At 38.7% G+C, this 144,179-nt stretch overlaps 2 long non-coding RNA genes across 2 annotated transcripts; one reads left to right on the top strand and one right to left on the bottom strand.

The window, feature by feature from the left end:
• Positions 1 to 42,907: 42,907 nt before the first annotated feature.
• LOC118498856 lies at positions 42,908 to 86,040 on the bottom strand. The gene is made up of 4 exons (XR_004901344.1): positions 85,915 to 86,040; positions 69,143 to 69,266; positions 44,133 to 47,226; positions 42,908 to 43,818 (listed from the first exon to the last, which is right to left on the bottom strand). It is a non-coding gene; the product is annotated as an uncharacterized LOC118498856 (long non-coding RNA).
• On the top strand, positions 74,630 to 94,905 carry LOC118498857. Its single transcript, XR_004901345.1, has 3 exons — positions 74,630 to 74,783; positions 87,969 to 87,973; positions 94,882 to 94,905. It is a non-coding gene; the product is annotated as an uncharacterized LOC118498857 (long non-coding RNA).
• The last annotated feature ends 49,274 nt before the right edge of the window (positions 94,906 to 144,179 follow it).

The raw sequence follows: 144,179 nt of genomic DNA on the forward strand, positions 1-144,179 counted from the left end.
ACTACATCTCCATCAACAGAGAAGGGGTTAACAAGAAGAAATGGTTAAATAAAACATGTTGTATCCATGCAATGGGCCCTCTGCAGCAATTCAAAAGAAGGACTATATGGACTGACGTGGTGAAGAACTTCAAGATATATTGTTAAGTGAAAAAAGTATGTTACAGAGTCATGTGTTTTATTTGACTCCATTTCCATACAAATAAAACTAAACTAAAACACTTAGAATAGGTCTCCTTAAAAATGATATGTTTGTAAATGCTTATAGAATTTCACATGACTTCCTATTTATACATGTTCTGCTTTGTTGATTTTTCATGAGAACATATTTTGGGTGATTTTATAATTCACTTTGTAAGTGTTCACTGAATTTGACAACAAGACATCATGAGTGACCTGGGCAGAAGCAGTTTTCGCAGAGTGGTGGGAGACGGACTGCCGAGGCCCTGGAGTCCGTGGGGCCCCTGTGGGGCCCCTGTGGTCGAGGCTGCACCTGCTGGCGGCCCTGCCCCACCCTAGCCTTCTTCCCTGCCTGGTCCCACTAGTATGTACGTAACTAGCCAAATTTTAGAGACAGAAAACTCAAATAATTTTTCCTATTTAAAAGTATATCCTCAAATGTGTCTTGTCACAGGATTTTAGGGCCAAAAGGAATCTGAGGCCAGTTAGCACAATTTCCCATTTTTAAGGGTGAGAAAGCGGAGGTCCTGAGAGACTGAGAGGGTTGCCCAGGCCCCAGACTTTTCAACATTTCAAAAGGGTCTGTTGCTACGTCCCACAAAGGCAGCCAGAGAAGCATGCCCAGGAAACCTCTGAACATTTGGGAACCATGAGGAAGTAAGTAGGGAATTATGTGTTCAGGACAAGCATCCAGATAAGAATTCCTGCAAAGTTGCTGACAGCCACGTATGAGTGACCGGCATCCAGAGATAAATCACCACAAGGATCAGAAGAATGAATCACCCCAGGCTTTGTTCTTTGTAAGACAGTACATTTTTCTTGGCTCTCTCTGTTCTATATCAGGGGATTGTTTCCACTGGGGTCACCAGGCTGAAGGACCCACTAAATTTGGCCTCATTCCTGTCTTGGCAAGCTGCCATGGCCAACGTGATGGAGGAGTGTTTACATGTGTTCTATCCCGGGAACATATTCTCTGTTCTGTGTGATAAAGCACAGAGTCAGATAGGCAGAGTGGTCAAAAGAGCACTGCCCAGAGTCAGCTGGCGGAGTACTGGTCTCGGTACCGTCGTGAACCCAGCCGTGTGAGCCTGAGCCAGTCATTTAAGGTTTTCTAAGCATGCAAAACAAACGGGTTAGACGTGATTCCCTCTCCTCTTGTGTTTTGGGAACCTGTTTGAGGATGAAAGTAGCTTCCATCCTGAGTATGTTGTCTCAGGCAGAGAGAGAAAGAAGTGTGAGGTTGTACCCATGATTGGTAAAGAAACAAGGCCAGATAGATGCTAAGGGGAAAAAAGGATCAGTGTTGACATCACTACTTCATCCAGGCAGAGCAAGTAGATTCATCCCTAGAGCCAACTATTTGTAGTGACTGCCTGAACACTGTGTTGGGAAGGCTCTGAATGAGAGCTGAGCTCGGGGGAGAGTGTTCTCTGCTCCATTAATGATGTCTGCCACAGGCAAAGAGGCATGGAACAGGGGGAGTGTATACCAAGTTCTGGCTAACTCTGCACCAATTACTACACTTATGTTCCCGTAGCTGTGAGCCCATGAGCCCAATGCAAGTAACAAAATACAGATGATGAAATCTCTTCAGAAAGAAGATTTCAGAAAGCTGGCTCATTTAGAGTATAATTAGCAGGAAGGGTACAAGGAATCAGGAAGCCGGGTCTGTTCTTTGGTTTGTCACTAAATAATTAATAATCTTGGAGGAAATCAGTAACAGGTCGGGATCAGTTGGAATCCCTATGTTCTGGCTCTTTTGCGGTCGAGGCGTGAAAAGAAAGGCTGCCACAGGGTCCTCGGAGTAGAGGCGACACATGGACCAGCCCTGGTGGTCCTGCAGCCGCAGGAGGTGTTTCTTGTGGGATGTTTGGCCCACTTTTGTCTTGTGTTAATTAATGCAGTAATTATCCAGAATTTTTAAAAAGTAAAGTGAATTTTATATTTTTCCATTGTGATATATTTAAAAAGGCAGTAGAAAAGAGATCAAAAGAAAGTTACCTATGTTTCTGTTCCTCAAATCCAGCATTGGACAACTTGTATTTCCTTGTTAGGAAGAGAATTTGATGTAAATGTCATCTTTAATAATAGATTTCTTTCTTTTCTTTTGCTTATGTTTAGCAAAATAAACAACCCATGAGAACAGAATACATTAAAATTTATTAAGTAATAATTACTTAATACAATTAATTGGTAATGATAATGTCATATTATTGTCATCATTATTGTTGTTACTGACTGACTAACTGGGGCCAGGTGAGGGTGATATTCTTTATGCCATCATCACTTCTAAGCAAACATGAGGCAAATTAGGGGCCTTTTTAAAATTAAATGTAGTGACCAGAGGGGAGGAGGGAGGGGCATAACGGGGGAAAGGAGGGCAGGGGCAAGTCAAGAAGCATGAGTAGAGAACTCATGGGCATGTACAGTGGGGTGAGAGTAATGGGGCAGGCAGGGACAGCAATGGGGAAAGTGGTGGGACAACTGTAATTGAACAATGATTTTTTAAAAATTACATGTAAAAATGAAAAAGGATTAGAAGTAACATAAAAATAATATACCACTTTAAAAATTTTATTTGATGTTGCTATTTATGTTATTCAATAAAATAAAATTTAAATCACTGGCAAATGTAAAGGGAAGCCGTGAGACTTTCTTCCAAGGCAGGGCAGAGCAGTGCAGCCCCGACATTGTCCTGGTGAAAATGACCGGCTCTGAAGTCAGGTAGGCTAAAATCCTGGCTCCCCCTAGTAATGAGGATGATAGCATTGCCAGCCTCACAGCATTGTTGTGAGGATGCACTGAATTAACACATATCTGATGATTAATTTTATGTGTCAACTGGACTGGACCTTGGAGTGCCCAGGTATTTGAACAAATATTATTTCTGAGTGTGTCTGTGAGGGTGTGCCGGGGTGAGATTAGCACTAGAATCAGTAGACTGAGTAATGCAAATTGTCCTCCCCAATGTGGGTGGGCCTTTTCCAATTTGTTAAAGGCCTGAATGGAACAAAAAGATTGAGTAAGGAAGAATCTCCTCCCTGCATCTCTCTCTTTCTCTTTTCCCCTCCCTTCCCTCTACCCCCACCTCACTATTTTCAAGCTGGGATATTCATCTTCTCCAGCCTTTGGACTTGGACTTGGACTAGAACTAGAACTATACCCTCAGCTCTCCTGAAACTCCAGCTTGCCAACTGCAGATCTGGGATTTCTGAGCCTCCATAATCCTGTAAGACAATTCTTTCTAATAAATCTATTTACACATATGTATGTATATCTCCTATTGTTTCTGATTCTCTGGAGAACCCTAATCCATGTTGTTTCCTTAGGACAGTGCATATCACATATTGAACACTGAATAAATCTTGGGATTAAGATACATCATGTTGAACCAAGCATGAGGAATCTAATTACTGCTGCAGGGAGGGCTCCCTCAGAAGATACCTGAGGGTGAGTACACAGTGCAGAAACTGTTGCCAGGATTGAGGAGAAGGGTGCCCTCACTGGCAAAAACTAAAACAAGCCCACAACAAATCCCAGAAATTTCTCAAGTTCAGATGCTACTGAAGTTCTGGTTCTCAGCCATACCCTCTGTAATCTATGCAGCACACCGTTGCCAGGACATTCTTAGACATTTGTTAAATGCTACCCATGGGAGATCCTAGATGGCCACAGAATAGGTGGAGGCCTCACTCACCTCCACCCAGGAGCAAACTGGAATTACAACTAAATTATAGAACAATTATCATGAATAACCAACTGATGACTAGCTGAAGAGAAGTCTTATAACCAGGGATTTATGGAAGAAGCCACATCAAGACCAGCAGGGAGGACACAGATGCAAAAAGGGCTGCCCCACTTCCATGGGCAGTGGCTGAGATTCGGTGGGGATATTACAGCTGCAAATGTTTCCCCTGAAAAGTGTGAGGTCTCAACCTGAAACTGGGTTCTCCAGCCCAGGTCACCAGAGCCACATAACATCTGGCTGTGAAAAGCAGTGGGGTTTCTGTATGTTAGGGAGAAACAACAGTCTCCTGGAGACACAGGTGCCCTTTTAAGGGGCCAGCACAAAAAAAATTTTGTTCACAACCACTCACCCTCAGCTCCAGCGGAGGGAGCTCAAAATGGACTAGAGTTGCATGGACGGTCTTGTGTTTGTTGCTCTGGGGAGAGGACTGAAAAGACAGCTTCTAGGTTCAATGTGCTGAGTCCCTTTCCCATACCACAGAAGCAATCTTCCTTGGGTGGAGCATTCCTTTGCATGTGGCATCAGAGTGGAGAAATGCAATAGCCCCACCCTCTGGACCCCTTCTTGCTTCATCCTTTGGAGCTGATGCCCTAATGAGGAGTAAGCTGCCTTGGCCAGAGTGTACAGGTCTGGGCAGAGTCAGGGGTGTAAGTGACTGAGTTGTGGGACATTGGGGCAGGTGTCATTTTCCCTACTTTCCTGTAAACATGACTGGCACTTTGCCCTGATAAGAGATCCACTGGCTCCACCCTCCAGGTTCTGGCAGACCCACCCTCGAAACTCCTAATGGCTCTGCCCTGCTGAGGTCAGGGCAACATCTGGGACAGACTGAATTGTATGGCTCTGGGGTGGGAGCCATATCCCCCACCTTTGCTGAAGCCTGACTGACACCTTTCCCTCAAGGGAGAGCCACTAGAAACATCCTTATGACTCCTGGCAGCCTCACCCTGCTGAGCTGTGCCTCCTCCCAGCAGAATCTGGGATAGATTGCATTGCATGGCTCTAGGACAGGGGCCACTTTTCCCTTGCATGCTTGAGCAGAGCAGAGCCCTCCCTTCACATGGCCAAATCTTGGTCTGTTTGGGTCTGATAACTCTGATGGCCTCATCCTGATGAGGCCATCACACAAAGTTAGGCAAATACCAGTGAGTGGCAGCTAGACTTGGTATACACTGAGACAATTGTTGAGTGGCCTCAGACCCAGCACTGGCACTGAGTTTGAACTTGAATCGGTCTAGTGTACACCACTTTCCCCTAGCTGGTGAGTTATATGCAACTGGAGTATTGCCAGAGGCTCTTTCAGTGACTGGCAAGGAGAGGATGGTGGAAGTGGATTTTGGGGTGCCTTGGGACTTTTGCTGACCTACCTCCAAGCCCAGTGCTAGCAAAAGCTGGCCTTGCTGCATAGTTTTGTCCTTCCCATGCACACACAGGCCCAGCAGAAGCAGCCACAAACTTTGGATTACTTGTAGCTCTAACAGGTTGCCCAGGGCCAGTCACAGACAGCATCTCACACTGATCTGCACCGGAGTCCTTACCAAGAGGCTCAGAACAAACACACCCAATGGATAGCTTCAAAAAACATCAGAGCAGGATCCAATAAGCTTCACAAATGGCATATTTAAAGAGAGACCTTGGCAGGCACCAGACCCTACTAAGGCAAATTCCATTTCGTGTGTTAAGCACCTGCACAGCAGCTTGTACGCCATGGTCGGAGTTGAGATTCAGTCAGTCAGCCTGACAGTTGATCCTGTGGGTGAATGGGCCAATAGCAATTAAGACTCAATTACAACAGGAGAGCCCACATAACCCACATGAGGGGCATTTGTGAAGTACCTGGCTCAAGTAATCAAGGAGACTGTACCACTTGGTCCCACAGGACACCTACTACATAAGGCCACCCCACCATGACTGGGAGTCATAGCAGATCTATCTGAGACATAGAAACAAGTACAAAGAGGCAGCAAAAATGAAAAGACAAACATCCCCTCAAATAAAAGGAACAGGAGAAAATTCCAGAAAAAAGAGCTAAATGAAAAGCAAGCAAGCAATTGATCAGAATACTGCTCAAAGCATTGGTTATAAGGATGCTTAACAGCATAAAAGGGACATAGAAACAATAAAATAAAACAGTCATAATTGAAGCATACAATATCTGGCAAAAAGAATATTCCAGAAGGAATAAACAGTAGGTTGGATAAAGAAAAGGATTGATTCAGAAATTTGGAAGATAAGGTAGAAAAGAACACCCAATCAGAGAAGCAAAAAGGAAAAAAAAACTTAAACGTGAGGATACATTAAGGGACCCTTGAGAAAACATGAAGCATAAGAAAATTTGCTTCATGGGGTACCAGAAGGAGGAGAGAGAACTAGCAAGGGATTGAAAACCTATTTGAAGGAACAATGATGGGAAACTTCCCACACCTGATGAAGAAAAAAAGACACACAAGTCCAGGAAGTGCAGAGAATCCCAAACAAGATGAATTGAAAGAGGACCATACAAAAGATACATCATAATGAAAATGGAAAAGGTTAAAGACAGAGAATCTTAAATGCAGCAAGAGAAAGACAGTGTTGCCTACAAGATATCTCCCATAAGACTGCCTGCTGATTTCTCAACAGAAATATTTCAGCTGGAAGGAACTGGCATAAAATATTCAAAGTACTGAAAAGCAAAGACCTACAACCAAGATTACTCAGTAGAATATCACTTAAAATTGAAGGAGAATAAAGAGTTTCCTAGACAAGAAAAAGTTTAAGGAGTTTGTTGCCACTAAGCCAGTATTACAAGAAATCTTAAAGGGACTTCTGGAAGAAGAAGGAGGAGGAGGAACCTAGTTAAAAGAATAAAGTTACAATAAGTATCTACTTATCAATAATCATTTTAAATTTAAATAGCATAAATGCTCCAATCAAGAGACTAAGGTGAGCTGAATGGATACAAATAACAAGACTATATATATATGTTATCTATAAGAGACCCAATACAGAACAAAAGATATACACAGACCAAAAGTAAAGTGAGGAGAAAAGATATATCATGCAAATGGAAAGGGAAGAAAAGCTGGATAGCAACACCAATAACTGACAAAATAGACTTTAAAACAAAGACTGTAGTAAGAGACAAAGAAGGATACTACATAATGATAAAGGGAGCAATCCAACAATAGGATATACCCCTTGTAAACATTTATGTACCCAACATAGGAGCACCTAAATATGTAAAGCAAATCTTGATGGAAATAAAGAGAAAGATTGACAGTAATACAACCATAGTAGGGGATTTTAACACCCCATTGACATCAATGGAAGATCTTCCAGACAGAAAATCAGCAAGAAAATGGAGGCCTTAAATGACACATTAGGTTGGGTGGGTTTAACTGGTATCTTCAGGGCATTTCACCCCAAAGCAGCAGAATATACATTTTTTTCAAGTACACATGGAACATTTTCTTGGATAAATCTCATATTAAGACAGAAAACAGTCCCAATAAATTTAAGAAAACTGAATTATATAAAGCATTTTCTCTGATCATAATTGTATTAGAAGTCAATCACAAGAAAAAACTGAAAAACATACAAAAACATGGAGGCTAAATAACATGTTGCTAAACAATGAATGGATTAACAATGAGATCAAGGAGGAAATAAAAAGATGCCTTGAAACAAATAAAAATAAGAACCCAAAATCCATGGGTCATAGACCAGCGGTACTAAGAGGGAAATTCATAGCATTACAGGCCTACCTCAAGAAAAAAGATAAATCCCAAATAAACAATCTAACTTTACACTTAAAGGAACTAGAAGAAGAAAGGCAAATACAGTCTAAAATGAGTAGAAGCAAAGAAATAATAAAAGTCAGGGCAGAAATAAACAAAATAGTCTAAAAATACAAAAGGTCAATGAAAACAAAGAGTTGTTACATTGTATATGTATGTGTGTGTTTTGTATCAAATCCTTAATTGAAGGGATGTTACAAATGAAAAACAGAAGTGGATGATTTGATACAAGTTATAGAAAAAGTAAAGGTAACTCCAACATGCACAGTACTGCTTTAGTGTGAAGAGGAAAGTCACTCCTGTGGCTGTGGGAAGGCAGCCTAAGGCTGAGCACTCTCTCTCTCTCTCTCTCTCTCTCTTTACGATTTTATGTATTTATTTTTAGGGAGAGTGGAAGGGAAGAAGAAAGAGAGGAAGACAAACATCAATGTATTGTTGACTTTTGTGTGTCCTCTACTGGGAACCTGGCCTGCAATCCAGGCATGTGACCTAGACTGGGAATTGAACCAGTGACTCCTTGATTCATAGGCCAGCACTTCAATCCACTGAGCCACACCAGCTCAGGCTGAACTCTCTTTATTGTCTCTCAGAGTGTGCTCTACCCTTCCAGATTCAGGGGCCCCCAACCTGCACAAGTTGGTTACGTGGTCACCCAATTCTTTGATAGATTTCACCTGCTCATCCAGGTAGTGACTCTCAATAAAGTCACACAAATGAGGGTCATATTTTTCAGTGGCCAGTTTGTGCAAGTCCAGGAGTGACTGATTGACTGAGTCATACTTTTTCCCAAGTGTAATACATACTCCATTGCATTCAGCCCATTCTCCTAGTCATCATGGTCTGGTTTCTTGATATCCTGAAAAAAAGATTTGGTCATCTTGTTGGCTCTGCAGCTTCATCATTTTCTACACATGTTTCCTCTCCTTGTGAGATTGGTGAAGCAGATACTTGGCAAAGTTCTTCAAAGCCACATCATCACAGTCAAAGTAGTAAGATATGGACAGACAGATGTAGAAAGTGTAGAGCTCCAGGTTAATCTGGCAGCTGATGGTAGCCTCTGAGTCCTGGTGGTAGTACCAGTGTACCTGTGAGGTCGTCATGATGGGCAGCTGAAGACAGGCAGCTTTGTGGTGCTAGAGTGATGGTGGGAGCCTTCAGGTGGTCCCAGGGCACTGTGTGGACATGGCAGAAAGATGGATCTTGGGGGCTGGCTGGGATGGGGGTCAAGTGCCAGGTTCCATTCACAAGCACTGCTGAAGCAGCAATCCACAGTGACTGTCAGTGAAGACTGTCAAGAGCTGGTACTTTGAAAAGATAAACAAGATGGAGAAAACTTTACACGCATCTAGGAAAAAAGAGAGAGGACACAATTGAATAAAATCAGAAATGAAAGAGGAGAAGTAAAAATGCACACTAAAGAAATACAAAGGATTGTAAGAAAATATTACAAACCACTATCTGCCACCAAATCAAATAGTCTGATGAAATGGATAAACTCCTAGAAAAATGCAATCCTCCAAAACTCAATCAAAATGAATCAGAGAATCTGGATGAACAGGTTACAACCAGTGAATGTGAAGCAGGGGGAAAGAGGAAAAAAAAAACAAAAACAAAACGACAAAAACCTCCCAGCAAGCAAAAGTCCTGGACTTCACAGGGATGGCTTCACAGGGGAATTTTATCAAACATTCAAAGAACTAATGCCTATTTTTCTCAACTTGTCAAGAGGAGGGAAGACTCTCAAGCTCATTTCAGGGGGCCAGCATTACTGTAATTCCAAAACCAGATAAAGAAACTACAAGGAAAGAAAATTATAGGCCATATCCCTGGTGAACATAGAAGTTAAAATCTTCAACAAAATATTAGCAAACCAAATCCAGAAATACATTAAAAAGATAATACACCATGATCCAATGAAATTTATTCTGGGACATAACATTGGCACAATATCCACAAATCAATAAATATGATATACCACATAAACAAAATAAAGGATAAAATCACATGATCATATTAATAGATGCAGAAAACCATTTTATAAAATCCAGCACACATTAATGATAAAAGTTCTCATCAAAGTGGGAATAGAGGGATCATACTTCAACATAATAAGGCCATATATGACAAACCCACAGCTAACATCATACTCAATGGGCAAAAACTACAAGTGTTTCCCTTAAAATCAGGAACAAGACAGGAATGTCTGCTTTCACCTCTATTATTCAACATAGTACTAGAAGTCCTGGCCAGCAATCAGAAAAGAAGTAAAAGGCATCCAAATTGGAAAGGCAGAAGTAAAACTGTCATTATTTGCAGATGACATGATACTGTATATATAAAATCCTAAATCTTGAACCAAAAATCTACTAGAACTGATAAATTCAGTAAAGCAGTAGAATATAAAATAAACATCCAGAAATCAGTTACATTTTATACATCAATAACTATCAGAAAACTAAGAAAACAACCTTATGTATAATTGCATCAAAAATGCCTAGAAGTTAATTCAGCCAAGGATGTAAAAGACATATATACTCAGATAATTATAAGACACTGAAGAAAGAAATGGAATAAGATACAAATAAGTAGAAACATATACTATATTCATGGATAGGAAGAATTAACATCATTGAAATGTCCATACCTTTGAAAGCAATCTATAGATTTTATAGAATTCCTTCAAAATACCAATGGTGTATTTCACAGAAGTAGAAAAAATCTTCCAAAAATTTATATGGAACTACAAAAGACCTTGCATAGCCACAATCTTGAGAAAAAACAAAGTTGGAGGAATAGGGCTACCTGGTATCAAACTATATTATAAGGCCATAGTAATTCAAAACAGCATGGTATTGGAACAAAAAACATGTAGACTAAAGGAATGGAATGGAGGGTCCAGAAATACACTCTCAACTCTATGGTCAATTAATATTTGACAGAGGAAGCAAGTATACACAATGGACTAAAGATAGTTTATTCAATAAATGGTGTTGGGAAAATTGGACTGATACATACAGAAGAATGAAACTAGACCACTTTCTTATGTCACAGACAAGAATAAATTCAAAATGGATTAAAGACTTAAATGTTACACTCAAAACCATAAAAACTCTAGAAGAAAATATAGGCAGTAAAATCTTGGACATTTCTCATAGCAATATTTTTTCTGATATACTGCCTTGGGCAAGAGAAACAAAAGAAAGAAAAACAAATGGGACTATGTCAAACTAAAAAGTTTTTGTACAGCAAAAGAAACCATCCACACAATAAAAACACAGTCCACTGAACAGGAGAACACATTCACCAATGATGCATCGATGAGGACTTAATATCCAAAATTTATAAAGAACTCATAAAACTCAATACCCTAACAACAAACAATCCACTGGGCGGTTCTCCCCTGTTCGAAGAACTTTGAAACAACATTCTGTTCCTCTGTTTTGATTTTGGAGAGCCCACACAGCATGCATACATAACCCATGAGCAATGTTGTAGGTCATTACAATGGAGGGGTCAATGTTAAGGAAAACTGTTTTCATTGCATGATCTACAACATGTTGCACTCACGATGGACCAAAAAGACTTCCAGACTTACAAAAGAATGGGGCATTTCATCTAATAGATGTGGTGTGCTGAGCACAGTGGGTAAAGGTTTACAGGGGGTCCTAGAGGCACCTCAGTGAAGAACTGCTTCATTGGAACAACAACCAGTATTTGGCAGACCAACATTTGCAACCTGAAAAGGTAAATAAACTTTATACAGTAAATTTTTCCTTCTGTACCATGCATGACACAAGAGCATTGAGATACAAACACACATTTTTCTATGGCAGCCTACTTTGGATCTTTTCAGACTTAGCCTGTGATATAATGAAATCACATCTCAATGCCTATTGAACAAGACTATCAACTGTAAACACTTTATAAATGGCCAATGCCTGGCTTTTACTTCCTCTGCTCCAGATCTTCGTCTATTTCCAGCCACATACAGTTCCAAATCATAACCCACCTCTCTCATTGTGCTCATGCCTTTCCTTCACTGCCAGCTTTCCTCCTGTTCCTCATGGACTGCAACCTCTCGGAGGGATCCCACCAAACCAGCGGTACCGTCAGGAGACCATAACTCAGGCTGGCTGCAGCTGCCAAAGCTCAGGTTGAGCGGTCTCCACCCAAAGGAACAAATTCCTGCAAATCTCCAGCTGCAATCATTGTTGCCCTTCCTGCATACAAGTTCGACATGGGGTCCAGATATCAACATTATTTCTGGAGTAACTCCAGATTCATCAGGCACCACATGCCCTGCCTGCTCCCTGAGGACAGAAGCAGAGCCAGTCACAGGGACTCCCTGGCCACCACAGCTTCTCATTCCCCATTCTTGCCCCACTGGAGGAAGACCAAGCAGCGCTGAGGATGGACCACTGCTCTGAGCTGCTCCTCTCAGAGGTGCAAAGGATTAATTGGAATTCTTCAAAATGTCAGGTGTAGTCCCCACAGCCCCTGAGAAACCTGCCAATGAAATGGAAAATCAAATAAAGTCATTTGGTCCACAGCCTGATGCTCCTCCTGATCACAATTCTCATTTTGTACCAGGTAGGCTAAATATTCAGAAACAGTGAAGATTGCTTTTAAAACAATTAATTAAATGAGTTGCTTAACAGATATCTAATGGCCACAGGCACCAAGTAGATTACTAAGTGTCATTTAAGAACATAGTCTTAGGGCTTCCAGTCAAGATGGAGACATAGGTAAACACTGCTCACCTCCCCACACAACCACATCAAAATCACAACTAAAATAGAGAACAGCCATCACTCAGAACTGTCAGAAATCAAGTTGGATGGAAGTTCAACAACTACGAAATTAAAGAAACCATATCCATCCAGACTGATAAAAGGGGCAGAGATGCAGAGATCCAGATCAGGCTGGTTTCACACCCATGTGGGGTGGATAAAAATTTGGGAAGGATATCTTAGGAGTGAGGGGTCCCAGACTCACACCAGGACCCAAGCCCAGACCTCCAGTGCCAGAAAGATAAGTCCCATAAATTCTGACTGCAAAAGCCGGTGGCAATTGAGTCGGTGGGAGAAATTTCTGGAGTCCCAAGCAGTTCCTCTTAAAGAACCTGTGCAAAGACTTATTCGACTAACTCCCTCTGAGCTCCAGCACTGGGGTTGGGGTTGCAGCTTGGAAGGTATCAGCGGCATATGGGGAGGAACTGAAGTATCTGGCATCAAGGTGAGAGCGGGCAGTCAGCTTTTTCCCAGACAGAAGGGCAAGCATAAGCCAATGTTCTGCTTCTGAACCCTCCCCCCACAAAGCCACAGAGCCAGCAGTCTGCTGCCATATCTGAGACTCCATCAACCTGGATAGCACTGTTTGCCCCACCCAGGTGAATCCCTGAGGCTATACCTCAATTCAATTTACAGGCCCCCCAAGCTGTTAACAGTGGTTTTGCCATATGAATGGCTGGTCTTGGCTCATGTTTGACAACTTCCTAAATTCTCTCAAACAAGCAACAGCCAGCCTCACTGAGCCCCCTGCCCCCATACCTCTTGCTAAGTGACCCCAGGCCCAGCACTAGCAGCAGCCAGCCTAGGTTCACAGCTGGTTTCACCTGGATTCAAAACCAGCACAAATAGCAGCCATCTGCAGGTTGTGTTGTCATTCATACAGGGTGGCCCTAGGCAGAATACAGGATGGGGCTGACCTTGGCCTGTACCACCTTGGAAACCCTAGGGACCAGGGTACCCAGTGGCTAACTACAGACCATGTCAGAGCACCACCACCTTTCCCCTGCACAGTTGACCCTCTACAGAGGGTGGAGGTTGGTGGTCAGTAGTCACAGCCAGTCCTCGAAGCTGACTGGGCTGGGAAAATCCCTCCCATTGACCTGCCAACAATAATCAAGGCTCAACTACAAGAGGAGGGTGTGTACTCAGCCTACATGAAGTGCATACCTCAAATATCCAACTTGGGTGATAGGGTAGGCTGTGCCAATGGAACTTACAGAACACCTAATACATTAAGGCACACTACCAAGACAGGGACTTGTAGCAGCTCTGCCTAATACACAAAAACAAACACAGGGAAGCTGCCAAAATGAGGACACAAAGAAACATGCCCCAAATGAAAGAACAGGTCAAAACTCCAGAAAAAGAACTAAGCAAAATAGAGATAAACAATCTGTCAGATGCAGAGTTCAAAACATTGCTTGTAAGGATGCTTAAAGAACTTAGTGAGGGTCTCAACAGCATAAAAAAGATCCAGTCAGAAACAAAGGACACACTAATTGAAATAAAGAACAATTTACAGGGAATCTACAGTAGAGTGGATGAACCTGAGCATCAAATCAATGACTTGGAACTTAAGGAAGAAAAATACAACCGATCAGAGCATTAGTAAAAAAAAATCCAAAACAATAAGGATAGTGTAAGCAGCCTATGGGACAACTTCAAGCAATCCAACATTCACATTATAAGGTTACCAGAAGGAGAAGAAAAACAGCAAGAAATTGGAAATCTATTTGAAAAAAATAATGAAAGAAAACTTCTCTAATTCGGTGAAGCAAATAGACAAGCAAGCCCAGGCAGCACAGAGTCCTAAATAAGATGGACCAAAGAGACCCACTCCAAGACACATCATAATTAAAATGCTAAATGTTAAAAATAAAGAAAAAATATCAAAGCAGCATGAGAAAAGCAGTTGGTTACCTACAGGGGAGTTCCCATAAGACTGTCGGATGATTTCTCAAAAAAAAACTTTGCAGGCTGGAAGGGATTGGCAAGAAATATTCAAAGTCATGAAAGGTGGGAGCCTACTGTCAGGATTGTTCTATCCAGCGAAGCTATCATTTAGAATCAAAAGGCAGATAAAGAGCTTCCCAGACAAGAAAAAACTAAAGGAGTTCATCATCACCAAACTATTATTATATAAAATGTTAAAGGGTCTTATTTAAGACAAAGAAGATCAAAACTATGTACTAGAAAATGACAATAAATACATATCTATCAACAACTGAATCTAAAATACAAATAAGCAAACAAAAAGAACAGAGACAGAATCATGGATACAGAGAGCATTTTGATGGTTGCCAGATGGGAGAGGGGTGTGGGGAAATAGGTGAAGAGGTGAGGGGATTAAGAAGTACAAATAGGTCATTACAGAATAGCCATAGGGATGTAAAGCACAGTATAGGCAATGGAGGAGCCAAAGAATTTATACAAATGACCAATGGACATGAACAATATTGTGGGCATTGCCTTAAGGAGTTAAATAAATTCAATAAAATTCGATTTAAAAAGTAAAAAAAAAATAAAATAAAATGTTACCCGTTTATTGGGGGTGAACTCATTCATTTACCTCAAGTGTAGTGGCTGAGGCACCAGGCTGGACCCTGGGGACACAGCAGTGAATGCAAATACCGTGTCCCTGCCCTGGGAACATATAGCCTAGTGAGGGAGCCAAACACCCACACATAAGTACAGCTCCCCAGGCCTCAGCTGAGGCAGGACAGCAATAGCAAAAAAGGACCTGTATCTGTGGACAATGCTGGGGGCATGTGATTCAGAAAGCCTTCCCCAAACAGCCTTTGCCTTACCCTTCTCATCACAGTGTACCACTTTGATTTAGGTTCCATGAGTTTACCACAATTTCATTTATTAGTTTTACAGATACTATGAGCAGTCACTCACAAAGCCTTTTGAGGGAGGTCTTTGGGAATTGAGCAATTGGAGGCTCCCAGTCATGACATTGTTTCCTCCATATTACCGGGCTCAAGACTTGAGGAGGAACCTGGATTTTAATTTGACCCACTTTCTTTTTCCTCCCTGCTCCCCTCTTCTCTTCCACTCTCCCCCTTCACCAGCATCTCTGGGGCACACTCCATCTGCTTTTTCTATGCCATTGCTGAGATGTTCTCCTTCTCCCTGCTGCTCATCTAAACACCTCTCTGTGGTCCGAAACTAAGTGCAATAGGAGAGGAGAGAGAGAGCCACCAGCACAGGCTGAAGTCATTAAGAAACTACAGGCATTCATACTGGACCTTGGAGGATGTGTGGGCAGGAATTAGCTAACCGAAATGTGGAGAAACAGGGCCTGGATTTAGCACTGGGGAGTGGTGGTGGATATCACTAGTGACCAAAAACAGGCCATTCTGAGGGGCCCGGGATAACTGTAGGAGGTGGGACATGAATTTTGTTAGACAAGTTGAGGTTGTATTATGGAAAAACAAGTGATGTGCCTGTCTCAAGGAATTGTTTATTAACTGGGGATTCAGAAACAAAACAAAACAAAAATCACTTCTCTTGAATAATTCCTCATACCCAGGCACAATACTGGGCACAGTGTAGTTTCCAAAGTTTAATACCAGACTGACGGACTGGCTGAAATTCTTTTGAACTTAGTTGGGAGCCAACTCCAAACCTTTCCATGTGCTGACTCCTTCTTTGTACACAAAGACCACATTTTCCATTTGCCTTAAAACAGCTTAACATTTTTGCTGCATTACTGAGGTCACTTTAATTTATCACTTTGTTTTAAAGAACCGCACCATCCAAAAATAGCACAGAATTACTCATTCTATTTGAGGGTAGATGGTACTGCAGCCTTTATATGAGACGTGTGATATTTCACTGATTGGGCCAGTGCAAATACAGTCTCAATTTTCTGTGAGTTCCCATAGTCACGAATGGGAGCCCCTTGTCTTTTTGAAGCAAGTAATAAGTTCTCTTTTTTTCTTTTCTTTTCTTTTTACCACCAGAGCCACTGAAGAATTTCTGAGCAGCCACAGAAAGAGCTGCTGAGTTCTAAATTCCTCCCTTGTTTGATCCAGGCAGGCTGAAATATCTTACAAAGGGTTGACTTACCAAACCTTCTTTCTCCTGGCTTTCCACAATGTCATCTCATGTATCTATTTTGAAAATGTTTCATTTTACATTGGATTTCATGTTTGAAAAATATAAAGAACTTAGTTCAGGATTTTACTGGGGCCTGGCAGATAGCTTAAAGGGAGAACTTTTTTTTTGAGAAATAAAAATCAAGTTTTATTTTTCCAGAAGTTCTGTTGGGATTATCTGTGATTGCTCTTATTTTTATAATGATCACATCCCTCCTCCCATCACCCTGCCTCTCACCCCCTGTCTGGTACATAAGGCAGCCTGGTTTTAGTGGTCTGTCTTGAAAAATCACCATAATGGAATATATATGAGGATTAAGCATAGAAATGTCAGGCCTTATTAAATCTCAGTAGTCAGCCTTGCTCTTGTGTTTCCCATTACTGCTCCAGTCCTCGACTTTCCGGAGAGGAGGAATTCTCCATATCCCAGAGGAAATGCAGCCCCCTCCCCCAGATTAGAAGAACCTTGACTAGGGTCAGTCATTATTGGAAGACGGCAATGTTTTCCACTTTTGTTGACTTTTAGAAAATTTTATTTCAGAGATGACCTTTGGGAAATTCATGTAATCAAATTCTGTCAAGGAAGGGAAAGTCTAACTGTTAGTGGCATTATTAAATGCCCTGCCCAGAAACCACAGATTCTGGGCATTCATAATCCCTCTCCCCAAGGAGCTCAGAGAGCTTTGGATACATTACTTTCTTTTATTCATCTTCACAAGGGACACAAAGAGAAAGAGGGGTCAGGCTGCTTTAAATAGTCTTCCCAGCATGCTCAGTGGCTGCAGTGCCACATTCCTTGTTTCCCTTTCTGGGATCCTACAACCAAGTACAAATGTGGAAAGTTGACAAGGTTTAGGAGAAAACTAAAATAACTATTAAAGGTAGAGCCAGGAGAACAGAGTTAGTTGTCAGGGTTTGGAGGCACCCCTGCTTTGGGAGCTAGGTATTGACCTTGGAAATCCACCTGTGAGGGAAGACAGGGGCTCCTTATTTCACACATGGAACAAGCGAGTGGCCCAGGATACACCTTGCCAGCAAGACAAGCTCTACCATCTTCTGCCACCAAGGAGAGCTGCTGACATGTCTCACTGGCAGCCTTCCACATTAAAGAACCAATCTGATGATCAGTGTGAATCACCTTCCTGTGAGCTGCCAAGAAGGATCTGGGTCATGGGAGTTTCCGGTTGTAGGAGTAGCCAGTTCAGGATGCAAACTATGGTGACTTCATATCTCACTTTGTGACCAAAGTGACCATGAACACTTTCAAGGGGGAAGCTCCTGGTGTTGGAACAGTGTCTAGGCAAAAAAGTAAATCCAGAGCCATCTTTTCCCCTTTGGCAACTTTAGCACACACTCCCCTCTTGCCTAGCCCTTACTTTGCTCAAGCATTTTACAGAAAAGATTTCATAAAATTGTTCCCAATGAGGTTGCATTGTCTCTTCCAGGGATATTTGCATTTGGAAAAGAACCTCACTTGGGGTCAAAAAATAAAACTAATATTTTAGAAATGGTAAGCTAGGCAGAGGGGATATTTTAGCCACAGTACACTTCTCCCTTAGAGAGTACACCAGAAGGTGGCACACACCTATTCTACCTACTTAAAATGCAGAGCAGAGAAAATTGCGAGACCAGCATGGAGGACACCTGAACTTTCCACAGAGGTCTCCCTTGGCTCACCAGCTGAGTGACTTGGGCCTGACCCTTCACCTTTCTGGGTGTCACTTTGCTTCTCTGTAGAATGAAAGAGGGGAAGAAGAGCCAGTTCCCACCATTCCTTCCACCATCCCCTCTTCCTTTCCTTTTCCCTCACGGTTGGGCACACTGTGTAGATATCAGAGTTTACTAGTCAGCTGTATAAGCCAGAGTGGAAAATTGTGGCTAATTGCCAGCATACTCCCGAATTTCTACATAGGTTGAAGTAGGTTCCGAAGCAGCAATCTAGCGAAAAGATGGATTTAGCATGTATTGTGCTTTACATAAGATGGAATCCATCTCCTCCAAGCCCCTCTTTGGCTCTAATACTGACTGATTCCAAAGCTACCTTATAGTTTAGGGTTTCAGGATTCAAAATGTCAGCCTCAACCCTGGGGTCTGGCGCACTGGCTGCTCCAGGTGGGCTCTCTGTGTCCAGCCCTGTCTGTGACCTTTGCCTTCTCTCCTTTCCTGCTCTGCCGGTCTCTGGTCAAGCAGGCTGGAGAAATGCAATCCCTTTTGAGCCCCAGGTATGAGTCATCAGTAGGAGGGGGTGTGAAGGCTTTGGGAAGACCGTCAAGTCCTGCAAACCCCAGCAGGGGCACTGGGCTGGGCAGAGCTGCAAGTCAGAAAAGGGCATAACTGCCCCGGTTGTCCCAGAGCCACCTGCTGGAGAGAGACTGGGCAAAGCAGAGCTAAAATTTTTAATGAAAATTAAAAATAGAATCTGCTGGAGCATGCTGCCAAGATCACAGTGATCCCTATAGATGTGAGATGTGTGGGAGGGGAAGGCCAGAGCAGGGACTGGCCAAGGCCAGCACGATTTGTGTTATTTTAACCTTTCTGCAGTACTATTCTTACAGTCTGTACACCTTGTCCCAGGCTCAGATACTATCCTGATGATTCCCAATTTAATGTTGTTGGCTTCAACACAGATTTCAAGGTAACTAGACCAAGTGCACACCATGTCAGGAGCTACTCACATGGAGGCCCTTCAGTTCAGGTCACTAGTTGTGTCACTGGGCCCCTGTTACCCACTAATAGGGTATCAAGGTGCTGAGGATACATTCTGAACTCGGTGGGCTCCTTTCCACCCCTCAGGGGCCATAAGTATAGCCATGAAACTTGAAAGTAATATGGGATGCAGAAAGGGCTAGGGACTATGGAGGAGGGCCCTCTACTTCCTCTGGGTGGAGGGGTGGGGCCTTGGGGAGATAAAATGTGAGTGTGACCTGCAGGACGAAAAGTTACCCAGGTGACAGGGAGGAAGGGAAGAGCATTCCCAGCAGAGGGAGCTCTCCTTTTGTCTATTATGCACAGAACTCAGGTAGGAGATGGGGAGGAGGTGATCAGCAGGGAGAAAAAGGGTTGGGTCCTCTCCCTTTGTTACTCCCCCTACACTAGCTGTCCCCACTTATGCCTTCAGAGAGAAAGAAAAATCACACTGAGGATGGTTTTTAGCAGTTTTAAGGATGTAGAATAATAATGGAGTACTGTTTTTAATAGCAATTAAATAAACCAACATAAACCCAACCTGAACACAACCTAAAAGTCCATATACAGGGAAATGGCTAAACAAATAAGGTATGTCCACCTGTGTTATGGAGTAGCATGTAGTCATTTGAAAGAATAAGATAGATCTAGGAAACAGTGTTAAAAAAACAAGTCATGCAAAACTATGTATAATTATAATATATTCCTGTTTGTTTAAAGAAATACATTTTATATGCATTTATGTGTTTTCTATGCATTTACATACATACACATATATAAATACCCAGAAAAAGTTCTGGAAAAATACTCAGCTTCTGGCCAGGAGAGTGGGATTGGAGACTGGCAAAGGAAAAGGACTCTGAATTTTTATTCACTTCACTTCTGTACGTACTATTTGCATTTTTACCTGAGCATATAGTACTTGAGTAATTTATTTTCTGGTGGTGAAAAAGCAATTGAATAAAAAGTCAAAGCTCTTTAAAGAAGTCCTATACAGTCATCTTTGTTCATACCTTTCATGCCCCAAATTTCTGTACTCCTAAATCCAAGAAAAATCCACGATGGCCCAGAAACTCAACTCTACAATTGTCATCATGAATGAAGCCAAAAGGAGAGAACCAAAGTAAGTTAGTATTCTAGGAGTAACAGACTTATTTTCAGGCTTCCATATTTTTAGAAGAGGGCAATTCATTTGATTCACTCTCAGGAGTTATTTTTCTAATAGTAAGTAATTCTAGGGAACCTCTATGTGATTACCTATGAATAAATATAGCAATAAAATTGCAATTAAAATAAATCATCAATCAATTTTATTACTATCATAAAAATAATCTAAACTCTCATATGAATTTAAATTATAATGTGTCAGAAGCTATTGTACCCAAGGGCAATATTTTCTAAAATGATTCCTCTTACCCAGCTCCCAGCTCCACCAACACATCCATGATTTCACTTGATCTAGTATAAAATCAGCCACAAATCAGAAGTATCTGGCACTAACAATGCTTCAATAATAATGCATTGTTAGAGCAGTTGCTGCCAACACCAGAGAGTCTTGGGGGGTTCATCTAGCTCTTTAGAGTCTCCCCTGCGGAAGCCTGCAGAAATGTTCCGGGTTAGGGGCTGTGTCGAATAAACCCCGCTAGGCCAGGAGGAGTCCCTGATTATTTGAGAGACTCCTTTCCTGGACCTCTAGTTAAGTCAGAAGTAGAAGGATATTTGGGCCGTCTTAATCCTTCAATTTGCCAGGGAAAGGAAATGACTACGAGTGACAGAGCTTTACTACAAGTGACAGAGCTTAATCCCCACTGCAGGATTCGATGGCCTTGCCCAGTGTTTAGTTTCGTAGGTCAGGTTCACCTGCTACTTCACCTGCTCAGCCTCCCATTCCCTCACACCTGCAATGGGTCTCACTGCTCCAACTCCAGAGAACGTGTTGAAGCTACATGTGACCCTCAAGGGAAAAGCTCTGAAAGTCCAGAAGATATCTGTTTTTGAAGAGAAGACCTTGACAGTCCTCACCAAAGCAAAGCAAAGCAAAGCACTTCCTACAGGATCCTTTTCTTTTGTATAAGGTATTCTCTAAATGAAGAACTAGAAGTAGGAGTATTGTCCCTCATAGCCCAGAGATCCCCCGTGTCCAAATATGTCTAAGTCCAAGGTTTGTGCCTGTGATCCCTGGACATGATTCAAAGGGTTTGTGAACTAGTTGGATGCAGGGGGAAAAATCCATCTTTATTTTTACGAACATCTTTCTAAATTTAGCAAGTTTTCTTTTTTAAATGTGATCACAAAGACAGAGCATTATTAGTCAGAACCTGTCACTTTGTCACAAATCTAAATCACAGATAATATTATAGAATATTACAGTTGTCCCAGATATCTCAAAATATTTGCCTTCCTCCATTCATTAGTTATTTGACCTGCAGTTAGATATTATTATTTAATGCTTAATAAAAGCACATGTATTACTACATCACAGATTTTTAAAAATATTCCAATAACTTACTCCAATATAATCAAGATTTCTTTATACCCCAGTATGTTTTCTTTTATTATCTTCTTTAAAGACAATATTCTGAGAGGGGAGGTTGGTAAACTTCACCAGACTGCCAAAGGGGTCCATTCCCAATAAAGATTAAGAACTTCTGATGTAAGTGGGGTTAGAATGGGGCTTGCAAATGTCCTAAAGGTCTCTGTCAATGTCACTTTATTTACACATTCCTGAAATTCAGCCCCCACCCAGCTCATTGAGCTTCTAAGGAAATAGGCTGAGGAAGAGGTGCATCTGTATAAACATCATCCAGCTAAAGTGTCAGGTTTCCTCCTCTCCTTCACAGTTGTTTGAAGCCAACAGCTAATGGCATTAGAAGGATCAAATATCCTGTGTGGCTGGAAGAAGAGAGAGGAACTTCTACCGGATTACAACACTGGCATTTTGGTTTAACTCTACTACTGTGTTTGCTTTGCTTTGAGTTAAGGGCAACGAATAAATGTTCTGAAATAAAAGAACAAGTCACAAACCTGTAAGTTGCTGGTTTAATTTTCTCAGTAGGGCATCATGTAATAGAGTCAGGCTTCTAATCAGTGCCTAGGCCAGGCATGACAAATAGATTTCAGCCTGATCTGATCAAGTTACCACTGTGTTGGGGAGGGTTCTGCGGCGGCGGGTCTTGTCGAAGCTAAAGGAGGGGAAAGGTGCTGTGATTGATTGCCGATGTCTACTATGGCAGGGAGGATTTAACGGCAGGATGCCCATGATTATCCTGAGTCCAGTCCTAACTGGTACCAGTCACCACCTTTATTGAGACCCAGATAGAAAGACAGTCTTAAACATTCCTTCCATGTCCCCTCTCTGTGCTAAAGAGAAAGAAAGGGAAATGTCAGTGACTGCAGCATTTTCCTAATTTTTGTTTTAAATTGATTAAGGAGCATTTAGCACAAAATGACATTATATAAAACTTCCTGGGATGCCCAGAGAACAATTGGTGTGGGTAGAAGGGGGAAATTACTCAAAATAATATTTTTGATTAAAGAAAATATGATTCCTGTGCTTCCCTCCTGCTTATTATCATCGTAAAATTTGATCTCATAACTTCTGCTCAGAAGCACTTCAGTTTCCTTGGCTTTGTTCCCTCTGGAGCCATGATAAGCAGGATTAAAGCTTTCTTGCATTTGGCTTTGGTTTTTATAGGACCCTTTCTGAACATTGTCTCCTGTGGTGTCTCTCAGCAGGCTGGGAAGGCCGAGTGTTGACCATAATCCCCATTTTACAGATGAAGAAAATGGGGGGGGGGGGGGTCCAAGAAGTCAGGTGAGTCACCCAGGCTCCTATTTTCAGTTCAATGCTCTTCTAAGCACAGGATGTTACCTTCCAGGATTCTGCTTGCTTATATCATGGTCTCCTAAAGAAAGTCTTTGAAAAAGGAGAAAGAAAAGAGACCAGCATTTCCTATCTACTTAAAATATACTGTCATCTACCTATCAACACTTTCCACACTGGCCAAGATGGAGGTGACATTTCTGATTTTTCTTACCTTTCCTCCTAACTTAGCAGAATTTAAAGAAATCTGCTTAAGCATTTGCACTTGGTCCTTCCACCAGTCCAGCTTCAATTAATGGACTCCCAAGCCAAGAGTCTCATTTGACTGTAATTTTGGTTAGTTGTGTTTTTTTTCCTGGTTTTGTGAGGGGGTGTGTTTCTTTCTTGTTTAGATATTACAAAATGGATGATTTGTCTGGCCTGTAAGTACTGACCGAGTGAGAAGAGCTATTAATTTTTCCAGTTAAAATATTCAAGAAAACAAGATGGATGGGTTTGCTAAATTGCCTTAAATGAAGCTGATTAAGGTAGTAGTTTACCAAGTAATTCATGGTTAGATCACTTGTTGGGACCCTGGCCACATTTTGTCCCAGCTACTCATCCAATTCTGTCATCTCCCTTCACCCATACCTTAGTCTTGGGCTCTGGCTATAGGAGGAGTGTACCATTGTTTCTCCTAATCTTGTACATTCATTTGTGCACCAGCTGTGTGCCAGTCACCCTCAAGGAATGTCCAGCTAAGTCAGAGACAGACAAGTTAAGGGGTGTTATAATTTATTTTTTTAAAGATTTTATTTATTTATTTTTAGAGAGGGAAGGGAGGGAGAAAGAGAGAGAGCAAGAAATATCAATGTGCGGTTGCTGGGGGCTGTGGCCTGCAACCCAGGCATGTGCCCTGATTGGGAATCAAACCTGCGATGCTTTGGTTCACAGCCTGCACTCAATCCACTGGGCTGCACCAGCCAGGGGTTAGGGGTGTTATAATTTAAAATAAAGGACTCTCTAAAGTACATGGTTGTGCACCCTGGTCTTTGCGGCTCAGGAAAAACCTCCTGAAGGAAGGAACATTTAAGCTACAACCTTAAAGAAGAGTAGAAGACAGCAAAGGAGACAAGTGAGGAAAACTCACTGTACAAGATGAGAAGTCAAAAGAGGGAGTTCAGGCAAGAGGGTGTGGCTCTGGAGGAGAGAGAGCAAACAATAGGACGGAGGTAGGGAAAGGCAGAGCAACACAGCTGAAGAAGTAAGCAAGGGCCAAGATCGTAAGCTGTCTGAAATGCGTATGAAGAATTTGGAGGCATATCCTGAGAGCAATGGGTAGTAGCCACTCTAATATTAATTTTGTAATGTTTGGTGTGCTGGCTCTGTGGAGAATGGAGTTGAGGGGAACTAGATTGCAAGCAGGGAGGCCAGCCTCAATCCAGGTGAAGGGTTCTAGTAGCCTAAAATATAGTAAAGAGAGGGGAGATGAAGAAAAAAAAATAAGACTCACCAAGTCAGTATTCCGATGCTGCAGGCAGTTCTTGCTAGGTCCCCTTCATTGGGTCACCATTTTGACATCACTGGTAGTTTATTTACCCCTGAGCTGCAGGGAGTGAGCACAGGGAAGCTCCATAGTTAGTGTGAATAGTTGCTGAAGCACAGAGTCTGCAGAAGGGTTCCTTGTAGGGTCTCAATTTAAATGACCAAGGGTTTGTAAAAATGCTTCTTCGTTCCAGGCACCAATTCTGATAGTAGAGGGAGAGACAGGTATTGGAAGTTTATTTTAGGACACATGGGGAAGTAAGGAAGCAGAGGAAACCATCTCAACAGTGAGAAAGCTAAGCTTCACCAAGCACTGAAATGTTCTTCAAGACACCCAGTAAGCCAACAGGTTCAGAGCAGTGTGGCAGCAAGCATTTCTCTGCTTCTGCTTTTACACCACCATCAACTACCAACTCCCAGGATATCTCATCGCTGCAACCACCTCATGACTTCTGCTTACAGCCTTTTATGTGTTGGCCCCAGTCTCCACTGCTATAGAAAACTTTTCCACACACCTTGTCAGCCTTAAGCCTATATCTTTCCAAGATCCCCAAAGACCAGAGATCATCTTCCCTGATAGTTCAAGCAAAAAATTCTTGGTTATGTTTGGTTCTTGGTTCTCAATCTTTCTACTGGAGGATTATTATTAGGTTTTTTGGGGGGTGAGGAGGGTGGTCACACGCCTGTCCCTGCATGAGTCACTGAGGTTAATGGGTGGGGATATGATGTGTAGACAGGGGTTTGGTATCCTACCTCAACCACATATTGTAGGGAGGAGTCTACCAAGAAAGTGGTCATCCATTAGCAACCCAAAGCAACTTTCCTGGAAAGAAAAAAAGTGTCATTGGCAGGTACTTTGGGCTTCATGGCTTGTCCTGAAGATAATATTTTCCTAAATATGAGAACTGCTTTTACAACTTCAAGTTTCAATGTCTTCCTATAGAAAATAAAAATTTGTCAGGTTGGGTTTTCATTGTTTTTTTTAATAAATCTCAAACAATGAAATATTCATAAGACTGGGGTATGTACAGAAAAGAACAAAACAAACTATCACACACTGTCTTTTTCTCTATCAAGAGTCTTTTAGTTAACAGACTGCACAGTGTGTTTCTCTGGTTGCGAGCAACAGAAATCAGCACTGGCAAACCTAAGCAAACGAAATGTTTTGGGAGAATAGTAAAAGGAAACAGGGCATGTCTGGGGGTTGTGAAACAGGGATCTTGGGAATGGTAGGCCCTACAGCACAGGACACTCCTGAGAATGCAGCCCTCCCTGTGCAGCTGCTCAGGTCACATGCCCGTGAAGCCATCCCTAAGTGAGAGAAAGGCTTTGGATCGGTGAGGGGCACACAGCAGACTAGGAGATCAGTAATCTTGCCAGTGATGCTACATAGGCACTTGCAATTATTTCTAAACATTTCATGTAGTTTAATGCATTCTTCCTTAAGTATTGTTATATTTCACAATTTTAAAAAACCCAACCTTATCTTCTGTCCTGTAGCAAGCATACAATATTTAATATGCCGAGAGAGGGTTTGAGTGGTCAAGTTCAGGGAAAATGCCCTTGTCCTGGTGGCCATAGGAAGATAGTAATCAAATAAGGATAACAGAGATGAGAAGGCAAATGAGAACCATGATGAAGAAAAGCAATAACAAAAGTAGAAGGGCTAATGTTTAGTTACTACGTGTTTTAGGCGCTATTCTAAATTAACTCAAATGCTCTGGTCACATGGCTCAGTCAGATGGAGCACTGTCTCATACACCAAAACAGGGCTATGGGTTTGATCCCTGGTCGGGGCAGGCAACTGATCAATGTTTCTCCCTCTCTCCTCTGTTTCCTCTCTCTCTAAAATCAATAAAAATATTCTCAGGTGAGGATTAAGTTAACTCATTTAACATACATTACAACACTATGAGATAGAGACTTTGCCCTTCAGCTCCCAGAGTGGTTACTTGGACTTATTAACTAAGGTCTCACACTGTGAAGGAGATAGTTCTCTAAGTTGAGATATAGAATAATTGTGGGTAACTAAGAAAGGCCAAAGTCCACTACACAGGTCAGATAAGAAAAAAGGGCTTTATTTTCTTAACCCCTTTACCTTTTACACCATATATTCATATACTTTACATCTATGCTAGGTAATATAATAAAGAGAAAATGAGGTTGAATACAACAGTGACATTCAAATGACAATATATCACTTAACAAAACTGGAAGGGGAGGAAAAATACGTCTAAGGAAAGTTCACTTCCCTTAGAAATAACATATGAAGTGCTTAGAAACTAAAGATAAGTGTTGGACATTGCATGTTGCAGTCTCAAGGTAGCTCCAGCCCTGTGGAGATGGGCTCAGAAATGCAAACTCTGCTAAGAGGGCCATTTTTTTCCACAGTAAGCCTGTCCTCAGAGTTAACCTGACCACAGACATCATCACTTTCTTGCCAAACTGGAACAGCTGAGGAGCACGACTCACACATTAGATTCACAGATCCGCAAGGTTGCCAAGTGGGGGCTCACGAAGAGGCAGAAATCTGGAAATCCCATTAGCGACAGATGCAGCCCAGCATGCATGTCTGGGGAAGAACTGGCTGTAGCTCTTGGGACAAAGGCAGATTCATCACAAATCATGACAGTCACTCCAGACCAACCTGAAACCAACATGAAGAGGAGCCGTGTCAAAAGGAAAGAGCAGATAAAGGCAGGCAGGTAGCAGCCATCCCCTCGTCTCAGAGTAGGCAAAAGAGGCCCATTGTCTGAGAAAAGGGTTCAAGTCCTTGGAGGTTTTCAACCTGATATTTGAGGTAGGAATGAACCTGAGTGGCTGAATTTGAAAACTACCTCTACCACTTCACTTTGGGCAAGTCACTTCATGTGTCTGTGCATCTGTTTCCCATCTGCAGAATGGGGATTACACATTCCAGGGTTGTTGGGATTAAATGAAATAATACACATACACTGGCAATGGTAATTATCGTTAATTGTGTCCCATATTAAATGAGGGATTCAATGAAAGGATCTTTAAGTCTCTTTCTAATGCTAACATTCTATGATCATCTTAAAGCAAAAATATTTATGATTTTGGATTTCTGTTAACAGATCTAGCTATTCAACTGAAGGCATTACCTGTGCATGTATTTTCACTTGCTTTTATGCCTATCAAAATCTCTGATGATATTCACACACTGGCTCATGCAGGAGACAACCATTTTAACACAACCACTTTAACGTTTATAATCAGTGTAGCCAAATGTTGAATATGGAGGGCAATTTGGAGGCCTGATTTGTCTATTTTTCATCAGTTGTATCTTTCACAGAGAGTTCATTCAGGAAGGACGGGACTGAGGCCGAAAGGGGTGCACAGAAATGTGACAAGGGTCACATGACAGGCGAATTCTAGATTTAGAAGTTCAACGTGGAGATTATACTTTCTGAAAATATTCTTAATGTATATTTTAGTGGTAAATTGTTAGCATTCTTTCCATATTTCCTGACCTCAGCTATTCCCTTTCCTCCCCTGTGGTTAAGGGTAAAATTCAGGAATGGATAACTTTTACAGAACCAAGGAGACAAGATTTTGCTTGTGGTCAGAAAAAAAAAAGAGAAAGAAAGAAAATTTCAGTTCCCTGGGAGCTGGTTTGTGAGACGTCAGGGGTGGGGAGGCAGTGGGAAGAGGCCTCTCCGGGGCCCAGCTGAGGCTCCAACTCCCCATTTGTCTTAATTTGGCTTGTGGTTCTGCAGGCCCAGGGAAAGCACAAACTTGCACTAATGCAGCCCAGGCAAAATATTGGAAAGAAACTACAGAAAATAAAATCAATAAGTTGCAAAAGCAGATGAGCCTTTTCTGATAGAGGGACTATAATTTCTCAAAGCCAGTAAGAGAGTCTTCAAATCCATCTTCAAAGAACTTGACTTCATGGTGGTATCACATTCATGACTCTGATAGTAGCAGTCAAACTAGTATTGTTGTTAAATTCTGATTTATAAGCACTTATATTGGATTTTTTCCCCCTACCAGGACCTCAAATTTGACAGGACTAAGAATTTACATGAGAAATTTCTGTTGTTTTGGGGGACTACAGGTGTCCAGTGACCAAGATGGTTACTTTTGATGACAGTTTTACATATTCCACTTTAAGGGGGCAAAGGTCACATGCATAGATTGAAATTTTGGTGGGGCCTCTACTTTCCATTACTTTATCAGATACAAAGAATTTCCCTGGAAAAAGATCCCCAATAAAATTATGAGTAAATCACTTGGACTGATCCCAGATGAAGAAACAAACCAATGCACTTTTCAGAAGTTGAAACCTTTACATTGTTCAGCCATATTTTAATAAGTTCATTTTTTAAAAATGGCAGCAAACCACAAATTGGCCTTTTCAATCACAAAGATCACCAGATTTGTGAGGCAGGGGGTTGGAAAAGATGACGACAGTAATCCAGCAAATGTTTGATTTCTGACACCCACCCTCCCTTCCCCCCCAAGGAACAACTACTCTTTCAGAGCCAAGTCCTGACTCCAGGGCTGCCCACAGCCCTGCTCTCTGAAAGCCCTGCAGAAAGCCAGGGGAGGGGGGGTCGGAGATGGGGGTGCGGTGGGGGGCGGAAGGCAATCATTTAAAAGAGATCACATTCACTTTTATTAAAAAACCAAAACAGCTGGGGCATTGATTTGCAAGCTCTGTAATGCCATTGGTATGCCTGACCTGGCCAAGATATTAAACAGATATTTAAGGAAATGTCATAAGTGTCTCAGGCACAAGCTTCGGCATATTCAAACAGCATTATTGTGCTTTGGGTAATTGTCTCCTTTATGTTTCGCTATGCGGAAAGAAGGGGAGGGAACATATACATGATTTACTGTGACACATCCCTTCTAATGAAAGCTTGTGCAGCTTGCCAGCACTCCTGGCTAATCTGTCCCCTCCCAGATGCTCAGCCATATGTCCCATGCTTGGTGTGAGCAACAATTGTGTTGGTGGAAGATGATTCTTGGGATCTGGGTATTTTTAACAGAAATCTCAGATAGCTCTGAGGTTGCTGGCTCAGGTAAGAAAAGCAGGAAGAAGAGACCCATCAGTTTGAGTCTAAGTGTTTTTAAAGATGCTTGCGTGGTATAACCACAGGCTGGAGTGAGATCTACAGTCTCCTCAGGGCCGAAAGGATTGCTGAGAGTTCAGGCTTCGTGTGTGCGGCTTTGCACGGTGCTGGCCTCCCGGCTCAGGTTCTCCTCTTCCTGCCTCTCCCCCAGCTGGCTGCTCGCTGATATCCGGCAGCAGCACATTCCTCAGTTGCCTGGACTTTGCATCCTAGCTTTTTCTCAGCTGCACACATTACTGCTCCATTCGAAGAAGCAGCTGCGTCTTTGACCGTGTGCATTTTAGCCCCTGCCTATTGCAACACTAGCTTAATTGGTTCTGCCTCTTGGAATGAAATCAACATTTACTCAACACTGACTATATTATATGTAAGATATAATTTTAGGCCCTGTGAAAGATAGAAAGAAATTTGATATGCAGCGGGGACTTGCCTTGAGAAATCTACAATGCAGTTATGAATTAATGCTCCCATCTTATGTTCTGGTAAGCCTTGGGCATCTATCTCCACCTATAAAATGGAGAGAACACTAGTACATAAGACTGCTGTAAATCCTTGTGTGCAAAATGCTTAGAACAGTACATGACACATAATAAGCACTCAGTAAATGTTAGCTAGTTTTGAGTCCTAGTTGAAGGAAAGAAGGGGAAAAAAGAAGAGCAAAATAATAGTAATCTGTCATACCCTGTGATGAGTTTTATATATGTTAACCTAATCCTCACAATACCACGTGAGATGAGTATTATTACTACCCTTTCCTTTTTTAAAACATTTTATTTATTTATTTTTAGAGAGAGGGGATAGGAGGGACGAAGAGTGGGAGAGAAACATCGATTAGTTGCCTGGCACCGGCAACCTTTCAGTCTGCAAGCCAGTGCTCCATCCACTGAGCTACACCAGCCAGGATCCTACCCTTTCATTCTTGAGTGAAAGGACCTCTGCCAGGTTAATAACTTGTGCAAGTTTCCAGTGTTGACAGAGTTTATAGTCAAGGTCAAAACTACTCTGTGCCAAAGCCTATGATTTTGAAAAGCAAATCATTTAAAATTAAAATAATGTTTCCAAAACATCAGAAGATGTACAGCAAGGTGGCATCTGATGTATTTCCCAAACAATTGCATGGAACGACATTCCATGTGGGACATCAGGGCAAGAAGGCTGACTGGAAGGGTGGGGCTGGAGGAGCACGTGTGGAAACTGCTGGCTGTGTGAGCATTCGCAGGGGACCGAAAACTGCCTACCTGTCTGAGAGATGGAGAACAAGCTGCTTAACCGAAGTTAAGAGCTCAGGGGAGTCTAAAATTGGTAGGTTTGAATACTTGCCGTTGGGCAGTGGGAGTCAATTAAATGTCTTCGCAGTGCTTTAGAAAGATTTGCTTTGCAGTACTGCCTAAAATAAGCTGGAAGGTAAGAGTCAGTTAGAAGGCTATTATCATCTTCTTCATAAGAATGATCAGTGGTCTCCTTGATGATGGCAGCAGGAGTAACAGGTAAGCAGAAAACCAAAGTGGTGGTGGAAGAGGGTTAATAAAAATCTTTGCCAAGATCTGGGTAGGGCTGTACTTGACCATCAGGGATATAGTCATCTTCTGGAACTAGAAACAGCAGGCAGCTCTTATCACCTCAAGACCTGAAGGGGCAGAGGGCGAGGAGCAATTTCTGGACTCAGGGAGGGAACTGGACGGAAGGGCCATATGGCAGGAGCTGTGACTCTGGGTGGAGGGACACAGCCAGCCTGCCATAAGCAGCCTGGAAAGTGAATAGCCATCTTTCCCTCCTTTCTCCTCTCTCCTGCCAGTGCCCTTGGGTAAGAGAGCGCTTTGCCACTCTCCACACAGGCCATTGTTTCTGAGCAAAGAACAGGATGGAGAAGAGTAGAGGGCGTACTGTGGGGTGCAAATGGAAATCCAACATAAGAGGTGTGTTATGAGATTAGATCATTTACATGGCATGGTGACTGGCATACAGATGATACTGAACACTGTATGGTAATCATTACTTTTTATTGTTTTCCCTGCTTCCATGGGCTTGTTCTCCTGTGTCCAGCTCAGCTCCCTGGCCTCATGGCAAACAAAAAAGTTTTCACATCCCTGAAGTAGCATGAGAAGTGACTCACTAAAAACTCAATTGAGTCTTTTGCCTGAAATCTTTGGCCTTTATTTTTTTCTAAGGAAGCTTAAAAAAAAGAAGTCTTGGAAATCATCTTTTTAAAACACAGCCTTTGTGATTTGTTTTATTGGAAAGTTCTTAACTGAGGAAAGGGACTTGTTTGTTTAGATTGCTATGCAACAGAAGGCGTTGAGTAAATGGTTTCTCAGCTTTTATTATTTTAAACTTCACACAGGAGAAAATCGATCCAAGTTTAAGAAAGAAAGAAGGAATGGGCTACAGACTTCAGTGTTTTCAAAATTCAAAATGGCATTGTAAATAGTAGAACCTTCAAACAAACTTTCACATATAAAAAACTACCTTCACAATTCCCACTTTCAAGGTAAAATCAATAAAAAAGGTTTTCACCTACCCAAACAGATTTTTTCAGCCAATTTATACACAACATGCTAAATAATCATCACTTTCAAACAAATATCAGCCAAAAAGAAAGTTAAGTGGCTCTGAAAGAATTCTTTTTCATCCCCCTTTCTGGCCCTCAAAAGGCACAAAGCACAAGTAGGAGGAAGTAGTCAGAGGTGGAGAGAAGGGGGCAGACTGCCTCCTGCCTCCTCGAATTCTCACCCTATTTTAAGCTCAATCATTAGCTTTGTTTACAAAGCTTCAAATTCCCCATTGAACTATTTTTCATTATGCCAAGAGGTGTCTGGTTCACATGCATATTGCTGCTGACTCTATCAGATTGGCAGTTTTGATGTAATTTCTAAATTTTCTATTTAAGCTTTAGGAGCTAAGACACATGGGTAAAGTGCCCTGAACTTCGTTAAATCAGACATCTAGAAGCCAATGCTGGGGAAGGAGCGCAAAGGTTAGGAGAACAATAACACTCAGTAGCAACCAGCAAAACAAACTTTTGTCTGGCTCAAGAAAGCACTGCAAATAGCCATCAGCTCATGTGGCACCAGCTCATCGCTTACTGAACAATGTCTTACTGCTTTACCTAATGCCAGAATATACAAAAAAGTATAAAAAAGAAATAAAAATATTTAAAATACATCTACCCAAAGACTACAAATAGTTTGATACCTTTTCTTCCAAATTTTAAAAAACATATACCTAGGCTACGTGCATATGCATATAAGATTACAAAGAAATACAACCAATATTTTTCATACTAAAAAACAGGATTATTAGGATTATTTCACACATCCAGATTTATGTCTCGCATTTTAAGCCTCACATTATATTTATGTATTTTCCCATGTTATTAAGTTATTCTTGGTATGGCTATTTTAAAAAATTGGCTATATAATAATTAGTCCTCCAGATTTGGCATAATTTATTTAAACAATCTCATATTTTTAGCATTCATGTTGTCTCCAATTTTTACTGTTACATATAACATGATGATGAATATTTTAAAAACAATATCTTTATAATTCTCTCTGTAGCATAAATTCCTGGAAGTGAAATTATTGGGTGAAAGGCACATACACGTAGAGCCTAAACTGCCATCTAGAAAGTTATGCCAACTCTTGGTCTTGTGGGCAGCTTATGAAAATACTTCATTACGCTTCACCGATCCTGAGAATTATCATCTTTAAAACTTTTTGCCCATTTGAGAGGTGGAAAATATTGTCTTGATATTTTAACATTTTATTTTTCTGAGCATTTATTTGCCATGCCAATCCAGCTTTGCCATCTTTGAGAAAACTGATTGACTTCGGAGTGCTGACTCCCTCAGAAAAGTCCACTTCCATGGGACATTTGAACACAGCCTTCTTACCATAAATGTCACGAAATCCCTGTCAGCCATCATTTTAATAATAATGCCAGACAATGGGTTCTTTTCTGACATATTTTGTAATTATAGTCACACCAGCCTTCAAAGCCTGGTGCGCCCTGGATTTACCAGCACTGTCTGTGGCAAGAGACGCTGGCCGTTCTCCAACCCAGAATGACAAGTGAGCAGCTCTGTCACTCTCAGCCCACAGGGTGATGGGACATGGGTATCCATCAGCAACCTGACACTCATTTTTCCCTCACACTTCAGGGATTCCTCATCTTCATGCCAGAACTCCCTTGAAAGCCACGTGAAGTCTACAGACCCCCCCCTCAGAATAATGCCTGTAACAGTGTAAAATAAAATGCAGCGAGTTATAAAGGAATCTAATGATATTGAAATTTTGATATCAAAATATTTATAAACTGTGGCATAATAATATCTGTGCTTATTTATTAAACATGAAATAAAAGACCTATTGACAGATGTAAAAACTACCATAATTACAAAATGGTAATGAGGGTATTTCAAGACATCTATCACAATTAATGTAATATGAGAATGTTTATTATTTCTATTAGTGACAAAACCCAAGTACTGCAAATACTGTTGTGATTTCATAACAAAGGAAATGCTGCCTTTCAGTGGGAGGTTAGTAAAAGATGTAATTTTTTTTTTCCCATCATGGCATGCCTGAGTTCTCCCCATGGACCCAGATCACGTGAAGCCCTGAAAGCAGGAAATTATATAAATGCATTATCTCCACCTCCTCCCATTTCTAGAAATGTGACATTTTTTCTGGGCCCTATCCATTACTTTTCTTGCTCTAATTACTACCATTCTGGGAAGCTGTTGGAACAGGGCTGTAGGGTTGGCCACAGTGGAAGATCTTAGTCAAAGGGTTGAAGGCACCGTGTTAAAAATATTGTACTTGATGAAGTTGCAGACCCGCTCAGAAGCCATGTCTAGGACTGCTCCGCCGTGCCTGAGACCAGGGCGCTCCGGGTTCTAGCTGCAGCTTTGCCACTAACCAGCTGTGTGACCTTGAAAAGGCCTTTTGATGGCCCTGAGCCTCGATTTCTTAACTCAGAAAACACTTTGAAAAAGACGATCTCTACAGCTCCTTACAGTTCTCACAATATTTGACTTCAGAACTTTAAAAACATCCATTGTCTTTGGATGATTAATATATCTTTTTAAGAGTTCTTTAGCATCTAGCATGAAAAGCCCTACCTGTTTTTTTAATTTTATTTATTTTTTTGCATTTTTACTATGTGTGTACATTACATTTAAAATCAAAAGTCGTTTTTTAAAACTTTTTATTGTTGTTCAATTACAGTTGTCCCCATTTATCGCCCACTACTCTCCCCAGCCCTACCTACCCCCCAACCTTACCTGTATTTTAAAATAAAGTGTGTATTTTCCTATGTCCCTGTCCTCCTTCCAAAAGTAGAAACTTTCTTGCCCTTAAAGCAAGATAACTGTTGTGTTGATTCTAAAGCAGAACTTCGAAGTTTCTCTGGAGCTTCAGTTTGGCACACCACCTCGCATCAGCTCTGAGTGCCCAGGACTGCTGCTCTCCTTTCCAGACTCGGTTCTAAAGTTCCCCAGCCTCTGTTCATGGAGCATCCTTCCTTACTCAATAGCTGAGTATTCCTGCTTGTGCTGTTTCCCCTGAGGCCTTCAGCATGGACTTAACTCTCTGTGTGGTTACGCTGGACAAATGGAGTGAAGTATTCTGTTCTCCAGCTCAAACACAATTCACATAGCAAATGTTTCTCATGGATTTTCCTTCCTAATCACCTAACATTTTTAAACCCTTGCCATTCTGCTCTGTTCAAGTGGTTGAGGCCAGATTCGGGGACAGCCTAAGCAAGCTTCAGGTGTCAGAGTGAACAGGAGTGCTGGGTGAATGAGGGTGACTAGAAGGAGCTCTGTGAGCTCCTTGGGCCCCAAGAACACTAACGAGATTAAAGAGAGAGGTGCAGAGGCAGCCCTGCCCTTGGCAAGCCCAGGCAAGGTTCTCTTTGATGTGAAGTCTTGCTTGATATTGCTTTGTGTGTCTGCATTTGTCCTTGGCAGGCAGAAGGCAGTTCCTTTCCAACAATGATGTGCCCTTGTGTATTGCTGCCATCCACTGATGCATGCAAGCAGCTCCCAGGGTGATGGGAGGTGGGGTGAAGCTGGGGCTGGCTATGGGGGTGCAGAGGAAGCTCAAGGAGAACCCAAGTGCCAAGGATGTTAGCAAAGAAGCTGAGACTGGCCTGGGAGTTTGCATCAGCATTCTCAAAACATCTTACCTTGAAGTGGAACAATTTGAGAGGGATACAAAGTAATTGGGGGCAAAATATTGAGTGTTTTCTCTTGATTAAAATGCAAAGAGGTTTAGAAATCTGGATTGCAATTGCCTCAAGTTAGGCTGGGTGAAATAGTGGCTTGTTAACAATCACAATTAGCTAGATTTTTCTTAGGTTCTATGAACATTAATAGTGCTGCTGTCTAAATATACCCAGTTCTTTGCCGTTTCATGCACGAGGTAGTACTTCCTGGTCTCCTTGTGGTTTGATAGGACCACATGACTAGTTCTAGCCAATGAGTAGAAGTGACACGGGTCTGTTCCTGGCTGGGCTAGTGAATTACTGACACAAGAACCTCCAGAGCTCTCTTTCTCCTCTGAACTGGAGTCCACCAGGGTTTGAGATAAAGCTCCTCCATCAGCCCAAGTCTTTCAACATCTGTAATGTCAGAGTCCACCTGCCTACCCACAAAGGACAAGTAGCATGAGAAAGAAAGCAACTTTTTCAGTTTAAAACCAGTGAGATTTGAAATCTGTTGTAGTAGCTAAGCTAGACTACTGTAATTGCTGAAGGCCCAGAAGACTCTCCTTTCCTTGTCTCTTACATGCACAGAGAGTAGATGTTGAATTATATTGAACTGATCCTCCCCTTCCTTGGGAAAGTATCATCCCCACCTTATCAGGCAATAGAAACTTTCACAGCCAGGGAATTTCTCTAAGGAGTAGCATTGTAAGTCGACCGTCTATGGCTGCATCTCAAAGCTTTAAGCTTCAGGAAGCTCAAAATGTTGTAGATAAGAGCTAAGGTCTCAGAAGATACAGGATGTTCATTGAGTCTTGCTTAGCCTAAAGGGAGTAAAGAGAGAAATTTCATCAACCAGATGCATGAATTAAATATCTATTTTCATATATTTCTGTGGCCAGAGGGCTTCAGTCCCTGAAAAGGTTTTGAAGTAAAAGCAGAAAAAGTAGAAAATGAAAAGGAAAAATATGGTTGGAGAAAACTCACAGACTGAAAAGGATCCTGAAAGAATACTGGCTGGAAATCAGAAGTAATGCAGTTTACACGACAAGAGGTGACCTGCAGCCCTGGTCAGGCACAGAGCAAGGGACATTGATCAGAGCTTCATGTGAAATGCACAAAGGGCCTCAGTGGATCCAGAAAAGTTCAAGGAAAAGGCTGTTTCCAAGAACTACTGACTGGAGAAGGGCAATACAGCCTGAAACCCTCTTGGAAAATCATCTGTAATTCAGGTCAAGGTGTCTTTACAAGAGGCGGTACAGAGGTTTATCTTGAGGGGCCCAGTGACGTGTTAAATTTTCAGATAGACATATGAGAGGAGGAAAGTCAGGTGGTCCAGGGTAGGTTGAGAGAGAAAGATTTTTAAAGATAAAATAACTAATGTTAAAAGAAGTACTCCAAGCAGGAAAAAAAGGGCAAAGTGACAAAAAAAAATGGCATCAGCAGTAGCATTACCAGGATGGGGATGGTGTTGGAAGCTAAGAGCCCAAGAAAAGGAAAACTGCAAGCTCCCACATGAGGGGGACTGGGTGGTTACAGCGATGTGGCAGAGCAAGAACTTTCTTCTAATATCCTTCCTTGTCTCCTTCCTCTGGAAGAACCCTTCCATTTTCAGCTAAGGACATAGCTACACAGAATACAGATTGCATTTCTCACCTTCCTCTTCAAATAGATGTGACCATTGTGAACAGAGGAATATAAGCAAAATGTCACTTGTGATTTCCTTAAAGAGAGGGGTCAGACTCTTTTTTTCTTTTTCTCTTCCTACTGGCTAGAATGCAGACATGACAGAATGAGCTAGACCAGTCATCTTGAACACTGCAGTGGAAGCATGTATCAAAAATAGAACTACAAGAGAGGAGCCTGGGTTCCTGATGCACACAGAACCACCACCCCACTTCTGGCTTGCTTTCCCATAAATGTTGTTTACATGAAAGAAAGAAACGTGTGTCCGCTTCACTTACGTTACTGCTATAGTGGGTTTTCTGGCATTTATAGATGAGCCTCATCTTTACTGATTCAAAAAGTTATCTATGAATGACAGAATTATGGATGATTTTTATTTCCTTCTTTATAGTTTTCTGTACAGTAGTTCTCCCTTATCCCCAGTTTCACTTTCTGTGATTTCAGTTACCCATGGTCAACTACCATTTGAAGATATTAAATGGGAAATTCCATAAGTTTTAAATTGTATGTGGTTCTGAGTAGCGTTATGAAATTTTATGTGGTCCCACTTTTTGCACTCCCACCCTCACCCGGGGGCCATGAATCACCCCTTTGTGCAGAGTATCCATGTTGTATATGCCCCTGCCCCCCATTAGTTACCTAGGGGCTAAGTTATTAGATCAACAGTCACATTGTCATAGTGCTTGTGTTCAAGTAACCCTTACTTTACTTAATAATGATTCCAAAGCCATTTATCACATAACTTTTACTTCAGTATATTGTTATAATTGTTTTATTGTATCATCAGTTATTGTTGTTAATCTCTTACTGGGCTTCATCTGTAAATTAAACTTTATCATAGGGATGTATACAGAGAAAAGAACAGTATATATAGAGTTTGGTGCTATCTGCTGTTTTTCAGGTATCCACTGAAGGCCTTGGAACATATCCCCCAGATAAGATGAGTTTTCTACAATGAATATATATTATTTTTTGTAATTGGGAGAAAGTATTTTTAAGGTAAAGGTAAGAGAGGACTGGGAACAAGTCCTGCACCAGGACAGACTAAAGACATATTGATGCCCTCGGTGGTGCAGAAGGCCTCTTACTTGAATTTCTTGCCTTTCATCCCATCATGACTTGTCCTTGAATAACTCTCACCCTCCTGTATGCAAGTTTCCTTGTCTACCATTCCCATCAGTATTCAGCGAAAGAAACAGAAACCATTTTAGGTACTGTAAGTAGAAAGGAATTTAATACAGGGCATTGGGTGCTACCAAATCACTGGAGGGGCTGGAGACATGTAAGTGAGGAGGCCTGTTAGAAATATCATGCCCCTTGTAGCTTTTGAGGTTATAACTCTGTTAGCAGGGAAACAGAGGTGAGAATCATTGTCAGCACCCAGAGGTCAGGAAACTGTTGCCAATTTCACAGTTGTCCCACATTTATGAAGCTGGTCATTTGACAGAAGAAGTCTGTCCACAGTAAAAATTCATTTATTCCAGAGTATGCCACTGCTATAGAAACAAAAGTGGTCTCCACCTGCATTTCACCTTCCAAATCTCATGGGAACATCTCAAACCCTGGAAGGAAGGGAGCCTAAGAACTGTAGTGATTAGTTTCCCATGCCTGTGACACAGTGAACACACAGGACAGGGTGGATGTGAGTACCGAGTGCCAAAAGAGCGTCTGGTCCCCTCCTTGTCTGTTCCCTGTAACACGTCAGACATTCTCAATAATTTTCTTAGAGGGCTTCCTTGCTCATGTATTTCTCTATAGCCAATTAAAACATTGTTGTACATTTATTACATCCTAATACCATGTTAGGCACTTCAGAGTGTGCAGAGAGAGATAGCCTGGTTCAGATCAGATGACGCCTCATCCGCTCATAAAACACATGTTCAGTGTCTACTGGGTACTCAAAAAACATCAATAGCTCCTCATTATCTACCAAATAAAGTCCAAACACCTTCATTTAAAACCTAACAGACTCTCCAAAATTTGACCTCAACTTATGTTTTCAACCTTATTTTTCCATTTAATGAGTTCATAGACCAGGGAAGCTGGACTATTTTCTATTCTCTATACATATGTCTCTCTTTTCTGCCACCAACACTTTAGCTGCACTAGAATTGTCCTTCTTTCCAACTCCCTGTGTCAAAACGTTGCTAATCCCCTAGTGTCTAGCTCAAGTGTCACCTCTTCTATGAAGCCTTTTTTGATGCCATACAGCTGGAGATAATCTTTCATATCAGGGTCCCCTGAACTTGATCTATATTTCTGCCATGGGATTTAAAACAGTTCACCTTCTATGACAGATTTTTGTATAAACATCATTTCCTCTCTAGTAGACCACAGTTCATAGCAGAGCAAGGATTATTTCTTATTTATTTTTGATCCCCCATCTACCATAGTGTTTACTGAATGGATAAATGCACACTTGGAAGACAGTTATACTCTCAAAGATTTTATAACTAATAACAGGAATATTTTAAAAAGCAAATCACTCTCTGTTTCTCAGCATATGAAATCTGAAATTCTTCGCCCAGAATTTTATACTCCCAGCTAACTGATTTCCACCTCTTAATTCTCTAACTCTCTGTGACAATAAATAAGCTTTTTTTCTCCACATATCTTGTTCATCTTTCACTTTCGGTTATACTTGCAACTAAGCATGTAATTTGTATGATGTTATTTTCCATTTGTTATTAAGCCCCAAATAAGATGGGAATGCCTCCTTAATAACTACAACAATGAAAAGCAACTTGCAAATTGTGTTTCTGTTTCTAATAAAACAATTAATTCTTGATATGTAGCTTGATTATAAATTATGAAGAATAGATTTCACAAGTATATTTTAAAATTTTACATCAGGAAGCCCCATTCACCAGCTCATTTTATTTAGTAACACCTCCAATTATGAACAAGTCCTAGACCTTAATCCCTTTCATCAAGCAAAAAACCTTAAACATGAAATTAGGCACAAAGCACTATAATTAAATTCTGCTTTGTTCTCACCCAGTGCAGAATTTTCCCTTTAGTAAAACAACGGTGATGTAAATGGCCTGTTTTCCTTTCTCAGATACATGTTTTATGGTCCCCTCATCCTGGCTAGTTCACAGGATCTCCAAGGGAAAGTACATCTCCCCTCCCTTGAGCTTTTATCCGCTAGGGTCTCACCCATTGCACCTAGCATGCCAGTCTTCAAGCAGAAAGAATTCAAATATTGCTTATTTCAACTAAATACTACTGAAAATAGCATGAAATAAGTTGTGATTGGTTTCTTTGTGTAAAGCTGTCCCTCCTAATATTACCTAAGCAACTACCATTCACTATTCAATAAAAAATATTTTTTCTAAATTTTCTAAAAATATACCTAAGACTATTATGAACAATAACATGGTCTGGAGCTACAAAATGAGTAGGCTCATAGCCAGCAACAGAGCTGCATAGATCTGGGCTGTACATACTATCATTGAGACAGGGACAAAGTGCGAGGCGAATATAGTAGAAAGAATGATTACTTCTTCCTGGGGCTCATCTTTGCCAGGCATATGTGTTGGTGAATTTGTTGAAGGAGGACTTAACCCTCCCTTCTCACTAGTTGGTTGTTAAATATATATATATATGTGTGTGTGTGTGTGTATACATATATATTTATACATATGGAGATAAACACACACACACACACACACACACACCCCTCTCTTTATCAGCAATGCAGGCTTTTGTGCTCCAGGTAGGTTTGGGCTGGAGATTACTGCCTTAAACTCCCTGTGGTCCCATTCTTATTCAAAGTTCAATTGTGAGATGTAATATTTATGAAGGAGTGGTGTAAGGGTATTGCTGTCCATATATTACTCTAGATAGGCTGTGTTACCCTTGGATAAACCAGGTCATAACAGAGCTGTGAACTTGATGTATTGTTTTGATTCTTTATAAACTTGCACTCTCCAAATCTGTGTTTTAGCCTAAGCATCAGCCCATGGACAGAAACATATAGTTCCATGGAATATGATGGAACTTGCTGCTGCATTTACTGTAGGGCCAATGTTTAGGACATAGTCTGAGGTATCACACAATATCTTCATTTTGAAGACATCTAAGAATGAGGTTGCTCAGCATCAGGAAAACTGTTCATATGTGTAAAAGACACTAACCCAAAGCCATTTCCAAGGCCTTTCTTGCCCTCTTTTCTTTTCAAAGGCCAAAAAAGACACATGCTTACTTCCCAGTCTCTCTTATAAGGAAGGGTATTCATAGGATCCAGTTCTGGCCATGAAATATAGAAGGAAATCTTCAAGCAAGCTTCTTAGATGGCAATTACATTCCTGATGAAAAATCCATATGGAAGAGAGAGCTCTGGCCTTACCTCTTCTCTCTGCCTTGGTCAGGATATGATGTTGAGGTACAGCAGCTCAACTGAGGCAATGAGACTACAAAAGTGATGAAAAGCAAGCAGAGAAGACAGAAAAAGCCTTGGTCTGCAATAGCATGAATGAACGACTGCCCACCTCTGCATTTCTTAAGTGAGAAAAATAACCACCAATTCATATTGCTTTGGTTTTGTGTTACTTGAAGCCTAATATACCCTAACCAATAATTAAACAATTAGATTAATTTTTACTTTATGGATTATTTAAGTCTTGTAATTAAACATGCCTCTGTCTTAACTTTGGTGATGAAGAAGTTACAAAATTGTAACTTATATCTACCATGAGACTATTTTACCTGTGAATTTTTATCTCTGGAATTTGTCTTTATATCTATGTTTTCCTTTCACCCTGACTTTTCCAAGTATTTATTTTATTATTTTGTATTACATGCATTTTAAAAGTCAATTTTTTTTCTAGAACACAGAAACAAACAAAAAAGTCAAACTCTGCTGGGAAATTGAGGAGGAGTTGTTTCAATAAAGATTTCACAGAGGAACAACATCTGTGCCTCACTCTTTAATTACTCCCATTCAGTAATTCCAATAGTTCCTAAGGTTTTAACTGGAGGGAATCAGTAAAGCAGTTTTACAAATGGCCTATTCAAGATTCTCTATGAAATTCAGAAGTCTTAAGATCTTAAACTAGGGCAAACACAGAGTTCATGAGATTTTTGACCCTCTTGACATAAATAAAATCTTGTATATACAAATGTGTATTTTCCTGGGTAAAAAATCTGAGGCTTTCATCAAATATGTGAAGCCTGTTATTCCAAAAAAGGTGAAGAAACTCTGGGCTAATTGTATTTACTCTTTTGGAGTCCACCTCCTCCAATCACCGTTGTGGTTTATTTGGGTTTTTGCTTTTCTGTCAAGACCTTAAACTTCTGTCAGAATGTGGATGTGTGCTTCATTCTGGGAGACCACACTCAGTAAATGTTAGTTGACTTGCATTGATATTTAATTATTTACACTGCATTTGGTGTCTGGAACAGCAGTCTCTGGTTGATGATTCTGGAAGCTCTGAATCCATTGGCAGCATCCCAGTGGGCTTGGTGTGTTGTAGACACACAAATCAAAGTATTGTGAGGGAGGAGAAAAATCATTCCCCTCTAGGATAATGCATTTTTCATGAGAAACAGGTCATTACAGAACCAATGCCTAGTGCTTGCTCTCATTCTACCTCTTCATCTTTTCTCTCTTGTCGAATTGTTTTGTCTCCTTCTTCATCTCTTATGGTGTTTCCCCTGCTTTATTGCTCTGCATTTGATTATTTTACCATCTCCTTCTTTCTAATATATTTAAATAATTTCTAAATAATCTGTATCTCCGAACTATTTTTCTGTCTATCTGACTCCTGTTCCTTTTTCATTATGCAGCATCTGTCTCTTCGTTAGCTGCAGTACCTATACTGCCGTGTTCCAGTTGCTACATGGCACAGATTTTCTCAAACTTAACATTTCAATTCCTAACACATAAAAAGACAATGCTCATATCTTGTTTTTCCATGATACTTTGATTCCCCCTGAAGATTTAATTTTACTCCCCATTGTAATATTTTCCTATTCCCTTTTACATCTGTGAATACAGTCATTAATTTACTTGTACCAATTTTCTATTCTGTCATGCAAATTCTGTGGCAATTTCCTCCCAAATGATGGCCTAGAAGTGACCAATCCATCATATTTCCTAGTGCAACTTTCTCTTTGGTTAAAACCAGGAATGGATTTAAGAAAGCCAGACGTTTTTGAGGAAAGAGGTTTCTGTCATGAAAGGGGTGACTCCTATGGGGGAAACAATATATCAGTGAAAAAAAATTTTTCAAGTTTTTTTTGAGAGTTTTTTAAATTCATTTGTTTGTTTTTAAGCAGCTAAGCTGCAGATTTTATCAAAATTTAATTACATGCAGAGAGTAAACATCTGGAAATCATCCTGGGTAATCAGTGTGAATTTATATGGTGAATCAGAGACATATCATATGCTAGAGTTTAGAGATTGCAATCTTAATGATCTGTATATTATTCATAAAAGTATTTGTTTTAAATCTGTTTTTAAGGAGTAATTAGAATTCAAGGCATTCAGGAGACAGGAAACTTACCACTTTATTTCTTATTTTATGTATATCTCCCTTAGGACATGGGGTTGTTGGAAGAGGGAGTTAAGCATTGGTTTGTTTTTGTCGTGTCTGCTTTTTTCTTTAACTCATTTATTTATGAAATGTAAGAAGCAGTGGGGATCCTAAGTAAGGCAAGTAAGCTGGAAAACAATAAAACTTGAAAATTACTCAGGCGTGAAATCTCCTTGAACTAAGGAATGCTTCCAACATTAAGTTCTTTATAAGCATAAACTATAAATGATAACATTTCAAAATTAGTTTTTGAAGGAAGGTTCATAATAGGAAACTTGATCATCTAAAATCAGCCAAACCCACCTCCCTCTTAATCTAAAATAATAGTCTACACCCCTACATAATATGACCTAAAAATAATAGTCTGCATCTCACCGCTATAGTAACTTGGCTTGAGCCCAAGAATTAAAACACACATGACACTTAGACTTGCATCCAAAAAATAGAAGTGTCATTCTTTCTTCTAAGCTGTCATAGCGCGGTAAGCCTCTGAGTCTCTGTAATCCTAATTAATGTTCATCGTTTTCACCACGTTCCAGTGTGAAAAATGCAGAGCAGCAACACTCTGCTGGGAATCGGGTTTTCAAGAAGCTGCTGTTTCAGAAGGTGTGTCTCAAACTCTCTATTCTTAGTCTTTCATTCTAAAAGGGATTATGTGTCTTCACTCTGTAAATTGATAACCTGCAGAATTAAACAGCTGAGACAGGAAAGAAAAGTTAACCCAAGGAAAATGCTGGGTTTTTATTTTTTCATTTTAAGAGTCATATGCATATAGGCCACAAAATGTTAGAGGTGGGAGAATAATAATAAGTAAATGGTAAAGCATAGGGAGGGGCTGGAAAGAGATGAAGGTGGGAAAATAATGGAAAGAGAAAAAAAAGCAACACAAATGGGAGAATTAGACAGCAGAGTTGCATTCAGACTTTTGTGAGCCCTGGGAACTTTTGTTCTGTGGGCTCTTCCTAAGAAAATATTAAAGATTAGATTTCGCTACTACATTGGGATAAAGATGAAAATACTTCTATTGTGTATTAAAGTGTTTTTCAACCTAAAAGTTTTTTTCTTCTGACTTTAAAAGACATAGAAACATTTTTGCGTGCTCCTAAAAGTATTGTGAATCAAGACTCTGTTGCCCACGGCGGCTAAGTCGGCCCTACGGACAGAGTGAGGGGAAGCACTCTGCTCAGAAGTGATGGGCACAGCTAAAACTAGCAATGTAAAAGTTCAATAAGTGTATATATTTGTGTACCTCTATCATCTACATCTAAATTGTGTATTAAATTATCCTCAATCATGCCAGCTAAACTTTATTGAGCAGTTAACATGTGCCAAGCACATCACATGTTTTGTCTCACTCACTCCACACAGTAACCCTGAAGTCAAGCAGAGGAAGATCTACCTTGAAGTTTTAGGGTTTCTTATGAGCACTTGTTCCTTCCAAGGCTCTGTACCCAATTTTTAAGAGAGCCTCTCAAGATTGTGTATGCTTGGAATTTTAAGAAAACCTGAGTCTGCCCATCTGGATAGACAGGCTGAATGTATACCCCTAATTCACAGTTGAGCTCATTGAAACACAGAAAGGTTAAGTGATTTTAAGAATGGTTAGGGTCATAAGCCTACCTGTCGAAGGATAAACTCAGGGAGACTGTTTGACTAAAAGCAAAAACAAAATAATCTTGAGTCATTGGCTAGAATTCAGAATTGGATCCAATCATAAGTGTAAGGTGCCCAGAACACCATCCTTTTTTCACTCTCCCCAGGTAATCTCTTTAAATTCCCTGGCTTTACCTGTTCCCCACTGTCTGGTGACCACAAAATGTATACCTGTAGCTGTTTCAGTTAAGATATTTTCAATTGTTGTTAACAAAATCCACACCCAAATGATCACAAAAGATACAGAAATGCTCCTGGAAGACACAGTCCAGAAGTGGTATAAGCTTCCAGGATGGCTGCTACACAGACTCAACAATGTCCTCAAGGAAACAGATTCTCTCTGTCTCCACTCTGCTGTCCACAGGGTTGACCTAATCCTGTGTCTGGGTACCTTTGCAGCTGTAGGGAAGTTGTCAGGATCACCAGGACTGCAGGCTTCCTCATCGAAATCCACTGGAGGAGAGAAAACCTGGATTCTCACACCTTTCCCAGAAGCCTCTTGTGACTTTCACTTATAGGAAATCAGATCACATGCCTAGTCCTGAACCAGTTACTGGCAAGTAAGATTACTTATAGATCAGTACTTTTATATCACTAAGGCCCATCTTTGAGAAGTCAATTTCCCAAGTCACATTGAGAGAGGAGTGGAATAGGTGTTGGGAGTCAGCAATAATGTCTACTGTGTCAGTTCCAGACCTCATGCAATGAGTGCCCAGTGAGGGTCTCCCCACCATACTTTTACAAATTTAGTACAACATTTCCAAAATTGGACTCATGGTATTCCTTTAGAAACTGTTTCTTATTCCACATGCCTTATTTTGATCAGAAATACAAAAGCAGAACTCAGAAAGCAATCCTCAACTTCTTTCAGTCCATCACTCCCCAGCTTATACCCAATCAGTCATCAAAACTACCCACCTGTAGTATCCTTTGCATCACCTTATTTTACACCCTTATCAGTCCTCGAATTATTACAATACCCTCCTGCATGGCCACGTTAACTCAATTATTCTTTGATCCATGTCCCCACTGCTACCAGAATTATGTTTCCAGGTGAAGTAATAAAGAAAGGAAAGAACATGTCACTAGTTTATATAACTTCTTTTTGTAGTTCCCCATTAGCTTCTGGATATGGTTCATTTATGTATTCATTCAGCAAGTACTTATTGGGGATTTCCAGGTTCTGAGCTCAGTGATGTGGGAAAAAAAGATTGAGCAAAATAGCTGGGGGTCCCTGCTCCCATAGGAGTGTACAGTCTATGGGATGCCGGATAGAGTGTGATAGGAGTCACCTGTGGGGATGTCCTGCTCCACAGAGCATAGCCATTGGCAGTTGTTTTTTTGTTTTGTTTTGTTTTGTTTTGTTTTTTGTTTTGGAAATCAGCACCTTGAGTTTGGTGGGAGGAAGCTGCTAAAAGAGAAAATAGCAGTACTCTCAGTGTTTCTAGAATTCCTTCTACCTTACTAAATTACTCATTGTATTGTTCCCATAGTATAGATCCCAGTCTCTCCTTTTAGACTATCATTTCCTTCAACTTTATATCCTCAAAGGCTAAAAGTTCTGTGCACCTTACTGTTTTCAGTTTAACTATCTGTTTATTTATATCCTGCCTTGGTTTCCCAGCTCCAAATATTTGGGGTTGCCTGATGCATAGTAAGAATGCAAAAAATGTCTTGAACAGTTTTACAAGTTAAAAAATGAGACCCAGAAACGTTAAAACTTTGACCAAAGTAAACCAGAAATTTCTTCTGAAAGCTCTATAAAGTTGGAAGAATTATCACGAAAGGTGAGTTCCCCACCACAGGAAGTGTCTGAGGGCAGGCTGGGAGCTGGGGGTCATAGAGTCCCTTAGGCTAGTGATTCTAATCCTTTAGAGAACTTCTTAAATACATTTGTGGTGATTTTATCTCTGAATTTCAAGATTTTAGACACTTTAGAGAATTTTTGGTTAATATGTATAAATATTTATATAAAGAAGTTTAATAGGTTCTAGGCAAATACATACTCTAATGAGAATCTAAAATTATGTTTAACTATATAATGTAAATTTGCCTTTCCAAATATAAATGTGGTATAATTAAAAAAACACATTTTTGAATGTGTTTCAGAAAAGTAGCTTTAACTGAGCAAGTTGTACTGAATGCCCTGGGAGACTAACACACCTGCAGGAAATCCCATGGAGCCATCCAAAGTTGTCAATGAAACAAGAATTAACCTTGAGGAATATGTAAATATATGGATGCTTCTAATGAGTATGCTAAAATTATGTGAAATATCTCTCATCAGCATGAACAAATATTGGTTAGGTTTATTATGTAAATGGAATAAAGAGGATATATAAAAGTATTAAATAACCAAAAGCTGAATATTACCTCAGCATGCGCCTTGGGTTCTTAAATGCAATTTTTATTTATTTGGCATCCATATCATTTTATTGGACATTTTCCTCATAATTATAATAAAAGTAATTTTGGGAAATTATTGTTCTTACTTGTACTGTGCAATGAAGATTCCTGGAATACATTTTTGTATAGAGCAGAATGAAATTGTACTTAAAAAAACAACTTTGAAAACAGTTTCGTAGAATTTACCTCTCCTGAAAGTCTTTTGGTCTATTCCACAATATCTAGTTGAATGGTATTATAAACATTCAGCTTTATCCATGACTTAAAAAACATTTTTTTGTAGACTCTATGAATATTTTTTCTATTTCTCTAGAAATGTTAGAGAAGTATCTAATCTACTCTAAGTTCATGAGATATGTTAATATTTTTGTAAAAACACCTAGTTAAATGCCTCCTTTCCAGGCATTTTCTGCTTTGTGGAAATGAGCTGTGAAGACCTGCAGTTCAACTCTCAATTATAAACAAAGCTTACTTGTCTTAAAACTTTGTCAAAGAAGAATTCTATCTATTAATCTCTTTTCAAATTGTGCCCATTATTTTGCCTTGTGTTTTTGGAAGACACAGCTTGTTAACAGTAGGGCTCAAATACTACACTTAGAAAGATAGTCCTAGAGGAAGGACCCAGGGTAAACAGAACCTTCCAAAAGTTGTAAATAACCAAGGACACAGGTGATGTGTGTTTCATTGAGTTGCCACATCACAGGCCCATAGTAAATGATTGCAACATGACTGAAGATCCACACATAGAATTTCTCCGATTGCCTGACACAATGTGGACACAAACGTCACACTCAGATCTTTGCCTTCACTAAGAAGAGTAAACAGTGTAATGACATCATTCATAGCCAGTCAGAGCACAGCCACAGTGGCAAAGGAAATGTTGGGAGAATCCTTTGAAACTGAGGGTCAGGGTGAGCATGCAATATGTGTGATAAGCCATCCTAACACATGCGCAGGGGTTCTGAGCTGTATTTATAGAACAGCATTTGTTGGTAGTTCAAAAACTGCCAAGAGAAGCCAACAACATGTTACATTCCATAAGAAGAGCAATTGGGTGAAAAAACTCAAGGTGATCAGGGACAACCTTTGTTCACTGTTCCATCACATGGCTCTATAATAAATATTAGTCATCCAGTGTACACATAGGATGTGGTGAGGCTTCCTGAGAGGGCAAAACCCTCTCCCAGAGGTCAGAGTACACTCCCTGTTCCAGGCAGATCCCTAATCAGATTTACTGTCTTTGGAGAACCACTGCTTTCCCATTAAATAGAAACCATCACAGGGCAGCAGCATTGGGGCTCATTTATTACAGTCTCTTTCGAGTTCTCTTTTTTCCTTCTGAGTCCACAACGGTTCATGGTCCCCTGGTTTTGATGAAACCAGATTGCATTTTAAAGTTTGCTCTCTCCCTTATCAAGCCTCCCCTAAGTTAATATAAAATGTTCCAAATGATCTCACCTTATGGCTTCATTGACTAGAGATAGTGCAAAATCAGAAGGCACTGCTATTATACTTGGAAGCACAGGCCCATTTTATCAAACCGTCTCTTCCGTTCTCCATGAGAACACAGCCTTCTCTCAACACAGGCTTGTAGACCCTTTAACAGGCCTTAGCAGCAGTTAAAAAAAAATGCACTGTGATATGCAATATACAGCATCATCAAGTTAACACAAAATGTATTTCTTTGGCTGTTTTTTATTCAAAAATATAAAAATACTGTGGTTTTGACTTTTTTCTGCAATAGAATAGCCTGCTTTTTAAAAGAATTCTCAACATAATTGGAAAATCATGCTCTATCACTTCCTGTTCAAAAAAGTAATGAGAAAATTAGAACTTATAAGAAGAACTGGTAGTGGATACCTACCATAGAATTATTGAGAAAAAAATAACACAACAGTATACACAGAGCAAATCCTCTGAGTATCTTTACTAACAACTCATCCATTTTATAGCTACTGCCTCATAGAGGACCAAGCCTGAGCCAAGCTAGATCCCTTCATTATGAATGTTGCCTTTCCAAGAAGGATTGCAAAGATTAAAGGAAGGCCAGGACCTCGTCTGGGTAGCCTCGGGAGTGGAACAAGACCTTCCCTTAGACCTCAGCCATCCACCCTGCCAACCAAATACTTTGTATTTATTCTTATTCTTGTAGTTGGAGCAAAATATTTAAAATTAGAATTCACTGGGCATCTGTTTTTTTTTTTTTTGGATATATTTGAAATTCCTCCATGTTGAATAAAAATCTCTTTCCATGACACTGGCATTTAACAAGATCTACAGCTGGTTCAGTATATAAGGAGCCTCAAATCTACCACTCTATCCTAAAAGAAGTAAAAATTTTAACAGATTGAAAAATCAACACCTTTTCTTGGATCCATAAGGGAGGGGAGGACATAGGGAAAACCCCCGCCCTTAGCACTGGAGAGATGGACAAGCAAACACAGAGAGTCATGGTTTGGTGGAGTAAAGATTCAGGAGTGGAAACCAGCCATGGGAATGTGTCTGGTTTGGAAAACCTAAATTGTAGCTCATGAACTGCTGGCCACCCTGTGGGGCAAGCCTAAGAGCTAAAAACTCCAGTGGGACCCAGTCATGGGGGCCCTCACAATATTGTAAGATTTACCTCCAGGAGTTCAACCAGATCCTCACAGTAATTATCAGAGAAAAATCCCCTCTTGTTTCCCAGAGGAGAAGGGGAAAAGAATCATTTTAAATTATGCCAGAGCATTCTGTTCTTCTCAATAAGGCCCACCCTCCAGGGGAAACTAGTTTGCTAGAGCCCAAACTGCTGGGGCATTATCAGAGTCTAACTGACTGAGGGAAAGGAAATACAGAAGTACCTTGTTATAGCGTGCTTTGCTTTATTGTGTTTTCATCAATATTGAGGCAAAACCCTCTGCCAGCAAAAAAAAGATTAAGGCTCACTGAACATTCAGACAATGGTTGCTATTTCTTAGCAATAAAGTGCTTTTTAATTAAGGCATGTACATTTTTTTAAAGACATAATGCTATTGCACATTTAAGACCACAGTACAGTGCAAACATAAGTTTCATATGCCCTAGGAAACAAAAAAATTGTGTGACTTGCTTTAGTGTGATATTTGCTTTATTGCAGCATTCTGGAACCAAACTTGCAATATCTCTGAGGTATGCCCATACCCAATTCCAGCCCATGCTACCCATTCTCTCCCACATAAGGGGAAAGGAAAAATACTGAGAAACAGTTGTGATGTTCACAGCCCAGAGGAATCAACTTGCTAAAAGACTGAGACTTAATTATAGAACTATAGAATTCTTCCCCTAACCCCACACCTCACAGCACATTACTAAACACTTATTTACAGCAACTCCTTTTACTTCCTACATTATGTCTGACTATCAATAAAAAGTTACAAGGCGCACCAAAAGGCAAAAAACACATTTGAAGAGCCAGAGTAAACATCAGAACCAAGCATGGTAAGGATGTTGAAATTATCATACCAGGAATTTAAAACAACTATAATGAACATGCTAAGGAATCTACAGTAATATATAGACAGCATGCAAGAACAAATGAACAATATAAGCAGAGAAATGGAAATTCTATGAAAAAAAGGGTTAAAGATCAAGAATACTGTAACAGAAATAATGAATGCCTTTGATAAGCTTATTAGTAGACAGGACAATGCTTAGGCAAGGATCTTTGACACTGAGGATAGCTCAATACAAATCTGCAAAACTAAAAAGGGAAGAGAACAAAGACTGAAAAAACAGAACAGAATACCCAAGGGTGGTGAGACAACTACAAAAGGTGTGACATGCATATAATGGAAATACCAGAAAGAGAAGGAAGAGAGACAGGAACAGATTAAATATTTGAAATAATCATTTCAAATGGTGGAAATTTATAAATAATATTCAAAAGTGAGAATTATCCCAAAATTAATGTCAGACACAAACAAATTGCAGATCCAGGAAGCTCAGACTAAAATAAAGCAAAATAAATACCCCAACTATACCCAAGCATATAATTTACAAACAACAGCAAATCAAAGATAAAGAAAAACTACTGAAAGAAGTCAGAGGTGAAAAAAATCTTACCTATAAAACAGCAAAGATAAAATTGATATCTAACCTCCTCAGAAACCATGGAAGCAAGGAGAAAGTGCAGTGAAATATTTAAAGTGTTTAGAGAAGAAAACCACCAACCTAGAATTGTGCCATGTGAAATTATCCTTCAAATGTAAAGGAGAAATAGTTTCTCAGACAAAAATTGAGGAAATTTGTTGCTACGAGACCTGCCTTATAAGAAATGTTGAAAGTATTCTTTAGAGAGAAGGGAAATGGTATAGTTCAGAAATTTGGATCTGTATATGAGGGGGGACCCCCCAAACCCCAGAATTATCTTCTAGAGGGGGTCCCCTTCTAATACAGGCTTCCCCTGCTAGGTGGGCATTCTAGGAACCCAGCTATATAAGTCAGTAGTGTACCAGCTGGAGTTATCATGAGGGCTGAGTTCAACCTCAGTGAATTTTTTTTGAAGATTCAAGATGCATGATTTATGAGCACACCTGCCCACACTGTGCTGAGGGTTCAGCAGTTTCTGACCCAAACCAGCATGACCCCCCTGCCCCACCCTCCCTGTCCATTCACCCAATCTCATCTCAAGTGACTGTTCTTTTTTGTTTGTTTCCCTGAGGAAAAAAGTCCTCAAAGGAAAACCAATGTAGAAGAGGTGAAACAAAAAATGGCAAAAGCACTAAAAGGCATAAAAATCAATGAGTTCAAAACTGTTTTGAGCAGTGGGAAAAAAAGTCTCAATAGGCTTATTACATCAAATGGAGTATACTTTGAAGGTGACTGAAGTTTAAACATGTAAGAATAAATACACTATTTTTTATAAAAAAAATTTCAGGGTATTTTTTGAGTCCCCCCTCATAAAGAAGGGAAAAGCATTTAAGAAGAAATAAGTGAAGGTAAAATAAAAACATATTTTCCCTAATCTTTTAGAATATTTTGTTATAGATCTGTGAAATATGCCACTGGTGTTTTCACAGAAATTGCACTGAATCTACACATTGCTTTGGGTAGTATAGACACTTTAATGATGTTAATTCTTCCAATCCTTGAACACAGTATATGCTTCCACTTATTTGTATCTTCCTCAGTTTCTTTATTCAGTGTCCCATAGTTTTCCAACTATAGGTCTTTACCTCCTTGTTTAAATTTATTCCTAGGTACATCATCTTTTGTCATTGTTGTTCCAATAGTAAATGGGATTTTTTTCTTAGTTTCTCTTTGTGATAGTTCATTATTGGTATGCCATGGATCTCTGAGTATAGATTTTGCATCCTGCTACTTTGCCAAATTCATTTTATTAGATCTACTAATTTTTTGGTAGAATCTTTAGTGTGTTCTATGTACAATATCATGTCATCTGCGAATAATGACCGTTTTACTTCCTCCTTTTCAATTTGGATACCTTTTATTTCTTCTTCTTGTCTGATCATTGTGGCTAGAACTTCCAGTACTATGTTGAATAAGAGCAGTGAAAGCCGACATCACTGTCTTGTTCCTGACCTTAAGGGAAATGTTTTTCTTTTTTGCGCATTGAATATGAGGTTGACTGTAGATATTTTATATATGGCCTTTATTAGGTTGAGGCATGACCCTTCTATTCCCACTTTGCTGAGAGTTTTTATCATAAATGGGTGCTGGATTTTATCAAATGCTTTTTCTGCATCTATGGACATCACCATGTGTTTTTAAAATATATTTTATTTATTATGCTATTACACTTGTCCCATTTCTTCCCCCTTTATTCCCCCTCTGCCCTGCACCCATCCTCCCACCCACAACTCCCCTCCCCCTTATTTCATGTCCATGGGTCATACATGTAAGTTCTTTGGCTTCTCCATTTCCTATATTATACTTAGCCTCCTCCTGTCTATTTTGTATCTACCATTTATGCTTCTTATTCCCTGTACCTTTTCCCACCATTTCCCCCCACTCCCCTCCCCACTGATAACCCTCCAATGTGATCTCCATTTCTGTGTTTCTGTTCCTGTTTTAGTTGTGTGCTTAGTTTGTTTTTACTTTTGTTTTTTAGATTCAGTTGTTGATAGTTATTTGTTGTCATTTTACTGTCCATAGTTTTGATCTTCTTCTTTTTCTTAGATAAGCCCCTTTAACATTTCATATAATAAGGGTTTGGGGATGATGAACTCCTTCAACTTGACCTTATCTGGGAAGCACTTTATCTGCCCTTCCATTTTAAATGAAAGCTTTGCTGGATAGAGTAATCTTGGATATAGGTCCTTGCCTTTCATGACTTTGAATACCTCTTCCCAGCCCCTTCTTGCCTGTAAGGGTTTTTTTGTGGGGTTTTTTTTTTTTTTTTGAGAAATCAGCTGACTGTCTTATGGAAACTCCTTTGTAGGTAACTATCTCCTTTTCTCTTACTGCTTTTAAGATTTTCTCCTTCTTTTTAATCTTGGATAATGTAATTTTGATGTGCCTTGGTGTTTGCTTCCTTGGATCCATCTTCTTTGGGACTCTCTGAGCTTCCTGGACTTCCCAGAAGTCTATTTCCTTTGTCATATTGGAGAAGTTCTCCACAACATATTTTTCAAATTAGTTTCCCATTTCTTGCTCCTTCTCTTCTCCTTCTGGCACCTCTGTGATTCAGCTGTTGGAATGTTTAAAGTTGTCCCATAGGTTCCTAAGTCTCTCCTCATTTTTTTGAATTCTTGTTTCTTCATTCTGTTCTGGTTGAATATTTACTTCTTCCTTGTACTCAAATCATTGATTTGAGTCCCAGTTTTCTTCCCTTCTCTGTTCGTTCCCTGTACCTTTCTCTTCATTTCACTTTGCACAGCCTTTACTTTTTCCTCCATTTTACAACCATACTCAACCATTTCTGTGATCATCCTGATTACTAGTGTTTTGAACTCTGCATCTGATAGGTTGGCTATCTCTTCATTCCTTATTTCTATTTTTGGAGCTTTTATCTATTCTTTTATTAGGGCCATATTTTTTGTCTCATCACAGCAGTTATGTTCTAAGGGGTGGAGCTGTAGATATTTGCCAGGGCAGGGCAATCCAGGTGCATTGTGGCGCTGTATATGGGAGAGGAGACAATGCCCCTTGCTGAGCTCCTGATCAGCTTTCAGTCACTTCCCCTGCTACCCACAGGCAGATTGGGCCCTTCTGGTGCTGATTCCCTGGTGGGTGGATTTGTGTATGATCTAAGACCCTGGGGGTCTCTCCTACGAACTCTCCTGTGAGTCTGGGAGTTTCCCCCACCACTACAACCCCCACAGATTTTTCCAGTCAGAGGTATTGAGGCTTTATTTCCCTGCACTGGAACTGGAAGCAAGATCAATCTGGGTTGCACAGTCTGTCTCACTCCCCAGTTGTACCTCCCAGTATGTGCACACAGATGTGGGACCACCCACTCTTCCTGTTGTCATCTTGCTGCGTGCTCTGTTTTCTGTGGCTGTCTGTCTCTGCCTCCCCTTCCAGTTTGGATGAATGTTTCTTCTTTTAACTCCTTGGTTGTCAGACTTCCATACAGTTTGATTTTCTGGCAGTTCTGGTTATTTTTTATTGTTGTACTTCTTTTAGTCGTGCAAGGAGGTAAAGTGTATCTATCTACAACTCCATCTTGGCCAGAAGCCCCTGATCATGTGTCCTTAACTTTCATTTTGTTAATGTGATATATCACATTTATTGATTTGCAAATATTGTACCAACCCTACATCCAAGGAACAAATCCCACTTGATAATGGTGTATGATCTTTTTATGTATCATTGGATCTGATTTGTTAATATCTTGTTTGAGAATTTTAGCATCTATGTTCATCAGGGATATTGGCCTATAATTTTCCTTGTAGTGTCTTTTTCTGGTTTTGGAAATAGGCTAATACTGGCCTCATATAAAAAACTTGGAAGTCTTCCCTACTCTTAAATATTTTGAAATAGTTTGAGGAGAATAAGTGTTAGTTCTTCTTTGAATATTTGATAAAATTCACCTGTGAAGCCATCCAATCCAGGACTTGTGTCCTCAACTCTTGGGAATTGAAACTGCTTTGATTTCCTTTGTTGTTATGTGGCTACTCAGGTTTTCTGATTCTTCTTGATTCTGTTTTGAAAGATTGTATGTTTCTAGAAATTTGACCATTTTACCCAGGCTGTCCCATTTGTTGTATATAGTTGTTCATAATATTTTCTTACAATCCTTTGTATTTATGTGATATCAGTTGTTACTTCTCCTCTTTCATTGTGATTTTATTTATTTGGTTCTTCTCTCTCTTTGTTTCTTGATGAGTCTGGTTAAAGGTTCATCAATCTTGATTATCTTTTCAAAGAACCAGCTCTTGGTTTCATTGATCTTTTGTGTTTTTTGTTTGTTTGTTTTTTAGTTTCTATGTCATTTATTTCTGCTCAGATTTTTATTATTTCCTTCCTTCTACTTACTTTAGGCTTTTTCTCTTATTCTTTTTCTACTTCTTTTAAGTATAGGGTTAGATTGTTTACATGAGATTTTTCTTGCTTCTTGAGATAGGCCGGTAATACTATGAACTTCCCTCTCAGGACTGCTTTTGCTGTGTCCCATAGATTTTGGGTTGTGTTCATTTCCATTTTTTTCCAGGTAATTTTTTATTTCTTCTTTGATCTCATTGGTAACCCATTTATTGTTTAATAATGTGTTATTTAGCCTCCATGTGTTTGAATGTTTTTCAGTTTCTATTGTTTGATTTCTAGTTTTATATCACTGTGGTCAGAGAAGATGCCTGGTATAATTTCAATCTTCTTGAATTTACTGAGATTTATGATACTTAGTGAGTTTTTTCTTGTGATTCACATCTAGTTTCATGCCACTGTGATCCAAGATGATGCTTGACATAATTTCCATTGTCTTGAATTTGTTAAAACTTATTTTGTGTCCTAACATGAGGTCTATCTTTGAAAATATTCTATGTGCACTTGAGAAGAATTTGGGATAAAATGTTCTGTAAATATCAAATAAATCCATACAATGTTTAAGGTCATGTGGCAGGGGGGCTCCACCTGCAGGGCTCTCCTGGCCACCACAGATGAGAATAAGTCTACCAAAACCTGATCTGCTTGAGGAGGAAAGGTGTATAAACCTTCTCAAAGGAGAAGGGCCAGGAACTTATTCTTCAATGGGCTTTTATTGGGTTGAATTTGCATAGGAATACAAGGTGTATACGTAAAGCTCTTCAATCATTGTCAGGCAGAAATGATTAAATAATAGATAACATTCAAAGAACTTTGAGGGCTTTTTCTGAGTCAGGGTCAGATAGTTAAAGGGCCATAAAACTTTGGGGAACAAACTCATTTCATGCTTGGACCCTTATCATTTAAATTGAGGGTATTAGCAAAGTAGGTTTCATATGATTTTGTGTATTCTTTCTGACACCCGATCACCCTAGGGAACCTGCCCTTTCCAGCACAGGGCTGCACCCACCTCCAGCATTGTTTCAGGCTTAAGGCATTGTTTCAGGCTTAAGTCAGGCAGGGGAAGTAAGGCATCCAAGAGATTAGGAGACTTCTGGCAGACAGAATGAGGACCCAGGCTATGCCACAGCTGAGGGGCGAGGGTCCATCACCCCCTTTTCTATAGCTCCCCAAGTCCCAAGGGTCCCTTCATGACCATGCCTGTCTTAGGTCATCCTTCCTTTGAGGAATCTTACCCCTCATTGGCTAACTGGTCATCCACTGGGGGCCAAGCAGGGTGAAGTAAAGTGGGCAGAGGCAGCCCCCCTGCCAGGGAGATAAGCTTTGTCTCCTTAGTGGCTTATGGTCCCAAGGTCTCTCACTCAGCCTTAGCTATGAGGGGTTACAGCTTCTGAAACCAGGCAGGGTAGTTCCTAACAAGATCAGTGTATTCTTGTTGACTTTTGGTGTCTGAAAGGTCTATCCATTAATGACAGTGGAGTGTTAAGTTTCCCTACTATGGTTGTATTGCTGGTGATCTTTCCTTTAGTGTTTAATTTTCCTGATCTTAATTGATCTAATAGATAACAATTTGTTCAAAATTATAATAGCAACAATGTATGTTTTTAATTTTATTTTAATCATTGTTCAAATACAGTTTTCTCCTTTTTACTCCCAATCCAGTCCCCCCTCCCACCCTCCCCACTTCCCTCCCATTAACACCCTCCCCTTAGTTTATGACCATGTGTCCTTTAAGTTTATTCCTGTGAACCCTCCCCCTTTCCCCCTGAAATTCCCTCCCCTCTCCCCTCTGGTCACTGTCACCGTCAGCCTGTCCTCTATTTCTGTGTCTTTGGTTATATTTTGCTTGTTTCTTTGTTTTGTTATTTAGGTTCCTGTTAAAGGTGAGATCATATGGTATTTGTCTTTCACTGCCTGGCTTGTTTCGCTAAGCATGTTTTCCAGCTCCATCCACACTGCTGCAAAGGATAGGAGCTCCTTCTTTCTTTCTGCTGCATAGAATTCCATTGTGTAAATGTACCATAGTTTTTTGATCCATTCATTTACTGATGGGCATCTAGGTTGCTTCCAGCATCTAGCTATTGTAAATTGTGCTGCTATGAACATAGGGATGCATAGGTTCTTTTGAATTGGTGTTTTAGTATTCTTAGGATAGAGTCCCAGCAGTGGAATTGCTGGGTCAAAAGGCAGATCCATTTTTAGTTTTCTGAGGAAGTTCCATACTGCTTTCCTTAGTGGTTGTACCAGTCTGCAGTCCCACCAGCAGTGCACTAGGGTCCCCTTTTCTCCACAGCCTCTCCGACACTTGTTGTTTGTTGCTTTGTTATGATGGCCATTCTGTCTGGTGTGAAGTGGTATCTCATTGTGGTTTTAATTTGCATCTCTCTGATAGCTAGCGATATTGAACATTGTTTCGTGTGTCTTTGGATTTTCTGTATGTCCTCCTTGGAGAAGTGTCTGTTCAAGTCCTTTGCCCACTTTTTAATTGGATTCCTTGTCTTCTTAGAGTGCAGTCATGTAAGTTCTTCGTATAGCAACAATGTATTTGATTATGCATGTATGGTTATACATATGTGGAGTAAATGGCTGCAATGAAATAAAGGGTGGGAGGAAGGAATTGGGATTATTTTATTATTATAAACTACTCACACAACCCATGAAACAGTGTGATGCAAAAGTAGACTTGGATTAGTTATAAATATAACTATGTGAACTCTAGGGCAACCATTAAGGTGAGGAAAAGGAGGTATAGCTGATATGTTTTTAAAAAGAGAGAAAATTGAATTATCTAAAATATAAAAACCACAGCAGGAAGAACTATGGAAGACAAAAATAGGAACAAAAACAAGGGCTACAAACAGAAAATGCTAGCAGACATGAAAACTGTTAGTTCAAACTTATCAATAATAATTTGGAACATCACAGGTCTAAAGGCAACAATTAATAGACAAAGATTGTCAAAGTGGATCAAGAAACAAAACCTAACTATATGTTGCCTGCAAGAAATCCATTTTAAATATAAAGACACATACAGATTTAAAAAATGCCATGCTAACATCAATCAAAAGAAATCAGGAGTAGCTATATTAACTTCAAACCAAAGACACATTAAAGTGAGAAAGTTATTAGGGATTAACAGGAGTACAATGATAAAGAAGTTAATTTTCTGTAAAGACAGAACAATCCTTAAGGTGTATATACCTAACAATGGAGTGTCAAACTTCATGAGGTAAAAATTGTTGGAACTACATGGAGAAATAGATGAATCTGCTCTCATAGTTTGAGATTCAACACACCTCTATCATAAATGGACAGGTCCAGCAAGCAGCAAATCAGTAAAGACATAGTTGAACTCAACAGCTTTATCAATGAACTGGATATAGTTGACGTGATAGACTGCTTCATCAACAACAGCAGAATACATTCTTCTCAAGCTTACATGGACTGTTCACTAAGACAGACCATATTCTGAGCCATAAAATATATCTTAAACAAATTTAAAATAATAAAAATTATACAATGTCTACTCTAAGGCTATAGTGGAATTAAACTAGAAATCAGTAACAGAAAGATAACTGGAAAATCCCAAAATACATGTAGATTAAACAACATACTTAAAGAACACCTGGGTCAAGGAAGAAATCTCCAGAGAATAAAAAGAGGATTCATACCTAAAATACAGGTTATTCTCAGATAGAAGTCCCTCACAAGGCTGAGCAGTTCAAAGATCATGGACAATTCAATTTTACTTGTAACTTAATCCTCATGCTAGCCATCACTGTTTCCTTACTTTTGCTTGCCTGCTTCCCTATAATCTCTGGGAAGCTCTTCCTGCCTCACTGATCTCTGTTTGTCTCCTATAACATAGACCTCTTGTCTCAGACTTTCAATCAAATATGCTGTCACAGTCAGAACTAACAGAAGGAAGCTAAGCTACCTGGACTAACAATCAACACTCATCTTCTCCACCATTATGGTAGTTGCTCTGGGGCCTTTGTAAATTTTTCCATTTGACTTCATTCTGATCATAAGTATCAACAGTTTGGGGGAGAATGGAGGAGGAATCGCCTTCTCTCAAACTTCAAATCCTATCCTCCTCAATGAGAAGGATTCCAGGAGCAATTTATCCTACATAGGCTCCAGTCTTTTCCATTCTTACTCCTAACCAAGAAGAGACTCTATCTAAACATCACAGAGATGATATCCTTCTCTATTTTGGTCAGTTCATATCAGTTATTTAGTGATTTTTCACTTCCTAATATTTTAGAGGACTTTTCAAAGTATCCTAAAATTTCTTTTGACATTGTTAAAAGAGTTAGTTGTTTTAGAACAACCCTAGCAAAAATTCTAGGTTAGGGGTTGGAGAAAAGAGCTAAAGGCATAATATAGTTTGTATTTAGAGTTTCTTCAGATCACATAAGATTATTTTATAGAAATTTTCTTATTCTTATACTTATTTTTTAAACTACATTTTGCTGGCTGAGATGTGGCCAATGTAATTTTTGAATATGAAACTTTTTTCTTAAAAAGGGCAGAAAAGGTACTTCCTAGAGAAAGGTAACATTTGTGAAGTTATTTGTGGAAATTCCTAAGTGTTTCAGGAATTTTTTCTTTCATTTGGAAGGATCAACCACAAAGTAGGAGGTGCATACTTATAAATAAGGTCTAATATATAAATAAGATATTTAAGAGCTGTTCTGATTAGGGCTCTTTCTCCTCCCAAAGGGGGAACTTGAAAAATCCCCAGACACTTAGAAAACTATCAGTCTAATCCAATCCCTTCATTTCATGAATGACAAACTTGAGCCCAAAATTGAACCAACTTGTGTAATGTTGCCCAATGAAAAGGTAATAAAGGTCAAATGTTCCTCAAGGGCATGTCTTTATTGCCACTGAGCCTGACACAGGCTCTCAGAGGCCCAGCAATAAATAATATCTACCTGAATTCAACAATTTATGCTATGGTGTTAATGACTGATACCATCTTTACACATAACCCCTCTTAAGAGTATTTACTTCCATTTAATCAGGATTCAGTTTTTTAGATCAAAGAAAAGAATCTAAAAGCAAATATGTAGATGTTATCAATAAACTTGTTGGTACAAGAGAAAATTGAGGGTAGTAAAACAGAAGCTCCAGAGACGGCTACGCTGTCATTAGAAATCACATACAATTTTATAAAATGGCTGTGTGTGTTGTGTTGCAAACAGAGGGGAGAATCAAAAGTAATACCTGTTGTTTGCATGAATGTACTCACAATAAGAAAACCCAAACCAAATCACGTTGACTGGTCTGGGATGCTGAAATTGGAATGAGAATATTCAGAGATGGTCCTACAATTAACTGTGATGTAATCATCCACGTGGTGGAATATATACATTGCTCTATGTCATAACATGAGCAGAATGTTTTGTGTTTTAATATGCATATAAGTTTTATTTTAATTTAAAGTTTGTCATGATATTGCAGTACTATAGTATAAAAATTGGGCTTTTAAGCCCTGAAAATGTATCTTATTCTATTTATTCCAGCCAATAATATGAGAAAGATGCAAAAAATAATTGGGGATTATCAAAGTAAATTTGCTTAGATTTCATTAAATGGTGGCAAATATTATACTGTGAGCAAACATCAATGGAAGAGGAACAAAAATTTAATTTATTAGCAATTTAGGAAAATTGAGTTCCTGGAAAAATAACTATACTGCCGATCACTACCAACAACCTCATTCATTGCTTGACCAGCCTGACTAGGCACTTTCCCTTAGCTCCTCTCATTTCTACATTATTATTATTATTATTATTATTATGGGTGTTTGATGATAATAAGAAAAAGAAGAAACACATTTATTATGGTTTCTTGTGTGTTGCAAAAGAAGAGATTCAACTTCCAAATGTACTGCAAATCCCAAAACATTGAACAGCAGCACTATGGGACTAACACCTTGCTAGACATTAGAGGCGAAAATATGCAAATCTAATTTAAATTCAATGGAGTTGTTTATTTTTCTGCAAGGTACAGTATTGGCAATACATGAAACTGAGTATATTAGAAAATAATCAGAAATTCACAATGTGGGGGGTGAAAATGTTCTATCTTGAATTTAGATGTAAAAAAGAAATCACTTTACATTCTTCATTTTGCCAAAACTATACTTGGGAAGAAAACTAGGAAAAAATTACAAAATATTTCCTCACCCAATTCCACCAACAAATGACAAACAACATTTTTTGCCATTGATCAAATCATTGTGCTTTTCAGCCATTTCTATGTCCCAATCAAAAGGATATTCATCTCAACTGTTCATGTGACTGAAGATGCTATGGAGGGAGAAATTCTACTTTGTTAACTACCGGAGACTATTGTTAAGGCTTAGAGTCCCTTTAAATTAGTTCAAATGAGTAAAAATGATTATAATGGCCATGGAAGGTGCTCCAGTAGTCGGAATTCTTGTTGAAAATCAGAGAACAAAAATTACCCATTGTTGCCAAATGTCAACTTCCAGAGCTGACCTAGGCAGCCACAGGAAGACCTCAGTCTTACTCTCAAAACACCAGATTGTCTACCTTGGTTGCTGAAGATCAGTAGGCTTACCATACAGTTCTAGCCTTTGCTGAGTTCTAGATTTGTTGAGAAACATGATTAGCTACATTCAAGAACTGAAAAGATTCAGCCACTTTACTTTTGGAATACAGAGAAAGAACTAGGACTAATTCTTCAAAATATGTAAAAACTAGTATGGAATGGGCACAGAGGAGTTAGGACTGATGCTGGTCACTAATAATAGGTAGGGCTGCCCTGGAGTGTACCACTGTATATCATTTATGTCTCCTTTTAGAAATAATAATGAGATCACAACATAGGTATCAACACAGAAAGATGTCCAAGCTACAGGCAAATGAGAAAATAGAAGTTGCAAAACGCTATGCATATAACATGATTCCACTTACAAATATGTAGAGGAACCTAATGAGACTTACAAAATAACCTAATAAGATTCTAACAAACACATGAGGAACCCTGGGCAAAGAAATCTTCTAAGAGTCTGATTCCTACATTCTAGTCCTGACTCCACCACATTGCTTAACCTTTTCATGCCGTGGGTTCTGTAAAATAAAGTAATAAGATTAGAAAACCTTCACACCAATCTCCTGTTCTAATTTGCTATGCATAAGATTATTCTTCCTTAGTGTCCTTTTATTAAATAAGGGTTTAAAAATGTTTTCTTCAATGATATTTGTGAGGCTTTAAACAAGCAAATTTATTAATGTACTTTGTAAACTTGTGAATACAGTATAACAATAGTAATACATAGTTTGAAAAAGCCTGCACTGCAATTTATTAGTTGTTTGTACTAGCTCTTCCTAACTTGAGCTCAGCTGGGGATATTACCTACACATATTCTTCATAATAAAGCAAGGAACTTTATGTTAAAGGCCATTAAAGGGGCTGAACTATATCAAATGTCAGTCTCAGGAGGGGAAATCTGTTCAGCAAAGTTGACTTAATTAAACTTCTGAAAAGTGAACTCTATTTTTCCACTGATGTCCTTAATGAAATCAGAATCATGTTTCCTAGAAAATATTCCAGTGGATTAGGTTACAAACTCATTTTCCTATTTGAAGAACTACAGAGGTTGGCTGAAGAGTTTTAGCAGGGTCTCTGTCAACTAAAATAGTTAGTGGTTCTGATTCTGTCTTAGGATTCAGTCCAGGAGGTAACTCCTTCACACTGAGGTGCCAGTGAATGGGCCCTTCTCAGATTTTCCTAGTGCCTTAGGAATGTGTATCCTTTCTTGATGTCAATCCAGTAAAGCCAAATTTACTCCAGATTCATTTCTTATTAAACTATGTGACTACTGAGGACAGAAATCAGGTTGGTGATGGATGTCACTAAGAAAACAATTCAATATAAAGAACTTCCTAACAACTAGAGCTGTTCACTATAGAAATTTAAAAATATATCTTTATAGAAATAGCCTGCCGATGGAGGAACTAAGTTCCCTGTGAGGAGTAACAGTGAAGAGAGGGATCTCACTGCTTGTTGGGGAACACTGTCTGCTTTGTGTTAGTGTGCTTAGCTGATCTTTTATCTCCTTTAATGAACTATAGTCTTGCCAAGCACAGATTTTTTATATATTTGGCTTGTTTGGGGACTTCTGGATATATTGTAGATATTCAATAAATATACTTTTAATAAATGAAGGAATAACATTTTATGATCTCTCAATTAAGAAATTCTGGGAAGGGTTCATTGTCCTTTGGAAAAGTAAATTCAGTAGTAAGAGTGCAATGTCATAGTGAGTGTTTTGCAATTTTTCAAGACTCTTTACTACCTCTAGACTGTTGTCAAGTCCTTCCTGCAATTGTCCACTTCAACTATTTTCTCCCATATTTCAGGCTCCAATTTCATACTTGGACCTCCTAGAACTAAGAAATCATTCTTTTTATTGCAAAATGTATAATATTTAAAAGAGCTCTCCTGCAAAAAATATTTATTCCAAAATTTTTGAAATTTTACATTGTGGTAAGTAAATTAAATTCAGTTAACTTCTGAATCCTACAAAACCTGTTGGCTTCAAATCAAATATCCTCGAATCCTACATTATTCTCAAATGCAACCACTACCTGATTTGTTTATGTTTCACACTCTGAGTTTCAATTCTTTTGTTGGGTAGGTAAAATCAATTTAATGGGTTGAAAACCAGAATTTTGGGAGGAAATGATTAGTGTCAAATAGAGTCTCTATCCTGAAATGAAATCCTTCTTCATCCGAGGAGGTCACTGTCAGTAGAAGTCAGGGAGTACATGCCACTCGCTGCCCAGAGCTCTTCCACGTCTCCTTTTCATGCTTTGTAAGAAAAGGTATTTTTTTCATGAAACTTTTAATTTAGATTTACATGTGTGTACATGTGTGTTATGATACAAAATGCATATTTCACATTGGATCATGTGCAAAAAACATTTTGACAATCATTGGTTTATAGCATGGTCCAGGGCCCTTAAAATAATGTCCACAGTATGTGGCTAGTTTAAAAGTTCCACGAACTATCCAATTTTCTCAGAATATCCCTCTGATAAATAATAATCAGGTTTATACATGGTGAAGTTAGTCAGTTTAAAATTTCTCATTGGCAACTAGAAGAACAGATGACCCAGTTCTCTAAGTTCATGTACTTGAGTCAAATGGAATTAAAGCAGTAAGTGTAGGATATTATTTATTTTATATATTCCACAGATGAACTGAAGGTCAAGTGCCTCACAGCTCCAGCATCCGGACATTTATGACCTATTTCCCTCCCCAGTGTTTACATGCAGGCATTGTCTCTTTCCCTGACTTATCTCAGTTGCCTTTCTTCTTTTCATCTTTATAGCCCAGTATTACAGTCTTCCTTATTCTTTTTCTTAGTACTTGGCAAACACATGAGCCAAAGTTTACAAGAGTTAAATACTTCTAAGAACCTTACTTTTAAAAGGTTGTTAGAAAGAATTTCTTTCTTCTACCCTTCTTACTTTTTTTCTCTTTTTTTCCTTATTCTCTCAACCAGAAGACTAGTGTTTAAAGCCACTCTTGTTCAAAGTGGTCTCTCCCAGTCAGAATGGAAAAGTGTCTATGTGTGGTGACAGGGGTTGGAATAAATCAAAGTTTTAAAACAAGATCAGCTAACATTAACAGTTTTAAATGGCCTTTTTCTATTTTCTTTCTGTAGCTCTAAAAAGCTGTAAATAATATACAGTTCATAAGAAGAAAGTTGATTCTTATAAATATTTTATTCTTTCAACAGAACTAAAACATTTAATGAGTTTCACTTGGTAATATATTCTCCATTTGCAGGTTCTTTTCAAAAAGCTCCCCCCACCCTCCATTTCTATCTTATCAGTATGGTTCATAGAGAATATTTGACTTAAGGCTGAATCTATTTTTTAAACTTTTTTAGTGTCTCTTTTCTAAAGAAAGTATTATTAAAAGCAGAGTTCTACAAAATGGACTTTAACAGTAATTATTTTCTTTGAATATGAGAAGGATATTTTGGTTTCTCAAATGCACATTGACTGAATTCTTGAACTGGGTCCTTTTGTGTCTGACCTTTCTCTATTTTTTCTGTACGAGAAATGTCACATTGTCTCCCAGAGAACTCTTAAGCTTAAGACTCCTTGGTAAGTGTCTTGCATGAACCAAAACTGAGGATATCAACTTCATTTTTCTGTAGTTTCTTTAAGTCATTAACTTTTGAATTATGCACATGCTCAGTTTATCTCCTTGTCAAACTCTGTGAAACTGCTCTTCAGAGAGAGCCAAAGCAATGTTTTGTGGGGCGTCAGTAACCTTACTGTATAAAGTAAAAAGGTTAGCCAGGATAATCTCTAGGGGCTGTTTTTATCTCTCTAGCTTTAAAAATTATTTGATCCTGTTAACCAATAGTTAATTATTTCAATCTGACACAGCCAATTTTTGCATTATTATGGTGTTACATTAGGTTCCTCCTGTACTGCTTAGAGTGGACTTCTTAGAAATATATTGGATTTCATTATATAACATGTAAATTTGAGCATTTGTTAATAAGAGAAAAGGGTTAAAACTAATGCCGGTTTAAATTATTATATAAGCAAAGTAAAGGCACCAGAAGATGTGAAAGAATACTTACAAGGCAAAAGCAAAAACAGCCTTTGAATTTCTTCTCTCCTTTCTTTAAATATATTACGAATAAAGTGAGCACAGTCAAAAAAGGCTCACAGGTTAGATTGTCAGGAAAGTGGCACTTTACACCAACAGGGCACACTAGCTCCGTTGCCAAAGGTCTTGTCTTTCTTCTAGTACCTGTGTAAACAGTTAGATGTGTTTGTGTTTTTCAAAGAATAACAAAAAGGAAAGTTACCAACATGATTACCAAAATAATTAGTGAAAACCGAGCTCAGGCAGCAATAGCCAGTTTGCAGTGTTCAAAGTGTGCCTTGAGGCAACAGGAAAACAGATCCTTGCAGCCCTTTCCTCGATGGAGAACCACTGTCCCTGCCACAGTTACATGGATTGCTGAATCTAAAAGTCATTTCCCTTCAATCCAGAAAAGAAGGTGAAGGGAGCTAAGGTAAGCTGCTCAACCATTACTTTTCTAGAAGCTGTAGTTTCTTCCCAGAAACCCTTCAAGTGGCTGCCAAGGACTAGGGAGATAAACATCACTATCACATTGTTGGATCCTAGAGATGCCCCCCCCCCCCAATTTGGCTTTGAAGTAAGGTGCCCAGACAGGAAAAAGAAACACTTGGGAGAAACATAGAAACCATATCACACAGATAGCTATCTCTACCTTGCCATTTTTTTTAGCTTTATATATTGAAAATTTTCAGACATATACAAAAGTAGACAGAATAGCATAATGCACCCCAATGTACTCATCACTCAGCTTCACCAGTTGGCAATTCATGGCCAGTCTTGTTCATCTCCACACCTCCCAACACCTGTCCCTGCTCAATATTTTGAAGCAAATCTCACACATCAATCACACTGTTTCAGAGGTGAATTTTTTTGATGGCTCAAAATTACTTTTCTCTTTTCAGAGGTCAGGAAATCCAAATGAAGAAAGAAAAATTAAAACTTTAGGTAAAATTTTTACTGTGATTAAAATAAATTCTGTAAACTTATTATAGCCCAAGTGGAATTTTCACTATATTCCTGAAATTGATATCTTTTAACCATCAGTCAGTGAATAGATATTTATTGAGTGTCTCTTATGTATCATATTATGATTTGACATTCTGTCAAATCAAGAAGCTTTACAAAAATACCAATGATTCTGATATATGAATATACAATTATTTTTCTGGGAACAGACAAAAAATAGAAATATTTTAATGCACGTTGCTAAAAAGAAACAGATCTTTGTTTTCACAAAGTTAATAACCTTTTATTATTTATTAGAACTCTAAAATTTCAGTAATTCAATGTATTAGACATTCCCAAGGATAAATAGAAAAATATTGTTAAATATTTGGTAAGGTTTTTCTGTAGATTTTTTTAGCTAAAAAAATAAAATCCCCTCAGAAGACAAGGCCCTCATGATCTTAATGAGGCTACCCTTTCCCAGCTAGTCACTGGAAGCAAATGTAATCTTGTCCACACAGATTTAGCTGCACCTGCATTCCTGGAAAGACTGTGGTGAAGGTAAATACAGGCCTCCTTATCGGACCACTTTACATTTCAAGCTGCAGTTCTTTATAATCTAGCAGCCTATCTTTACAAGCCAGCAGTGAGGTTTTCTAAAATAAACAAATAAATAAAAAACCCCACTTAACAACAAAGCTTCTCTTATCTAAAAAAATTGTTTTCTTCCCTTTACTCAAAATTCTATTTTCCAATGTGTTGAAGATTAATTCATTTTTAATTAGTTCTTCTGTTCATTAAAAATATCCACTTGTATCCATAGGCTTTCAAATTCAGTTTAAGTTGAAAAAAATGCTTACCTCAATTCTGAAAGAGCTCTCTCTGCAGACGCTGCCACTTCTGAATGCTCCCCCCTTCAGCAGAACACAGGTTCCAGTGTTCAGCACTGCCGAGCACACCACTCACTCTCTGCCTCCAACATACCTAGATTCCCACAAAACCAAAACAGAGACAGGATGAGACAACAAATTCTCATTTGGTCTCATTGCCAAACTCACATTAGACACTTTCTGGTGTCTTCTGGATCTCAGATAGTTTGCACATAGTTTTATTTCATGGCAGAATTTGTATTAATGGTTAATGTTCTTAGATTCATAATCATGCGTTTTCCAGTGTTGATCCATTGAATCAATACAAAATTTAAAACTTGTCAAGGGAGGCTTAATAACTTTTTCTTCACATTTTCATTATCCTCAAATGTCTTGAACACAAACTGAATATAGGCTGGCCTCTCAGATATTATGGGTTTGGTTCCGGGCCACTGCAATAAAGTGAGACAGATTTTTGGGTTTCCCAGCAGATATAAGAGTTATATTTACATTATACTATAGTCTATTAAGTGTGCAATAGCACTATGTTTTAAAAAACAATGTATATACCTTAATTAAAAATGCCTTTATTGCGCCCTGGCTGGCGTAGCTCAGTGGATTGAGCACGGGCTGCGAACCATAGCATTGCAGGTTCAATTCCCAGTCAGGGCACAAGCCTGGGTTGCAGGCCATGGCCCCCAGCAACTGCACATTGATGTCTCTCTCTCTCTCTTTCTCCCTCCCTTCCCTCTCTAAAAATAAATAAATAAAATCTTTAATAAAAAAATGCTTTTATTGCTAAAAATGCTAATTGCCTTCTGAGCCTTCAGCAAGTAATAATCTTTTTGCTGGTGGAAAGTCTTGTTTTCAGTTTGTAAAAAACACGATTTCTGTGAAGCACAATAAAACAAAGCACAATAAAATGATGTATGCCTGTATTTACTTACTTATGCTTTCTGGTCCTTGAGTTAAATGTTGTTAAAACTTAATATGTTGAGAAAATTGACTAAAAGGAGCTCTAGGCCAATGGGAAGAAATATTCTAGAACTTTTCCATGAGCTGGCATGTCTTCAAATTGTAAAATATATAAATATGAACTCTTTTGACCTCTTCATAGAATAGATGTTTTTCTTTAAAAAAGAGTTATTTATACAGTTACTTATACCATAAAGATCTCTTCAATTCCATCTTTGCTAGTAATTACAGGGCTATTTTCCATTCCCACCTCCAATATTAACACACCATCACATACAGCATTCAACCCTACAGAACCAAAAAGGTATTCAAAGCACCCACAAAGAAGGACTTGAAAGCCAAAAAGGGGGCAATCCTTACAAAATATTTTGATGAGAAAACTAATGCCAGACTCACAGACTCTTGGGGAATTCAACTCCAAAATCTCTAAGCTTATAAATGATAAAATTGAGACCTAAGGCATTATGGGTAAGGTTTTAGTGGAAAGAACCACCTGCCTGTTTCAACAAACATTTACTGAATATCTATTCTGTACCTGGCACTAAAGAAGTTTTGGAATAAAGAGATGCAAAACACAGTTCTCGCTCCCACCCCCAGGTTGTTTGCAGTCCAGTGGAGAGGACTACCTGGTAAGCAGATACACAGAGTGATAGACATCTTGAGAGAGGAAGACACAAGGTGAAGCCCAAAACCCAGAGAGCTAGAAATCAGGAAACACTTACTGACTGGATGAGCTGGGCCCTGAGCTGGGTTCTTGAAGAAAGGAGCTGGTCAGGAAAGAAAGAGATCAGGGAAAAACGGACTGGTTCCCTAGGTCTTCCGACGTTCACATTAGACTAAGTCTACTATTTAAAAATCTGTTTTTGAGTTCTGTTTTTACCTGTGAAAAACTGTTATCTCTATGTAGAACATGGTGCTGAAAGATTTGAAACCACAAAGGGAAGGAAACCCAAACTAGCCACCTTAAAAATGTCTCACACTGACCACAAGGGGGAGCAGGTTAGAGATGGCTGAATTTGGGCAAATGGCCTATCATTGTTGCAAAAAACTACCAGCAAGAAGCTCAGTATTGCAAAAAACTACCAGCAAGAAGCCCAGTATTGTATGGCATGGACAGAACCTCCCTATAAAAACAGCTTTGCTTGTAGAGTTTTTCATTTTATCAGTTTGTGTTCTTTTCAACAATCACTTTAATATGTAAGTAGAAAATAGGAAATCAGAAAAGAATATGTGAAGCACAAATTTATTCAAGAATTTTTGAGTTCCTAATATTTACCATGTAGATTTGTAAAAAATATTTTAATAATACTTTAAAGTTTTGGTCATTACTTTTTTCTCATTTATTTGTTTTTCCAGGCCCTGCCTTGAAGGAGTTCTGTCTAGAAAAACAATACCATAAAGAACAACTCCAGTAGGACACTGTAAAAATTATAATTGCACTATGGACAAGAGTGAATCAACATATAGAGGATGGAGCTCCATTGATGAAAGGAGACAATTAGACTAAGTATCTGATTAAGAAAGGAAGGGTGTTTAGAGAACATCCTCAGAAAGGCTATATAAATTACTCAAAGTTATTAAAAGTGGAATTTCCGGATATTTTACATTTGTGTACCATGCCACCATGTTTAGAGGTGGAGGCTGGGGTCAGAAGCTCATTTATCAATTCATAAAGGCTGTGGGCTCTTCCCTGACCTCTAGGTTCTAAACAAACTGACTGTCTTCTGGATCTCTGGAAGACAGACCACATTTCTGACCAAAATTTAGGACCTGTAGTCTGACAGATATAAATGCCTTTATGAGGAAAATGGGTTGGACATTTAAAATCAGTATTGTCACAGAAAATTCAGGATATATGGTTGCCATAACCAGCAAAGGTCCATGGAAGGTCCTGAGGAAAAAGATAATTTTCCCTTATGCACAAGGAAGTCCTTAGGTCTAAAACTTAATGTGCTAAACAGTAAATTGTGAATCAGTACCTGATCGCCTCCAGGCTAGTTCAGACTCATTTCCTGTCAGCTATACTCATGAGCCTCAACTGATCTCAGAAAATTTGCACTGTCAATGTGTCCCACGTTGAGAATATATTATTAAGATCTAGCAAAGAGCCTTGGTTGCTAAAAAATCTAGAAAGTTTTTTTTGTTTTTCTTTAATCTACCCAAAGTGTACAAATATTTATATTTTATCCAGCTTTTACTAGAGCAACTAGTCACCAGATATTTCCATCTCTCCACAATATGACACATGGTCAGACTGCACTTTGTCAAGCCTTTTTGGTAGGTTCAGGCTATGTGAATGTTTCTGGCAAACAAGTTAAAGAAAATGAAATAAATCAGAGCAGTTAATTGCTGTTTTGAGAGTCTTCAGAGCAGTCTGTTCTCTCTGGCACAGAGGTCAGCTATGTTCAAGATGGCAGCTGCTCTGTCAGCCCAAGTGCTTTAGTAATGACAAAAAAATTGAACCTTTCTCTCAACAGGCCTAATTTCCTTAAAGACACCTTCCTGTAGCCTGGTGTTTTCAATGACTGTCATTGGTTTTCTTATATCACTCTAACACTCTGTCTATCCCTCTTCTCTTTCTTAAAATCATGGGCTATCATCTTCAAGGACAAAATTATGTCCCTAGTTCATTTCTTTATCTATGAGGGAGATATTTTTCCTTCTCCTTTGTCTACAACATTGCCTGAGAATCATAAAAAAAAGTGGGCTTGAGAGTAAAATGACAATGCAGGTGTAGCACAGAAGGAACACCAGGACCCTCTAAATATTTCTTTGACTCTGAATTCTCATGACAGAAGAAAAAGAGAGTGAAGAAAATAGTAATTACTAAAATGTATTGAGGCCTTACTGAAGTCAAGATAAGCAACATCTGAATCTGTAGAGGATTTTTATAAGAGCTTATTTGAGCCAAACTGGGGACATATGCCAGGGAGCAAAACCTCAAATGCTCCAGAGAATATCAGTTTGCAGTTTGTTTGTTTGTTTGTTTATGCATTTGAGATTAAGGAGGGAACATGAGGAAGATTACATTAAGGTGGGAGAAAACTAAGTGGAGATGGGATTATAGGACAGTTAACATTATGTGTTCTTATGCTTTAGAAGGAGGGGTCTAAATGGGTGGTCAGATATTAAAAGGAGAGGGAAAAGGGGGCATTTCAAAGATGTATTAACCTAGATGTACAGATGTATTAACCTAGATGTACAGAAGGAGGGCTTGCTTCAGGTAAAGATAAGCCTTTAACTAAAGAAGTCTGTGCCTGGGGTGTGACCACACATTATAACCTGCCCCGGTGGGAGTTCATGATTTATTGAAGCACTTCTTTTTTGTCCACACTGAATGCCAGGCACTGTTTACAGTGCCTTTCATTGAATCCTCGCAACTCTTTGGGTAGGTATATTATTACCTACTTAACAGCTGAGGTTTTCAAGGCACAGAGAAGTTGGGTAACTTGCTCAAGATCACCCAGGCAGCAGGTTACAGTGTCAGCTTTGTTCAAGAGCACATGCGTTGGATCATCACATTACACTTACCACCTCCCTAGGACTTGGGTGGGGGCCAGAGAGTAGTTTTTAAAATATTTTTGATGTAGCATTATTAGGTTTGACAAGTTATTAGACTTGAGAAGAGTCAGTGTTTTAATTTTTTTGTGAATGATTTTCATTTAATGCCATTTACTTAAGTCATAGTTTTAGAAGTTACTTATATCCTTTATTTTTACTTAACTTTTCACATGTTTTTGTTTTGTCTCTGCAACAAGGTTTTAAGCTCTAAAGACAACCCTTTGAAACCTTGTGGTGCCTAGAACAGTGCCACTCATATAGCAAGTGCTTTAGGGATGACTTAGTGATACGAGTTTCTAAGGGCAAAAAAATGGCCACAGAAAATTCAAGTTTTCCTCCCTCCCTCTCATCCTGTCTGAAATTAGTTTTTCTTAATTTATTAACATTTTTTCTAAGATTTTAAGAACAGTTTTGGGTTTACAACAAAATTGAGAAGGTACAGAGATTTCCCCAATATTCCCTGTTCACACACATGCATAGTCTCCCCCATGATCAAAGTATATCATATCGCTCACCAGAATGGTATATTTTTTTACTAAGGATAAACCTGCATTAACATGTCATAATCATCCAAAGTCCATAGTTTATGTGAGGGTTCATTCCAGGTGTTAAACATTCTATGGGTTGTGTATAATAACTTATAGCCATCATTGTAATGTTAAAGTATTCTCACTGCCCTAAAAATCCTCTGTGCTCTGTCAGTTCACTACTGGTTCATCCTCCCTCAGGAACCACTAATCGTTTTATGGTCTTCATAGTTTTGCCTTTTCAAGAATGTCACATAGTTGGAATCATGTATTTAACCTTTTCAGATTGGCTTCTTTCACTTAGTAATATGCATTTGGGTTTTTAAAGCATCTTTTCATAGTTTAATAGCTCATTTTTTAATGCTGAATAGTATTTTATTATTCATGCTTTGTTTATTCTTTCATTTGTTGAAGGACATCTGTGTTGATTCTAAGTTTTGGGCATTGTGAATAAAGCTGCTATAAACATCTTTGTGCAGCTTTTAGTATAGACATAAGTTTTCAAGTCTTTTAAGTAAATACTAAGGAGCATGATTGCAGGCTCATATGGTAAGAGTATGTTTAGTTTTGTAAGAGACCATCAAACTAACTTTAATAGTGGCTGAATTAATTTGCATCCCCATCAGCAATGCATGAGAGACAGTTCCTGTTGCTTCAAATAGTCACCCAAATGTTGACTATTCTAAATGGTGTGTCGTGATGTCTCGTTGTTTTAATTTACATTTTCCTGATGACATATGATATGTAATGTCTTTCATATGCTTATTTGCCATCTGTATGTCTTTTGGTGAAGTGTCTGTTAAGGTCTTTGGTATTTATTTATTTATTTATTTAATCCTCACCTGAGGAAATGCTTATTGATTTTGGAGAAAGGGGAAAGGAAGGAGAGAGAAAGGGAGAGAACCATCAATATGAGAAACATCAACTGGTTGTCTCTGCTAGGTTCAGCACCAACCAGAGCTGAACTCGCAACCTGGGCATGTGCCCTGACTGGAAATTGAACCTGCAACCTTTCAGTTTATGAGATGATGTTCCAACCAACTGAGCCACACCAGCCAGGACAACTTGGTCCATTTTTAAATCAAGTTGTTCGTTTTCTTATTATTGAGTTTTAAGAAACTCAACTTTGTATATTTCAGGTAACAGTTTCTTTTCAGAGGTGTCCTTGGTAACTGTTTTTCTCCCAGTCTGTGGCTTGTCTCTCCATTCTCTTAGTGATGTCTCATGCAGAGCTGAAGATTTAATCTTAATGAAATCTATCTTTTCAATTATTTTTTTAATGGATTGTATCTTTGTTATTATTTCTAAAAATTCATCATCAGACCCAAAGTCATTCAGGTTTTCTTCTGTGTTAACGTCTAGGAGTTTTATATTTTACATTTATGTCTGTGACCCATTTTGAGTTAATTTTTGTGAAGGGTATAAGATTTTGTGTGTGTATGCACATACACATATATATGTATATATGTGTGCATATATATGTATATAGATAAGTATCTGTAGTATATATTCTTATGTAGATATGTATGTATACATATGAATATATGTATATATATATGCACACACACACACACACACACATACACACGAAGGTCCAGTTGTTTTAGCACCATTTGTTGAAGAGACTATGTTTGCTCCATTATATTGCCTTTGTTCCTTTGTCCAAGATCACTTGACTATATTTTGGGGGGTTTATTTTTGGGCTTTCAGTTCTGCTCCATTATTTATTGTCTATTCTTTTACCAATAGTACACTGTCTTGATTACTGTAATTTTATAGTAAGCCTTTTTTAAAATCATTTTTTATTTTTAATTATAGTTAATATACAATATTATGTTAGTTTCAGGTATATACCCCAATGATTAGACATTATATAACTTACTAAGTGATCAGCCTGATAAATCTCACACCCATCTGACACCATACATAGTTATCAGCATGTTATTGACTATATTCTCTATGTTGTACTTTATATCCCCATGCATAACCTGTAACTACCAATTTATATTCCCTTCACCATACTCACCCATTCCCCCGATCCTCCTCCCATATTTGACGGCTCCCAGAGTCATCAAAATGTTCTCTGTATCTATGAATCTGTTTCTGTTTTGCTTGTTTATTTATTTGGGGTTTTTTTTAGATTTAATTGTTGATGGATATGAATACATACAAATACGTTGCCATTTTACTGTTCATATTTGTGATTTTTTTTTCTCAAAGAAGACTATTTAACTGGTTTGATGGTGATGAACTCTGTTAGCTTTTGTCTGGGAATATCTTTATATGTCATTTGATTCTAAATGATAGCTTTGCTGGGTAGAGTAATATTGATTGGAGGTCCTTGCTTTCCATCACTTTGAATATTCCTTGCCAGTCCCTTCTGGCTTGCAAAGTTTCTGTTGAAAAATCTTCAGACAGTCTTATAGGAGCTCCCTTGCAGGTAACTAACTGCTTCTCTCTAGCTGCTTTTATGATTCTGTTTTTGTCTTTAAACTTTTGTATTTTAATCATAATGTTTCTTATTATGGGCCTCTTCGGGTTCACTACGTTTGGGATTCCATGTGCTCCCTGAACTTCTATGTCTCTTTCCTCTACCAGGTTAGGGAAGTTTTCTGTCATTGATTTTTTAAACAGGTTTTCAATTTCTTACTCTCTCCATTTTTCTTCTGTCACCCCCATGATGCAAATGTTGGTATGACTGAAGTTGTCTCAGAGGCTCCTTACACTATCTTCATTTTTCTTTATTCTTTTTTCTTTTTGTTGTTCTGATGGAATGTTTTTGCTTCCTTATATTCCAAATTGGTGTTTTGATTCTTGGCTTTATTTATTCTACTGTTAATTCTCTACAAATTATTTTTCATTTCAGTTAGTGTATCCTTCATTTCTGACTTGTTCTTTTTTATGGTTTCCATGTCTCCTCATTTTGGCAGCCTCCCTGTGTTTGTTTCTATGTATAGTGGCCTATGTCTATGTATAGTGCTTCTAAGTCTCCCAGACTTGGTAAAGTGGTCTAATATATTAGGTATCCTGTACAGCCTACGGCACAGCCTCTTTGTTCACACAAGCTGGGCACTCCAGGTGCACCCCCCCTGTGTGAACTGTGTACACCCTCCTGTTGTAGTTGAATCTTGACTGCTGTTGGTACCTCACTGGGATGGATTTACCCCCAGGCCAATCAGCTATAAGGACTGACCATGACTACCAATCCCTGTGGAAGACTAGCTATATAGGGGCCTATCCCACAGAGCAGGACTTACTTCAGTGTGGCTCTGGTGCCCAGTGAGTCTGCCCCTTAAGTGTCTCTTGGGAGGTGGTTGGGTGGTGCTTCAACATGATTTGAAGCTGTCCACTGAGTGCAGTGGCTCTGGGGCCTCCCAGAAGGTATAGGCCAATGTTAGCCACTGCCTGAGTTCTGCTCAGGGCCACCTGGAATGAGCTACAAAGTGATCTACAGATGGTTGGCTACTACTTGTTCTGGGCTTGGAGGTACCCAGGAAAGGCCAAGCTGCAAACAAAAGCCAACTGCCACTAATGTCAGGCCTGGGGCTACTTAGCAAGAAGTACAAGACATGTTGAGACCAGATGCTGCTTGTTCAAGACATTTTAGGAAAGCCTGAAGCATGAGCCACTACAAGCCATTCTTATGGAAAAGCCATTGGAAACAGCTTTGGTGAGTAGCAAGTTGGTTGGGGTGGGGCATCAGAGAATCACCAGGGCTGGACAGACAGTGATAATCAGCTTGATGGAGACTCAAATACACTGCCTGCCTGCCAGGTCTGCTGGGAACAGGCTCAGAAAAGGAATAATGGTCCCTGCCATCACTTATGTCTGTGAGAAAGCTGCCTCTTCAGCTCTTGCTTTAATCCCAGACAGTTCAGTTCCTTGCAGTATGTCCCTGGTGCCTTTCATGCTGCTACCCCAGTGCTGGCACTCAGAGGCAGTGAGTCTGAGTAAGTTCATGTTCAGGTCCTTCAAGGGGAACTGCCTGGGACTCTAGAAACCCTCCATCTCACTTAGCCTCAATCCCTGCTGGTTTTCACAGCCAGAAGTTATGGGGACTTGACTTGCTGGCACTGGAACCCTGGGCTGGGGTACTTGGTATGAGGCTGAGACCCCTCACTCTTCAGGGATATCCCTCCTGAGTTTTATCTCAGATGGGCATGGGACTAGCCAGTTCTATATCTGCAACCCTCATACTTGTTTCAGTGTAGTTTTTTCTTTATATCCTTAGTTGTAGGACTTTCATTCAGCTAGATTTCAGGCAGTTTTGAATGATGGCTGTTCTGTAGTTTAGTTGCAATTTTGTTGTGGTTGTAGGGGGATGCTAGTACCTCACTTAACTATGCCACCATTTTGATCAGAAGCCTCTGTAATGAGTCTTGAAGTCAGGTAACATCAGTCCTCCAATTCTGTTCTTCTCCTTAAATATTCTATTGGCTATCCTGGATCTTTTGTCTCTCCATATAAAGTTTATAATCAGCTGGTCAATATTCATAGAATACCTTGTTAAGATTTTGACTGAGATCTGGGATATTTTAAATAAAATCTGTAGGTGTATCTTTTATTTCATTTTTCGATGTTTTATTGAGGTATAATTGACATATAACTGGGGGTATTTTTAACACTTGCTGTCATCTCCTGGGTAGGGGGTGCTTTGGGATAAGCAGAAATTTTAAAGAACTCCTCTGGCCTTTTCCTCTCTACTTTTTTCTTCTCTTTCTGCTCCTCCTTCACTTCCTCCTCCTTCTTTTCTTCTTTTTCTTTGCTTTATTCCTTGTCTTCTTCCTCTTCTTATTTGTCATCTCTTTTTTCCTCCCTCTCTTCCTCCTCCTCTTATTCTTTCTCTCAAGCTTTGTCTAGGACCAAGTAGAGGGTAGGATCAACAGAACAATAAAAATAGTTCATGCCTGCCAGGTTTGAAATTTTAGTTGCTTTGTTGGGGATGGGATCTGGAGGCAATTACAATAGAGTGAAAAAAATGATCTAGGAGTCGGAACACAGGCTAGAATTTTGGCTTTCGGCTTTGCTGCTACATATCTGGATGAGTTGTAAAAGTCAGTTGGTCAACATGGAACTTGATCTTTACATCTGTAGGAAACAATAATAGCTAATATTTGTTGAGCATCTCTTTAAATCTAGCCACTGTTCTAAGAAGTTTACATAAAAAAAGATAAACAAATCAGGTTTTTTCAAAGTTTACATTTATGCAAGGAAACCCTTTCATAAAATTAAGTCTCACATGTCACCCATTACATAGAGCAAATAAAAGGGGAATACCTATTTTACTTACAAGTTGAAATGTGTAATATTTTCTCATGAGACAATTAAAGAGATCACAGTTTGTGATCTCCATTGCATCACACTCTGATCTATAACACATATAAGTTATGTTCATTTTCTTAGTTTTTAAAGTAACTTAAAGAATTTAGTTAAACATTTGTGGATCCCCTAAAGCTCTTCTGTGGGATCCTTGGTTTCCACAGAGCACAGTTAAAAACTGGATAAGTTTATATCTCAGGTTTCTTCTGAACCTCATATTCTCTCTGTATCTGAGCTTAGCTCAGAGGGCAGAAACTGCCTCCAAGAATGCACACGAACCAGTCACTGTTCTCCCTCACATAGGAAGATGCCTCCTTTTCTATTTTACAGCAGACCAAAGCCTAATACCACCGCCCCCCCCGAGCCCCAAACAATCACTATAACTAATCCTAATTTAGTCTCTCCTTCAACAAGTTTTAGTAACCAAAGCTATGTCTGTGACAGTCATAGCTACTTTGGATTTTGACTGGACTCCCAGTATGTAAATTTGGATATTTCCAGAAGCATTAAGTCAAGCTCAGTAAACTTTTGGATGCCAGCAGACCTGAAGACCAGGACATAGAAAGTCTAAAATAATACAACATAGTGAACTTCAACAATGCTGTTTGGATGGAGAAAAAAGGGTTCCCATCTTAGTACTTACCTGTGTGACCCTAGCCAGTCACTTTATAGTTAGGGACATAGTTTCTTTTTTTTTTTAATTTTATTTATTTATTTTTAGAGAGGGAAGGGAGGGAGAGAGAGAGAGAAACATCAATGTGCGGTTGCTGGGGGTTATGGCCTGCAACCCAGGAATGTACCCTGCCTGGGAATCGAACCTGGGACACTTTGGTTCCCAGCCCGCACTCAATCCACTGAGCTACGCCAGCCAGGGCGGGACATAGTTTCTTGATCCACAGATGAATTTTATGTCCTTGCTAACCGAAGCCTTCTTTATTCTCTAGTTAGTTAGCATGCCTCTGTGATCAGCTGTACTGCTTGTATGTCCACTGCTTCTCAGTTATCATTAAGGCTGACTTCATAGACATCTTGAAATTTTTCATAATTTTATCTTTGAATTTGTGTTTTGTTAGTGAAGTCTGAGGGGATGATGGAGGGTGCACATAAGCAGAAGAGATACATGTATGTCCACCACTGTTCTTTGCCACTCCATTTGCATAGCATTCAAGATGCCCACTGGCACAGAATTCTATGGAACCTGCAATGCATGAGAGTTCAGCAGCACCCAATGCAAATACAAAGTCAGTGTGTCTATGGCTGAGTAAGCAGAGGTGCTAACAGCTCTCAGAGGCTAAGCTTTCTATTTAAATCAGAACATGCCTCAGTCACAGAAGGCAATGGTACTCCAGTCAAGAATGTTAACATATTCTTTGTTATTCATGTTGTTTCTCTATATTAGCTAACCACTTATGCTGAAATGAATACCACAGAAGGAAAGGGAAAGATAGGACAACTCATAGTTCTTTTTCCTTTCAGTCCTTCTTTGCTCATCAATAAACTGAAGGCAGAGAGTTTTGGTAGAATGTGTGAGTATGTAGAAGTGAAATAAAAACAGTTAAACTAATTTTGTACAGCTTTTCCACTCTTCTTGCAAGAAGAAAATACATATGTATGCACAATCTATGAAATAAAAATTTTATATTTTTTGTGACTCCACATATTCATTTATTCCACAACTGACATTGCATCAATAGCGATGAATGGTAAAAGTAATAATAAAATTTTAATTTTTCTTCTCTAGAACATTAAATAGCAAATAAAAACAGCATGACATTAAATAAGTATAAATCTAACAAAATGTGTGTAGTATCTATATGAGAAAAACTATAAAACTCTAATTAAAAAATTAAAGTAGGTCTAAATAAATTTAAAAATATTTCATGTTTATGGATTAAACATCTCAATGTTGTTAAGATGTCAGTTTTCCCCAATTTGATCTATAGATTCAATGTAATCTCAATCAAAATCCCAGCAAGTTATTTTGTGGTAATTGACAAAGTGAAAAGACCAAGAATATACAAGAAAATACTGAAGAAGAACAAAGTCAGAGGACTGGCACTATACAACTTCAAGAGTTACTGTAAAGCTACATTATCAAGACAGTGTGGTATCAGTGAAAGAACAAAGAGAAAAATGGCATAGACTAGAGAGCCCAGAAATAGACCCACATAAATATAGTCAAGCTATCTCTGACAAAGCAAAACTAATTCACTGCAGAAAGGATAGTCTATTCAATAAATGGTGCTGGGAAAACTGAATGTACACATGCAAAAAGAAAAAGAATGTTTTAAACTCTGACCTTATACCTTTCACAATAATGAACTTAAAATGATAGCCCTAAATGCTGTGGACAGAAAAAGGGGTTCTATGGAGCATAATCTCACAGAGTGATCTGATCATAAATTCCTAACTGGACAGATCATGGTGGGTCGTCATGCCCCAGGCATATAAGTGTTTAGTAGAAGGTTTATCTTTGCCTTAAGCAAGTCCTATCCATTGTTTCTGTGCATCTAGCTTAACATTCCTTTGAAATAAGTGGTAACCACCCCCAAGAGCACACATAATCTTAACTAACCTGTAATCCAATCCTGCCATGCTTCTTTTACCTCCATGTAATCTTTCTGACTCCCCTCCTTAATTTCACATGCATAAAATAAGGTGCAAAACTGTTTTTCTTGCAAGATTTGAGAACTTGCTCCTCAGTATATTTCATCAATTGGACTCCAACTTTTATGAAAATTCTCTTTAGGTCTGGACATTGACAATGTACAACACAAAATCCCAAAACTTCTAAAATATAATATAGTAGAAAACTTAAGTGTATGAACCACCTCCCCTGGTTTCTCCTTTACTGTCACACTTCCACCACAATTCACCTCACTTCTGATACCACATGTATGGGTTTCTCACACATTAAGCAATTCTCTGACACCATCTGGGTGTCAGAGAACTTAATTCAATTTTGACACTACCTACATGGAGATAGCATCAGACCTCCAGGTTAAGGGCTTAGTCTCACAAGACTGCCCTCTCTTGAACTTCAGATGCCAATGTAAAGTCCCAGGTTGCTACCTGTTCTTCTGACAGATCAGCCATAATTGAGGTTCCCACAACCCACACCTTCAGTTCAACAGTTTGCTAGAATGGCTCACAGAACTCAGAGAAACTTTTTTTATTACCTTTACTGGTTTATTATTAATGGATATAATGAAGTATACAAATGAACATGTCAAGGGAAGAGATGTGTAGGACAAGGTTTGGGGAAGGGTCTTGAGCACAGCAGCTTCTGACCCGTGGATTGGGTGCAGTATTCTCCCAGCACAGGGATGTGCTCATCAACCCAGATACTTTCTGAACCCCATACTTCTGAGATTTTTTAGACTTCATCACATAGGCATGATGAATCATTAACTCAATATCTAGGCCCTCTTCCCTTACTAAAGGATGGAAGATGGGATTGAAAGTCCCTTCTACTTATGGCTGGGACTTTCTGGTGACCAGCTCCCATCCTGAACCTACCCAAGAGACAATGAACAGCTGCCTCACTAGAACAAAAGATACTCCTATCACCCAGAAAATTTCAAGAGATTTAGGAGCTTGTATCAAAAACTGGGTCATTTACAGTCAAGATGGTGGCATAGGCAGACAGGGCTCACATCATCACACAACCACAACAAAATTACAACCAAAGTATAGAACAACCATCATTCAGAACAGTCAGAAATCAAGTTGAATGGAAGTCTAAGAACTACAAAATTGAGTTGAATGGAAGTCTGACAACTACGGAATTAAATAAATTATATCCCTCCAGAATGGTAGGAGGGGTGCAGATGTAGAATGGGCTGGTCCCTCACCTACACGTGGTGGATAAAAATTATGGGAGGCACCTTGGAGATCTCCAGAGGCTCTACCTCACCCAACTTACAACACCACCCAAGCTGCGTTTCCATATGAATGCCTAGTCTTGGCTCCTAACTCCTATCAAACAAGCAACAGCTAGCTTTAGTGATCCCCAGCAGCAGCCATATTAGAGTCACAGCTTGGCTTCACCTGGGAATGTCCAAACCCAGGAATCTCAGCTGGGCTTGGAGTTAGCAGCCATCTCAGATGGCTTTACAGCTCATGCAGGGTGCCCTGGGCAAAATGCAGGTGGGGGCTGACCTTGGCCTGCACTATCCAGGAAATCCAAGGGCCAAAACACCCAGTAGACAGCTACAGACCACAACCAAGTGCCACCACCCTGCCCCTGCACAGCTCCTCCAAGGAGGGCAGAGGTTGGTGGTAAGTGGTCACAGCTAGTCCTTGCAGTTGACTGGCCTGAGTAAATCCCTCCCATTGATCTACCAACAGTAACAAAAGCTCAACTGCAAGAGGAAGGTGTACTCAGCCCACACAAAGAGTGTACCTCAAAGTACCCAGCAGGGTGAAAAGGGAGACTGTGCCGCTGGACCCTATTGGACACCTACTACAGTAGACCACACTATTAAGACACAGAGTCAAAGCAGCTCTAATACATAGAGATAAACACAGGGAGGCTGTGAAGAGACAAAGAAACATAGCCCAAATGAAAGAACGGATCATAACTCCAGAAAAAAGAACTAAACAAAATAGAGATAAGCAACCTATCAGATGCAGAGTTCAAAACAATTCTTATAAGGGTGCTCAAGGAACTTAGTGAGGACCTTAGAAGCATAAAAAAGACCCAGTCAGAAATGAAGAATACATTAATTGAAATGAAGAACAACTTACAGGGAAACAACAATAGAGTGAATGAAACTGAGAATCAAATCAATGATTTGGAACCTAAGTAAGCAAAAAACAACTGTGGAGGTATATGGTACTTGTGCTTTGTGCTTGATTTTTCTGTAAACCTGAGACTGCCCTAAAAAATAAAGTCTGTTAATAAAAACCAACAAAAACAACATGACAAGATGAGAGAAAGAGAGGACATGAAATAAAAGTTTTATATTTTAATATTTTTACCAGAATATTTTCCTGCCTTTTGAACAAAGGGCTCCATGTTTTCATTTTGCCTGAAAATTGTGTACCTGGCCCCATTTGTCACTTTGTATGAGTAACAATAGCTAATGTTTATTAAGCACATACTATATAAAGGCACTATGCTGAGTATTTTTCATATATTATTTAATTTAATTTTCACAACAACCCTATATGATAGGTAATATTTTCATGCCCACTTACAGATAAAGAAGTCAGGCTTTAAAAAAAAATTGAGTGCCTTGATCAAACTCAGTTGATAGAAAAAAGATTTGAACCAAGCTGTTTGATTTCAAAGTGAGTCCCAGCTGCGAACCACCAGCTAAAACCATGGCCATCTGAGATTTCAAGCTTTCTGTGGTACTTTGTTAGCTATGCTACTGACTGCCAAATACAAACTCCACCGATTGACCTCACTGATTGCAACGCTCTGGCATCTGTCAAAAGGACAATCTTGCATTTTTAATTATCTTGGGTATAACATGGAATATTTCCAACCAGCAGATATTTTTGTACAAAGTGACTCAAAATCTTTAGAGAATGCAAGCCACATGAATGCACAAGAGTTTTATGAACATTATGGACAGTCCTTCTTTAGAGATCTATACATCATGAAAGAATTAACTTCCTCTAAGAAAACATGATAATTACATATAAAACATATATAATATATATGCTCTTATAAAGCAGACCCCTATAATCTTGATTTTGAACCGAGAAGGCACACACTAGATTTGAACATCTACAACAAGAAATTGAAATTAATCCTCTCAGCTTCTTTGGATAAGTTCTTTTCTACACTTACTGCCTTTTTAATTTTTATTTATTTATTTATTTTACTTGCTCAGCAAATAACTATGGGCTTGGGCAAAGGAGACCTTTTCATCTTGTGGGTTTGAGGTGTAGTTGTCTGTAATGCAAAGTTCAGGGCTCTCTGCCAACCCCATGGGCCTGAGCTCTGCCGCACAGATGTATGCCTCAACCTACCAGATCACCTCAGCCATGGAGAAACCAGTCCCTCTTATAGTAACCACTGATCTTAGAAGAACTCTGATATGAATGAGTCTGATATAAAGCTGAAGTGAGCCCTGTACTTCTGACAGAAAACCACATCTGAGCAGTCAAGTCTGAAGTGAGAGCCTTCAGAGGTTTGAAGTTGATATTTTTTATCCTGCTGTGATAGAGTGAACTAGCCCATACATCTTCTCTTCTTTGGTGCATGATGGAAGCATGGGGGATATGTTATGATAAAAATTCCAATTATGCCTTCCACCATCTGTTAATAGCATGTGCTTGTGGACACGTTGCCAGGAAATATTGAGAACAAAGGAATGAGAGGCTCTCATTTCAGAGAAATGGATCGGGGCTCCCACTGTGGCTCACCGGTTTGGTTACAGATGTGTCCATGTCCTCAGGAGCCAGCCCCCATAGCGCAGAAGGCTGAGGCCTTGGGGGAGCTAGACTGATCAAGGTCTGTTTGGAAAATGGACTCAGTGGAAGGCAACATTTGTGCTTTTCTTACAATGTCTCAAAAATACATTTAAAAAGACAGAAAGAAACAACTAGCTCACATTTCATACATTTATAGAGATTTTCTCACTGATAAAGTCATTTAAAAACCATAGAGCTTTTTGAGGCAAAGGCATGCACATGGCATGTCTTAAATCAAGTTTTATAAAAAGATATAATTTACTATTATCAATATGTGGCTTGAACCATTGTATCTTACTACATCAAGAAAATTATCTTTCTTCAAGGTGATTTAGAGTGACTATAATAGACATAAAACAATCTGGAAGAGAAAGCAACAACTTTGCTTAGGTCATTAGAATCCACTATGAAGCAATACACTGAACTATTAGTTTCTACTTCTATCTAACTAAACTAGTATCAGAGTTAAAAACTAGTGAAAATTTTACTATTTTTGAGATCAATTTTACAATGTGATCCTAGAAAAGATCTGGACTCTTAAGAAAGGTATCTGAAGTACTACATGACAGAAATTACAGAGCTCCAGGAAACCAACAGCATGTATTAGAAAATCGCTGATTTCCTCATTACACATGTAATGAGGAATCTTGTCATGCAGACTACATTCAGAAATTCCTTGGTAGACATTAGAAATGTAACTATGAAAGCAAGAGTTCTTCATCTATGTATAAAAGAGAAGAAAACTGGAATCTAATTTTTGTCTCCAAACATCATTTTGACACTACCTTTGAGTTTTTCAATTAGCAAAAAGTTTTCTTCTAGCACCACATTTAAATAAAGCCTCTTTCCACCTGCCTTGCCAAAATTCACTTCCTTCGCCCTTCAGCAAACACTCCTTTTCTGCAGACTCCTGGCACTACCTTTCTTTCCTCTGTCAGGTGAGCTGCTTGCTGCCCAACAACTTCCCTGAAGGCTGAACAGAATATCTTAATTAGAATAAATTTTTTCTTTTCTTTTTAAATTTTTAAAAATGTATTTGTAATTATAGTTGACATACAATCATTGACATTTCGTGGCATAAATATTCTTCCTACGGCTGATTCCAGGTTACCAAAGGTTTAACAATTGCCTTGCAAAAATTCCTGATAATTTAACAATAGCTCTTGTAAGCTGGTATGAGCCAGTTCCAGCCTGCCACTGACTGAGTATCATATTTCTGCCATCAGGAAGCCAACACTTAAGTAGGGTGTCAAAGAGGCCCTTGATAAGCAAGGAAATGTCCTTTGAACTCTTGGCTGCGTCAGTCTTCTCTTTACTGTATTTCATCTAGATGATAGTCTAGATGACCCGTCTCTACGTCTCTATGGGATTTTATGGACCTCAGAAAAAGACTGGCAAACAGCTTGGAATATCCTTTAATACCTGTCTTCACGTTCCTTACCCTGGTCCCTCAAAATCACTTTCCCTAGGCTTCTGCTTCCTGCTTTTCAATGCTTTTCTATCCTAATGGTTTCCAGCTGTGTAACTTCCATTCAGGTGTGGCTACACATGTTTGGAACATGGAAAAAGACAGTAAATCTGAATTTACTTTTTAAAAAAGCTAACATGCATCTAATTTTGTGGGTAGATGGAATGAACTTTCAAGTCATGTTTTCACTGACTGCTGACTTGTTCCTTAAAAAAAAAAAAGTCTAAAAACTGAGATTAAAATTAAATGCAGAGCTTTTTCTGAAAGTTAAATGATCTAGAATGGGATTTTATGGACCACAAGCTTTAGAATAAATGTGCCAAATTTGAATTTGAATGTTTCATACATCATCATATTACTGTAACTCTTGATCTTCTTAGCTAAGTAGACAGCTAAGTATAGATTTCAGATTCCATTTGAATTTATCTCTTGTTTCCCCAGAAAGCTTAGTGCAATGTTTATGTGTGATGACAATTCTCGACAAATATTTGTTGAATGAATAAAGACTGACGTGGGCATAAAATGTATAACAGTATAGATAAGGTTGAACATTATGAGGTTAGTTGTGCCATAAATAAAGCTTAGGAAGTGAAAGGACCTGAGTTAAAACTCCAGTTCTCTATTTACCAGCTATGTGACCTCGAATAAGTCATTTCATCTTCCTGTGCCTCTGTTTCTTCATCTAAATGTTTAGATAGTCTCTATTTTCATAGGGTAAGATTGTGAGGTATTTTAGTTATCTATTGCTATATAATAAACTACCCCAAACTTAGTACATTAAAACTGCCATTGACTTTGCCTTTGATATTTTGGGTCAGGAGTCTCAGGAGGGCTCAGCTGGGCAATTCACTTCTCTTCCACGTGGCACAAGTTGAGTTGGCTGGGGCTGGTGTTTCCTGGTCTTTCTCTCTCATCCTCTGGTGGTGGTTGGTGGGGAGGGAATTTTCCCTATTACAAGCCAGGTAGTGAACATTTTAGGCTTTGAGAGCCCAATGATTCCTGTCACAACTATTCAACCCTGCCATTAGTGTGAAAGCAGCCATGGATGATATAAACAAATGAGTGTGGCCGTGTTTCAATAAACTTTATTTATGACGCTGAAATATAAGCTTCATACACTTTTCACATATTAGAAACTATTATTATTTTGGTTTCCCTGTCTAGGCAGCCAATCAATGTTTCTTTCTCTCTCCATTCCTCTCTATCTAAAAACAATGAGAAAAAATGTCTTCAGGTGAGGATAAAAAAAATTAACTGACATACTTAAGAGAAAATGTTTAAAAACTGATTAGAAATATTGTTGTTATTATTATTTCTATTTACTTCATATCATGTTTTGGAAATAATTTATTGTTTCCAGTTATATAGGCTTTTCTGGGCAAAATCTAGACTCTGAAAACACAGTAAGGTGTCAAGTTACCATGCTAAGAACTCCAGGGTCTAATAACTTTAAAAATCATTAACTGAGCCCTGCTCAGTGTGGCTCAGTTGGTTAGAGTGTCCACCCTGTAACTGAAGGGTCATGAGCTTGATTCCCAGTTAGGGCACATACCTAGGTTGTGGGCCAGATCCCTGGTCTGGGTGTCTATGGTCCCCAGTCTGGATGCATAGAGGAGGCCGCCAATTGATGTTTCTCTCTCTCTCCTTCTCTCTGTTCCTCTCTCTCTAAAAACAATGAAAAAAAAGTCCTTAGGTGAGGATAATTTTTTAAAAAAGAATCATTAACTGCCATACTTGAGAGAAAATATTTAAAAACTGATTACAATTACATTATAAAACTATGATAAATATAGATATATATCCATTAATGTACACATGACAATCCCATTTTGAGATTTTCTGTATGCTTCACATCTTTAATAACTAATGAACATGTTTTAGATGCATTTTGAAGAAATAAAGTGCTAGGCAAAGGTGAAATACTGATATTGATCATTCAGTAGATACAGTAGGAGAAGAGAAACAATAATAAAGGGAATGGAAGCAGAATTGAATTGTAAAGAGGGTGCAAACTGAAGCCTTTTGGGATTTATTAATTGGTATGGTTTTCAGTTGGTGAGTTTCTAAAATAAGGCAACAACTGGATCAAGGGATCAGGATATAAACGAAAGTTCTAAACAACTGCAAATAAACTAGATTCCTGAGTAATAAATCTTGAACTTTGCTGTTTGATCACCCTTATCAGGCAGAAGCCTTAGAAAATAGAAGAGCTCTCCACCCTGCCCAGAAGGTCAAGGACACACTTGGCATCACCAGCTCCACATTCCTAAGGGGAGGACCCTCTACTGAGAATGCAAACAATGGCTTCTTGGTCTGGGTAAAACCCCTGCTTGAGGGGCTGCCTTTCAGCTAGACCAGAGCAAGGAGTATGTATGTGGCAGTTTAAGAATTATACACTTTCATTAACCAGAATCTTTGTTGATGTGAGCAAATGGCCCCAAAATATTGTTAAGGGAGGAAAACAAGTGCAGTTTTATATAATGTGATACAATTTTCATCAAGCAACATGAGATGAGCATACATAAAAAATATCTCAAGGCCTCTCCAGTCATAGCAGAAGCTGTGTCTGTGGCAGGGTTTAGGGTGACATATACCTGCTTCCTTTGAGTTTTCCTTTGTTTTCCAAGTTTTCTGTTGTGTGTGCTGCTTCTAAGATTTAAAAAAAAGTTAATTTTAAACAACTAGAATAGAAAGAGGTAAACCAACAATAAGATGATATAGAGAATAAACAAGAGAATCTGACAGTGTTTGCTAAACAAATCAGTGCTCTGTTTCAATATATATCTAAACTCAGCCACAATATGCTATGTTAAAGACTTAAATTTTTACATAAGGATCAATAAGGAGATATTATAAATATTGCATAGCTATTGGATATTGATATGCTTAAGTAAATAATCAAAATATTTAAAAAAGCATATGACATAGCAGTTTCCAATATAGACTTATAGCAAACTTGTGCCCTGTGGCTTAAATCACTAAAGGATCTTAAAAAAAATACTGTCATGTTGGAGACGGTGACACCATCATGCCTGAATGACCAGCCTATTCAGAGGCTGTTGTGGAGTGAGGTCAGGGGTGGGCCAGGAAGTCAATTAGACCAACCAATATATGTGTTATCCTTTCAGGGAAAAATAAAAAAGCCATTGTAAGATTGAATTTCTCAGCTTCCCTTAGGTTGTTTTGGCATTATGAAATCCCCAATGGCAAGGCAGTTTCTCCGTCCTTGATTCCTTTATCTCCAGGAGCTAGTGCACGGTGCTTGGTATTGCCCAGTAGTAAATATTTGTGTGGTGAAGAGGGCCAAGACTTGCTTACAGGTAACAAATGTGCTAAAAACAACCCTAAGGTCCATATTGTAGTACTACTTTTAATTAGAGTTGTGCCAACACGTGGCATATTTCATTACTATTAAACTGATATGATTATTGCTGTTGATAAGAAATACACATCATTTCCTTTCACTAGTTCTGCGCTTCCTTAGTCACTGTCTAGTCATCAGTCCTAGGCTGTAAAAGTCGGAAGGAAAATCAAACTGCTGAGTCATGCCACCAATTCCTTAAACACATTTTTGTTGTGGAGTATATTCATTTTTTCCTCTTCACTTTTGAGAACTCCAAATTTGTCCAAGCACTAACATGAGAAATTCTTTTGGTTTAGCCTTATGCTACCTGGTTCTGTGGGAAAAGAAATGGCATTGTGTCTGATCAGATCTATATGTCAATCCGGTGATACAAATTCGCAAACAGCATGATTTCAATCTCTTTGTATTTGATTTTGTTGGACTCTCCTGTATTGCCTTGCCCATATGGCTAGTTAACAAGGGCTGTTCCTAATGCCCTGCTCGATTGTCAAAGGCCCTTGATAAGTGATACACTTTTGTCCTTACAGAGTTTGTTGCCGTCAAGCTGTTTTGGAGCACTCTATAAACTTGACTTGTGAGTGCCAATTCCCCCTGGGTCCTCAAGAACAAGGGGCTGACCCTGTTGCTCCTATATTCAAAGCAAACCCAGGAAGTAAGAACCCTTGGCATGCCTGTATTCATTCACCTCATTCCAGATTAAGAAGCATCACTCTGGGTTCTTTCCAACTTCACTAAAATTTGTTATCAATTCATGTGTAGATTGACTCAACAAATATTTGTTAGGTGCTGACAATGCAGAGTTCTGTTCTAGGTTCTGTGAGGATGTAAGTTTGTAAAAGACACACCTCTAACCCTCAATAAATTTATGTTACATACTAGTTTGCAATCTAGTTAGTACACACAAATTCTCTTCCACATAAATAACACAAAAAGGAACACTTCCATCCCAAGTCAGTGAGTTACCTACCTTTTCCAAGAAATATTTGAACCTGTTAACTTCTGTGTGATTGAAAGAAAAAATAAAAGTACGTCTGCAGGTTGCCATACAGAAAACTTGAATTGTTAATCCCTGTGTACAAACTGAAGTTCCTCCTGTTCTTTGTTATCACACTAGGAGTCTGGGAACATGCGGCCAGTCTTCTTAAGAGGAAGCTTGACCTGTGTGGGCAGTGTAGCGTGCTTCTCTACGGTAAATTAGAAATTCATCAAAGTGAGGCAAGGAGTAACTTAACGCAACTGCTAGGGGACTAGCAGACAGAGCCCCTGTGTTTTTATCCACACTTAGATTTTTTTTTAACCAGGAGGATATTTCGGTCCTTGTTTGTTTGTCAATTTCTGAACCCTCCATCTATGATATTCCTGCCCTTCTGCTCAGACTGCTGTGTTATTAGTTCCCTGACATTTGGGGCAGCATTGTCTAATTTCCTTCAGAGATCATTATTGCCTGTTAAATGTTTACTCCAGAAACTCTTCCTAAGCATATGTCATGAAGGTGGGAGAAGTACATTTGCAGAGAACATCCTGGAAGAGAAGCTCTGTAAGCCAACCTCCCAACCCACCAACAAAAGGAGGATGTAAGTCCTCTAACAAATCCAAATAACAGTGGGTAATAATTATTTTTTCTTATCGTCTGTGTTTGTTTGTTTCTATTCTCTTAATTAGATTAGGCCACAACACCATGACAGATTGTAAAAGAGTCCCGGGACAGATAGGATCTGTGAAAAGGAGAGGGAAGATACTGAGTCCCCTACTGGAGGACTAAGAAATGAACAAAGATAGCACAAATAAAAGTGCATTATGTGTGGATATGCTGTCTTCTTAAAAGAAAAAAATCTTCAGAGGCAAGAAGAAATGGCATTGGTGGCAAAGAACAAACCACAGACCTGCATAAAGTAGAGTAGGCACTAAAAGTAGTAGTGAAAAGGAAGTAGAAATAAGTTAAAAAGTGCACAGTAGAAATCATTAGAAAAAGTTCTAATAAAGGAAATTAAAAAGGTATCAGATTGAACCAAAGGAAAAGCAGTGAAAAGAGACTTATGAAGAATGAGAAACAAGTCAGAACCAAGGAGAATCTAAAACTTTAAGACATGGAAACTTAGAAGAGAAGATAACATGAAGAAATTTTAAGGGAGAGAGTATAGCTTAATGGTATATAAAATGATATTAATTCCACTTGCTCCAAATTATAAATAAAAATACATATGTAATATTAGGAATAGAAAGTTTCGGAGAGTTACAATCTTACATGGCTGGATACTCGGTCAGCTGCTTTAACTGAAATTCCACAGAAAAATAATTCCTTCTGAACCCAGTCTTTGAGACAAGATTGTGGTGGTTTCTGCTGTTTACATCAGGAAAATTATACTGCATTTGGGAAAACCAAGGATTCTCAGCTTTGAGGGGTAGAATGAGGAAAAAACTCACCACAGCTGCCTAAGACGAATATAAGTCGCTTTCTCTGAGATTCATCACATGTTAATTCCACTATTAATTTAGGTATTCTCTCTCTCTCTGACAATCTCCACTATGAGACATCTACACAAGGACCTTGTGTCATTAGTACAACTAGGTTGCTATTAGTGGCCGTTGCTTGGATACGCTCTGTATTTCTCTGAAGGCTGTAGTCAGTGGGACAGGAAAAACCCTGGAAGAAAACTTGGAAGATGTGTATCTTAGGTTGGGACAATAGAAGAACACAGAAGGCAATAATCAACATTCATAGGACACTAAGGGAAATATTTCTCTAGACAAATGCCTTTCTTCTCACCTACTCATTTCAAGATCTAAGATGTTGAACATCTCTGGCTTTCCCGTTCTCTGTGCTCTCAGAAACTCAGAGCACTGCTGCAATTTTAGATTTACCCACAAAATAGAAGGCTGGAATGTATAATCATTGAATAAAACCAATCATGTCACACATGAAGAAGCTGTAGCCAGAGTTTGATTCATAGTCAATTTTTTAATGATGTTGCCAGAGATGTAGAAACTACATGCTAAATGATGGTCTCTGGGGGTAGGGGCATGGCCACAAAGTAGGTTTCAATGGTGTGTTTCACTATGGGAAAAATGCTTAAGACTTCAACCAACAGCAAGTGCTTAATAAAATTTGTTTGGTGAAATGAATAAATGATTTTTCTAACTTCTTTCAAAGCATCAGGGAGCTTCAGTCACTTCCTCATCTCCTGACTACCTCCCAGGTCACTATAATAAAGTCAGGTTAGGCAAAATTCTGAAACAAGTAATATTTTTACCTTGGCAGCCCCTTTATCTGTCACTTTCTTTTTCCATTTGATAAAATCATTCAATGAAAAGTATGAGGAACTTATGTGTTTCTCCTCATGAATCTTTTTAAAATAGACTTCACTTTCTAGAGCAGCTTTAAGTTCACGGCAATATTGAACAGAAGGTAGAGAGATTGCCCCTCCATGCCTGCCCTCTCGCAGACCACACAGCCTCCCCTGCTATCATTATCATCTCCCACCTGAGTGGTACATTTCATGTAACTGATGACACATTGACACATTGTTTAGCACATAAGTCCATAGTTTACACTGTGGCCCATTCTTGGTGTTATACATTCTGTGGATTTTGAAAAGTGTATAATGACATATGTATCTATATATGTACAGTATCATACAGAATAGTTTCATTGCCTCAAAATTCCTCGGTGCTCTGTCTCTCCTCCTTCCTCCTTCCCCCTTCCCTAATCCTTAAACAATCACCAATCTTTTCACTGTCTGCAAAATTTTGCCTTTTCCAGAATATCATGTAGTTAGAACTGACTTTTTAGCTTGACTTCATTCACTTTGCAATATGCAGTTAAGGTTTCTCCATGTCTAATCTTGGCTTGTTAATTCATTTCTTTTTAGCATTGAATATTCATTGTGTGGATGTACCACAGTTCATTGGCCCATGCACCTACTAAAAGACATCTTGGTTGCTTCCAAGTTTTGACAATCATAAATAAAGCTTCTATAGACATTTATGTCCAAATTTTTCTGTGGACATAAGTTTTTAGTTCACTTAGTTAAATACCAAGGGGTGTGATTGCTGGATTGTAGGGTAAAAGTATGTTTAATTTTGTAAGAAACTGCCAAACTGCCTTCCAAAGTGGCTGTATGGTTTTGCATCCCCACTACCAATGAAAGGGTGTCCCTGTTGCTCCATGTCCTCTCCAGCATCTGGTGCTGCCTGTGGTCCGGATTTTTCATTTCTAACAGGTAAGTAGTGTTGTTTTAGTTTACATTTCCTTGATGGCATATGATCTGTAACATCTTTTCTTGTGCTTATTTGTCATCTATAAATCTTCTTGGATGAGGTGTCTTTTGAGGTCTTTTGCCCATTTTTAATCAGGTTGTTTGTTTTCTTATTGTTGAGTTAGAAGAGGTTTTGTTTTGATTTTGGTTTTGTTTTTGTATATTTTGGATAACAGCCCTTTCTCAGATGTTTTTTTGCAAATGTTTCCTCCCAGTCTGTGGTTTGTCTTTTCATCTTCTTGACCCTCCTCTATCTTCAGACGGGAGCCAGAGGACAGACATTGAGTGTGTAATCCAAAGCAGGACTTCTCAACCTCAAAACTATTGGTATTTGGGGCTGAATAATTCTTTGTGGGAGTCTGTCCTGTGAGTTGTGGAATGCTCAGCAGCACCTCTGCCCTCTACACACTAGATGCCAGTAGCAACACCACTCCCAGTTGTGACAATGAAAAATAGCATCAGATATTGACGGATGGCCCTTGGTGGGGCTCAGAGCAGGAAATCCCCTCTGATTTAGAACCTGTAATCCAAAGAAATAAATCACTATTGATGAAATTTAAGTCGTCAATGAGGAAAGGGAGCTATAGGAATACTTTGACTCAAAGGCTTTTCCAATGCCCTTGAAACCATTCCTAGTAAGTTTCCACTGATCTGATCCTGTTAGGTATGGCAATCAAAATCCTGATTTGTCTAAGATATGTTTTCACCTGTAGTCCTGGTGAAACTATTAATTATATCCCTATTCTCTCTCAATGAGATTTTAGTTTAGATGATAAACTATAAATAAAGCTCACCCGGAATCTCCAGGAACTATAATCCCAATATGGGTTCCCCTCGGTTATCCTCTGCCTGTGGTGCCAGGGGCCCAGTTAGGAATTCTGGCCATTGACTTGCTTTATGCCCATGTACACAATCGTGAGGAAGTAAAGAATCAGAAACCTTTCCAGGAAGCCTTGACTGTGTATTTCATACAGTTCTGGAGTATAGAAAAAAAAGAGAGAGAGAGAGAGAAAAGGTCAATCGGAGTATTTTGTGTGTGTGTGTGTGTATCTGATTTAATGAGTACCCATCAGTGTCTAGAGGCTCTTTGTGCACCAGCAGCAAATTTACCACAGTGTAACTCTACACAGTGTGAACGGAAAATGACTGTGTAATTTTAACAGCTGCTGAAATCTGTAACCGTAGACTCTGCTTTCATCCAGTGTATACCAGGAACATATAACATAGGTCATAGTCAGGGCAGGAGTATAGTGAATGGTTTTAAAGACCCTGTCTATTAATTTCAGGTATATTAATCAGCAGTAACAGCCCTCCTTTAGTTTTCATTTTGGAGCTAGCATAAAAATCAGACAGTAACAGCCCCAAGTTCTCTTAAACATTAGCTTTTCAGAAATTACAGTTATTATCCAACTATTATTTTTAAACTCAGGACTGCTCCTGCAAGTGAACATAAATGCTGACTTCCTGGAAACTAAAGCTGAAAAATAAAATAGGAATTAAAAATTAGTTATTCATTGGCATTTATCTCATTAAATAAGACCTACCAGTTCTTAAGGAAAGATATGTTTGTTTTTGTTTTTAAGCTTGAATGATCTAACCTGAATTTAACACAATAGTATGTTTCATTTTTCATAAGAGACATTGAAAGGCAAACAAGTGGTATCTTCAAAAGCAGTTTTACAGCAATTGCAAAAACATCTTCCTGTGATAATTTCTTATACTGTTCCCAGTAAGTTCCAAGAGAAATGTACAAAAGCCTACAGGTGACAGCTAATATGGACTCAGTGGTAGCAGTGAGGCACAATGCTAAGTGCTTTACCAGTTTTAACTGCTTTAATATCTACAACAAACTTAAGAGTGGAAAGGTGGGACTCACATTCAGGGAGCCTGGCCCCAGAGCACATGCAAGGAGCTCAACTGACCTACAGAATTAAATGAGCCGCTTCCTGGTTATGTGATTTGCTGCACATTCAGAGCTCATTGATACTAAAAAAGTGAATTGTTAGCACACACTACCGACTCTTTCTAGATTCTAAAATTTCAATGCTCTAAAATACTTCCATGGAAGTAAGTCTTAGTTGGAAATTTACCTAAATTGCAAGGTGTGTGTGCACATGTGTGTGTGTGAATTTTATTAGCCTTGGAAATATCAACTGGAACTTCTGGTAGTTACATTTTGAAACTTATTCATTATCCAGGCATATGACGGGCTCCAATGAAGCACTAATGCTCCATTTGGAAGACTACCAAAACACAGAAACTCTCCTGGACAGCCAGTTATCCCCTGGGACTTTGATGATTTTTCAGGAGTGTGGTAATTTAAGAACTAAGAAGTCAAGTATGGTATGTGAGCAGTGAAGTTTTCTCTCACTTTCTTAAGAGCCTCAGAAGGAAGCCTTGGGCTGGCAGAGGAACAGCAGTAGCAAGAGCCTGGCAAGGACACAAAAGACTCTCAAGGAGATCTTTAATTCCTAAACAATGAATGGTCATGGGGTTCCAGACAGGTTTTGTAAGGGAAAGAAATCAAGTACTAAATCCAGCTTGTTACAGGTGAGCCCAGCCCAGAGGCAGCACCCAGGGTGGGTCTCACCTGTCATTGAAATAGGGGCTAATCAGTGGGGCAAAGTCAGGGAGGATTTGTCCAGGAGGTAGTGGAAGCCTCCTGTGGACTCTGCATTCAGGCCAGCATACTCACCAAGGCAGATGACGTGCATGAGGTCCGGTAACATTTGCTCAGGTAAAAAGTGCAGGGTGTGGTGTTATCAAGGCTTTGTTTGGCTGGGCAGTCATAATTCTCCCGAGGTCACGGGATCTTGGGTGTCAGATAGCTTGGCTGGGAAAGGCAAGCTGCCCTGTGTTTGGAAATATCTTTAAGGTTCACCTTAGCTGCTATGTAAATATAGTATGAGCGAATGGTCATTTGTACTTAATGTGCTATAAGTTAAACATCAAAAGCAGGATTATTCTGAGTAAAAATTAAAGCCTCATGACTAATTTAGCATAGATGCCTGATGACTTAATATTTTTCACCTTCATTACTCACAGAACTTTTTTTTCTTTTACGTGCAATTAACTACCATCTTTACCTTTTTTGGTGTACAATTGTGTAAGTTTTAATAAATGCATAGTCATGTAACTATCATCACAATCAGGATACAGAATAATTTCCTCATCCGAAAAATGTCCCTAATATTTCCTTGTCGGAGTCAAACCCTCTACCCAACTCCAGGCTCTGGCAACTTCATCTTATAGTTTTGGCTTTTCCAAAAGCCATATACATTGAATTAAATATCATGTGAGTATTTGAGTCTGCTTCTTTCACCTTGTGTAATGCATCAAAGATCATTGCTATTACTGTGCATATCTTTAGTTCATTCTTTTCATTTTTGAGTAGTATCCCATTGTATGAATGGCTCACAGTTCATTTATCTGTCTACCTGTTGAAAAACATGTTGGTAGTTTTCTGTTGTTGCTGATTATAAACAATGCTGTTATAAATATTTGAAAATAGGTTTTTTGGTGAGCCTGCATTTTTATCTCTCTGGGGTAAATACCTAAAAGTGGAAATCCTGAGTTCACATGGTATGTTTATTTCATGAGAAATTGCCAAACTCTTCCAGAGTAACTATACCATTTTGCATTTCTACCAGCAATGTACAAAAATTCTGTCTTCTCTATATCTTTGTCAGTACTTGGAAGTGTCTGTTTTATTTTTATTTTTAGTCATTCTAATAAGTGTATAGTAGTATCTTGTGGTTTTAACTTACATCTCCCTAATGATTACTATAGTTTTGAGCAATTTCTTCATATACAATACTATTTTCTATCTATATGTCTTTTTTTTGTGAAATAGCTGTTCAAATCTTTTGCCTAGTTTATTTGCTTGTGTTTTTTATTGTTAAATTTTAAGGGTTATTTATATATTCTAAATACAAGTTATTTGATGAACATGTGATTTCTGAAAATTTTGTCTCAGTCTGTAACTTGTCTTTTCATTCTCTTTAGAGTATCCATTACAGAGCAAAATTTTCCATTTTTTTGAAGACCAGTATATCAGTTTTTCCTTTGTGGATCATGCTTTTGGAGGTTTATCTGGAAACCTTTTGCCTAGCCCAAGGTCATAAAGGTTTTCTCTTAAATTTTCTTCTAAAAGTTATATAGATTAATGTTTTACATTTCTATATGTGATTCATTTTGAGTTAGAAAATTTTTTAGAACTTTTATGAAGAGGTCACTTGTTCATTGAAATCAACATGTCCATTTACATTTGGTCCCTAGTAAATAAGCTTAGAGCTTCCAAGATATCTTTATCGGGGTGTACTCAGTATTCATGTTCCTTAATCAATCAACAAATATTTATTAACTATGACATTTCACTTTCATTAGTACCTTCTGAACAATTAAGAACAGTCCTGGTTAGACATCCTGTACTCTTAGTTGACATCTCTGGATTTCATTGTTTGCACATTTATTTTCTTGGAATCAGAGCTGTTTTCATTAGCAGCCCACTGACAGATATACAATCAAGGAGACTGAGGTCCAAAGGAGAAAATAAAGTATACTTGTCTTATGTCTTTCTCAGCAAAATGTCATTTATTTTTCTCCTTGACAAAAACAAACAAACAAACAAGCAAACAAAACCTTCATCTACAAAAGCAAATTAAAGAACAAAATGGACATAACTGGTCAGATAATTCCAACTTTCAAAGTTCTGCTGATCTTCTTCATCTCGACTACACGGATATTATTAACATTTTACATTGAGCTAAAAGGAGTTTGGAGGTCACCTCCTCCTAGTCCTTCATCTGATGATTTAAGCCATCAAATATTATGGCTAAGAACCTCCTGTGAGTTCATGCCAGATGAAAAAATCAAAGCTCAGCCAAGTGAAAGGAGCTGCCCACAGCCTGGGGCTTATCCAGAGGGCACTAAATCATAGTTCACATCTCCTTCTACAGCAGCCTTCTCATGTTTTTCCACATCCTCTACAGTCATACTTAACACCCAGGGTTTCTCTACCGCTGACCCCCATTGGTGAATGACAGGTCACGTGAACCTCTTGATTTTAGGGAGTGGACTGCAGCTAGATAAGGGATGTAGATTTAGAGACTATTTGAAATTGTTTAAATAGAAGTTTTTTTAAAAGGAGGGCTGTAGTTTGGAAAATAAGGTAGCTAGAAAGAAAAGGCCAGTAGCTGTGATTTAGAAATAGAGTTTTCAGAACAGAAGTAATGATTTAGGAAATTTTTGAGAGAGGCGTTTACAGTTATTGAGAGGGGGAGTAGGGGGATGATGAGGGCTGTTGTTTGGGACCAGGGGTTAAAAGATAAGTTAGGAGAAAGAGTAGTTTTAAGAAGTGGTTTATGGATTCAGGCCAAGGTTTACTTATCTTAGACTCAAATTCACATATTAGATACAATTCAAAAGTGTACCTAATAGAATAAAAGTACAGTTTTGAATATTGTACAGTGCTCAACATCACTAATCATCAGAGAAATACAAATGAAAAGCACAATGAGATATCACTTCACACCTGTCAGAATAGCTATCATCAATAAAGCAACAAACAACAAGTATTGGCAAGGATGCAGAGAAAAGAAAACCCTTGTATACTGGTGGTAGGAACACAGACTGATGCAGCTACTGTGGAAAGCAGTATGAGGTTACCTCAAAAAATAAACAATGGAACTGCCTTACGACCCAGAGATTCCACTTCTGTGAAAATATCCAAAGAAACCCAAAACACTAATTTGACAGAATAAATGCATCTCTATGTTCATTACAGCATTATTTACAATAGCCAAAGTTTGGAAGCAGTCCAAGTGCCCAGTAGATGAGTGTCCAAAAAAGCTGTGGTACAGCTACACAATGGAATACTACTCAGCTGTAAAAAAGAAAAAGAAATCTTACCCTTTGCAACAGCATGGAAGGGCCTGGATAGTGTTATGCTAAGCCAGTCAGAGAAAAACAAGTACCATATGATTTCTCCTATATGTGGAATCTAATGAACAAAATAAACTAATAAACAAAACAGAAACAAACTCATAGATAGAGAACAGGCTGACAGACGTCAGAGAGGAGCAGATTGTAGGGCCATATAAGAAAGATAAGGGAATTAAGAGAAAAATTCATAGGTACAAACGACAGTATGGTGATAACCAGAAGTAAAGGGGGATGGGGGAGATGAAGAGGGTAAAGGGAGGATACATGGTGATAGAAGGAGACTTGACTTGGGATAGTAAACACACAATACAATATATGCAGATAGTATTTTATAGAATTGCACACATGAAACCTACATAATTTTATTAACGAATGTCATCCCAATAAATTCAATTTTAAAAAGATGAGAGTAGTGATAGTTTGAAACTAGGATTGTCAAATTTAGAAGACAACAATATATTATATGCAGTTAAATTTGCATTTCAGATAAAGAATGAATAATTTTTGATATATGTATGTACCATTCATTATTTGGGATATATACTAAAATTTATTCTTATTTGACCTAGTAACCCTACTGAAGCATCAATGTAAAACAGCACTGCTACCCTTAGTAAAAATTAATACATGGCTATAATTTGCAAATTTTGAGTAAAATAGCATTTATTAAAAGAAAATGCAATGAATTGTTGACTTAGAAAAAATTTTACCATATTTTTTTAATTTGGCAATTTTCCACTTTAAATAAATCTATACATTTTCTAGCAGAGAGCCAATAAATCATACTTTATTTTGAGTTTAAATATTAAGTAATTCATAAATAAAGCATACAGAAAAAAAATTTAATTTACTTATCTGAGACTGAAATTCACATATTTCATACATTTCACAATTGTACCTAATAAAACAAAAGTACAGTCTTGAATATTATGCAGTGAGTTTCTTTTAACAATAACTTGAAATATTTTTTTAAACAATTGTTTAGGTAACATTCTCATGCATTAATGTCAGTTTAAAAATGCCACAGATTTTGAGTTTTTTTTCTTCTGATTGTGGTAGGATGGAAAGCTTGCCTCCTTGAAGACAGCGCTAAGGGCAGAATAGTATGCACAAGAACTGTAATCCCACCTGTAAAGTAACAAACCATCTTGACAGAGGCAGGTGGCAGCCTGAACCTTATTAGTACATCGAATGAAGAGGCAATGCCTGATCTTAGGTTAAGAAATTACCCAATAGGAACTCAGAAATGGATTCACTCCAGAGATGGTAAAAACAAAACAACAACAACAACAAAAAATGAACCAAGTTATCCTCAAAAAGTTTAGGCAAGCTCTTGAGGGATGAGCCAGAGGGAAACCATAGGAAGACCTTCAGATTCTTTGGTAGCAAAGAAAATACTTGACTTCAGCCACTCTGATGGATGCTCCCATGTATTTATTTAACATGCTATTGTGGATAGAATGTTTGTCACCCCACCCCTACTAAATTCATTTGTTGAAATCCTTACCCCCAATGTGATGATATTAGGAGGTGAGGCTTTTGAAAAGAGATTAGGTTGTGAGGGTGGAGCTTTCATGAATAGAATCAGTGTCCTTATGAAAGAGACCCCAGCAAGTTCCATAGGACACAAAGATAAGATGGCAACCTGCAAACCAGAAAAGGCCCTCACGATAACCCAACCATGCTGGCATCTTGGTCTTAGACCTCCAACCTCCAGAACTATAAGAAATAAATTTCTCCTGGCTGGCGTAGCTCAGTGGATTGAGCGCAGGCTGCAAACCAAAGTGTCGCAGGTTCAATTCCCAGTCAGGGTACATGCCTGGGTTGCAGGCCATGACCCCCAGCAACTGCACATTGATGTTTCTCTCTCTCTCTCTCTGTCTCCCTCCCTTCCCTCTCAAAAAATAAATAAATAAACTCTTAAAAAAAAAAGAAAGAAATTTCTGTTTATAAGCCACCCAGTCTATGATGTTTTTTAGCAGCCTGAACTGGCTAAGACAGATGTCTGTGGTAAACAGATGCTCATAGCGGCCTTATTAATAACAGCCAAATGGAGAAAACAACCCAAATGTCCATCAACTGATGAATGGATAAAAAAATGTGGTATATGCACACAGTGGAATATTATTTGACCATAAAAGAGAATGCAGTTCTAAAAAATGATACAAAGTGGATGTATTTTAAGTGAAATAAGCCAGTCAGAGAAAGAGAAGTACCATATGATTTCACTCATATAAACTAAAAACAGAAACAAATTCACAGAAAGAACACACTGATAACTGTCAGAAGGGAGGGGACTTCGGGCACTGAATGAAAAAGGTGAAGGGATTAGGAAAAAAAAAAAAAAAAAACCTCATAGACACAGACAACAATATGGTGATTACCAGAGGGAAAGGGGTGGGGGAAGTAGAAGAGGATCGAGTGAGGATAAATGGTGGTGGAAGAAGACTTGAGTTTGGGTGGTGAACACACAATACGATATATAGATGACATGTTATAGAATTGTATACCTGAAACCTATATGATTTTGTTAACCAATGTCACCCCAATAAATAAAACAAAATGTTTAAAAAAATGGATGCACCTTGAAAATATACTAAATGAAAGAAGCCAGACACAAAAGGCCACATGTTGTGTGATTCCATTAACATAAAATGTCCTGAATATACAAATGCATAGAGACAGAAAGTAGATTAGTGATTGCTAGGGACTGGGAAGAAAGGAGAAATTGCTAGTGAGCGTGGAATTTCTTTTTGGAATAATGAAACTGTTCTGGAATTAGATAGTGGTGATGGTTGCACAACTAGTGAACATATTAAAAACCACTGGATTGTATGTTTTAAAAAAATAAACAAAAAATGCCCATGGGACATATGTCTCTTTCTGTAGTTAAAACACATACTCAACACACACACACAAACAAATATTAATTCTACAGCTGGCACTTCCTCTGCATGCTCACTCATGGTGTTCCCATGTTCCTCTCTACCCATACTCCAAGGAGGAGCAAATTTCCCAGCTCTATGCCTTTGCTCAGGGTAGTACATCCACTGATATCCCTCTCCCCTTTAACGTCTGTCAAAATCCTTGACTCCTTTTAATGTCATTGATTCCAGGAAACATATTTTCCCTATAAGAAATCTCCCCTGTGTACTCAGACTTTCTGTTGACACTTGCTTCTGTCAGCCCTCAGCTTACTCCCTCCAATATTAAGGGATTTGTGTATTTATCTAAGCTTTACCTTGCCTTGCACTGTAAGCCACTTGAGAGGCACACCTGCATCTTTTGTGCTAGCCCAGTGCCTGCCACATAAGAACTGAGTGGAATGGATGCAGATAGGCATACCAAGACACTCCCCTGAGCACACTAGACCTGGCCTAACTCTCCTTTCTACTGCTTTTGGTTATAGGGGGATCCTTGTTTGCTTTCCCTGAATCCTTTACTGTTTTCATTCCCATAAGTGCAGAGTGCAGGGTCTGAGCACCTTACACACCCCTCACGGACCACCTGAAACCCCTTCTGATTGATATTCAAGTCCTACAGTTAACTCTGAAAATGGTGAGGTCTATTTTATTCTATCCATTGAGCACTCACATTAGGACATGACACCAAGCTATGCAGCATCATGCCACCCTCCCGACACTCCTCACGATCCACTGGCCTCGACTGGAGCCAATGCACCTAAAAATGAGGGGAAGCAGCCAGGCTTGCAGGAGTGGAAGAGGCTTGGGATTGGAGGCAAGTGCGCAGAGCCGCTTCAGCCAGTGCAGCTTGCGGAGCCTGTGGGAGGTGTTGGTAGGCAGGAGAGCACCTCTGCTCGAAACACAGTATCTGCATGTCTGTGAGGAAATGAAGGATAGTTTCATCATTTCATCAGGATAGTTTAGTGTTCTCATTTATTGGTTCCAACTTGGATTAAAAATCTGAACAAAGAGGCCTATAACTAATTTTAGCCCAATATGCAAAGTTTGAATTTACATTTTCCTCACTATCAAGGCAAATTATTACAAACTGAATCAGATAGTGAGGGTTACAGAGCATACTGTTTAAAAGCACCAGTGGTGGGTCCATTTGAAAAATAAATGTTTACTTCCTAGGTGTTTTTTTATAAATTTGGGATTTTTGTGCTTTGGCATTTTTTTTTCAAGGAGACAAAACTTTTCTTCGTAGGTATAAAGAAAGTAGGCATACCAAGACACTCCTCTGAGCACGCTAGACCTGGCCTAACTTTCCTTTCTACTGCCCCTGGTTATAGGGGGATCCTTGTTTGCTTTTCCTGAATCTTTTACTGTTTTCATTCCCATAAGTGCCATTCCCATTTTTCATACCTTTGAAAAATAGCTAACTCTTTATTACAAAAGAAACAGATGTTTATATATCATGTGTGTTTTAAAAACCAAAAGAAAATACAGAGAACTTATTATGCTCCAAATCGTGGTAGCCACTCAATAGATAATGTTTGAATAAAGAATAAAATGAGAAAGAAGTCACTCATATTCCCACCATCTAGAAGTAACCACTATTAACTTTGTGGTATGTATTCTTCTAGTCTTTTTCTGTGCATATTTTGAGTGTACTGCTGTTTTCACTTAACAGGCGTCGCAAACATTTTCCAGATCACTAGCTAGTTGCAAGGTACTCCCTCGTTCAGCTGGGTCAAGTCTAACTGTATCTCAAATGCTGACCCACAGGAAACCTAGCCTAAGGGAGGGGGAGATACCATTCTGAATTATAATCCTCTCTGTGGAGCTGGCATTACCCTACATTAACTCTTTTCTGTTCTATCCAAAAATACTAAGCTTAGGAAAATACACAGCCCCAGCAAAAAGGACTTCTGGAGCCAGGCTGTGGCAGAAGTGTATGTAATCTATCACCTGTCATGTTCTACCTGCTAGGTGACATAGTTTTTCTTTTCTTTTCTTTTTTTTTTCCCCAGCTCTAGAAGTTCCTTGAAGCCTCTGGCTATGGGAGGAGCTGATGGCAGTTTGATTGGGCTTCTGCCAACTATGAGGAAAGAAAAAAACCGACTCATACTGCCGCTTATCACTTGATCCAAGCCCCAGAGATAAAGTGGTTTCCTCCTTCACAGTGTGTCATGAATTATAGACTCACAGTGTTTCAACTGAACTCTGATTGAGGCAGGAGAGTTCTTTCCCAGGAGCACTAAATGTGCTTTGGAGGTCCTGCAAGGGGACTCAGAGACTGCAGGCTGCTGGGTTTATTCTTTCATGTCACTATGTTACTAGGTATACGGTTTAACGTGTATTCCACATGCACGGGAAAAAGCTATCTTTCCAAGGTGATGCTTAACAATAGTTTGAATTCATGGATGAGGATACCCAAAGGGGGTCCAGCTTATTTCTTTAGTTTATTGAGGTTAGGAATGCAACGTAATAATTTTCAGTGAGTCTTGGTTACTGATATTTATTAGATAGGTGATCATTGGCAAGTTCCTTAACTTCTCCAGTACTCAGAATCCTCAACTGTATAATAAGGATTATAAATACAATTATGCATTGCTTAATGATGACAATACATACTGAGAAATGGGTTATTAGGTGATTTGTCATGTGAACATCATAGAGTGCACTTGCACAAACCTAGGTGGTATAGCCTCCTACTGTACCTAGGATACATGGTATAAGCCTGCTGCTCCGAGGCTATAAACCTGTACAGCATGTTACTATAGTGACTGAATAGTGCAGGCAAGTGTAACACAATGGTAAGTATTTGTGTACCTAAACATATGTAAATATAGAAAAGGTATGGTAATAATTCAATATGAAAGCCGAAAAAGGTTCATCTGTACAGGGCACTTACTATGAATGGAGCTTACAGGACAGAAGGTTGCTCTGGGTGAGGGAGTGAGTGAGTGGTAAGTAAATTGGAAGGCCTGGGACATTACTGTATACTACTGTAAACTTTGTAAACAAGTCCTCCCCCTGCTGCCTTCTCACAGGGTCAGAAATAGAACATTGAAGCTGCCAGTGCTGCTTCAAGAATGTGGACTGGATTGGTTGGAAATGTCGAGGAGAAACTGGCTGGGTGGGCATAGGTCATTATAATAGTGACTGCCAGGAGGGAGTGAAAGGGGACCTGAGGATCAGTAGGCATAAAAAAAATCAAGACAGAGAGATAAGGAACATAAGGGATTGTCATGGTAATGTGGTTGTGGCTAGTGCATGTTGAAGCAGTGGTCAGATTGAGAAACTTTGTGGTATTCATTAAAATAGAGGGTGTTTAACATTTAGAGCAGTGATGTCAAACTCATTTTCACTGGGGGCCACATCAGCTTCGCAGTTGCCTTCAAAGGGCCAAATGTAATTTTAGGACTGTATAAATGTAACTACTCCTTAACTAGGGGCAAGGAGCTCAGTGCTACCACCAGGTAGAAACAAGGTGCTGGACCACATAAAATGAGGTGGAAGGCCTGACTCAGCCTGCAGACCTTGTGTTTGCCATGTGTGATTTAGAGGGTATAGAACTGAGGGCTCAATATTTTGACTTTGGAAAATTTGTTTTTTATTCCATTGATGGTATTGGGCACAAGAGCTCTTCTGTTATTGAATTGATGGAATAAATAAAACTTATTTTAAAAATCTTACTTAATACTTATCTAAAAAAGTATTTCCAAAGTGCAGGGACAGGATGTCTTCATACTACCACAAAAATGTTTTCACTAAAGTGGCAGCGACACTTAATACTTGTTAAGGTAGCACCTGTAAACCTGTATCTTTATACAGGATCTTAGGTCCTCAACAAAGAATTTACAACGATCTACTCTGAAGACCATGAAGCTAGAATCTGGGAGGGCTGTATCTCCCTCTGACTAGGCAGCACTTGGGGGACAGGTTCCTCTGTGCTGAAACAGGTCAGTGGATGACTGGCTGGGATGTACTCTGTGCGCTTAAAATTTAGGTGCTGTGGGCAAGGGGGATCTATTGCCCAGCTCCACAGATATTGCTCCCATCAGAAAAAAAAAGATTCCTCCTGAATCACATAGCTTTAGATTTCTGATGGGAAATTCATCTCCATTATAATCTTATGGAACCACTGTCATATATGCAGTCCACCGCTGACAGAAATGTCATATCATTTATGTGATGCATGACTAGAAAAGTCTACATTCTGTTTCAAAGGGGATGTGTCCAGATTGCATTATGCAATATGTAAAAGCACTCAGCATGTGCCCAGTTCACCATAATCCATGAATTTCTGTCATTGTGATTGAGCTATTTGTCTTGTATAATGGTAGATGTTGCTTGTCTTTTGTGATCTGGGGTTTAACCTCTGGGTATGTGTCTTCTAGATAAAAATATGCAGACTACAGTCATTTAGCCAGGGAATATCATAGATGTATTGCTCTTACTCTACCTCCATTTTTAGGAAATAGAGTGGGAGATGGAGAGGCTAATTTCAATGAAGTACTCTTGCTGAAAAGAAAGGAAAGAGAAGAAAAAAGAAAAGAAAAGAGAAAAGGAAAGAAAAGGAAAGGAAATAATTGAGATCAGTCTGATATTACCTGTCAACTGATTTCATTTAGTAGTTTGACAATAATGCTAGATTCTGAGGCTTAAACATAATATAAGAATATCTGTGGTTTCCTGTGGGTTTACTTTACCACCTTATATTATTACCCTAGTACTTAGAATGGCTTGCTCCAAAGCTACTGCCATCAGCCTCAGAGATGGAAATTTGAAATAGTTGTTGCTGACATGAAGCTCCTACCCCATCCACCTTGTAGCACGTGTCTAATGTGGTCCACCCATCTGATGCTCTGCTCATACCAGCCCTACAAGTTCTCCTTTTGCCTCAGACCTTCATGGACCCAGGCTGGTCCAGGCTGGTCTGTGTTATTGTGGCTTGGCCACTTTGCCTTAGTAGATACAAACTGCCCATGAAGCAAAAGACAGGAGACTTTACAGACTCTGAAGTTTGGGGAGCTGCCAGAAGAAACCTGAGAGCTGTGGTCCATTTGCATCCAGCCTTCACTTTCCCTCTTAGTGGATTCAGAGTCACATAAGGCAAAGCAAATATCACACTCCTTATTAAATAATGACTAGTACCTTTATTGGAACTTATCAAGAATATGCCTGCCAACTGTAAAGTCAAGAATTACAATATTTGGTGGAATTTTAGAATCTCTTACCAAGAACTAGTCACTTTCACTCTCAAACTTCCTTCCTTGCCATTACCAAAACTAAACAAAAACAAAAAGCTTACTTTTATAAACTCATCTGTCTTGTTCATAAAGATATCCCAACAATTTGACGACCTTACCCTGGGAATTCTAGGTAACCACACTTTCTCTGAGTAAGTCTGTGCTTACTTTTTCCTTTTTCCCTTGAAACCCTCCTTTCTCCCCCCCTCCCTCCGTTCCTTCCTTCCTTTTGGTCTAAACTACCCTTTTGATATTATTTAGGCCCATGGGATTAACCCATGCTAAGTGTTTTGTGAGATCCTTACCCATCTATCTACATCAGTCCCTCATCTCTGTGCACAGTATTTTCTTTTAATTGTTCACTGTCAACTGCTTTTACAGACACACTCTCTATGTTCTACTTTAAACAATATGAAGTGCAGTGTAGCTGTCTTCTTAAAGTAGATGATCCATAATTAACCATTGAAATTTTGCCTAATTACAGATAAGGTAAAACATCTTATTTAATACCCATTGTACAGCAATACTTACACCTGCTTGAAAATATCTCAATTCGGACTTGCGAAAAAGAATTTAACTGTGGAGCCAAACTCAACAGCTATAGCAATTACATGCCAGATGTGTCTTAGCCCCATTTTATTCCATTGTTTGGAAATATACACATCAGAGTTTTTATAATTTACCAAAATCTAATCAATAATATGGAACTTATTGAACTGTCTGTGTTTACAATTACAGTTTTATCTAATGGCTTGTATTCTCATCGGGCGGCTCAGCTCACCACAACTTTTTCTCTTCACAGCCAAATGCTCAGCTATGCTTGAACTGAATTTATATTTTAATCCTAGGGCTAATTGTTAATATAAATTTTTATCATTCTTTTAATATGATGTGCTCTGTTAATAGAATCAGATAAGTAAGGGCTGAAGATTTTTTATCTATTTTTAGAGAGGGGGAAGGGAGGGAGAAAGAGAGGGAAAGAAACATCAATGTTTGAGAAAAACATCAACCGGTTGCCCCTCACACACCCCCATCAGGGGACCTGACCCACAACCCAGGCATGTGCTCTGACCAGGAATCGAACCAGTGACCTTTTGATTCAGGCTGGTGCTCATTCCACTGAGCCACACCAGCCAGGGCAATAAAATTTTAATTATGAATATTCAGAACAGCTAAGATCTTTGTCTTAAGCTTCATAAGACATCTTTGCATAAACTTGAAAAGGAGCTATTTTTCCTGACAAACCCTGTCTTCCTCTGCCTGCACCCAGGGCACAGGTTTTTTGGTGAGTGGAGCACACACTAGATGCCAGTGCCCACTTGCCCAGGTTCCCTGCATGGCCATACCCAGGAACAGCTTGCTTTACAAAGCTATTGATCTTTAATGTGCTCTAGCCAATGAATACACATTTTCTAGGACCAAGCCCAGAAATGGACATTCTAACCGATGATAATCACAAGTATTCTCAAAATAACAAAGGGGCCGGGAAAATGGTGGAGTCACGAGTCAGCTAAATTCATGAGGATATCTGAAAGAGCAAAACCAAAACTGAATGACCTCCTTCTGGGGTGAAGATGAGTTGGGTGTAGGCACATTTGATTGTGCCTTATGTTTGTTTCATGGGACTTCTATTCTTGACTACTTTCTTTAAAACCTGGTTTTCATGGAGATATAAATTGATAAAGTCACCATATAGTTTGGAAGTGACTATCATAAATTTGAAAGTGCAAATCTTTGACCCAGCAAATTCATTCTAGGAATCTATACTAAAGAAATATTCACAGAAACCAATGAAAAGTACAGGATTTCAGCAATATCTCCAATAACAAAAAATTGGAGACCACACAAAAATTCATCAATACTAGCTTGGTTAACAAATTGTGGTATACCCATATTATGAAATATAGTGTAGCCATCCATTAAAAAGAATGAGACAATTCTATTTGAAATGACAAGGAATTATATAAAACATAAAAGCAAGGTGCAGAATAATAAGAATCCCATAAGAAAACCCGTGTGGGGCATGTATGGGGAGGCACAGAGGAGCCTGAACGCTTAAAGAGGTGTCTACGAGGACACCTTCCTAAGTGGTCGTTTCTGAGGAAAGGATGGGATTTGAAGGGAGGATACAGAGACAGGACTAGAAAATGGGTGGGGTGGAGCAGATTCCTGAGTACTTTCACTTTCTGTTATCTAACTTCTGCGATGTTTACCTTTTTTTAACAGTAAGCATGCATTACTTTCATAACTTAAAAGTTACTCTAAAGAAATTTTAAAGGACTAAGCAAAAAGAAAGTGATTGCTTTGTAATTGGATCATCCAAACTCAACTATTTTTATTCTTGAGTTGCTTTCTAGGCTCTTAATAAGGGCCGAATTAGGGGGAAAACACAAACTTTCAAAAATTTATGATAAGCATGTTGATATGTGATAATTGTAATTTTGAATTTCATATTTTTAGTATAAAATACATAACCATAGGATATAAATTGCCATTTTGTTGCAAGTAACTATCATTTGGCTTTCTGGTACTGGTACGTAACACATCTGATCATCATAACAGAATGTAATTAAATATTTTATAGGTACACATATTGGTTGCTTTGAATTTTAAACTGTTCTCATAAGTAATGCAGAAAATAAGTTTATAACATGTTATCTCTTTGGATTTTATCTTTAAGAAAAATTCTAAGTAGCAAAATAGTCAAAGTAAAAAAGGAATCTAAACATTTATGGCTCTTAATATATATTGCTAATTTTCTTTACCAAAAAAAGATAGCTGTAATATTATTGCCACAAAAAGTGTATCAGTCTTACTCCATCCTTGTTAGCATTGGTTGTTAATTTTTTAAACTATTTTGTCAAAAGAATAATAATATAGTTCTTGAATAAATCATGAATTTGGACATTTCTTTGTGTTTATTAATTAAATTGGTGAATGCATTGTTCAGGTTCATTTTCCACTTACTTAACAATTTATTATTAATAATATAGCTAACTCCTACTATTTATCAAATGACACTGTTCTAAGTACTAGTCAGACACATCACATTTTAACCTCACAAAACCCCATTAAGTATTACTATTGCCACCATTTCACAGATAAAGAGACTGAGGCCCATATAAGTTCCCATCATAGAAAGTCTAACATCAGAGCCAAGACTCTTGTTTTGACCACACTGTATGTCCTCATGTGAATGTGCTAAAAAATTAAGATATCATCCCTTTATCTGTTCTCCTTTTCGAAGCACTTTCCTAGTGTGTTGTATTTTTTGCGTTCTTATGCTTTTACATGCAGAGCATATCGATGTTCTTACAATCAATTCAATTTTTTATCTTTTAAATTTCTTCTCTCATTTCTAAGCTGATAAAAGTATTCCTGCTCCACATATGTGAGAAATTTTCAAATCCATTTTCCTCCTGTGTATGTGTAATATGTATGAGTATACATATGTATTTGTATTGAATATATATGTATGTGTACATATACATAAACATATACATATAAATAAATTCTTCGACCCATGTAGACATTATGTTGGTGTAAAATATGAGGTATTTGTGACTCTTTTTCTGCCTCTGATACTGTTGCTAGTCAGAGAATTACTCTGACAATGTCCAGATGAGATACTGAGCCTCCAGGATTTCAAGCCTTGACTTAAACTTTGCTCCAAGCAATATGATTAACCAGAGATTATGTAACCCAAGTCCCACTGAGTCATTCCAAACTCTTGAATCATTCTGACAGACCTGAAAAGACTTCTGCTGAATTACTGCCATGGAGGGATTCTTTACATGACTGTTGAACATAGCATGTCTGCAAGCCTAATAATGTATAGCTCTTCACCATTTAGGCACATGTCTGCCCTAACAGGCTCCCTCATTTCATTGCCAAAGGGAAGTAATATCCTAGATATTAAATTTGTAGGCCCCAACTGGTTCTAAAGTTGAGGTGAGTAAAACAGTGCATATGGTATCCAACCTTTGGTTGGCTGGAGGGGAGGGAATATGTATTTTCCATGTATAGAAGAAGATATACATTGACATACGAATATAAATGTAAACATAGGTAGACATAGGCATATGCATAGATGGAGATGTGTATATATATACATACATATAAAAACAAACTGGTCAGACGGGTTGCCTCGGGACTAAAGAACCAGGTTGGCTAAGGGTGGTGGGGAGTAGCTGACACTAATTACATCCTTAAGTATATTCCTATGTCAGTTTTTTATTCATTTTAAATCATTTTTATTTTTCAATTATAGTTGACACACTTCATTATATTAGCCTCAGCTGTAACTCCAGTCCTTAGACATTACACACTTACTAAGTAATCACCCCAATAAGTCTCATACCCATCTGCCACCATATATAGTTATTAGAATATTATTGAACATATTCCCTATGCTGTACTTTATATCCTCATGACTATTCTGTAACAACCAGTTTGTACTTCCCAATCACATTACCTTTTCACCCATCTCCCAAGCTCCCTCCCATCTGGCAACTGTGAAAATGTTCTCTGTATCTATTAATCTGTTTCTGTTCTGCTAGTTCATTTATTTTGTTTTTTAAATTCAACTGTTGACAGATGTGTTTATTGCCATTTTAAGTGTATTTTATTGATTATGCTATTATAGTTTTCCCTTTTTTCTCCCTTTTATACCCCTCCACCCTTCACCCCCCTCCCTCCACCATACTCCCTCCGTTATTTCATGTCCACGGGTTGTACATGTAAGTTCTTTGGCTTTTCCATTTCCTATACTATCCTTAACTTCCCCTGTCTATTTTGTATCTATCAATTATGCTTCTTATTCCTTGTACCCTTTCCCCCCATTTCTCCTCTCCCCCTCCACACTGGTAAGCCTCCATGTGATCTCCATTTCTGTGATTCTGTTCCTGTTCTAGCTGTTTGCTTAGTTTGTTTTTGTTTTTTTAAGTTCAGTTATTGATAGTTACAAGTTTGTTGTCATTTTACTGTTCATATTTTTTATCTTTTTCTTTTTCTTAGACAACTCACTTTAACATTTCACATAATAATAGTTTGGTGATGATGAACTCCTTTTAGCTTTACCTTATCCGGGAAGCACTTTGTCTGCCCTTCCATTCTAAATGATAGCTTTGCTGGATAGAGTATTCTTGAATGTAGGTCCTTGCCTTTCATGACTTTGAATACATCTTTCCAGCCCCTTCTTGCTTGTAAGGTTTCTTTTGAGAAATCAACTGATAGTCTTATGGGAACTCTTTTGTAGGGAACTTCTTTCCTCTTGCTGCTTTTAAGATTCTCTCTTTATCTTTAATCTTGGGTAATGTAATTATGATATGTCTTGGTGTGCTCTTCCTTGGGTCCCATTTCTTTGGGACTCTCTGAACTTCCTGGACTTGCACATCTATTTCCTTTGCCAGATAGGGAAGTTTGCCTTCATTACTTGTTAAAATAAGTTTTCGATTCCTTGCTCTTCCTCTTCTCCTTCTGGCACCCCTGTGATTCAGATGTTGGAACATTTGAAGTTGTCCCAGAAGTTCCTAAGCCTCTCCTCACTTTTTTGCATTCTTGTTTTTTCATTCTGTTCTGGTTGAATGTTTACTTTTTCCTTCTGTTCCAAATTGTTGATTTGAGTCCCGGTTTCCTTCCCCTCATTTTTGGTTCTATGTATATTTTCCTTTATTTCACTTTGTATAGATTTCATTTCTTCTTTTATTTTGCACGCATACTCAATCACTTCTGTGAGTATCCTGATTACCAGTGTTTTGAAATCTGCATCAGATATGTTGGCTACCTCCTCATTGTTTAGTTCTTTTTCTGGAGTTTTGCTCTGTTCTTTCATTTGGGCCATATTTATTTGTCCTGGTGCACCTGTTATGTTGTAGGGGGCAGAGCGTTAGGTGTTTACCAATGTGGGGAGACACATGTGGCTGTGTTGTGGTGCTCTATGTATGGGAGGGGTCAGAGAGGGAACAATGCAACTTGATCAGCTCTTGCCTACTTTCAGTATCTTCCCCCACTATCCACAAGCAAATTGTGTCCTTTCAGGTGCTGCCCTACTGCTGATTCCCCAGTAAGTGGGCTTGTGTATATTCCAGGACCCTCTGAGCCCCTCCAACAGACTCTCCTGTGAGACTGGCAATTTCTCCTGCCACCACAACCCCCACAGGTTGTCACAGCCAGAGGTTTTGAGGCTTTATCTCCCCTTGCTGGAACCCTGGGCTGCATGGTCTGTCTCGCTCCCCAATTGTTCCTCCTGGTTTATCACATGCAAATGTGGGACCACTTTGTCTGCCAGTCACCACCTTGCCCTCTCAGTCCACCAGCTGCTGCCTTGCTGCACATCCTGTCTGCCCAGGCTGCCCATCTCTGCCCTCTCCTACTAGTCAGGATGAATATTTCTTCTTTAACTCCTTGTTGGACTTCCATACAGTTTGATTTTCTGACAGTTCTGGTTGTTTTTTTGTATTTAAATGGGTTGTTCTTCTTCTTTTGATTGTGTGAGGCAGTGAAGCATATCTACCTATGCTTCCATCTTGGCCAGAAGCCTGACTCTAGAAGAGTTCAGTTTCCCTCAACCTCAATCCTTGCTGGTTTTTACAGCCAGAAGTTATGGGGGTTTCTTCTTCTGACACTGAAACACTGGGATGAAGCCTGGTGTGGGGATGGGACCCCTTGCTTATCAGAGGGGACCTCTGTATCTGAGATATCCCTTCCAATCTTTATCTGCTACATGTGGGTGTGGGACCATACTGTTAAGCATCTCCACCCCTTTTACCAGTCTTAATGTGTTTTTTCTTGAATTTCTTAGTTGTAGGATTTCCATTCAGCCAGATTTCTGGAGGTTCTGAATGAAAGTTGTTATATAGTTTAGTTGTAATTTTGATTTCCTTATGTAAGTTATTTTTTAAGATTTCTTTATGTTTATTTTTCAGTACAGTTGACATACAAAATTATACCAGTTTTAGGTGTACAACATAATAGTAAAACATTTATATATCTTAGGAATGATCATCCTAATAAGTATAGTAGCCATCTGGAATCATACATATTAAATAGTTATTACAATATATTGACTATATTCCCTATGTTTTACTTTATATCACCATGATTATTTTAATAACTGCCAATTTGTACCTCTTAATCTGTTATACCTCTTTCACCCCATTTCCCCAAACTCCCTCCCATCCGATGACCAATTTGTTCTCTGTATGGATTTCTTTGTTTTGGTTGTTCATTTTTTGGTTTTTTTTTTTTTTTTTTAGATTTCACATATAAGTTAAATCACGTGGTATTTGTTTTTGCCTAACTTAATTTACTTAAAATAGTACCCTCACAAATAGCAAGAATTTATTTCTTATGGCTAAGTAATATTCTCTCTCTCTCTCTCTCTCTATATATATATATATATATATATACACACACACACACCACTTCTTTATTAATATATCTAACAATGGGCACTTTGGTTTCTTCCATATCTTGGCTATTGTGAATAATGTTGCAATGAGCATAGGGGCACATATATCTTTTTGAACTAGAGTTCTGGATTTCTTTGGATACATACCTAGAAGTGGAATTGCTGGGTCTTATGGTAGTTGTAGTTTTAATTTTTTGAGGAAACTGCATAATGCTTTTCATAATGGCTACACCAATGTACAATTACACTAACAGTGTACAAGTGTTCCCTTTTCTCCACATCCTTACTAACATTTGCTACTTATTGATTTATTGCTGATAGCCATTCTGACAAGTGTGAGATGATGTCTTGTGGTTTTAATGTGTATTTTATTGATGATTAGTGACAATGAGCATCTTTTCATAGGGCATCTGCATGTCCTCTTGGAAGAAGTGTCTATTCAGGTTCTTTGCCCATTTTTTAATCAGATTGTTTGTTTCCTGGAGTTAAGTTATACAAGTCCGTTACATATTTTGAATAGTAGCCTTTTATTTGATGTACCATTGGCAAATACCTTCTCCCATTCAGTAGGTTGTCTTTCATTTTGTCAATGGTTTCCTTCACTGTGCAAAATCTTTTTAGTTTGGTATAGTCACATTTGTTTATTTTTGTTTGTTTTGTTTCTCTTGCCTGAGGAGACATATCCAAAAACATATTGCTAAGAGTGATGTCAATGAGTTTATAGCCAATGTTTTCTTCTAGGAGTTTTATGGTTTCAGGTCTTACATTTAAGTCTAATCCATTTTGAGTTTATTATTGTAAGGCATAAGAAAGTGGTCTAGTTTCATTATATTGCATGTACCTTTCCAGTTTTCTCACTACCATTTATTGAATAGACTGCGTTTATTCCATTGTACATTTTTGCCTCCTTTGTCACAGATTAATTGACCAAGTAGGTATGAATTTGTATTTAGTCTCTCTGTTCTATTTCATTGATTTATATATCTGATTTTATGACAATGTATGTTGTTTTGATTACTGCAGTCTTGTAGTATAGTCTGATATCAGGTAGCATGATACCTCTAACTTTGTTCATTCTCAAGATTTTTTTGGCTATTCAGGTCTTTTGTGGTTCCATGTAAATTATAGGATTATTTCTTCTGGTTCTATGAAAAATAGCATTGGTATTTTGATAGGCCTTGCATTGAATCTATAGCTTGTTTTAGGTGGTATGAACATTTTAACAGTGTTAATTCTTCCTATCTAAGAATGCAGTGTAGCCTTCCATTTATTTGTATCTTCTTCAATTTATTTCTTCAATGTGTTACAGTTTTCCAAGTACACAGGTCTTTTACCTTCTTGGTTAAATTGTATTCATAGATATTTCATTCTTTTGATGCAATTGAAAATTAGATTTTTTTCCTTCATTTCTCTTTTTGGTAGTTTGTTATTAATATATAAAATGCAACTGGTTTATGAATATTAATTTTGCAACCTTTTACTTTACTGAATTTATTACTTCTAATAGTTTTTTGGTAGAATCATTAGGGTTCTTTATATATAGTATCATGTCATCTGCAAATAATGACAGTTTTACTTTTTTCTTTCCTATTTGAATGTTTTTTACCTATTCATTTTTGTTTGTTTGATTGCTTAGCTAGAACTTCCACTGCTGTGTTGAATAAAAGTGGTGAAAGTGTATATTCTTGCCTTGTTTCTGACCTTAAAGAAAAATCTTTCAGTTGTCACCTTTGAGTATGATATTACCTAGGACTTTGTCATTTATGGCCTTTATTATGTTGAAATATGTTCCCTCTATCACCACTTTGCTGAGGGTTTTTATCATGAATGAATGTTGGATTTTGTCAAATGCTTTATCTGTATCTAGTGACATAATGATATGATTTTTAGCCTTCATTTTGTTTATGCAATGTGTCATGTTAATTGTTTTGTGGATATTGACCCAACCTTTCATCCCAGGAATAAATCCAATTTGATGATGGTGAGTGATCTTTTTAATGTTCAGCTAAATTTGGTTTACTAAAAATTTTTGAGGATTTTTTGCATCTATGTCTATTAGGGATATTGGACTATAATTCTCTCTCATTCTCTCTCTCTCTCTCCCCCCCCCCCTCTCTTCTCTCTCTCTCTTTCTCTATCTCTCTCTCTCTTCTGTCTGGCTTTGAGGATCAGGATAATTCTAGACTCATATAGTGAGTTTGGGAGCCTTCCCAATTTTTCAGAATTGTTTGAGAAGAATGGGTGTTAATTCTTTAAATGTTTGGTAAAGTTCACCTGTGAAACCATCTGGTCTGGGACTTTTGTTTGTTGGGAGTTTTTTGAATACTGATTTGATTTTATTAGTAGTTTTCAGTCTGTGTAGATTTTATATTTTGTCTTGTTTCAGGCTTGGAAGATGGCATGTTCCTAGTAATTTATTCATATATTCAGTTTGTACAGTTTGTTAGCCTATAATGTTTATAGGGTTTTCTTAAAATTCCTTGTATCTCTGTAGTTTTGGTTGTCACTTCTCTTTCATTTCTGATTTATTTGAGCCATCTCTCTTTTTTGTTGATGAGTCCAGTTAAAGATTTATTTTTTGTTTATATTTTCAAGGAACTAGCTCTTGGTGTTACTGATATTTTGTATTGTTTTAGACTCTATTTGTTTATTTCCACTCTGATCTTTATTATTTTCTTCCTTCTACTCACTCTGTACTTTGTTTTTTTCTTCTTTTCCCAGCTATTTTATTGTAAGTTTAGATCATTTCTTTGATAATTTTCTTGTTTCTGTATTGCTATGAATTTCCCTCTTAGATCAACTTGAACTGTGTTGCAGAGATTTTTGGATCATTGTGTTTTTATCTTTATTTGGCTCAAGATATCTTTTGATTTATTCCTTGATCTCATTGTTAGCCCATTCATTTTTCAGTAACATGTTTTTATGCTCCATGTGTTTTGGGTTTTTTTTTTTCCATTTTCTCCTTGTCATTGATTTCTAGTTTTATTCCATTGTGATTGGAGTATTTGGTTGATATGATTTCAGTCTTTTTAAATTTATTGAGACTTGTTTTGTGGCCTCACATGTGGTCCACCCTGAAAAATGTGCCATGTGCACTTGAAAAGGATGCATATTCTGCTGCTTTGGGGTGAAATGTTCTAAAAATATGAATTAAGGCCATCTGGTCTAAAGTGTTAATATAAGGTTAGTGTCTGTCTCCTTATTGATTTTCTGTCTAAATGATTTACCTATAGATGTTAATATAGTGTTAAAGTCCCCTATCATTAATGTTTTGCTTTATATCCCTTTACATGTGTCAATATTTTCTTAGATATTTAGGTTCTCCTACATTGGGTAGATGTTTATGACAGTTATAACCTCTTTCTGGACTGATCCTTTTATCATTATGAAATGTCTTTCTTTGTCTCTTGTTACACAGCTTTAGTTTTAAAGTCTATTTTGTACTGTATGAGTATTGCTACCCTTGTTTCTTAATATTTCCACTTGCATGAAATATCTTTTTCCTCTTCTTTTGCTTTCAGTCTGTGTTTCTTTATCTGAAGTAGGTCTCTCATAGACAACATGCATACAAGTCTTCTTATTTTTACTCATTTAGCTCCCCTATGTCTTTTGACTAGAACATTTAGTCCATTTACATTTAAAGTAATTGTTGGATAGGTATGCATTTATTGCCATTTTATTCATCATTTTCTGATTTTTTGTAGTTCTCTATTCCTTTCTCATTCTCTTGTTCTGTTATTTTCTATTTCATGACTTTCTATGTTATATTTGGATTTCTTTCTCTTCGTTTCTTGTATGTCTCATAAATTTTTAGTTTGTGGTTACCATATTCTTCATATATATACCAAGCAATGTTTATAGCAGTCTATTTTAGGCTGATATTCCCTTAAATTTGACATATCCTAAAGTCAGTACAATGTTTATTCACTCCCTCCATCTTTAGGTTTTTGTCATTCTTTTTCACTTGTTTTGTGTGTGTTTGTGTGTATCCCTTAATTTATTGTTGTAATTATACATAATCTTCTTACCTTTGTCTTTTAACCTTTGCACTAGCTTTATAGTTGGTTGATACACTGCTTTTACTGGTTTCCCTTGGCAGTGAAAATTTTTTTCCTCTATTTTCTTATTTTAAATTTTTATCTTTTCTTCCTTTCTGTTTTTAACCTTGCAACATTTTTATTAATATATTTTATTGATTATGCTATTACAGTTGTCCCATTAACCCCCTTTATTCCCCTCCACCCTGCACATCCTCTCCCACTCACATTCCCGTTCTTTAGTTCATGTCCATGTGTCATAAGTTCTTTACCTTCTACATTTCCCATACTATTCCTCCCCACCCCCCATCTATTTTCTCCCTACCATCTATGCTACTTTATCTCTACCTTTTCCCCCTCTCTCCTCCTCCCACTCCTCTGTTGCTAACCGTCCATGAGATCTCCAGTCTGTGGTTCTGTTCCTGTTCTAGTTGATTGCTTAGTTAGTTTTTGTTGTAGGTGTGGTTGTTAATAACTGTGAGTTTGCTGTCCTTTTACTCTACGTGTTTTTTATCTGCCCTTCCATTCTAAATGAGAGCTTTGCTGGATAGAGCAATCTTGGATGGAGGTCCTTGCCTTTCGTGACTTGGAATACTTCTTTCCAGCCCCTTCTTGCCCACAAGGTCTCTTTTGAGAAATCAGCTGACAGTCTGATGGAAACTCCTTTGTAGGTTACTGTCTCCTTATCTTTTGCTGCTTCTAGGATTCTCTCCTTCATTTTAATCTTGGGTAATATAATTATGATGTGCCTTGGTGTGTTTCTCCTTGGGTCCAACTTCTTTGGGACTCTCTGAGCTTCCTGGACTTCCTGAAGTCTATTTCCTTTGCCAGAATAGGGAAGTTCTCCTTTACTATTTGTTCAAATAAGTTTTCCACTTTTTGCTCTTCTCTTCTTCTTCTGGTCCCCCTATAATTAGGATATTGGAACGTTTCAAGGTGTCCTGGAGGTTCCTAAGCCTCTCCTCATTTTTTAAAATTCTTATTTCTTCATTCTTTTCTGTTTGATTATTCCTTTCTTCCTTCTGGTCCATTCCATTGATTTGAAACCCAGTTTTCTTTCCATCACTATTGGTTCTGTGTGCATTTTTCTTCATTTCACTTATTGTAGCCTTCATTTGTTCATATAATTTGTGACCAAAATCAACCAATTCTGTAAGCATCCTGATCACCAGTGCTTTGAACTGTGCATCTGATAGGTTGGCTATATCTCAGTCACTTAAAAATACTGATTGTGAAGCTTTTAATTCTGTTTGAGCCATCTTTTTTTTTTTTCCTTTGGTCTGGTCGCACCTGTTAATTATGAGGGGCAGAGCCTTAGGTGTTCACCAGGGTGGGGCACCCCATCCACTGGGTTGTGATGTTGTATGTGGGCACAGGGTCTGAGAGGGAACAATTGTGCTTGCTCCACTCTCCATCAGACCTCAGTCCCTTCCACCGCTCCCCCTGAGCAAACTGGGCCCCTCTGGTGCCAGTTCCCTTGTGGGTGAACTTGTGCACCCCGTGGGACTTTCCAAGGACCTCTCCTGTGAGGCTGGGAGTCTCTCCCTGTGCCTCAACTCCCACAGGTGTTTTCAATCAGTACCCCAAGGCTCTGTTTCCCAGCACTGTAGTCCTGGGGTGCGTGCAGTACCTTACTTCAGAATTGCTGCCTTGCTGGGTCTGCCACTTGCCACCCCTCGGCTGGGGTCTGCCAGCTGCTACTTGTGCTTAGGGTCCACCTGCTGGGTCTTGCGAGCCCCAGATGCCTTACATGCCAGGTCCCAAAGCTCTCTGTTTTCCACACTGCGACCCCCACCCAGCTACCCGACTCCGCCCCTTCTATTGGTCAGGATGAACATGTCTATTTTAACTTCTTGGTTATCCAACTTCCATACAGTTCAATTTTCTGTCAGTTCTGGTTGTTATTCTGTTTCTAAATTGCTGTTGTCCCTATCTTGGTTGTGTGAGGAGGCACAGTGTGTCTACCTATGCCTCCATCTTGGCCGGAAGTCTTTTCTCCCTTTCTTAAGGAAGTCATTTTAACATTTCTTGTAATACTGGTTTGGTGGTAATCACCTCCTTTAGCTTTGTCTTGTCTGAGAAACTCTTTATCTTTCCTTTATTTCTAAATGATAACTCTGCTGAGTTGAGCAATTTTTGTTGTATGTTCTTGTTTTTTATCACTCAGAATATTTCATGCCATCCCTTCTAACCTGTGAAGTTTCTGTTGAGAAAACAGCTGACAGTCTTTTGGGAGCTCCCTTGTACGTTACTAATTCCCTTTCTCTTTTTACTTTACTTAATAAGTAATCTCTAATTACTTTTATGATTCTCTCTTTGTCTTTAACCTTTGGCATTTTAATTATGATGTGTCTTGGTGTGTGCCTTTCTGGGTTCATCTTGTTTGTAACTATGTGCTTCCTGGGCATGTATGTCTATTTCTTTCACCACATCAAACAAGTTTTCCATAATTATTTCTTCAAACTGGTTTTCAATCTCTTTCTCTCTCTCTTTTCTTTTCAGTACCCTTCTGATATATATTTTGGTATGCTTGCTATTGTCTCAGAGGTCCCTTAAACTGTCCTCACTTTTTATTCTTTTTTATTTTTGTTGTTCCAATTGGATATTTCTGCTATTTTGTCTATCATGTCACAGATTTGATCCTTTTCTTTGTCTAATCTGCTGTTGAGATTTTAATCCTCTAGTGTTCCCTCATCTTATAGTATTCTGCATTTCCAAGTGTTTTTTTTCATGTTTTATATTTCTTTGTTGAAGGTCTCTCTGAGTTCATCAGTTCTTCCTCTAAATTCATTGAGCATCCTTAACCAATGTTTTGAACTTTGTATCTGGTAGATCTTTTGTCTATTTCATTTAGCTCTTTTTCTGAAGTTTTGTCATGTCTTTCATTTGTGAAAAGTTTCTTTGTCTCTTTATTTTGGCTGCCTCCCTGTGTTTGATTCTATATTTTAGGTAGATCTGCTACATCTCTTGGTCTCGACAGAACGGCCTTATGTCAAAGATGTCCTGTAGGGCCAGTGGCACTGTTAACCTGATCACCTGAGGCAGCTGCTCCAGCGGTCTACCCTGTGTGGGTTGTAGCTGAGGCTTGATTGCTGTTGGCACATCAGTGGTCTGGGTTGACCCTCAGGCTGACTGGCTGTGATGGCTGTCCACAACTACAGCCAATAAGCTGTTGTACATGGGCTGACCACATTGAGCAAGAGTTGCTTTAGTGGTGCTTTGGTGACAGGTGAGTCTATCCTTCAAGAGTGTCGATTATGAAGCTGATTGGGCGGCTATCTGTTGTGGTCTGTAGCTAGCCACCAGGTGCGTTGTTTGAAAAGCCTCTCGGGAGGTGCTTCTGTGCATACCAAGGTCAGACTTTGCTTGCACTCGGCTTGGAGTGTCTTGATAAGAGCTACAAAATGGTCTACAGTTGAGTGTCATTTGTGCTGGGCTTGGAGGTGCCTGGGAGAGGCTATGCTGCAAACTGAGGTTAGCTACCACTTGTGCTGCATTTGGGCCCCTTTGGAGGGCACCATGATGTGAGATCAAGCCAGCTGCCACTTGTGTTGGGTTGTTGCTGCTTAGTTTAAGCTACATTCGAGGCCCAGACCAGCCACCACTTATACCAGTCTTGGGGCCACCTAATGGGTGTTATAATTTAAGAGTGGTCACTAACTTGTATTGGACCTGAAGACACTTAACAAGAGTTACGAGGCACATTGAGGTCAGCACTGCTTGTTTGGGGTTTGTGGACCTCTGAGAAATTTGGAGAAACTGCAGCATAAACTGAAGCAAGCCATTATATGGAGAAACCTCTGGAAAAGGCTCAGGCCAGGCAGATGGGTTAGGTGGTACAGGGTGTCAGGGAATCACCAGGGTAGGAGCAATGGTGTTAGCTAGATTAATGGAGAGCATAGATTTGGCACACACCTGGTCTGGGCCAGCTGAGTGGGAAGGGAGCTGCACAAAGATACAATGGAACCTGTCAGCCTTTCCATTCCCAAAGAGTGTTGCTCCAACCCCTGCTCCTCCAGCCCTTGCCCTGAAGTTAGTCAATTTAGTTTTTCCTTATATACTGCTGTCACTTTTCATGCTGTTGTCCCTGTGCTGGAGCTTAGAGGGAGTGAGTTTGTGAACTAGTGAGTTTCTACATAGGCCCCTAGAGAGGTCTGTCTCAGTCTCCAGCAGCACCCTTCTCCCCCTTCAGATTCATTCTCCTCTGCTTTTCACAGCCAGATGTTATAGAGACTCCTTTTCCCAGCAGTGTGCCCCAGGTTGAAGATCCAGGCGTGAGGCTACAACCCCTTTAGGGTCACTACTCTTTAGGGTGACTTTTGCAGCTGAGATATATCTCCCTCAATTCTTAATTGCCAGATTGTGGGTGTGGGACATGTCACTCCCTGGTCTCTGCCCCTCCTGCCAGTCTTGTTATGGCTTCTTCTTTACATCCTTAGTTATAGGAATTTTATTCAGATAGTATTCAGATGTTTCTCAGTGATGGGTGTTCTGTGATATAGCTGTAATTTTGATGTGGTTATGAGAGGAGGTAAGCACAGAGTTTATCTACTTTGCTATCTTGACCAGACACCTCTCCTCCTTATATAACTTGAGTTTTGTTTCATATACCAATGTTAACAAGTAATTTTTATATTAAAAATATAAAATTTAAGTTCAGGAATTTCACTGATGATTCACTGATATTTTCCAGTCACTTTATAGAAACAATACAGGGTTGATAATATTAGGAGTTTACTATTCCAAGGTGGTTTGCTAACATTTTGTATTATACTAAATTTTAACGATTTGTGATCTATAGTCCAAATCCAGTTTGCTCTCATATGCATTCACTACTCTGTTTTGGTTGCAGAGAACTACAGTTTCCTAGGTTCCTTTGACCTCCTGGTTTCCATCTAGATTTAGCCAATGAAAGGCATGGGCACTAGAATGAAAGTGGAAGGAAGAAAGTAACCAGGGTATTTTTCTCTATTTCTTGTGTTATTTCCAGCACCAGTCGTGTGGTCTCATCTCCAGCTGGAGAGCCTCCACTGTGGTTCCAGTTCCCACTAGGTGACCCTGGTTTCATCCTATTGTCTTTCCAGTCTTAAGGTGTCTCTCCAGTCTTAAGCTTCTTGTTGTTGCTAATCTCTAGAATTTCACTCTGGATTTTATGTTTGGCTTCTCAGATCTTCCATTTCCCAGGTAACTAATTCTCTACATCAATTTTCCCACTTTGGAAAAACCTGAAATGGCTCCTATTTTTCTGGCCAGTGAGCCTGACAAATATACTTCACAAGCACACACAATCTTTTTCTTGCTTTGAAATACCCCAGGCCATGAATAAGCAAGATACCTCAGGATTTTTTCATATCATGTATGATCTTAGATTCAGATTGAAGAACTCCAAACACTCTGAGCATTTGGTTTGCTTTTGGCACTCCACCCCTGTATTTCCTAACTACCATTCTTTATCATTGCTCAGTGCTGTGTATGTTTTTTTAATTAGCACTATTTATAGATATATACTTAGAAATAATAGCCTTTGCATTCTTTTCAGAACCAGAGCATTTAGGGCATTAAATGTGAAGGCCCCTCTGGTTATACTCACTGTGGCCTGGGGCCATGGGAAGCGAAAAAAGTCAAATTCAAGGCTCTTCTTGACAGAGATTTTAGGGAGAAATTACCGTGTAGTGCTCAAACACAGACTTTCATTTCTCAGCTGGCTTTGTTTCAAGCTGCTCTAGTGTAACAAATCAAAACCTCATTTCATGTTTTTCCTCAGAAAAGACAATTATTCTTGACCAAGCCAGTGGCCTTTATTTAAAGATCATAGGCCCATTACTTGTCACCACAAAGTGTTCACTAAAGTTTATCCTACATCTAACTACTACAGATAGATTATAAATTCATGTGGGGTTACTAACAAATTGTTTTATTTTATCTGAAATGATTGGGCTTTCTCAATTGATGAGTATCCAGGCATGTTCTGGCCTGGTATGATTCCCATTCTTCATGATTACAGGCAGGGTCTGACTCCTGTCTTCCAGCTGACACAAGGCCCTTACATCACTGCCCTTCTGGACTTGACAAGACCCAACTTCACCACAAAACCTGTACATGTCCCTACTTCGATGATAGCTCTCTTGATTATTTTGAAATTAGGGGAATATTCCCTCTCCCAACTCTATGCTGCATTTAGAAAAAAATGTACTTCTAGAACCACAAATTGAACTTTGAATGCACTCAGCCTTAGATACATTGTTAAACTTAGTGGTTAGTTCTAATTATAAGACCAGCACTTTATTTCAGGTACTTTAGGTTAAATAGGTTTTGCTGATTGGCTTTGGAAACCAACCACCAAATAAGTGACTTGTAAACAAACTTCTGGAATGTAAGCCATTTCTAAAATTGCAGACCTCGGGGAATAAACATGAATGAAAGTTCAGAAACCACAAGATATGCACATAATTTTATACCCATGTGGAAACCTATGTGCAAATTCTGATATTTTGTCCCATGAAAAGAGTGACTTGTTAAATTCAATCAAAGGATGTAACAAAATTTGTAATATCCAACATATTGCATTGTATATCAGTCTATCTAGATTTTCTGAGGCAGTTTTCATTTTAAATGTTCCACTCTATGATTAGCTGCTGTGACTCTCTAGTTCATCATCATATACCTAGAAACTAGTACAGTACCTGGCATACAGTGGACACTCAAACAATGCATACAGAATGAATTATTGTATGATATTGTTTGGCAGACAGTATGCCCAACTTTTAATTCTAAAACTATGGTCAATGATTACATTTAGAATGGACACATGCAAGCAATTTAACATACCTTTTTATGACTTTTAAGTATACATTGGCAATTGTGTAAATGTATTTAATTTTTCAAATCTCACTTGTTGAATAAAATAGCATGGATTTCAATGGAAGATATAATATCTACATTAATGAGTTTACCCTTAGTGAAACAATTTTTTACCAAATGATATATAATCTCTTCCATAATATTGTGTTTATTTTCTTATTCATGTGAAAGAATGCATTTACATCTATTTTGGCATGTAAATAGTTTTATTTTTAAATAATCAGTATAGTGACAGCATTGTAACCTCCCACATAATTCTGCTAAACGCTACAAATATGTTATACACACTCCAATTTTCAGTCTAAGAACTCATTAACTTTCAGTGAAACTATTGATTCCCTCAAGTAAGTAGATTAACAAGGTGAGCTTGATGAAGAAAAATTTTCATGTAAATTATTTTAATCTGTCTAAGAATACAATTGGATTAATTATAATAGAGTGATGACCAAGAATGTCTTTTATTTCTAGATTCTTGGACCATACCAGTGTTACAAATTGGTTGCAAGCTTCTTCATGGCCTCTTCCCCCTCCCTTTCTGTCCCTTTACTCCTACAAGAGAAGTTAATAGTCAACTGTTGATGTTTGGAGAACACATTGGGGAAAAAATAAAAAATTTCTTTAAATTAAAATGGAAAATAAATTCTTGGTTCTAGGAAAATTTATAGCTTTGGGACTAGTTTTGGGATTGAAACTTTCATTTTTCTATTAGAATAGTAGTCATTTAAAAAAAAAGATATGTTATCTCTATACCATTTGTCCCTTTTCCCTACTCCACCTCCCACTCACCAAAGAACAGTCCAGAAAAAAATGTTTTTCCTATCCTCTTTTTTACCACAAGCATTTCTCATCTAAAGTCATACCCAGGCACATCAGGAATGGTCCTCAATTGCAAAATATGTGTGTGTCCACTTCTCTTCCTGATCATTCTTCACCCTTAACCAACAAAGTGAGAGATACAGCCAACTCCCTTCTCCATAGAACATGACTCACGCCTTTCATGGCTGGGAATTCACCCAGAACAGGCACAGAATGTGATAGATCTTACAGGGGTTTTTCTATTTTTCTAACTACATGAGCAGTCTCCACACAAACTAGGGAAGTTGCTGAAAGTCTGGAGAGGTTTTCAGAATACCTGAAAGCCAGATACCACTTAACAGTTCTTTGAAGAAGAAAATTGCAGGCATTTCAAAGGGGCAGACCATTCAGACAACTGGTGTTCCCATTGCAAACCAGCTAATATACTTCCCACCCACCCCTTCTAAAGCCTCCCCATCAGAGTCATTACAGTGCTGTTTGAGATGGTGGTGGTTTGGGGGGAAATACCAGGTTCTCCCACTTCAAAGAACAACCAGCAGAGCTGTGAGTTATTGCTTTTCCCTGGGGAATTTTCACTGCCAGAAGTTTAAGGAGGAATTCCCATTTCTCCCTATTCTACTTCTCTGAACTATCCCAAAGAGAATTCCTTCTGAATTGCACTTAAAGCAAGATTTATGAAGATCTCAAATCTACTACCTTCTTTCAGGGTTGTAGAGGAGAAAAAGTGGGAATTGTGGGGGAGGAATAAGTGGTGAATTTAGTGTTTTACAAAACCAGGGCACATGTTGGGGCCAATAGCTCATTTTCTCTTCCTACTCTTACCCTTCCCTCCTCCTGGTATGAAGCAGCCTCTGCATGACCTTGGTGCCCAGATATAAAAGGGTGAGGGAGCAGTTCCATCTAGTTCCAGGGAGATGGCCAGGAAACTCTTTGCTCACTAACTTCTAGCAATTTTGGGACTTTTAATCACCAGTCTGTGCTCATAGAAAAGTGGAACTCAGCAAGAGGCTGGGAACCAGAGCTTTAAATACTAGATCTTTTCTGCCTAAGGCTTGTTAGGGCACTTGATGAATTCTTGACCTTGTTCAAAAAACTTGTTTCCAGCAAAATCAAATGGAGCAGCCTTAACTCCATTGAATATTTGACTATATTAACCACCTTGCCTCTTAAAGCAAGTTTCCACTTAGATCACAAGCCTCGATCCTTCAACTCTGGCAGAGACAACAACCTCTGTAACCCAAGTTGGGAAACCAGAAGAAAATGGTCAGTGGACTCAGAACACCCCCTTCCCAATTTTTCTTAATCCTTCTCTAAATAACAGAGCATGAGCTCTGTCTCCTCTCAGAAGCCATTCTGGGATGCTACAGGGTTTTCCTCCTTTCTTCTCTCAAAAGCGACATTATCCCCATGTTGTCTCCTACAGAAGTAGTCACTCAGTTTGCTCTTATGAGAAAGTAAAGATGCTCGACAAAAGCGACATTATCCCCATGTTGTCTCCTACAGAAGTAGTCACTCAGTTTGCTCTTATGAGAAAGTAAAGATGCTCAACATCATTAATCATCAGAGAAATGCAAATCAAAACCACAAAGAGGTACTATTGCACATCCACTAGCATAGCTATAACTTTTTTAAATATTTAATTTATTTTTAGAGAGAGGGGAAAGGAAGGAGAAAGAGAGAAAGAGAAACATCAATGTATGACAGATATATCAATTGGTTGCCTCTCCCATGCCCCCAATTGGGAACCTGGCGGGCAACCCAGGCATGTGCCCTGAATGGGAATTGAACCAGTGACCTTTGGGTTCACAGGCTGGTACTCAGTCCACTGAGCCGTATCAGCTAGGGCAGCATAGCTATCTTTTTTTTAAATGCAGACAATAACAAGTGGTGTCAGGGATGTAGAGAAATTGAAACTCTCATATACAGTAGTGGGAATGTAAAATGGCACAGTCACTGTGGAAACAGTCTGGCAGTTTCTTAAAAGGTAAAACTTAGAGCTCAGGTGGTAGAAGCATTTTCCCATAAACCAAAGGGTCGCAGGTTTGATTTTTAGTCAGAGCATATGGCTAGGTTGTGGGTTTGGTCGCTGGTTGGGGCACGTGTAGGTAGCACCAATCAATGTTTCTCTTTCACATCGATATTTCTCACCTTCTCTCTCTCCTTCCCTTCCCCTCCTTCTAAAATTAATAAACATGTTTTCAGATGAGGATAAAAAAAGGTTAAACTTAGAGTTACCACATAACCCAGCAGTTCTATGGCTAGTTATATACCCAAGAGTAATGAAAACATATATTCACACGTACAAAACTTGTATGCAAATGTTCATAGCAGCATTATTTACAATATTTATAAGGTAGAAAGAGATGAATTGTCCATCAACTGGTGAATGGATAAATATAATGTAGTATATCTATTTAAAGGGAAAGTGCTTAGAATAAAAAATTCCACTTGATCTTCACAACATCCCTGTAAAGAAGAAATTATATGCCCATTTTTCAAAAAGAAGAAACAGATTCAAAGAGAGTAAACAGCTTAATCAAAGTCATATTGTTAAAACTGATGATCTTTCTACTGCCTCAGATAATTCTTTTATTTTGTTGAATATCATATGTCATATTAAAAATACTATGTCATTGATTCTTATAATAACCCCAAGAGATAGGTATTAGCATCCTATATAATAGGTGGAGAAACTGAGATTCAGAGTGATTCAGTAACTCTGTTGAGATCATATGTATTTTTCACTAATTAAATGTCTAGGAACTTGGAAAGATTTTTGCTCAGAGGAAATAAAGGTGATAAAGGTGAAAGATGCAATGATACTGTCTTCTTCCCCCTTCTTCCTGCCTTTGAGCAACTGGCTTAGGACCATAACAGAAGAGGAGGAGGGAGAATCACAGAAACACTTCCTCAAATATCATCAACCTACTAAACAACAACCTATCTTCATATCTTCTGTTATATAAGAAAACTGAAGTTCTAGTTGTTTAATCCACTGTAGATAGGTTTTTTGTTATTTGTAGCCAGACACATTCCTAACTCATCTACGAAAGTCTTCTTACCACCTTCTCACAAATAAATAATGTGGGTTGCAGAGAGAGATTATTTTTTCAAAGCTGCACAAGTAGTGACTGTGTTCTACTTACAGTTGTATTCCCTATTTTATCACATACCCCTTTTTTATTACATACTCGTCCAAGTATGTTGGACCAAGTCAACTACAGGATTTAATCTTTTCCTCTTAACCATAGCCATCAGTCCTAGGGTTAAAATAGTCTCTACAGAGTTTCCAGCCAAGATGGAGGCACAGGCAGAAATGCTTCATCTGCTTGCACAACCAGAAAAAGGATAACAACCAATTTAAAAACAAAGAACAGCCAGAACTGCCAAGAAATTATTTGCATGGAAGTCCAACAACCAAGGAGTTAAAGAAACATTCATCAAGGCAGGTAGGAGGGGCAGAGACAGGCAGCAGGGGCAGACAGGACACACAGCAAGGCAGCAGCTGGCAAACACCTCAGGCAATCCCACTTTTGTTCTCAGACAAGCCAAGAGGAACAACAGGGGAGCAAGACAGACCATGAAACCCAGGGTTTCAGTGCAGGAAACTAAAGACTCAAAACCCCTGGCTGTGAAAAAATCTGTGGGGGTTGCAGCAGTGGGAGAAATTCCCAGACTCACAGGAGAGTTTGAAATCTCTTGTGGGAAGTGAGAGAAGTTGACAGAGTGGGATGATAGTGGAGCAAGTGGCATTGTTCCTTCTTTGACTACTCCTCCATAGACAGCACCACATCACAGCAAATGGGTTGCCCCACCCTGGCAAATGCCTAAGGCTTCACCCCTCACTACATAACAGGTGCACCAAGACAAAGCAATAGGGCCCAAATGAAAGAACAGATCAAAACTCCAGAAAGGGAGCTAAGCAATGAGAAGATAGACAATCTATCTCATCAATGCAGAGTTTAAAACACTGGTAATCAGGATGTTCACAGAATTGATTGAGCTCGGTTGCAAAATGAATGAAGAAATGAAGGATACCCAAAGTGAAATAAAGGAAAATATATAGGAAACCAACAGTCAAGAGAAGGAAACCAGGACCCAAATCAATGATCTGGAACAAAAGGAAGAAAGAAGCATCCAACTGGAACAGAATGAAGAAAGAAGAATGAAAAAAAAAATGATGAGAGGCTTAGGAACCCTTGGGACAGCTTTAAGCATTCCAATATATGAATCAGGAGGCTGCTGGAAGGTGAAGAGGAAGAGCAAGATATTGAAAACTTATTGAAGAAATAATGAATGAAAACTTCCCCAGTTGGATGGAGGAAATAGACTTCCAAGAAGTCCAGGAAGCCCAGAGGGTCCCAAAAAAATTGGACCCAGGGAGGAACACACCAAGACATGTCATAATCAAGTTACCCAAGATTAAAGATAAAGAGAGAATCTTAAAAGCAGAAAGAGGAAAGGAGTTACCTACAAAAGAGTTCCCATAAGACTATCAGTTGATTTCTTAAAAGAAACCTTACAAGCAAGAAGGGGCTGGAAAAATGTATTCAAAGTCATGAAAGGCAAGGACCTACATCCAAGAATACTCTATCCAGCAAAGCTATCATTTAGAATGGAAGGGCAGATAAAGTGCTTCCTAGATAGAGTCAAGTTAAAGGAGTTCATCATCACCAAGCCCTTATTATATGAAATGTTAAAGGGATTTACCTAAGAAATTGAAGATCAAAAACTATGAACAGTAATGACAACAAACTCACAGCTATCAACAAATGAACCTAAAAAAAAACAACAAAAAAGAAAACCTAAGCAAACAAATAGAACAGGAACAGAATCACAGAAATGGAGATCACATGGAGGGTTATCACAGGGGAAAGGGAGTAGGAGAATGGGCAGAAAAGGTACAGGGAATAAGAAGCATAATATGCAAGCACAAAATAGACAGGGGGAGGATAAGATTAGAATAGGAAATGGAGCAGCCAAAGAACTTATATATACAACACATGGACATGAACTAAGGGGGTGAGGGTGATACTGGAGGGTAGGGGAGCAGTGCAGGGAGGAGGGTATGAAAGGGAAGAAAAAAGATTAGAAAAACTGTAATAGTGTAATCAATAAAATATACTTAAAATTGTCTTCTACTTTATTTTGTTTTATTTTACCTGCCACTTTCAACAAGGCCAATACAGATTCAGAAACAAACCTTATATTTACTTTTTAAATACATTATTTCCTTATTACGTAAGCAATTGTGTCCATTGTAAAAAAAAATTAGAAATGCAGATATGCTTTGAAAGAAAGAGGAAGGAGAGAGAGAGAGAAAGAGAGAGAGAGAGATGGAAGGAGGAGGCGGGAGAGAAAGAAGGAAAGAACGAGCGAGATGGAGAAGAGAGGCGAGGAAAGGAGGCAGGAAGAGAGGAAGGAAGGAGGAAGCAGAAGGAAGGAGTGAAGGAAGGAAGGGAGGGGAGGAGGAAGGACGAAGGAAGGAGGAAGGAAAGGAAGGAAGGATGGAAGGACGGAAGAAGGAAAGGGAGGGAGGGAGGAAAGGAAGACGGACGTGAAAGGAAGGAAGGAAGCGAAAGGAAAGAAGGAAAGGAAGGGAGGGCGGAGGAGGAAGGAGGAGGAAGGAAGGAGGAAGGAGGGAGGGGGGAGGGAGGACGGAGGAAAGGGAGGGAAGGGGTGGGAGGGAGGAAGGACGGACGAAAGCGAGGGAGGAGGGGGATAGGGAGGGGGGGGGAGGGAGGAAGGGAGGAGGGAGGGACGGAAGGAATGAAGAAGAAAGAAAGAAAGAAAGAAGAAGAAAGAAAAAGAGAAAGAAAGAAAAAAGACAAAAGAAACGAAGAAAAGAAGAAGAAGAAAGAAGAAAGAAAGAAAGAAAGAAGAAAGAGAAAGAAAGAAAGAACCCCACATCCTGAAACCCAGAAAAAAGCTAGCTAACATTTTGGTGCATAGTTTGTCAATTGGCATGTCCTTTACCTTCCAAATATTTGAAAGGAGAAAAACAACTTTCACTAAAGCTAATTCAATGCAGCAGCTGGTCTAGTTGGGTGAGAAAGTGCATATTCTGGACATGCGGACTCCATATTTTGAAAATTCAGCCCATGCTGAAGAAATTTATGTTTACCAAGAGGAAAAATAATGTATTTTGGTAGAGTTTTTATAAATGCCAACACTTGAGAAATGTATGTCCATGGACATGTCCAGACTCATTGTCCATGAAAAATGGTCAATGGTCCATTGACCATTGGTCCATATGGACCAAAAATGGTCAATGGACCATATGACCAATGGTCCATATTTTTAAGTAGTATGCTCAGAGAGAATAAAAGATTAGGTTATAATTCAAGTACTGGATTCTATTAAAAAAGAACAACCTAAGAAAAAAAGGAGTTCTTAGAAATTAAAAGTATGGTAAGTTAAGAAGAAATTTCAATAAAGAGACTGAAAGATAAACTCAAAGAAATCTCCAAGAAAGTAGAAAATACACATAGATTGGAAATGAGAAAGGAAGAATAAATTGTAATGTATAAATCTAAAAGGCTAATGTCCAGTGAATAGAAACTCTAGAGAGAACAGACAAAATAAGAGGAGACTGCAAACAAAGAAATAATAATACAAATTTTTTTCTCAGCTGAAAGACATGAGCTCCCAGACTAAAGAAAGAAAGATGGAAAAAAAATTCTATAATTCCAGGCTCAATGAATGAAAAATGACCCACACTTAGCCATAGAATGGTAAAATTTCAAAATATCATAGATTTTTAAAATCCAAAATAATTTTCAGAGACAAAATATAAATTGTCTTTAAAAAGAATCAGTTTGGCACGATACTTCTTTTTAGCAATACTGGATGCTACAAGACAATGTGACCCTGCCTTCAAAGTTCTGAGAGAAAATGGTTTTAAGTGAAAAATTTAACACTCAACCAAATTATCAACTAAATTTGAGAGTAGAATTAAAATAGTCTATGTCATGAGAGGGCTCAGTAAGTGTATATCCCATATTCCCTTTCTATGAAAGTGACTCAAAGACATGTTCCAGCAAAATAAAAAAGTAAACTGAAAAGAAAAATGTGAAGTTCAAGAAGCAAGCCAATCCAAAGAAAAATGTAAGGTAGATCTAAGGGTGACAGCTTTTCACCAAATCTAAATCACAAAGATCCAGTATGGAGCCGGTAGAATGTAGAATCCAGAAGGCATGTGTCTGGAAAGAGAATGTATGTGAACAGAAAAATTCAACTTGATGCTACCTTTAAGAAGTGGGAATATCAAGTTGTGAAGAACAGCAATGCAAGAATTGGGGTGGGGAGGAGGAGACAGCAGAAATTCCAAGAAACATACAAGACTATGTAAAAAAGATGTATAATCATATACTATGTGGCTGGCCTGTGAACAATCTTTACAGAGTCATAATGTTATAAACACCATTGATTGGTTTTCAGCTCTTGGAATCAACCCACAGGCCAGGCAAAAAGAAGACTTAGGTCTGGTTGCAGGACAAGGTCCACATTTTCTTTCTTGACAACATGAGTTAAAATTAAGCATTTGATCATGACAGCAGGAAATACAAAGATGAAGGAAAGTGTAAGGACATTCGTATGTGTACCTCACAAAGTGAAAAGTGAAGAGATACTGTCAATTGTTGATAGAATTAAAAAGAAGGATGTGAATATATAAAAGTATATATAGTTACAAAGGCAACTAATAAAAAGGACCTAAAAATAGAGGCGTCATTTTGTTAGGAAGTGGAGGAAAAGAAGGTTCAATTTGGAAGATAGACAATAAGTGAAATTAAATCTATATCCATCATCAGAGAAATCAATAAATGATGTCTAAAACTGTTAGGTAAAGAAGTAGGAAAATAATACTAATGTATTGAAGGGTTTATTCTAGCCAAAATGTATGACACACTTAGCACAAAGGCTGGGAGGAAACTAACAGAGCTATCCTGGAGGTTCTTACACTATATGTGAAGTGCTGTGGCATCACTTGAAAGAAGATTATGATAAGTTAAAAAGGCATACAATATTTGTGCTTCCAGTCAAACAGAGTAGTAAGAAGGACCAGATTTACCATCCTGCCTGAGGCAACTAAAACATTAGACAAAATATATGAAACATGGCACTCAAGACATTGGACGTTAGATAATAAACAATGACTATTGTTTAAAGAGGGAAGAAAGAAGAAAATATGTGTCCACACAAACACTTGTGCACAAATGTTCACAGCAACTTTATTTGTAATAACCCCAAAGTGGAAACAGCCCTAATAGCCATCAAAAGATGAAAGGATAAATAAAATATGCTACATCATACAATGGAATGTACAAATTAGCACTTAAAAAATGAATGATACGTACACTGAACTACATGAATAAATTTCAAGTTAATTTTGTTGAGTGAAAGAAGCCAGAAAAAAAGAGAAGTACATACTTTGTGATTTTATTTATATGAAATTGTAGAAAAATAAAACTAATCTATAGTGACAGAAAGCAGATCAGAGTCAGCAGAAAGAGATGGGAGAAGTGATTTGAAAGGGGCATGAGGAAACTTTCAGGGGTAATGGATGTGTTCACTGTCTTGATTGTAATGATAGTTTCGTGGAGTATACAAGTGTCAAAACTTTTCAAATTATTCACTTATACATAAACCATTTATTGTATGTCAATTACACCTCAATGGTCAAAAAATAAGAAAGTTATGGCATTAACATATCATGGCAATAATATGTGATATACATCACATATCTTTACACTTATATTTATACATAATAATACCAAATATGTAAAATATATAACAAATAAATACCAAATAATAAATAATAAAATATATAAATAATAAAAAATGGTGTAAACATATTTTAAAGATACGGAGGTAACTGCCAAATAACCAAAAACAGAAACTGTTAAAAGTAGTTCCAGTGTGATGGAATGGGGGAATGGGGAGAACAGGTTAATCAAGGGGAGAAGGATAGGAAACTGTTGCTTCTTAATATAACCCCTCTGGATTAGGGGCACTTTTAACAATGTACAAGTATGTCAGTTCAGATGCTAACAGAGGCAAATGCTGAAATGGGATTTGATATGAAAGTGATCTATTGGAGAACTGACTATGAAGAAGAGAGGGAGGAGCCATCAGGAATCTGACAGAAATATGTCTTTCTGCCTTTAGAGAGGTTTGGGTAGGGCAAAACACAGTTGTCATTATTGTTTTGTAAAGCTTTATATTTTAGTTGTATGGCTGCCAGTTAATATTTTTATAAGTAGAAATAAACAAAACCCTTTAGTGGTAGTTTTCAGATGGGCAAGATGTCTAAATGACAAATAATCCATCTCCTCCAGCAGGTCAAATCTCTACTTCTACCCATAGATTTCAACATATGAAAAAGGAAGCTCATGAAATCAATGCAGAAACCATATTGTTAAAAAATAACCATTTAAATGGAAGGTCTGTCTGCCTTGGGATTTTCTTTTCTAATGAATTAATTTATTTAGTAGAAAAGGCCTTATAAATAATATCAAAACTTAACCCATTTAACACATTTAATAAATTATCTTTATCCAAAAAAGTAAAATTGTGTGAAATCAGAAATGCCTTGAAATTAGAGACATAGTCTTAAAGAAACATGTGGGAGAGCATCACTTCTTCCTAGCCAGGATAGAATGGGAAGTTGGTCCATATTTGAAATTACTTACAGACTCTTTTAGAGCAGGAATTCTCCTGTGTTGGTCTTCAAATCCCAAAGGCCCAGCGGAATGCCAGACACACGGAGAAGGTCTTGAAGTATTTTCTGAATGAATGAGTAAGGAAAAAGCAATAAATGTTTCAGGGAAATGATATGACTACAAACCCAGTTCTCACCCTAATTCCCATTCTTCTGTTCATCCCCTGTGTTCTTAACATCCCCTGACATCAAAAAGAGTCCCCAGGAAAAGCCTGGCTTTGGCATCAGTAAATCACCAAATTCCCTAATGGCTCCTGACTCTTCATTACATCAAGGCAAATTAACTCCCTGTGTCCAAACCGATATTTTAAATTCTAGTCCATATTACTAAAAGAAAATGAATCTGCCCAACCTTTTGTTTCTGGCATGTATTTTTAACACCATAGTATAAATTTCTCTGCATTTACTCTGTACCTCAGTGTAAGAATTGAACATGGATTCTGGAGTTGATGGATTCCACCTTTTTGTCCAGCTGGAAAGGTACTTACAAGTTCTTTATCTTCTCTTAGTAAGAGATCTTCCCTCTCCCACCATCCCCCCCACACTATATCTGCACTCTTGCTGTTAAATTTCCCAGCAAGTTCAAAGCCGCTCTCATCTCCCCAAGAGCTGCCAGGTGACTTATGCTGCTACCTGGTATTGCCTTTGATAATTTAGCCCTTCCCAGAATCAGGTTTTTCTCTATCTCAGGATTAAAATCAGATTTTATCAAACCGTCAAAGCCCTGGATTTTGGCAATGTCTCCAAAAGAGTGTTAAAACATCCCCAAAAGATGAACTTTCTTGAACTAAGGATTCACTGAGGGGAAAGGAATGCAAGCAAGTCCGACGGGATCTGCGGCTTTCCCCTGATTTATTGCACCTTGCTTTGTGGGGACTAAATGTTCACTCTGGTGAGTTCAGTAAAGATGAGACACTCTCTGTGGATTGAGCATTTCACCACCTGCAACTGGGTCATGCTTATCAAAACTCAGGTGTGGTCATCACTGAGTTAGTAAACTCACTATGTAGTTAGTTCCAAAATGTTTACCCCAGCACGTACTGTACTGTTCCAGTATTTTTTCTTTTAAGGCTGAGATTTTATCAGGCACCATTACAGTTTCTTATGAGCTATTCAAAGTTTAAGTACACATTTTTTAAAAGTCAGAGGTTTACATATTCAAGTACACTCTGGGCCAGGATAAATCAGACCCACTCAAAATGTAAGGGTTATAATTGGCCTTTTTGTCATTGTTTTTAGAAAAGCAACTGTCCCAAATTACAGAAAGAATAAAAACAGAATGAAGAAATATGTAACAAAATAATTCTAGGCTATTTTTTCAGTATGTTTCCTTTTAGCTTTAAAAAAAAAAAACATAAACCTTTCAATTCTTTTTCTTTCACTCAACCTGTTATCCAAATACTTTGCCCCTGCATCTTGCTACACAGTCTGCTCCATATTCGTGGCTTCTAGAGGTGGCTTTAGACAGAAACCAGTTTTAGTAAACAAAATTAGGCTGGATTTTTTTTTAAAAAAGAAAAAAAAGCAAGGGAAAAACCCAAGTTATCACACACTTTTTATTAAATTATTTTTCACCATCAAATTATTTTTCATATATATTAGACTATTGTTGTTCTAAGCAATACTGGATAATGCATTGTATGCATTTCAGGAGAAAGCCTGAAATTATTTTTTTAAGGTTTTTTGATCCAATCACATAGCAATGACACTTTTTCATCTTTTTTTCTTAAAGATTAAAGAATTCAGTCACATCAAGAAACAGGAACGTCTGGAATTCTGAGTTCTATAGGAAACCAGTTAGTTTGAATGTTCCCCCCAAGGTATGAAAATGTTTTGCACGTTCCAGCGCAGGGTGAGATCTTACAAGAATCTAGTGAATGACAGTGCAGATAGCCCACCCTGAGTCCCTCAAGCCCTCAAAATTCACACATAGCACCCCGTTTGCTTCTCTTCAAAGTTTAATAAAGAAAAATAAGCTGATATTTTGGAAGGTTTTGGAAATTGAGCAAAGATAAAAGGAGCAGTGTTTTACATTTGTAGTTCCTTTATATTTGATATCCTCTCATGCTAGAAAGGGAAAGAAAAATATGCAAGAATACCAAGAGCAGTGTTTTTAATAAAACCTTGGCTGCTTTTCTACAAGAATTGATGCAAGTAATCTCATCTCTTTGGGGGTCATTTTCAAAGCAAGGGAAGAAATAAATTGACAGTATCCTATGAAGTATTTGGAAAATGCACTCTTTTAGTGCTTCTTTAACTCAGCTAGAGAAAACAACTCAGTGAAAAAGGCAAAATTTTACTAAGATTTAGTTCTGCTTCATATTAGTTTTAGGAAGGAATGGAGGGAGGGAAGAAGGGAGGAAAAAATCCTTCTCAAATCTCATACCCTGTATCGTAGCATTCATAGTGGACCTCAAAGAGGACAGTAACATATGTCAACATTTTTTTAACGAAAGTATGATTAACCGTACAAATTTAAGTTATGGATTTCCTTAGTGATGGAGGAAAATTATATTTACATTTTTCTGACATGATACGAAAACTTAAGTGAGCTTAGAGACCCTGATGTCAAGCTGCACTGCCATTTGAGCCCCTGAGGGAAGGTATTCTTGGGGAAGATTGTATTCTATGGTCCTGCCCTCAGCAATTCAGCTGTGCTGTATTCCAAGATGCATTTCTGCCTCATGTGCCATAATAACCAGCAAACTGTCTTGACCCTTGGAGGGGCATATTTGGAAGATCAAGAGGGAAATGTACTTGGACCACCTTCTCTCCTAGGACAACTATAAGGCAAGCTGCCACAGAAACTGAAACAGGGCATACCTGACCAGTTCTAGGTTTTCTCCTGATTGCAGGATGTAGACCAAACTTTCTGAAAGGGTCACTGAAGTTTGCAAAACTCTCTCTGCCCCTGAATGATTGAGTAAAACAGGGCCAACTCTTGTCTTAGCTTGGATTGTGAAACTTGTATTTGTCATTTTTTATTTTCTCTCTTTGACTCCCTATCAGACATCGAGCAGAGGTTGCATCCAAGTCTAGAGCTGGTTTACAATCATACCGGAAGTAAAACTCAATATGGAGTATGAATCCAGGTGAACAGAAATCAACCTGGACCCTTTGTGAACTGAATCATCATTGTATTCCCCTCTTCAAAGTCCACAAGCTCCTGAGTAGCTCCATAAATCTGAGCTGATTGAAAGGATTTGCTCCAGTAGCTTATGTCCACATGTATCAGATTTAGCTGTCTCTTAAATCTGCAACAAGTTATCTCTCTCACTGTGTACAAACTACTGTCCCGAACTGTATTCAAGCCATATGGGTGGCGTCACCGCTTCTTGACTTCCCTTCTATTACAAGTATGAATATTTTAAAACAAAGCAACTAGGAACCAATATCCCAACTGAATGGGAGGCATATACTATTTGGGGGAAAACTTTCTAATGGCCTCTCAGAAAATGAGGAAATTATGCCTCCCAACCCTTTGGATGTCTGAAATGTTCAACTCCCAGAATATGCTTTAGATCACATTTGCAAGAAGGCATGCCCAGGGTCACACACAATTCTCAGAGAACCAGCTTGATCTCCATACCTTTCCTTCTCACTCATAAAAGAAAATTAGAATATTAATTTGATATCACAGGAATAAGTGGTTATCACAGGAATAAGCTCTAATGTATTTTAAAAATAATTTGCAATGCTAGCACTTTATTAGTAACAACAATTTACCATGACAGCTGATCAGGCATGCTGGAATTTTAATCCTGATCTACTCAGACCTCCTCCACTCCCATAAGAACCTCCAACAGGGCATTTATCAATTACATGGTGGCACTGGTCTATGTGTCCTCAGGGACAAGGCCAAGTCTTGACTGTCACTTTAAATAAACTAGTGCCCTGGTTGTAGCAGGGATTCAATAACGGTTATGAAAACTAAGGGAAAGGTACATTTATGTGTTAAATATCCCTAGAAAGACCCTCAAGAAACTGGTAGCAGTGGTTGTCCCTAAGCAGAGGAACTGGCGACTACAGTGAGAAACTTGCTTTTTGCTGTATTATTTTGTGCTCATTAAACTTTTTACCCTATATTTTGTAATTATGTGATTACAATGGATACTTATTAAATGAATAGACAGATGAATGAATAAGCTATATCCAGGAGCACAAAGTTGTCACCCAAATATTTTTAGCTGCACCATCTTAACAGCAGTGGCTTTTCCCCAGCTGGAGTTTCAAATCCTCCTAGTGACTCATGTTAAGTTGTGTGCCAGGTCAAGAGAGTGCTGACTCTCTGGCTGAGTCAGTGTGTCCAGACATTCTTTGCTGAGGAGGAGACAAAGAACTGTCACAAAAGCCAGCATTTGATTCATTCAGCAGAAATGGAACTGCTCACTGCTTTCCTCAATGTTAGATGTCATATCTTGTCTGCAAAGAGAAATTATAGTTACTTCTTTAAGATAAGGCTGTAACCTAAGCTCAAGGAAAATTGAATTCTTTAGGGGGAAAAAAAGCCATTTGTTTCATGTCCTTAGGTTTGTATCTCCTTTTAGCCACAGAGAGGCATTTTAATAGAGTGAATCTAAGAGCACTGGCTTTAGAGTCAGGCAGAATTTTTCTAACTTCCCTGGGCTTCAAAATCCTCAGTAATATGTAAACTGGGGACAATGGTATCTGTCTGACAAGGCTGCCATTAGGTCTAAATTAGCTGATGTATTTAGAAACCCTAGAACATAGTGCTCAAAAAGTAGTAGCTATTATTTTTATCCTAAAATAGTCTAAAGGCCTCTTTCACCTTTCAAATTGTCTGGGAATCAATACCAATCTTTGTAATGAGACCAACTTTGAGACTTACCTATAAGTGCAACTACACTAATCGTTTAAGACTGTTCTGCTGTCTCCTATAATAAATATATTCTGGGTGTGACGTTTCCAACCTGTCACTTCTTTTGCCTAGAGTGTAAAGATTAGCATTAATCTTGCTGCTTCCAGTATTCACCGTGTCATCTGTCTGCCACTCACAATCCCCAATCAATCACCTTTGCTAGCACCACGTTTTAGCCAACCAGGTCAAGAGTATATAGAGTTCGATGGCTGCCCCAGTGCTGTTGGAAATTTGTCAGCCCTGTAATTTCAAGGATGGTAGAAAGATGTTGGTGCTACAATCAGACTTTGTAACAGTCTACCATGCCAAAAGAATTTTTAATGAGGTGTTTTTGTTTGTTTCTGGAGTTGGGGGATGAGGGGACAAAGGCCAGACTTTTTGAAACCACGGTCCCCAAATTCCTGACTGTTTGGCAAGTTTGCCAAGAGGTGTAAGCTCCCCTCTCACTAGTCGGGCTCCTGCTGTTGTCTAAGCCATCTGATGACTTGTTGGGCTGCCAGAGGGCCTGCCTTTCCCAGCATGAAAGTGTGTGGCTCTCCCCACACTCCCTGCCCCAATAATGCCAAGAATCAGAAACAAGGGCTGTGAGTGTTAGCAGACCCGCATGAGTGGCAGCTTAGAGGGCCTTCATTGTGCTTGGTGCACGGAGAGCAGATTGTTATTCTGCAGGCATGAATTAGAGCCTGGGCAGAAGGCGCTGTGTTCTTGCCCTGCGGTGTCTTGCTGCTGCTGGGGAGGAGAAGGGGCTGCCATTGTACAGAACTTCTGGGAGCCAAGTTCTAAGAATTGTCTCTGGAGGGCCCATCAGAAAGGAAAAATATTTATTTTCTGAATTCATAGTACCCTAAAATTCCATTAGTCTATTCTTTCCCCCTACCTCTACCACCTCCCCTGCTGCAAAAAGCATCATTTTATTAACCACACTCAAGTATAATTATATTCTCACTACTTCAATTTATTATCATTTGAAAATTTATATTTTGCATAAAATTTTATTAAATAATGATCCAAGTTGAAAACAAGTCTCCCCATTGTTTTCAATTGTCATACAATCGAAATTGTTCAATTGTCATACAGATAATACTCCCTGACAGGTTAGTTGCTACAGATTTAGCCCAATTGCTAAAAGAATGAAGATAGTTGTTTTCATAGGCTTTTTGTGGAGGCATCAATCCATAAAATGACTCACTCTTTCCTTCAGGTATTGAAAACCCAGTTTTCCATGTAGTCTCATTGGCATGAAGTCATTAACAATTAAATTCATGTAGAAGATCTCAACTTCAGAGTCATCTATAACAAA

Source organism: Phyllostomus discolor, chromosome 2 (genome assembly GCF_004126475.2).
Source record: "Phyllostomus discolor isolate MPI-MPIP mPhyDis1 chromosome 2, mPhyDis1.pri.v3, whole genome shotgun sequence".
NCBI lineage: Eukaryota > Metazoa > Chordata > Mammalia > Chiroptera > Phyllostomidae > Phyllostomus > Phyllostomus discolor.